Below are 122,549 nucleotides of genomic sequence, written 5' to 3'. Positions count from 1 at the left end.
AACATACAAATCTAGCTGATGTGTATATTTTAATTGTTCATATTTTTGAATTATTTTGTGCTTTAACTGAATTTAATATACACACTTAGGTGATTTTTGGTGCAGGAATTGAAGAGTTCGATGTTGATGGAGTCTAGACTCTAGAGGAAAGAAGTAGAGAATGAAGAGATTTTGGTGCAAAATTAGAAGATTATTATTACTCCCTCTGTCCCACCATTTTAGTCCCTTATTTCATTTTGAGATGTCCCAAAAAGATAGTCCACTTTTCTAATTAATACTATATAAAAATATTATTTTTACTAAATTAACCTGATTTAATGCTTCACTTAAATGTGAAAAGGATGTGTGAAAATAATAAATAAGGGTATAAAAGATAAAAATATAAAAATTAAATACATTTTCTTAATATGTGTGAAAAGTGGGAGGGGACGGAGGGAGTATATCTTAAGCCATAAGATTAGTGGATTAATTAGTGGGCTAAAAATTTATTATTTTGGCCCATTAACTTGATAAAAGCCGTAGTGTTGTTTTTAAGGTTAGGAGTTTTATTAGTAGAGGTTATCAATTTATCATTGTGGCGGCTGGTGTTTGGACGGCTAAGGCAGAACACGAGTATTTTCATTATTTTCTTCTTGATAGTTAATACTTGTTCATTTTGGGTTTTCGAAATTTAGATTGATCAATTGAAGTGTTCCGGTAACAATTTTATTTATTTCAATTCATTCGATTATCTATTATGTTTTATTTGTTCAATTTTGTCGTGTTTTATTTTAATAGCATGAGTAGCTAATTTCTTAATTTGACGATAATAATGAAGTACTGATTTAATATTTGTGAGACCTAATTGTTCATATAATTGATTTCTATTGATTTCGATTTATTCCTTGTGTTTAACGACAATTTTGATTTTATTTAAGTCTGATCAATTTAGGTTTAATTGGATTAAAGTCAATTGATTCCTTCAATCCGTAATTGTTAGAATATGGCTGATTAGTGATAAAGCTATCAGAATGAATAGGAAACCTTTTAGTTTCTAAAAAAAACTTATCTTTTTCCATTGTATAATTTATTTTTCATATATTAGTCATTTTCTCAAATTTATAGACGCCGCCAATTGTAAACTTACAATTGGAAATCGTGAATTGTAAAATTCACGAACTAATCAAATCTAGAACAAGTAAAGAAAGAACAACGAGATTTTACGTGGTTCAATTCAATTATCAATAACCTACATCCACAACAGACGAATTGAATCACTATATTTCGAGTAAAGATTACATATTACAGAATCAAAGATTGCTTCGAGCTCAACAGCAGCCACGCTTAGCACTACTATTTTTCTCTCTGTTTTTCTTCACACTCATTCACACACAAGGAAATTACATTCACATTTGATTTCTCTCTGCATTTACTTAAAAAAGAGAAAGAAAATTACATTCACATTTGATTTTTATTTACTCACGTCACATTATACAAGATTGAAAAGTTAAATATACTAATTATAAAAAAAAAAGTTAAATATACTACTGTATGATATAGAGATTGATATATGACATCTCAATTTATATATTTTACGATATCTAATTATCATTATTATTTATTAAATACTTAATTGATCTTCAAATCAATATATTTCAACAATTCTTTTATAAAAAAAAGTGCTCCCCGCGAAAACTGCAAAGCACTGGACAACACTAATTTAATTAGGAGATGAAATTTTGTATTTTTATTGGTTATTGTGTTCATGGCAATCTGCAATCACGATATAAATAAGTACATAAATTTGTACGTGAAAGTGATATACGCTCCATCTAATATGGAGAAAAGAAAAACAGGCAACTAATCATAAGTAGATAGGCAAAAGATCATAAATAAGGAAAAAAATTGTTACAACAAATCACATTCATATATGGAATAAAACGTGCAATACTGAGTTTCTTAGTATCATATAGAACATAGAGTGTATGTAGATCTCTTTTCTCATAATGCTAGTACCAATTTATTGACCTTATTTAACAACAATATACAATCCCCCATAAAGGGAGATTCAAACTCTTATTAATAAAGAAGATTTAGGGAGCAAAAGTAGTTTGTTTTACTTCTTGCTAAGGAAGTTTTTGAACCAAAATGCGGATTGCTTGGGAATTCGTTGAAGTCCATTTTTACGGTCCACGTAATAGAAGCCAAATAATAGTGTATATCCTGAATTCCACTCATAATCATCTTGAAATGTCCATGCAAAAAAGCCCTTCACATTCACTCCATATCTGACATCACAAATAATGGTATATAAATATTCAGATGTAAATATGTAGTTGTAAGATAAATGCGTATGTATCCAAGTCACTCCTATAATTTCTTACAGTCATATAGTTCCTAGTGATTTTGATCATTTGTACGAAATCGTGAACCACATAGAGAAATGATAATTTCTATGCTATACTCTTTGTTAAAACTAATTTTTGGGACTAAATGCACAACAAATAAATGCCACTCAACTAACATTAATTTCAAGGCTTTGTGAAAATCTCTTGCTTAGGTATCGGCAAATTTTTTTATTTTTATTTATTTATTTATTTTTGGGAAATTGAAGAAAACATAATTAAAAATTATAATAAAGTAAGAGTGGTACACGGTGGTACACACTAAATAGTGGGACAGAAGATTCCATCTGGGAGGGGTGGTATACATACCGAATTGCTTTTTGAAGAGCTTGTAAATGTTGAACGTAAAAATCAATTCGTTGCGGGTCCTGAGTGCTTTGTTTGATGGTAACATTATTAAGATCCGGAATTCCTGAATAAGTAGAACAATGAAGATACTAAAATAGGTCAAGTGAATGATAAATAAATGGAATATTGAAATTCAACAAAAAGGTATTATTATCTACTCATGCTCTATTTTTGCTTGATGCCTCGAATGTATGCATTGACTCAATAAAAACAGACTATTGGACTTGGAAAGTTAAGTAAAACTAATACTCTCTCCTTCCCAACTCAAATGGTGCGTATTTCTTTTTGAGCTGTCCCAGCTAAAACGGTGCGATTTTATTTTTGGTAATAATTTTACACTACAAATAATGTGGCCCACACTCATTTACACCATTTTACACTACAATCTTATTCTCTTTCAATCTCGTACCGAAAAGAAGTACACCATTTAAGTTGGGACGGAGGAATTACTAATTAGTATTAAAAAAGTATTTCACATACCATTTTCTGTGATATAAATGGTAGGACTCTTGTACTTATCCTTCGTATAGACTAGAACTTCATAAAATCCTTCGGGATAGACATAAAACGCATCCGATCCAGTCTGAGATATAATATTAAGACATTATAATAACCATTAAACAAAATGAAATAACTAATTAAAAAAATGAATTATTGGCATGTAAATACATTAACTTTGAACAAATTTTTGTTTTAACATTAATTTTAAAACATGTCGAATAATACATAAATTTTTAATTTGTTTGAAATTTTTCACAAAACAATATTTTCTTCAAATTGAAACTAACGTGATATTGGACTTTTAATATTGGCGTGTAAATATATCAACGAATTTTAGTTTTTAATATAAACTTAAAAAAATGTCAAAAAAATAGTATGAACTTTTAATTTCCTTGGAATTTTTCACATAGTAAAATTTCTCCCAAATTATAACTGACATGGCATTAACATGCAAATTGAAATCGACGTGACATTGACATAACAAATTGAACCTAAAGTGACAATCAAAACAACATTATTATTATTATTATTATTATTATTATTATTATTATTATTATTATTATTATTATTATTATTATTATTATTATTATTTAATTCCCCCACCCCCAAATGGGCCAAATCTCGACTCACTCTCAGCAAAACCATTGTTCTTTTTGGTGGGGTGGTGTTCCAACGACAAATCTCGCCGAATTAAAATCGGGATTTGAGAGTGGAGGAATTAATTTTATTTTTTTTTTAAATAATAATCATCAAAACATCGTTGTTTTAATTGTCACTTTACTTTTAATTTGTCACGTCAATGTCATATCAGTTTCAATTTGGCGGAAATTTTACTTCCTTTAAAATTCTAAAAAAATTAAAGATCCATGTATTATTTTGACACTTTTTAAAAGTTCATGTTAAAAATCAGAATTCGTCCAAAAGTTTGTATATTTACATATTAATAACCATAATTTTATTTTGCCACGTCAATACCATGTTTGTTTGAATTTGCCACATCAATTTCATGTCAGTTCGGTAATAAATTTCAAGCAAATTAAAAGTATTAGTATTTGATATTTTTAAAAAACTATGTTAAAAATCAAAATTGATCTAAAATTGATGTATTTACACGCTATAGATGAAAACTTACAGGATGACCAATAGGCACGCCGTTTTTGGAACCTAAAATAAAATAGTGAAAAAATAAATTAAATTATGACATTGTATGAATTATTTTAATTAATCAGATGGTAACATGGATATCTAAATTTTCTGTAAAAATATAAATATATTTTTTTCTTATATTCTTTTAAAATTAGCTTAAGTCTAAAATAATTAAATAGTTAAAAACATGTATCCGTACTTCTGCAGTGCGAGTGAAAAATTAGAACTAAATACTTCAATATCGTTTTCCTCCAATTCCCCTTTTTGACTCTTTAAATGATCACCACCGTAGCATCGACACCGCCATCGAAAGCACAAAAATTTGGGTATAATCGGGTTGATCCGCATCTAAAATAGTGGTATTTATACTATTTGGGTCAAGATATGTGTTTAAATTAGGGTGTGAATCAGGGTTTAATTAAGTGAGGATGCAATCCGATTGTACGATACACTCGATTGTACCCAAGATCATCTCCATCGAAAAAAGTGTTTATATTTTTCAGTCTACTCCATTGTCAATTTTTAAATCTGCTCCTAGTTCAACTACTTTTAAGTTGGAATTCTTTTCAAAAATATTAATTTCTCAGCCACTAGTATATTATCTCGATTCTCGAACACACATAGAACATAATTTTATGATACTATACAAATTGATTGAAATAGATTTTGGACACTTACGCCATGGATATACGAATCTCAATGGTCGAATATCCTATAAATTCGTCGGGTCAGTTAAATGGTTACGCTAGGTTGCATGGATCAAATAAATTAAAAGTTAATTAAATTTGAAAATATCTTAAAATTAAGATATACTTACCTGAAAGGAGAGCCATGCTATCTGTTGTATAGCTAATATTTCCATTGCGAGATAACTCATGGGCTGCATAATTTGAAGTATAATAATTCAATCCCAAAAAGTCAAAAGCTCCCTTCAACAATGCCTTCTGCTCCTTAGTGAATTTTGGCAATCGATTTCCCACTAAACTTCTCATGATCTTTGGATAATCCCCATAAACTAGAGGATCTATAAACCTAAGTATAAAATAATATTAAAGAAAATAATTAAGTAATATATCATAAATATAATTAAAAATATAATCCAACTAAATTTTACTCACCACCCATAGTTGAAGTCAAGTGCTCGTTGTGATGCTTCAACATCAAGCCTGCTATTTGAATATGGTACAAACCATTCGCTCACCAAGGTTATCCCTATTTCTCCTTTTTGCTTTCCCTATAACAAATTTTTGTCATAATACCTTGACATGTGCACTAAGATAATAAATTATTCAATAATACAAAGAGGAGTAAAAAAAAAATTAATTAACCTGATATTTTTGCTTGTATAGTTTGACAATTTGTGCATGACTAAGAAGTAGATTATGTGCAACAATGTAAGGCTCAGTTGCTGAATTTCCTTGTGCACATTTGGCTCTATCGGAGCATCTTCCTGGTGCTAGGATTCCAATATCTCCAACATAACCACCGGTAATGAAAATCGATGGCTCATTAAATGTAATCCAATTCTTAATTCGGTCACCAAATTCTTTGAAACATAACTCCGCAAAGTCTTTTAAATCATCACTGTCACCAAAATATATAATTTTACTCAATTCTTATATATGTATTTAGTTGGTATAATTATAAGAAGCAATATCTTGTGAAATGCACTCACATAATTAGAGGACTTAGAAACCCTTCATACTCATCCTCTAGTGCTTGAGGAACTTCCCAGTGGAATATTGTCACGAATGGAATTATACCTACAAATTTATCCAAATTAAAAGAAACTTATTTAACAGAGAAAAAAAGTATACAACTATGAACTGTTTTTAGTGATAACAAATTAAATACATTCACCTCTTGCAAGGAGTTCATTGAAGACATTGTTGTAGAAGGCAATCCCTGCTTTGTTAACTCCGGCACTTAGCTTCCCACCTAATAAAACACCAAAAAAAAAAAGAACAAAACAGAAAAAAAAAAAAAAAACAAATGTAAGTGTTCTTTGAAAATTAAAACAAAATGTTGTTGCCCATTTAAAAACTTGGTTGGATTTTGTGACAATTTTTTTTTATTGGATGCTAAAATAGGTAACTTCTTCAACAATATTATGGATCTCTACGTTAGTTGAATTTTATAAGGCCACAAATGTGATGATATTTTTTCACATAGTATATTTTTATAATCTTTTTAAATTTACCCTCAAGTGGGAAGCTCTCTATCTCTAATAAATTTTTCTCTCTCTCTCTTTCCTTTCTCTTTCTTCTCTTTTCTCTCTTTTCTCTCTTGCTATATATATACACAAAAACTTGGATCCAATCGGTTGCACCCGCATCAAGACCCTGATCCGCATCCTGATCCGAACTCATTTCTTAATCCAAATCGTATAAATGACACTGCCTATAATTGATACTATCCGTTTATACAAATGACACTGCCTATAACTGAATAGTATCAATTATAGGTAGTGTCATTTATATAACCGAATAGTGTCAGTTATACACAGTGTCATTTACAATGTTATAATGTAATTTATACGCAATGCCATTTGTATAACCGAATAGTATCAACTGTAGGTAGGGGTGGAAAATCGGGTTGCGGGTATCGGGTATACCCTCACCCGTCCCGATACCCGCGCGGGTATCGGGTACCCGATACCCGCAAAATTCGGGTGGAGGGTCGGGTGCGGGTATCGCATCCTCAAAAATTGCGGGTAGAGGGTACCCTCGGGTATACCCGCGGATACCCGCATTACCCGCAAATAACATTATAAAATTAAAATTAAATAATTTTATTAGATTTTACTTTTAGGAATTAACCCCCAAATCCCCAAAACTCCTCCTAGCCCTAATTTTTCATCTCTTTTATGGATAATCGATGAAATAGAAATGATATTTTCAATTTTTTTTGTGAAATGCGGGACAAAATACCCTCTCGCGGGACGAAATACCCTCCAGCGGGACCAAAAACCCGCAAAATTACAATTAAAACAAAATTCGCGGGACTGTGAGGGTACCCTCATACCCGCAGCGGGTATCCGCTGCGGGTATTCGGGTACCCGCACCGGGGAAGAGGGTCGGGTGAGGGTGCCGTTTTCGGCGGTTTTCGTCCCGCGGGTACCCGCATTTTGCGGGTAGGGTACCCGCGGATACCCGATTTTCCACCCTAACTGTAGGCAGTGTCATTTGTATAACCGAATAGTGTCATTATACGATTAGTGTCATTTGTATAATCAAATCGTGTCAATTATACACAGTGTCATTACAATATTATAGTATCATTTATACGCAGTTTCATTTGTGTAGCCGAATAGCGTCATTTAAACAGTTCGGATTAGGATCTGAACTCGGGTCTGGGTCTGGGTGCGAGTTCAACCCGATTGCACCCAAGACCACCTCATATATATATGGGTGGGCTACCATGAAAATACTCTTAAGTGTATAAAATAGGAACAAACTACCGTCCATTTATCATAAAGGAACCGCCCAGATCTAAAATTAAGTCTTTGGACGATTCTTCAGATTTGCACTCGTGATTCGTAAATAAAAGGCCCAAAGGGTAAAAAGGTCATCTTGTCTTTCTCTCTCTACTCCTATTCTGTTGCTCTTAGATATGGAAAGATTTTTATTCCATATCAGAGATGATTTCTATGGAATGAATTGAATGTGTAGTCTTTGTTAAAGATACGTATTTGCATAATAAATGTTACGAATTGTGGTCTGAGATGGAATGAGTTTTAAATGATTGACAGAATATGAAGTAATATTGTACAGTGGGAATTTTGTATATTATAACGAATTTTATGTGTATCTGTTACGAATTATATGTTATCTATTAATAGTGCACAACGAATTTTATTAGCATATGTTACGAATTATATGTTTTATAGACTTAAAAGTATTTTTATGTGTATCTGTTACGAATTATATTAACGAATTTTATTAGCATCTGTTACGAATTATATGTTTTATACACTTAAAAATATTTTTATGTGTATTTGTTACGAATTATACGTTGTCTATTAATTAATAGTGCATAAAGAATTTTATTAGCATCTGCTACGAATTATATGTTTAATACTAATGTATACTTAATTGATCATGCTTGAATTAATCTAGTTTTTCTTCTTTACAGTTCTTGAATGATTAGGTTAAAGATTAATCTTAAAGATATGATTAGATATGGAAATTGTTTTGTAGTCAATTAATGAGAATTTAAAAATTGATAGTAACCTATAGTAAGAAGAATGTAATTACTAAATTATCCTCCCCAAATGTGGTGTTAATTATATGGTTGGAAAATAGGTAAATCAAGACCACTAGATCTTGTGAATCCAATGGATGACATTAGTTTCTATTTTATACATTAAAAAGTGTTCTTATTTTAATATATGTGTGTGCGTGTGTGTGTTTCTTTTCACTCTAGCTATACGTAGACACATGCCATTATATATAGAGTTAATACATGAAAGTACCCACTTTTTTTTAGTAAAATTAAAATTTACCCACTCAAATAAAAACTTAAAAAAATACCCACTTCTTGTGTTAAATGACTAAACTACCCCTAATATTAAAATTAAAAAAAAAATCACTACCCCTGCCCTGCCCACCCCATCCCCCACCCCACCCCCACCCCCCCTAACCCACCCCCAAGCCAAAAAAAAAAAATTTAACCCCCCATGCCCTGTTCTACCCCTAGACCCCCGACCCCACCTACCCCACCCCCCCAAACCTAAATTTTTTTTACTCCCTCCCTGCCCCTGCCCCTGACTCCACCCCCAACCCCCCTCCCCTCCCCCCACCCCCGACCACCTACCCCAAGCCATTTTTTTTGTGAATTCAAACTTTAAAAACTCAAATTTACAACTACTTGAATTCACAATCAAAATAAATTCTTGTTGTGAATTAAATTCTGATTGTGAATTCGACTGTCTAGGGTTAAGGATTTAGGGTTTATGTTTAAAGGTTTATGGTTTATAGTGGATTTAGGGTTTAGGGTTTAGGGTTTAGAGTGGGTTTAAGGTTTAGAATGAGTTTAGAGTTTAGGGTTTAGAGTGGGTTTAGGGTTGTGAATTAAATTCTGGTTGTGAATTCGACTGTTTAGGATTTAGGATTTAGGGTTTAGGTTTTAAGGTTTAGGGTTTATGGTTCAGGGTTTAGGGTTGTGAATTTGACTATTTAGGGTTTAGGGTTTAGGGTTTAGGGTTGTGAATTAAATTCTGGTTGTGAATTCGACTGTTTAGGGTTTGGAGTTTAGGGTTTAGGGTTTAGAGTGGGTTTAGGGTTGTGAACTAAATTTTGGTTGTGAACTCGACTGGTTGTGATTTTCACAAACAACAAATTCTTGTTGTGAATTAAATTCTGGTTGTGAATTTACAACCAAAAAAGCTCAAATTCACAACGAGTTGTGAATTCCAAAAAATTCTACTCCCTCCGTCCCATGAAGCATGACACATTTCTTTTCGGCACGGGAATTAAGAAATTGGTATTTTGTGTGTTAAGTGTAGTAGGTGAAAAAGTGAAAATGTAAATAAAGGGTAAATTTTTTGCCATTTTTAGAAACGTGTCATGTTTCGTGGGACAGACCAAAAAGGAAACTGTGTCATGCTTCGTGGGACAGAGGGAGTAATTGTGAATTAAATTTTGGTTGTGAATTCGATTGGTTGTGAATTCACAACCAAAAAATTCTGGTTGTGAATTAAGTTTTGGTTGTGAATTCTACTGGTTGTGAATTTACAACCAAAAAAGCTCAAATTCACAACTAGTTGTCTTGGTTGTGAATTCTCAAATTCACAACTTAATATTCTTGAATTCACAACTAAAACAAAAAGTAACAACCAATTCGATGAATTCACAACTGAATTGCTAGTGTTCGTTGTGAATTCGAGTTTTTTCTAATTTTAAAACTCGATTTCACAACCAATTTGATGAATTCACAACTGAATTGCTAGTGTTAGTTGTGAATTCGAGTTTTAAATCTCGAATTCACAATCAACTCTATTGCTAGTTGTGAATTAAAGTAGTCGTGAATTTGAATTTTAAAACTTGATATTTGGGGGGGGGGGGAGGGGGGTGGGGCAGGTGTTGGGTAAAAGATTTTTTTTTTGGCTTAGGGGTGGGCGGTGGGGGACGGGTGGGGTAGGGCCAGGGATGGAGTAATTTTTTTTTTGGCTTGGGGTGGGTAGTTCGAGGCGCTGGGGGAGGGGGGTGGGAGGAGTAATTTTTTTTTTTGGCTTGGGGTGGGTGGTCGAGGGGTAGGGGTATGGGGAGGGGGAGGGGGTAGGGGTGGGGGTCGGGGTCGGGGCAGGAGAGGGGAGGAGTAATTTTTTTTTGGCTTGGGGGGTGGGGTGGGGTCGGGGGTCTGGGGGGTAGATAGCCTGATAGGGTAGGGTAGTAAAAAAAAGTTTTTTTTTTTATTTTTGGCTTGGGGGGTGGAGGTAGGGTGGGTGGTTGTGGGGTCGCGGTGGGGTAGGTGGGGCAAGGGGGAGTAATTTTTTTTTGGGCTTGGGGGTAGGTTGGGGGAGGGGGGGGTTGGGGTGGGTATGGCATGGGGAGTAAAAAAAAACTTTTTTTTTGGCTTGGGGGAGGGGTGGGGGGAGGGTGGGCAGGGCAGGGCCGGGCCGGGCCGGGCCGCAAGGGGGAATAAAAGTTTTTTTTTTTTTGAATTTTGAATTTAAGGGTAAAGGGTAAAATGGTCTGTGTGGGTATTTTTTTAAGTTTTTATTTTAGTGGGTAATTTTTAAGTTTATTAAAAGAAATTGGCTATTTTCAAAATTCATTCTTATATATATATGAATTATGTCTTTGAAAATTAAATAGATTGCACTAATTATAAATAAAAATAAGTAAATAAGTGTGTTTTATGAAAAACATATACTGCTCAATTTAAAATAATTTCTGAGTTGCCTTATAAAGGTCGTAGCTTGAGGCATTTAAATTTGACCTACTAAAAAATGTATTTAAAATTAGGTGACCGACTCATGTATGATCCGCCTTTTAAGTATTATCAATTAAATCGCAATTTATTGGGTGTGACCGTAGCATGGGATGCGACGGGTCGACCCGCGCCCCAAACCCGCCCTCTTGATCCGAAATCTTGACCCGCGTGGGTTTGACCCATGCTCCTAATTATTACATTTGTTTATAATAATTGTTACTTTTAATAAACATAATATATATACATTTGTTCATATAAATGTATATTTATGTTAATATAAGTAGTTAACATCAATATTGTGAAGAAATATAATATTTTAAAAACATTACCTTTCTTTATAATAATAATAATAATAATTTTTATTACATTTCTCCATATCAAATATTACTTTTTATATAACAATGATTACTTTTAATATGCATAAATAATTACATTATTATTTGATCAAATAATTATTATCATAAGAAAAAGTAATTATTGATATGTATAATGTTTTATATTGAATGAAGGTAAATATTTATATTAAGGGTTAATTGCCCCTAAATACACCACTTTTGCTTGAATTCTACAATTGCACATCACCTTTAAAATTCGCCCCTAAATACATCATCTTTCCTTAAATTCTACAATTGCACATCACCTTTAAATCCGCCCCAAAATACACCACCTTTATATTTTTTCTGTTTTTGCACATGACTAAAAAATCCTCAAGAAATAAATTAAAGTGTTAATTTATAAATTTAAATATCTTTTTAGCAGCGGAAATATAATAAAATAAAATTCTTTATAAAAATTTATAAAGAATTTTATTTTATTATATTTCCGCTGCTAAAAAGATATTTAAATTTATATTTAACACTTTAATTAGATTAGGGTGTTACCACTTTAAATGACATGGCTTCCAGATTGGCAAAACTGTGTCGTTTTGAATGTTATGATCGTATGTGTTACCATTTAATTAACGTGGACAATAATTGCATGTTCCCACACTAAGTATACTATGTATGCTTATCCCATATTTAATATTTCAGGTAAATGACATTGGAGGCGCGTGGAGAGTCGAATGGGCGAGTCGAACCTCTTTAAAAAAAATATAAAAAAAATGTTTCTTTCAAACTCATTATACTTTTGATTATTGTAACTCTAAATTCCAATTTATATCGAATTCGTGTGAAATTTATTAAAATAAAAGTTTCATTTTATTTTCTTGATATCATGACTTGTTTATTTTTTTAATTCAAGTTCTTTCTAAAAATTTATTAGAGAATTTATTTCTTTACGAAAATACTTATATATATATATATATATGATTTTAAACTTTATAAAGAATTTTATTTTATTATATTTCCGTTGCTAAAAAGATATTTAAATTTATAAATTAACACTTTAATTTATTTCTTGAGGATTTTTTAGTCATGTGCAAAAACAGAAAAAATATAAAGGTGATGTATTTTGGGGCAGATTTAAAGGTGATGTGCAATTGTAGAATTTAAGGAAAGATGGTGTATTTAGGGGCGGATTTTAAAGGTGATGTGCAATTGTAGAATTCAAAGAAATGTGGTGTATTTAGGGGCAATTAACCCTTATATTAATGTATACATTTGCGCGACCAAATGTATATCTTATGCTTATTAAAAGTAAATACTCCTATTAGGGTTTAGTGTTCATATTTAGGGTTTAGCTTACAAAGTTTAGGGTTTAATTTACAGAATTTAGGGTTTAGAAAATATAATACTTTATATTAAATGAAGGTAAATACTTATATTTATATAAATATACATTTGTGCGAACAAATGTATATCTCATGCTTATTAAAAGTAACAATTATTATAAACAAATGTAATAATTTAGGATTTAGGGTTTCGGGTCTGGGGCGCGGGTCGGGGCGGACCCGTCGCACCAGAGACCGACCCTAATTAAATTAATTGAGATTAATTAAAATTGTAAAAAAAAAATAGTTATCCATGTATATCAAAATTTTATTGATTCATATTTAAAATTAACCATAACTGATAATTATCAATAATTAGGGTGACCACATCAATATATGCGATTGCAGCTCTTAAATGGTAGGGCTATCAAACTGGGGTCAAAATGGTTCGGTCTGACGAGTCAGCCCGACCCATCTGTAATTTTGATCAAACTAGGCTACAAATTTAAAGGTCCAAAAAATATTAGGCTTACCTGGCCCGACCCGTGTGGCTCGGCGGGCCAAGCAGATCACAGGTCAAAAAAATTCGTTGGGCTTTCGGGGTCAAATTGACCCGTCATTTTGTTCTATAATTAATTAAAGATTTGTGGTAGTGAATTCACTGAATTGTTACTTGTTAGTTCATGAATTATTTTTCGCTATTTCAGATTTGTTGGAGATTTGAAATGTTTATTATGAATTAAATTATGATATTTTTTGTAGTGATTGTGTGTGGTTGTGTATTTTTACGTTGTTAATAGGTTTTATAAAATTAAGAATATGTGATACTCCCTCCGTCCGCCAAAAGTAGACTACTTTGGTTGGGCACAAGATTTAATAAAATTGGTGATGATTTTGATGTAATGGAGAAATGGTCCCACCACTTTATGAGATGTGTGGTTGAGATTGAATTTGGGGTGGTTTTTTTGTAAATAAAGAGTGTTTGTAAGGATAAAATATTAAAATGGGTGGTGGGACCATTTCCATAAAAGGAAAGTGGTCTACTCTTTGCGGACGCCCAATATAGTAAAAGTGATATACTTTTGGCGGACGAAGGGACTATAAATTTTATCCAATTTTGGTCTGTCTTGGCCAGACTCTCTCGGTAATCCGTGTAGACTGGGCCAATTTTGGGCTGGGCATCATTTTCAACGCCCCATATATATTGTGGACTGTCCCGATCTGATCTGACCCAAAAACTCACTCCGAAGGTTTTGACATTCCTACTAAAGGGGATGAGATATTTAAATATTTTAGACTTTAATTTATAAACAGTGAAGTCAAAGATTGAATTAAGACCAACGCTCCATCCTTCTAAGTCAATAAAAAATGGGATTATAGCCAAAAAATACACGAACTTTGATAAAAGTTGCAATTTTCACCTGAACTTTCAAATTAGCCAAAATATACATGAACTTATATTTTTTGTTGTAAATTTCACCTGAACTTGCAATGATTGAACTCCGTCGAGGTGAAATTTACAACAAAAAATATAAGTTCAGGTATATTTTGGTCAATTTGAAAGTTCAGGTGAAAATTACAACTTTTATTAAAGTTCATGTATTTTTTGGCTATAATCCCATAAAAAATCAATTGCAACTCTAGTGAGAAATGCGCCATTGTTAGTTCTTTATTGTTCAAGTGAGCAATTAATTGTAACTCTAATAAGTTTTATCTTATGCTTCTTTTCGATTCATTCAAGAGTGGAATTACGTAAAAAAAATAAAATAAAGAATAAAAGAGCTTTTATAATTATCTTACGAGGTAATATTCGTGGCCAAGAAATAGACATTCTAAAACTATCCACTCCGATATACTTCAAAGTCTCCACATCGTCCTGTCAAATAATATGATTAAAAATATAAATATAAGATCAAGTTGAGTAAATCAAAAGATTAAAATAAGTTTAACATGCCATTTAAGTTATATTAAAGGATACGTTGGCAAAATATCTTCTCGATATTGATTTTACAAAACAAGAAATATTATGAACAATATTTCCGAGCAGAAATCATTTTGGTATTGAACTATATTACTATCAATTTTAGATTGTTGTGATCGAATTCATGTCTAATTTTTTTTTTCATAAAAAGGCGCTTTATTTTAAAGAATTAGTCTTAATAAATAAAAATAATAAGGATATATCCTAAAATTTTGGAATATCTTAAAATCATTGATTATTTTTATCATTTAAGTTTGTTTTGCTTGATTCTTATCCTATCAAAATGGTAGGATTAGAGTAATCTTACTTTGGGGATAAAAATACTCAATCTCATTTTATCAATTATGCAAAATAAACGCTCCCTAAATATGTGAATTTATTCAATATTTCACACTTTCAGTATTTCATTTTTTATTTGGTATAAGAGATAAAACACACAAAGCATTAAGGCAAACCTTAGGGAATGAATTAAACTCAAAAGAGTGGCAGACGAAAATACTCCCGGCACCTAAAAGGAGATGAACTCTACAGCTTCATTAAAATTTTGTGGGCAAAACTTCAATATTATTTATTTTACGACAACATATACATATTTTAAAGGACTTTAAAAAGTCTATAGATTTTAAAGGACTTTCGAAATTCATAGACTCCGAGTGGAGTTGCGTGGAGTTTAGAGGAATCCATCGAAATCTCAAGTCTGAAGCTCGGATTTCGTCATTTGTATTTTTTTTGACAAATCCATCAGAATCCATGGATTGTTAAAATCTATGAAATGTTGAATACCACCTGATTTTAAAAGACTTTAAAAAATCTGGTTTGAATACCTCTGAATTTTAAAAGACTTTAAAAAATCTGGATTGAATACATCTTGATTTTAAAGGACTTTTAAAAGTCTGAATTGAATACACCCAAACTTTCGAAATCCTTTAAAATCCTACAGAATCTCAATCCAATACACCCCTTAATTTCGTTTCAGTCTCAGATACAAGTTGTATTTACAGTGTAGCTAATTTGATTAAACTAATTTAGAAACAAAGTTTTGGATTTATATAAATGTAGCAACCAAGTCAATACAGGTGAGACATGTTAATTTGTATTCCTAATAATTAAATCATAATTACAAAACCAATATAAACAATCAATAAGTCAGATAATTTTCTTGGTTGAATTAATTATTCTGCTTAGGACGTATACAAAAAAATGAGATTTGCCTGTCTTTTGTTTAAATTGTATAATCAATTCCACAAAACAAAACAGAAATAAAAATAAAATGAATAAGAAGCACAAAAATAGAAAAAGAAGAAGGGGTCAACTTATAATACCTTATATCGATTATAGAAATCGTTGGCTACGTCCCCGTTGGTCCTGTCAGCTATTTTTCCTACAAAGGTGTCGGTGCAAATTAAAATGAGTACTTTTATTTGGATAAAATATGTTCAAAAAAATAAATATTTTAAAAAAATGATTTATTTAATTGTTTTGGTTTAATATTTTTATTTAAATTTTTTGGTTTTAATTTGAAATAAATTTAGTTAGTTTTATTATTTTATGCACATTGTAGGTTTTTTTAATGAGAAAATATCATATTAAATCCTGAATTATATATACCCATTTTTATCAAAAATACCCTGAACTATACAAACTGTTCAATTTGTATCAAAAATATCACGCATGCTTTTTTCGACCCCCTGAATTGTGATGTGGTTCGTCGGATGAGTTATTTAATTTGGGACACCCCAAATAAAATACATGTCATTAATAATGGGACCGTGAGAGTATAACATTTATCCCTATTATAATACACAAAATCTCCTGTACACTCGGTTGTATGGTACACTCGGGTCCATACATCGGAGTCTACAATGTCATTTCGATAACATGATAGTATCATTTAGTGTTAGTGTCATTTTAATAAAGTGTTAGTGTCATTTTAAGATAGTGTTATTTATATAATATAATAATGTCATTCGTAAAATAAAATAATGTTAGTATCATTTTAAAATAATGTTATCATTAGTGTTATTTAAAATTAGTATTAGTGTTATTTACTCGAGTGACCACCTGATTATAATATTGTTATTATTGATAGTTTTTCCATAAACAATAATAGCGTTGAATTAATGCATCAACAGTTTTTACATAAATAACGTCATATTTGTCCCACCGAGCTAGGGGTGAGCAAAATATCCGAAATCCGAATATCCGATCCGAACCAAACCGAAATTTAAAATTTGGTTCGGATTTTTCGGATTTTCGGATCGGATCGGATTGAATTTTAAGCAAATTTCGGATTTTCGGATCGGATCGGATTGGCACCTTAAAAATCCGAAAAAATCCGAAATCCGAATTATATTTATAATATAATTAATATTATAATATTATAAATAAATATATATAATTATTAGTTTTTAAATAGTTAAATATTTCTAAATTCTAACCCTATACTCCCATTTTGGTTGATTATAATTAATGGCTTGTTAATTATGACCTTAATTTGATTGTATTATCTAATATGTTAGGTTGACATCTATTTCGGATTTTTCGGATTTTTTCGGTTTTCGGATTTTTTTTTTACATTTCGAATTTTTTTTCACATTTCGGGTTTTTCGGTTCGGATCGGATTTTATCCGAAATTTTTCGGATTTTCGGATTCGGATTTTCGGATAATACGGTTCGGATCGGATTGAATTTTAGGAAAATTTCGGATTTTCGGATCGGATCGGATCAGGCAAAAATCCGATCCGAAATCCGAATGCTCACCCCTACACCGAGCTATGTCATAGCCTAGCTAGAACTGGTATTGTGATGAGAAAATGTATTCACTTTTATCACAGTGTAACGAGAACTTGTATTTTGTCCATTTGATTTACAAAATTATCTGTGTTAAAAGTATGCTCTGTCGGTCGTCTTAAAAATGTGAACTAATAAAGTAATTAAATATACTGAAGTAAAAATTTTATTTTATGAAAACGGATAAAAATGATAAATTAGATACTCATTGGGCTCGTTCCATTTGGTTTCGACACAGTTATTAAGAAGAGTATTATTAGGGTGCCTCCAATCATAAACTCCATTTTCAGTTTCCAAAGTGACACATCATTGCCACGTCAACTTTAGAAACTCACATACTTTTTCTATTACATCTCCTCCAACAATAAACTAGTTTCTTATTTTTTTAGGGTCTCACTATAATACATACTCCATTTATATATCTATATATACATTAATTTTATTTCAATTATAATTTGTATATTATTTACATATTTTAATTATATATTTAAATTAAATTTTATATTGATCAGAAATTCAATACCCGTTCGTGATTGCAAAAAGATATAAAAATTACACTTCCAAAAATTTGAACTATACATATGGCCCCCTCAATTTTATCTACAAGTGATTCAACAAAGCAATATATATATCTATTTTACGTAACATATATATATATATATATATATATATATATATATATATATATATATATATATTCAAAGGAAAAAAGCAAAATGGGAACACCAAGTCACCAATACTCGACTGAAAACAAGAAATTGAAGGAATGGGGCCGCCACTATTCGGCTGAAATCAACAAATTAAAGAAATGGGGCCCGCGCCTGGGACCCGCTATGTCAGCAAAAACTGTTTCCCAGTTCGCAACCAGTTTCTCCATTTCTTTTTGGAAACCAGTTTCTTTTTCTCCCAATGGTAGTTCTCAATTTTAGAAACTGATTTTTTCAACCGTTGGAGGCACCCTTAGTGATTTAAGTGTGTAGGTAATAAAAGTATAAAATTAATAAAGAAGGAGATGAAATGTGATAAAGTAGGAGAAAGAATGTAATAAAGTGATAAAGTAGAAGAGAGAATGTGATAAAGTGATAAAGCAGGAGAGAGAAGGTAATTAAGAATTTTTATTGTTTAGTTAATTGTTACCATTTATAGAAATGAGACAAGATCAGTGGGACAAACAAAAAAGGAATACGGGACATGATCAATGGGACGGAGGGATTACTTCTTATGTCCCATTAATAATGACTCATTTTTCTTTTTCGTTTGTCCTATTAATAATGATCCATTGAAAAAAACTACTCTATCACATAAAAAGTTGATCTCCACAACTATCTACCGTTTTTATCTTTTAATCGCAATTCTTCTTAATTACCGTGCCCAAAAATGGAGAGTTATACTTAGTGAGACGGAGGGAGTACATTTTTATAAAAAGAGAGTATTATAAATCAATTTGAACTATGCCTTTTTAATTTTAAATGTGAAAAATAAAATAACAAATTAAGCTTTGCATAACTAGGAAACACAAAAATGTAAAACAATTTTTTTGATAAACAAAAAACTCTTGCAAAAATGATATAAACACCTGGATATTTGTGGGTGAAAGTGTCCCATATACTTGGTCCTCTCCCATCTTCAAATGCAGCGCCTTCATACTTTTAATACAAACATGTAATCGAGATTAAGAAAATGGTTAACATGAAAATGGAAAAATAAAATTCCAAATTTAGAAGTATGATTAATCGATAACAAGAATTGTATTTGAACTCGTCTAAAAAAAAAGAATTGTATTTGAACTATTTTTTTAAGGGTATTATTCATAAATATTGTTCCTTATAACGTTCTACAACCAATTAGGAAAAGAATCGGTCCACAACACATTGTATTCGAACTACTAAAAATAGACCAAACTTATATCTGTAGATTAATTAACAATATCAATATACGGGGAAGGCTAAAATAAGAACGCTTCTTAAAATATAAATTAGGAACCATTTTCAGCCCTTAGATCATCAAGATCTACGGTTGATTCATCACCTTGTTGGATAAATTAATAGTCCTGAGTTCGAATCCCAAAGATAGCAAAAAATTATTTTTCGCAATTCATGCATTTATACAATTTATTCATGCGTGTTATACATAAAATTCATGCATTTTTACTGGTTCGTAATTCTTAAAATAAGGGTGGTTTATTGAATAACCGCCCCCATCAATATACTTTATTATATGATAGATTGTTTTGACGAATGCGTCAAATTTCAGAAATACTTTTGCAAATTACCTTTTCCTCGAAATATAATAAAGTATTGGAAATAAAAGTTTAAACGATTAATTAATAAATATACTTGATAGGCAGAGGAGGCAGCTCCGAATATGAAACCAGGCGGGAAACTGTGACGACTGAGATTGCGAGGCGACGGCGTATCAGTTGAAGCTTTTCCTGCAAAAGATGAAGACACCAAAAATAGAAGGAAGATAATGAGGAGAGAGGCAGGAAGAGAAGGCATGGCTGTTTGTTATGTGAAACTTTCATCTCATTCCACGCACCATTAAATACAGACTTCAGTATCAATTACATGGATTTAAATAACCAAATAATGTGTTTATACATTGATAACTCTGCTATATATCTATTTAATAGTTATTTATTACTATTTTGATTCATTTAGTTTGGTTCCATATTATTATCGGTGTCGGCCGATTTAGAGCCGTCCAAAATTTACATCTGCCCGTGACCCGTCGATAAGATGACGGAAAGAAGGTGACACGTGTACCAATAGACTATGTTTGGTTGATAATTTTTTTAAAAAAAAATCTACCTAGTTATAAATAACTTGTTCAAATTTTACAAATAACCAATATCACAAACAAGAACCTTAATATAAAAAAGGCTCATCGTCATAAAACAATCTTTCAAATTTTTGCACATTAATCTATCAATTACATAAGATGAGAATCAAGAAGAAGGTGGTGGTGGAAGTCTCGTCGCGAAAAGCTCGATAAGGCCTTGTCATGCCTCTAACTAAGCCTACTAGGCCTCAGCCACTTGTTGTTGTCGTTCATCTCTCTATCTTCGAGCTTCCATCTGATCCTTAAATCGAGTCATGAAGGCATTTCTCTCCTCACGTCGCTTTTTTTGTCTTTATGGGAGTTCGTGCTCTTTCTCCATGATGCAATGCAGATCAATGGAGGGACCTTGGAAGTGAGATGTTCCACTCAACTCCTCAGATCTTAAAGCTCGCTGCAAGTCCACCAACGTGAACACCCCTCTTCTTTTTCTCCAGTCTGCCTACAGCCTCAACGTATATTTGATCGTATCAATCTCTTGTGGCTCAAACTCTCGTCTATAGGCTGGCTCTGTCGAGTAACTAGCTCTTGCACTTTCGTCTACATTGATTCATGATAATTATTTTCTTAGCAACAAAAACTGTAACTAACACAGCGTAATTGTAGCAATAAACAACAAGCTTATATCATATCCACAGAGACAAATAAACGAAATCACTCTAAGTAATCCTAATAATTCTCTAGCAATATTAAGGCAAACACAAATAAGATGGATGAATAAAAACTAAACTCAAAACATAATAAATAAAATCAGAGAATAAATCAAATAATAAAATACTCTGACCCTAGGAATGAACTATATTTAATCAAACACTACTATCATCTATATAGACAACGGTTTTCAGAAACACGTCGTCTATTGGTATAACAGACGATGTGATAATATAATGTAGTCTTTAACATTAATAGACGACGCATTTCAAAAACATAATTTTAATCATGGCCTACTCTCTCTCTGGCATCTCTCTCCTCCTCCGTTCATCCGGCAAACATCGCCGGTCCTCACCGCCTCCGGTGCGGCGAGGCCGGCGTCCCTCTCTCCCCTTCTTCGTTTCATCATCTCCCTCAATTTCTCAAATTAGAACTACCTAGGGTTTTCTTTAATTTTTCCCTTAAATTCCAATCCTCTGGTAAACTCTCCATAGAACTGCTTAACGCCCCTATCCTTCACTGAGAATCGGATTGCTGGTTTCCACTAGTTGTTGACTAAAACACCTCATAAGATCGGCGTATTCCAGTGCTGCATTTTTTTGTGGCAAATGTTGCAGGTTAGTTGTACTTTTCATATACCAGAGGAAGTGTTAATATCTCAAATATCCCTTATGTGTTTTCATATGGTTATATATGAATCGTTCACTAATAGAATAAACTTAGAAACTGCTTTTGAGTTCTGGTGTGGAGTGAGCTCCTGTATTGCTGAAATGATTTTTTCCAACTTAAACTACCGAGCTACTGATAAAAGTGTGTCAAAGCTAATTGTAAGTTGATGGTATCATGTTTCAGATGGTATGAAACCCGAAGATGTAGGACTTAGCAAGGATCTACACTTCTTTAAACCGAAGAGCAAGATCGACCGGGCTCCACGAGCAGCAACCATCTACAAATGTGACAAATTTGAGGTATAAATGTTGTCTTCATTGTTTCTTGTAGTTATCACATTACTCAGTGGATAGATACAAATAATTAGTGTAGGACTTTTATGGATTGAGCAATTTTGAAATTGATTGATCATGTAATCTTTTACTGGGTAAGATGCTAAAGTTTTCCAGTTATAGTATCATCTTATTGCTGCTCTCTGTTTTTCCCTCTTTTATAGTATATATGCGTTGATAAATTGATTACCATGTTATGTGAATGAATAGTGAATGAATGAGCTTTTTCAAAGCAAGGAATTATCTCAAATTAAGCGGCAACTCTTTACACTCAGGATATCAAGAAGGACCCCTCTAATCCCACTTTTTACAGATTTTTATTGCAGAAATCCTTTCTATTTGCAATCCTCCGTTGTTTGTAAAGTGAGTGTGTGGATTAAGCAATTTGTTTTGCTTTCTAGTTTCATCATTCAAGAGTTAATGTGACATGATATGCTGCAGTACTTGACATTTAGCTTTTATGTTATTTCTCACGTGTTGTGTGAGTTTAGCTAGTTGTTGGTTCTTCAAGTTTGCCTTGTTAATATTAAAAGTATAGTGTTTTTGATCTCTTGTGATTTGGTTGTGTTTTGATTTCCTTCAGGATTATATCTAACGATTTCCTTTTGTGGACTATTTGTTTGCTTTTATTTAGAACACGAAATATAATTCATCTATTCTGTTGGAGTTTCTGTTACTATACAAGTTTCTAGTTAGAATATAGCTCGCTCAACTGATTAAGGATTTAGATTTTGCTCCCCCTATTACAAAACTCATAGCATGTGAACTTCAGTTTGTTGTTCTCTATCTATTTTCTTTTGTTGGTGCTAAGAAGGAGGATATAGTCTTTTGTTGCCATGCACGTGATAATTGGATATTTTACACTACTGCTTTATATTAATGTGTTGGAGGCTTGTAGCACATAATCATTAATAATGACACTTTGTCCTGTTGTAAATAGATGAGGACCTGGTGCATACACTGAATGAAAACGTGGTACAGAGAATTAGTTGTTGCTGCTTAATTAAATCTATTTAAATTAATTACAAAATAATGGTTTTGAATGTTGGATGAAGAGATGTGGCCTTGGTTGTGTTGATTGAAAGATTGCATATGGACATAGAATTAGTGAAATGCATTTCGGAGAATCACCTTGTGATCCGAAAAATCATTCTTGTAATGTAGAATGAACGATATTAATGATGAAGAATGTTTGAAATTAATGATTGACTTTTTTATTGTTCATGTATATGTTTTTAATTTTTTATATAATTTTTCAGATTTAATGAAATATTTATTTCGAAAAATAAGAAATTTAAATATAATTGCTAAATAAAAAATATAATATTTGAAATAGACAACGAATAGACGACGGACGAAGGTCTGTTATCTATTAACGAATAGACGATGGACAGAGGCATGTCGTCTATTCGAGAATAGATGACAGACGGTTGATAAACACTCATTTTGCATGGTTTTTATGGTTTATATTCCGCGGTTTAAGTTGATTTTACGCCCGTTTTATTATCATTTGGAGTTCATTGGATATTATTTCATGATTTCACAGTCGAGTGCAGTTTTGGCTGTTTTGATGCAGAAATGAGTGGTATTGGAGCATGGAGTGTAAGGAATATGTTTAAGAGAAAAGTTTTGAGAGAATCGAGCCCGAAAAATCGAGAAAAGACAAAGATTCTGAAGTCGGGATGAGAAGGAGGCAAATCGGTGGTCAAAGGGGTTGACCGCCGAAATTTGGTCATTTGAAGAACAAAAATGGCGACCAACTCGGCGATCGCCGAGTTGGCCGCCGAATTCCCTGGATGACATTTATGTTGTATGGTGAAAATTCGGCGACCGCCGAATTTTAGGCTGTTTTGAGGGCAATTTGGGCGACCGCCGATCAGGCCGCTGTTTTGTCCGCGTGTTTTAAGTTTTCCGCGTTTTTCCGCTTTTCAATGTTATTTTCAAATTAAAACTCTATGTTTTACCCTAAGACTATAAATAGGTCATCTTTTGACCTATCTAGGGTTCCCAGCTTTTATTTTTCAGTTTCATAGCTTTAGTTTTTATTGCTTTCCAATTCTTAGAGCACTGGATTTTGATTTCTGCAAGAGTGAAGGTTCAAGTTGTTACATTCATTTACTACGATTTTATATAATTTAGTTTTTACAATTGCTTTCTTATTTATTTTGTTTATGTTTTCTTTTACGATGTCTGGCTAGTTCGTTAATCTGAACCTAGGGTTTGTACATAGCTGATTAATTATGTGTGTATGGTTTATTGATATCAATTTGCCCTCCAACTTGTGATTCATGATTCCTGGTGCCTATTTTATTGTGAATTACCTGATCAATAATTTACATGTCTAGCTGTTCAGTTTGAGTCTTGAATGCGATAATTGTTCAGCCGATTCAGGAATGCATGTTATAGTAGTAGCCTTGACACTTGAATGAGATAGGTGAAACTATAGGGAGCTATTCTTTCTGTACGCTTGGGAGTTAATTTATTCCTTGGAATCTTGAATGTGAAGGGAGGTAAATTAATCTACTTTCATAGGTGTTCGTTAGAGAAGCTTGTGGATAGTTATGTGATCTCTCATCAGGGTTGTATTAAATTGGTAATTGAATCAATAGGTTAAATGCATGTAATTAATTAGTAAAAGTACATCCCTAGGGTCAGAGTATTTTATTAATTGAGTTTTTATCATATTTTATTTGTTGCTATTTAAGTTGAGTGTTAATCAAACTTTCATACTTTTTGTTGCCTGTATACTGTTATAGTCTGTTTAGGAGATAGCTAGAGTTGCTTCGTTGTGTCAGTCCCTGAGGATACGATACTCGATTACTTGTTGCTTGCTACAATTACCTGTGTTAGTTGCAGTTTTTGTTGCTAAGAATTTAGCGATCAACGGTCGCGTGTCGTCTATTAGCGCCCCTAAATATACTATACCTTCATTTATGCCAGACGATTTTCTAATAGATGACAGGTTTTACATGTCGTCTATTAGTGTTTTTCTTGTAGTGACACATGAATACTTTTTCACGGATTATGTAAATAACTTGTGAGTGTCTCAAGGCAAAAATCACTATGATGAATCAACAAAGTAAAGTATAGATTTGGATCTCTTGGAGATCTATCTTTACAGATTAACTGTCTAAGATAAATCAACTTATCTACTTTCTGTACTAGAATGTTGATACAATACAAAAACTAAATCAACCGAATAAGAAATGTTAGTCGGACAAAACAAACAACCTGCTACGCTCTAATGGCCTAGTACTTCAATTCTTGCTCTCGGCCTCCCGTCGATACAAAGATAGACTTTACAGATTGACTGCCTAAGTCTCCTTCGTCAAAACAATCTTTGAAGAACCGGTGTCATGTTTGCAGCAGGAAAATGACGAGTTGGTTGTGAGTGAATGCTAGGTCACTGATTTTGCACTTACAAAACGTGAGAATGAATGAATCTTCTTGCTGCTTTTATAGTCCTTCATGTCGTGGTTAGTTTTCTCCACTTTCCACTTCCAAAATGTTCCTATAACCGCTGCAATCCATCTTCAAACACTGCTAATCGACCAGTCTGGAATGTTGGTTGAAAGATCATGGGTCCTGAAAAATAGGAACTAACACCCCACTACTTTGGACCATGAATAACCACATTTTCACTTATTGAAAACATGGTCAACAAGCATAAAATCTTTATTTCACAACCAAATAATAATAAAACATAAAAAGAAGGTAAAGATTAAATATATACAATTACTAATGGAGAGTCAAAGTAGAGAATCAAGGCAGACTTTGGAATATTGGTTGAAGCCCAGAAATGTTGACACCATGAATGTTATCAACATTCCACCCAACTAAAACACGAATGTTATCAACATTCAACCCAACATTGTCGGAGTCAACATTGACTCTAACAAGAAAGAAGAGGGAGATAACGAGAGCGTGAGAGAGAAGGTTGCTAGGGTTTATTATTTGTTTTTTTTTTTAATATAAAGGTATAATTCGGGTGTACAAGAAATTTTGTGTTTATTATTATTTTATTATTATATCAAAAAGAATTATGCCAGGTGAGATTCAGAGAGTAAAAATTATGGGAGAAGGTATCAGTTGTACTGTGAATATGTGATTGCTTTAAATAAAAACAATCAAATGAAAAAAAAATGTTATTGAATAGTTTAATTAAAAGAATGATGAGCGGAGAGGTTGGTCGGTTTGAAAGAAAGAAATGTTGGTTAAATCAGCTGAAATTTTGATTTCGGTGGTGTTTTCTGAGTGATATCCCCAGCACTAAATCTCTTCTACATGGATAGCCGGAACGTCGTCGTTTGCGACAACGGCACCGGTGTAATTACCCTCATCTTCAACTACCTGCATATTTTCGTTTTTCGATCGATCGTCTGTCTGTTTGATTTTATTTTTCTCGCCGATCGATGCTGCATGTTTAGCTGATTCTGCAACATTTGAAGTTTCTCTCGAGTGCTGAAATTTTTAATTTTGGCTGTTGATCTGCCCTGTTAGTCTTAATTATAGAACTTTATTAGGTTTTTAGGGTAATTTGAGTGTGAATTGATTTGATTTGATGTTACTGTTACGCTTTTGGTCAATTACCGATGCTCATGGTTTTTGTCTGAATTGATTGCAGTACGTGAAATGTGGATTTGCGGGGGAGAACTTCCCCACATCTGTGTTCCCTTGTGTTGTTGGAAGGCCAATGCTTCGCTATGAAGAATCTTTAATGGAACAAGAGATCACGGTCAGCTTGTTGCTCTTTGATTTATCTACTTTTGGTATTTGTTTATTTACATTTTAAATTGCGCGCATGAATGTGTGTGTAAGTAAAAGTTAATATCAAATCATAATTGAAATCGTTTTCTAGACGAGTAGTGACATGTTGGACTTTTCAATATCTTTTAGAGAAGGAAATGCCGTAGGTTCGTCCATTTAGGTTCACGAAGTAAATGCTGTATAACTTGTGTTTTCGTTCAATTCTTTATCTGTGGGACTCACGTTCAATGTGGATAAAGGTGGATCAATGCATGTATGTATACCTTTAATTCAATTAAGCTGTCGAATCGAAGTACGACTAGGAACCACAAGAAAGGTTGGCCCTTCCCATTTGTAAATTTTGATGGGTACCACCAGGTTCTTGACCGCTGTTATTTGCTGGATATAGTCAAGTAAGTGCAAGGTATCTAGGATTTGAAGCATTGGAATTTGGAAGCAGAATATGTGGATTATTAATCAATTCCTACTCACCATGATCTCAGTGCTATGGTTCAGATGCCAATATTTAATTCCTATTATGATTCAGATGCGAACTCTTGCCATGCTGCACCAACTTATCCTAGACTTTATTGGATTTTCGTCTTTTTTCCGATAGGATACTCTTGTGGGTGATGCTTGTTTAAAGTGGCGGCATCAATTGGACATATCTTATCCTGTCAATAATGGAATCATTCAAAATTGGGATGATATGGGACATGTATGGGATCACGTATTTTCTAGCGAACTAAAGGTTTTTTTCTTCTATACCTAATATAAATCCTTGTCTTTGTTTGAGTATATGCAATCTCATTTCAAGATGTAATTTAATTTCACTTACTCTCATCTGTCTGAAGGTAGATCCTGCGGAATGTAAAATATTGCTTACTGATCCACCTCTGAATCCCTCTAAAAACCGTGAAAAGATGGTGAGCTGACATCTTAGAATGATATACTTAGATTTTCTTCTTCAATATTGACCGATCTAGTTTTCATGTTATCTTTATTTCAGGTTGAGGTTATGTTTGAGAAATACAAATTTCAAGGCGTTTTCATCCAAATACAAGCTGTTTTAACCTTGTACGCTCAAGGTGCTTACAAGAATAAATGGTTTTTTAGATGTTTGAAGCGGAAGCCTTCTAGTTTTAACTGTTGAACACCAGGCTACTATAAATGTGGCCCGGAAGTGATCTTAATGCGATCATCTAATGATTTTGATGTCAAAACTTTTGTCTGAAATCTTATAGACTTATAGTTCATTTTGGATATAAAAGTAATGTGCTTTTAAAGTTTTCTTGACCTGACTCAGGTTTGCTTACGGGACTTGTCATTGACTCTGGTGATGGAGTCACTCATGTGGTAAGAATTCTGTAATGTTCTACTTGTGATGTGCTTTGGAATTGGACGTGATAAAGGATACTTAATGAGTCATACATTTAAAAGAAATTGGAAAGAGAATTATAGCATTGGGCAGTTGGTCTCTAGTTTGATAGCGCCAGATAGAGTCAGAACTTGTTTAATCGTGTGATGATCTTGATTCATGTGCATTTAACTGCGCATGTTATAGTCTGGAAAGTGATATTTGAAACATGTGTCCCAGGTTCCAGTTGTTGATGGATACTCATTTCCCCATCTTACAAAACGAATGAACGTAGCCGGGCGCCACATAACATCATATCTTGTTGATTTGCTCATGAGGAGGGGGTAAGTGTTGAAATTTTAGAACTCAGTTGTTGCAATATGTTGGTGATGCTGGGCAATGTGACATTTTTCTCATTAATGGGATGCATTTTTTCTTGTGCAGGTATGCTATGAACAGAAATGCTGACTTTGAGACAGTGAGGAATATCAAAGAGAAGCTTTGTTATATAAGGTGAACTTGCCATCACTTCTTTCAATGACCTTGACCAGACATTGGGTTTTAAAATTTGCCTAGTTTCCCGCAGTTATGATTACAAAAGGGAGTATCAGATGGGACTTGATACTACCATCCTCGTAAAAAATTATACTGTAAGTTGTTTTTGCAACTTCTTGTCTTTATAGGATAAAGTGCAGTGTTGATGTTGATTTACCTCTAATAATTAGCTCCCAGATGGAAGGGTCATTAAAGTTGGGAATGAGCGGTTTCAAGCACCTGAGGCTCTATTCTCTCCCGTAAGTATGTTTCTGCTATTTCAAAGCTTGTAGTGAATATTATTGACCTCTTTATCAGTCTTCTGGATTATTTATTATGGTGAAAGATGATGTCAGAGAAGGACTTAGCTCATCCACGTGCGGGCATCTGCCGTTCCTTAACCAGTTGCATTAGCCATTAGCTTAAATGCTCTAAATCCAGTGCCTGGTTGCCTACTTTTTATGTTTATTGTCCAGGATGCTCTGGTAGGATAAGAAATGATATTGGAAGCTTATATCTTTTATTTACGTCACTAATTATTACTTTTTGTAGGCATCCTTTGTGTGTGTGTGTGTTTTTTTTTTTTTGGGGGGGGGGGGGGGGGGGCAAAAGGTTTTTGTTTAGGATGCTTATCATTTATGAGTACTTTTTGATCCATGCTTTATGACTGTTATGCATATAATATTTTGTTGTAATTCATGCAGGAGCTAATAGATGTTGAAGGAGATGGAATGGCTGACATGGTATTCCGTTGCATCCAGGAAATGGATATTGACAATAGGATGATGGTACTCATATTTCTTTTAACATCAAGGTGTCCATGTGATGCACATTCTGCAGTTGATGCAATTAGAATCATTTTCTTTTTGCAGCTCTATCAGCACATTGTCCTAAGCGGTGGAAGCACAATGTATCCTGGATTACCTAGTCGGTAGTATATTATATCCCTCTCTCCACTTTCAACGACAAACATGGTTGTTTCATAATACAGTATAGTATATTTTCTCGCAAAAGTCCATTGACTTAATGTTGTTGAGGACAACCTATTACTTGGGTTCATTGGTGTAGATTATGTTGCTGAGATGTGAAGAGAATATCACGCTTTCTTATCTATACTAAAATGACAACTAGGCTTTTCTCAATTTCTCAAAAGGCTATGGCTGGAAAAGATTCCAAGCAATGCCAACCCTGTGATGCACTACATCTCACTTCATGCATCTATCACCTCTTCAAAAAAATTAAATGTGATGAAGGGCCTTTTATCGCTAAATTTGCTATCCATATAGATTTTCATACTGTCATGTTCGATTAATCTGACTGCATCATAGTATTATATTTGCTTGTTCGTATTTAGATTCTTTGGACGTATTATGCTCATTATAACTTAATTTAAGTTAGTACAGAATCTCGCTGGTTCCTGGTCGATATGTTAAATTAGAAGGATTGTGTTTTTGTTATCCTTTTTTGTTTAATTCTCTTGAAACTTATTTTAGCTTGCTTAATTATGTCATATTATTACCAGCTTGGAGAAAGAATTATCGGAGCGTTATCTTGATTCCGTGTTGAAGGGAAATAAGGACGGGTTGAAGGTAAGAAGTTAATGCTAATTCTTCTTCTAAATTGATATCCTTTTCAGTGGAATAAGGACGGGTTGAAGTTAAATTAGTAATACTGCTTAAAGATTAATATACCATGATTTATCTCTCTTCACTTCCCAATCTCTCTCTCTCTCTCTCTCTCTCTCTCTCTCTCTCTCTCAACTTGACCTGTTTACAACCTTCAGGCCTTTGATAAATTAATTAGAACAACTTAATCTCATCAGGTTTTGATGTGCATCATAATTAACGAGGTCGTTGATTGCAAATAAGATGAGCCTGAGTTGATTTTTGAGAATTCCTGGGCTCAAGCTCGATCTACTCTAAATCCTTAAAAATGTTGATGTTTAGATTAGTAAGCTGCTAGTTTTGTGTTTATCATACTAATGTCCAAGACTTGTGGTATTTACTTAATGCTTCTTTTTACTGTATGGCTGGTAAAATCTGATAAGTGATAGTTTGTCATCGCGTAGTACGGGTCACAAGATTTTCACCATAACCAGTCGAGTGAATTATCGTTTTAGTTGCCTTTGCACCTATCTTTTTGAATTGAATGATATTCTATTTATTGTTCGGCATAGAAACTAAGGCTGCGGATAGAGGATCCACCACGAAGAAAGCATATGGTGTATCTTGGGGGCGCAGTTCTTGCTGGAATCATGAAGGTTCGCATTATTTATCCTCTTTCATCAACATATATACTGTATGTGAATATGTCTGAAAATTGTTAATCCTTACTTTAGCAAGTCATGGTTAGCCATAAAATATTCTGTGTTATTTTATTGAGCTTTTTCCAATTTTCCAAGATGTAGTGGAATTGTATGATACATGATAGTCAAAACTTGAGATCATGTAACCACATTGCAGGATGCTCCAGAGTTTTGGATTAGCAGACAAGACTATTTGGAAGAGGGAATTGCTTGTTTAAGCAAACTAGGTCAGGCATGAGATTCACCCCATCATTTTCTCAACTTGCCGTTTTGATTTTTAATTTTGTAATGAAAGCCATAGAAAACCAAGAATCCATATGTTCAGCTACAAGTTAAGGTTGTATCATGTATGTATGTTTGACAGTGTGGTTACTTCGATCAAATATTTGTTATCAATAAAAATGCTTATTTTGGATATCCATTTTACAACATTATTATCAGTGTTTCCTGCCCTTGAAAGTTGAAACTCTGTGTGTGTGTGTGTGTGTGATTATTCTATCAAATGTAAAAGGACAGGAAAAGAAAACCTTAAACCGATGTACATTTTACTTGAAATCTATACACATATCATATTCTTAACGACGTACACACAACTGACTAATCAAACAAGCCAAACACTACATATAGATTGCAGCAAAAGCTTCAAGAAATTCTAAATCATCCTTTTATCACATATATAATGTTCAAGTAGATATGTCATAGTGGTGCATGAGAGAGACACAACAATTTATTGATTCATTTCCCACAAAGAGCAATGTCTCTCTTGGATGGCCTATAACTTAATGCATTGAGGCTGTAAATGCACATATTGGCTCGTTTTGATTTGATGGAAATCTGGTCGGAAGTGGACCGGAAACTGGGGACGGCGCAGGCCGGAGACGACGTGGAGAGTAGGGTTGCTCGACAAGTGCTTCCGACAGCTTTATCCCTAGCACATTCAACTCCATCAACAGAAGGAACCTCCAGCTTGTAAATGCCATACTTATTTGTTGTTCTGTTCACTGAAAATGATATTTGCTCAGCAGTTCTAGGAGAAATTGCCTTGAACATGCAATCTATTCTAACTTCAACTCCTGTTGTTACATAACAAATCAACAATGAGTTAAAACTCTCTCTCCCCCATCTCCCAAAAATCTTGCAAATTCCAACCTTTTTCTTTCCAGACAACAGAACCTAAATCCTTCATTTTTAAACTAAGACAACCAAATGCATCCTAAATTCAAGAAGGCAAGTAAAGTATAAGAACTTCATAAATACAAAAATGCAATCTTTTAATCGAAAAGTTCGAACAGATTAAATGGGCCAAAAAGTTACGGTTGCAAGAAGTCAGAGGCATGCTTAATAACTCAAGAACTTCAAATGAGAAACACTCAAACAATCAAAGGGTTGCAAGAAAACACTTTCTCTCTCATCAATCATCGCCCAAACAAAACTGAGACAAAACCAAACACATCCTAAATTTAAAGAAGGTAAGCATATTATGTGACTCAAGAAAAACAAGAACTTCACAAATTATAAAATGGGCCAAAAAGTTAGGGATTCAAGAAGACAGGCATGCATGCTTAATATAGCTCGAAGAATTAAAAGAGAAGAAAAAATGCAATCTGGTGTAGTTGTTGAAGCAATTAAAAAGGGAAATAATGTTGCAAGAAAATAAAAAGAAATAGGAACCTGGTAAGAAGTAGCTATGTCTGGAGAAGGAGTTGTTGGAGCAGATGTCGCAGTAAACCATACCCATCACAGTGATTTGAGGATTAAGATTGGAGTGAGATTTTGCTGCTTCAAGTTGCAGGAAGAATGACAGACTTGAAAACAAACAAAATACAAAGACTAATTTTGAGGCCATTGCAGCAGTGAGTCAAGTGTTGATCGATGAGATTTGTTGAGCTCTTTTATACAGCTAAATTAGGAGCCTATGCAAATCTGGCTACATTGTTATGAAGATCAGTGTTTTCTCATGTGTGTGTGTGTGTGTGGATAATGAATGCCAGTTGTGTTGGAGTAGCATCTACTACCTCTCTTAAGCTAAGGAGTTGCAGCACCTTTTTCCTCTATGCATATAAAACAAGTGCATGTGAATTTCCTTTGGCATGTTATGCAGCAGGTGTGTAGGAGAGAGAGACTGAGAGAGAGAGCACTTTTTGGTTGATCGATTATTTTTTTCACTTGGAAAACAACTGTTGATTTTATTGTCGAGGGGATTGCAAAATGGTGATATGTCTTGATTGTTGCCATCTTAATAATTGCAATTACTAATTGAGAAGGTGCAGTGGAAGTTGCAAAGTTGAGACACAAAAATTTCTTTTTTAAGAGGTTATTAGTTCAAGCCTCGTCAACATCGCGTGAATTATATTTTCATTTATTTGGATATTAGGTCTAGTTTGTACTAGCTTGGTTGTTATTTGATTAATCGCTAATGTAATATAGAATTTTATGGCACGATATGTATTTTGTATCTAAAAGAATTACAAATACTAGTTTTAACCTAAGGTAGTCGTGACAAATGTCATAATTTTTTTTTTGATAAAGTCATAAAATTTATAGGTATTGATTGTCGATGCTGAATATATTTGTCTTTAGACAAAATTCGTCGGGTTATAAATTATTGGACGTCAACCGTTTAAGTCATGTGCGAAAATATTCTTCTTCTTGTATCCGTCGAAGTCCGGTTTTTATTTTTTGAATTAAGAGCTCGAACAATAAACCATTTCAAATCCATAATTGATGTATTGATTATAGTCATCCGTGCGATGCACAACGGATATTGAAATTAAACGATATTTTTAAATAAATAAGTATAAATATTAAATAAAATTAAAATATAAATAATACAAATATATTTTAAAAATAAAATAAAATAATTCATATCAATTACTCAATAAAATTCCGAATTAAGAAACACAAATTTTCAACTCTGTATAAAGTGTAATGATAATTAAAATAATTTTAAATCATTTGATAATGAAAATTAACATTATACATTATTATTATAGAGAATTACGCGTTATAATAAATAAATAAATATTTTTATACATAAATATAAATAAAAAGTTGTATGATTTTAATGAAGAGAGAAAATAAAATATTTTAAAGCTTTTACAACTTATTTATTTTAAATTCATTTTTTACGATTTTTATACCATATTAAATATTTTGTCGCTAATTTATATATTTATGATGCATATTAAATATTTTTTTCATAAATCAAATTTAACGATATTTAAAAAAAAAATATTTTATATAAAAAATAAAGATAAAAGTAGTAGAAAGATTGATGGGAGAAGAGAAAAAAAAATTATAAAAAAATAAGGGAAAAAACTTCTCTTTTATACTCCATATTATATATATTCGGAGGTGATCATAATGAAACAAATTATCTTTTTCTATAGCAAATAATGGTGTAAAATTATGGAACCGTCGGAAACATTAATTAAATATCAACATATATTCTGATAAAAAAAAAATATCAACATATATAATTATATATACAGTTGTGCGTGTATCTGTAGGTTGGCCCAAGGTGTAAACAGTGATCTCAAAATTCAATGCTTCTTCTCAGAAAATTCATTACACTGAATTTAAGGAGCTTCATTCAGCATCAGCTGTGCTGCCCCTCAAAATAAATAAATAAATAATCAGTTGTCCGACGCAAAACGTCTATACATTTAGATATAACCCACCTGATTTGATCAATATTTTTTCTTAGAAAATCTTAAGTTTCTAACTAAATTGATTAATTTATTTATATTGAATAAATACAAGTAAAAAAATATTTAATCATTTATTTATTTTATTATTAAACATCCTTAAAATATTAATTTCTTAAATTTCGTGCTGAAAAAGAATTGATCAATTTAACCAGGACGGAGAGAGTACTAATTAAGGAGGAGGTTTAAATGATACTTCTTCTATTTAAAAAAAAATATATGATATTGTAAATGTTACGGGCTTTAATAAAATATAAATGGAGTTGTGAGTGAAGTGAAAGTCTCATTGTAAATGTATGTGGAGTTGTGTGAACCATACTATTATAATTGGAAGTGACAATTTTTATGAACAAACTCAAAAAAAATTGTGACAATTTTTTAAGATTAATTGTATATAAATTATTGAATCTTTAATGTATTCTTACTTTGCACACAAACTTTAAAACATATACTTTATTCGTCCACAAAATAAGTATCCATTTGGGAGTGACACGAGTTTTAAGAAATTGATTAAATGTGTGTAAGTGGAATAAGAGGCCCATTTTCATACACTTACCAAAAAAGGAAATACGTACTCATTTAGTGGACGAACCAAAAGGAAAATATGAGTACTCATTTCGTGGACGGAGGGAGTATTAAAATTACTCAATTATTATTTTTCCTCTCGTTTTTCATAGTCGCCCATTTTTTAGCGTGGTGACATAGCATAAATATTCTCGCTTGATTAAATATATATGCTCGTGTAACATAAATATGACCACATGAGAAAATAAAACAAGCATCACATTTTATAGTTGGATGAAAACAACGTAATTTCAGACCTAAAGCTTTGCTAGAAAATGGGATAGTATGCAAAACAAGAAAAAATAAATAGTCAAGTAATTTTAATACAAATTTTAAAGTTTGTGTTTAAAATGAGAATTTGTTGAAAGTTTAGTAATTTGCATGCAATCAACCCTTATTTTTAATTCTTGAATCGCCAAGATCTAACATCATTTTGATGAATGAATGCAACACCCAAATTCGAATCCCATAAAAGCGAATTTGTTTTTATTCTTTCAACTACAGTTAATTTAACGATAAATGCAATAATTTTATACGTTCAGTGCTATATTCTCAATGTTCATGATAAAATATAATTTTACGTTAACACAAATATATGAATATATCAAAAATAGAGAATTTTGTTCACGATTTTGAAGAATTTTATGTATAAATATTCATAATATATATCTTTCTAGACATTTGCACACATATTAAGAAAAAGAATTTATATTCAAATTTATCTTAATTAATAATGATAATTTCTCCTTCATGAATCAATCAATATTTGATGAAAACGTACAAAAATACATAAATGATGAGAGTTAATAAGGACAACTTCGGAATTAAACTCCAATAAGTCATTTGAAATATAAATAATTGAAAGTTTCAAAAAGACTTATATATTATAAATAGGAGGGAGCATTTCATATTTAAAGAGGCCGATTGTTGTGTGCGGTCCTCTTATCCAGGCCCGTTTTGGATCAGATTCAGATCTAATTCATTAACTTTTATTCATGAGAGCATGCAATCATTTTTATTCATAAGCAGGAAAGCGATTCTATATTTTTTTTAATTGATGAAATAAATAATTTTAAAGGTAGCATGACGATGGACTTGAAATTGAGATCTTTAATCTCGTAAGTCAATCACTCTATCCAAGTATTGGTCCTGAGCGAGTGCGTACTGGAGTATAGGGGATACACCAATTACAAAGTTTCGTTTACTTTTCAAAGTGTTGTGTTATGAACAAGTTCAACAGATAATTCGTCAACTGATTTGACCCAGATCAGTTTAACCAATGCTAAATTAAATGATATCCAGATAAACTTGTTCAAACTGTGAATACAGTTAGCGATCCTATTGACTGTTCGTAAGCTCATCAATTGGACAGATAACTGACTTGTGTGAAATATGGTGGTTAGTTACTCGCTTAACAATATCTTTATTAGTTGATTTTTCAGCTTAATTAATATTCAATTTAATATCAGAAGCTTAAATCAGTTTTGTAAGCATATGCTTATTGCAATGAATGACTTGTCAGTATGCATATTAGATGAGCAGATGATCAATACTAAAAATAAATGTGGAAAGTAAAGTACACAATCAATTTATAGTGATTGCGAAAAATCTCATACACCCACTTTATCTTTTGATAAACACTCGTTTTACATTGTTTTATTGGTGTATTATTGTGTGAAGTGTTGGAATTATGCTTCAATGTGATATCATTTGTTTTGAGTTTCATATTCTTTTGTAATATTATATTTGGGTGTAGTTTTAACTATTTTGGTGCAAATCTGAGTGTTATAGAGGCACAACATTAATAATAAAAGTCCAACGGTCAAGTATGAAGAGTATCGGGCTTGAGAATCAAAAAGACGACCGCCAACGGACCGCAAAAACATCAAAGAATCATGTCTCATAAAAAACAACAAATTAAACAAAGAAAACAACACTCAAACTACATTAATGTAAAAGAATTTGAAAACATGATCCTAGAATTCAAATATTGGACAAAAGTATAAAAATAATACCACCAAAGCATATATATATATATATATATATATATATATATATATATATATATAGGGGAGCGCTCCAATGAGACCCCTTATTTTTAGTGAGATCTAGGGCACGATCTGGTGTGTTTATTTCTTCAATCCTATGGCTGATATTGTATCTGGAGGGTGATTTTTTTTTTCGCAGGGTTCGAATCCTGGAGGAAGCAGAATATTTTAAATCTTGTTATTCATCAGTACTGCATTGTTCATCAATATATATGTCTTATTCATTACCAATTTTTTATATTTTATTTTTTTATCAGCATATACATCTTGTTTGTTAGATATACGTCTTATTCATTAGTATTATATGTCTTATTCATTGTCCTCATGTTACACGAAAAATAGGGGGTCTCACTGGAGCGCGCCCCTATATATATATATATATGGGTAAGCTAAAATAAAAACACTTCATAAAATATAAAATAGGAATCATTTTCAGCCCTTAGATCATCAAGATCTACGGTTGCTTCATCACCTTGTTGGATGAATTCATGATCCTGAGTTCGAATCCCATAGGTAGCAAAAAATTTATTTTTCGCAATTCATACCTTTATACAGTGAATTCATATGTGTTCTACATAAAATTCATACATTTTTGTTGGTTTATAGTATATATATATATATATATATATATATATATATATATATGGAGAGGTTCAAGAAAGAACCACTAAATAAAATAAGAATGGAGAACCATTTTCAGCTATTCGATCATCAAGATCTACGGTGGATGCATCATCTTGTTGGATGAATGCAGATCCTGAGTTCGAATCCTGAAGGGAGCAATTTTTTTTTATTTTTTTGAGTGCATTAATTTTGACAGCGAATGCATTAATTTTTACAGTGGATGCATTAGATTTGATGGTTCTCACGTTCTCACAAATAATGTAGTTCTCTCCAGAACCACACCATATATATATAATTATATTTAATGTAATTTTGAAATATACAATAAAATATAAAATTTAATATTTAATTTATAATTTAGTAGGCTGTAAATTTTAATTAGTCATAGTATATAGGTTTATTTTCGTGCACGTATGGTTTTGACGGTGCACCGACAAAGCGTTGATATAGTAGTAAATAAAGGGGTTAAATGCATGTAATATCACGAACTTTGCCTGAAATTCACTTTATCCACGATCTTTAAAAAAATCATTTTTTTTATCTCAAACTTTGACAATTTTTCCACCGTTTTTATTTCTGGTCACTGTAAAATTGACATCGCAGTGATGTGGATTTAACTTTACACATAAAACTGACGTGGGATAAATATGGATTTAAATTACACATATGTTAGGTCCGGAGGGTCTTGAATAGGTGTATGGGGGGGGAGGGAGAATACACCTATGGGCTATTTTTCGAGTTTAAAACGAAACTTTAAACACAAACTGACTCAACATGTTTACTGAAAAGAGTTTAGTCAAAACAGGGTTGACGATTGATACTGAATACTCTTCAGTATGGAGTTATCAGTTAAATCACAGACTTTAACTGATACACATAAGACTTCAGTCGAGTTTGATAAACAGAGATATGTTATGAATCTTAATGACTATCAGAAGATAGATCAGTTAGACTGATAACACACGCAACGGAAAACTTTTATTTCGAAATAGCCTGTGTAATTAAACACGTTGTCAGTCGTTAAGTTTCTCTTTGCAATTAATCAGTTTTCAGTTTAACAAGGTAAGAGCACAATTAAGAATGTAAGTATTGAAAACTGTAAATAACACAGAGATTTTTACGTGGTTCGAAAAACACTTCCTACATCCACGGTCGGTTGATCAGACCAACAACTTCACTGGGCAAGTGCTTACGGGTGCACTGCAAACCGATGCTAGTGCTTACGGGTACACAACAAACTTGAACGAGTGCTTGCGGGTGCACACAAACCTGAACGTGTGCTTGCGGGTACAGACAGACCGAAACGACTGAAGATCCTATCTTCAGTACCAACCCACTGGATTGAATTTCTCACTCCTAGTGCACACTGAGCTCTAGGACCTCACGGAGACAGAACACTGGTCTGAACTCCTTTTCGACACAAACACTCAATTCGGTTGATTGAAGAGAGGTTTGAAAACTTGCCAACTAAACCAGAAAGAACAAGTTCTTTGCAGTCAGTTTTTACCTAGGCTTTGGATATATAATATTTGCCTTAGGTCTAAGAGAATGTATGTAATCAGCAGTGGCTGATTTTTGGCTTTGTGATTCTCTTCTTCGATTCAAACTTTGGAGAGGCTTGGTTTAGCAGAGTAACAAATTTGGCAGCGTTTCAGCTTATGTTGTTGAATCGGTGAAGATTGAAGTGATCCTCGAGCGCTATTTATTGGAGACATCTTGAATAGATCTGTTGGCGGAGATGGTCTTCAAGATTTCTTCCGTTAGAGAGTAATTTGAACTTGGGCCGAGGCTTCAATCTTCGAGGTTCCTTGTTTGGTGAGAACGGCTACTTCGAAGAGCAGGAGATGAAACATCTCTGAAAAGGTAATCACCAAAAGGAATGTCCTCTGCAGAGAAAGGACGATCCTGAGATCTCTGCATTTAATGCGGCTGTACTTCTGGGGTGCGTGGCTTCCTTTGAACGTTGGAGGTTCAGTCCGAGGAAGAATGTTTAACTGATACTTGACTTTAGTATCAGTCCGCTGAATCCACGTGGCGCGCATTAAGTAATCAGTCAAAATTGATACTTCGACTGATACTTCAGTCGGCATCTTCAGTCTTCAGTCTTCAATCTTTAGAACAACAACTAAACTAGAAAGAAAACTCTAACACTTGAGTTCGAACAGTTCTAGTCTATTACAATTGAAGCCTATTGATTTTGGTATCATCAAAACTAGGATTAGGATATTTCATTAAGTTCCCAACAACATAAAATCTTAAATAACCATAAATCCCTAAATTATCATCTATATCTAAATCCCTAAAATCGCAACATCTGACGATTTCAATTAAGAATGTGAAACGATTTTTGAATACTCCTGTCGTTGGCGAGTCACGATCAGAACTTTTAGTTTCACTCCATTTCACTAAATCTGATGTTCTTCCTACAAGACCCCTTTTTCATCCAACCCGAGCCTTTTTTCTCCTGTCGACGACGATCAATGATTGCACAGATAGGCTTCTAAATTGCTCTTCCCATTGCTCGTCCAATATTCGCCCATTACTCTTTCATTGTTCTGAATTTATTTTTTATTTTTTTTTATTTTTTGATTTCATTGACCTAAAAAGAAGGAAGAAGAAGAAGAAGAAGACATATTATGTAAGTTAAATTGGACGAAGAAGGAGAAGGGAATAAGGAAAATGAGGTAACAGAACGTGCGGAGGAATTAAAGAAGAAAGAAAGAGAAGAATAACCCTTGGTGAAAGGAGAAGAACACGAATTCTGGATGAAGAAGGAAGATGAAGAAACATTTAGAGTTTATACATATTTAATCACAAATTTGTACAAAACTTTGTACAAGAATGATACATTACGCTTAAATCATCGGACAACAATAAATATGACGCATGCTGGCAAGCCACATAGCGCCACATCGATTCCAAAGGAAAATAAAATAGTGGAAAAATTGAACAAATATTTAAGTTTTGTGATAAAAAATAATTTTTTTAAAGATCTTATGAGTAATGTGAATTTCGAATAAAATTCGTAATATTACATGTATTTAATCCTAAATAAAATGTGAGGCGTCGGCCCATTTAATTTATGTAGTAGCCCGCTCTTTTAATTATGATTAAAACTAGTAAATGCAATTTTTATAAATGAATCCAGTTTATGGTCCTGATTTTTTTTTATTATTATTATCAGAGATGGAGTATTATTTTAGCCGTGTGCTTTTGTATGCATGAGAAAAACGCGACGAGGATTATTGAGCTATTCAATAATTATTATTTCCAAGTTATAACTGACTTAACAAAGTCATGTTATTTATTAGTAGAAAAACAGAAGCATTTATATTTTATTAGTGCTACTAGAAGTCGAGGAATTATTCCGACTGCAACGCAGATTAAATCTACGGATTTAATTTAAGTTATATTACAGTTTATCAAGTTAGCAGGCAAGGAAAAAGATATCAAGCAAGATACAGAAATGCGATGATTGAAAATCGAAGCCAGTATTTATTTACAGTTCACAGATTACAGGCTAGTTCCCAACTTGGGGAAAATCGTCTAGTATATTACAAAAGCTGTAGACTCTACGTGGCCTACTCAGCCACCAACTCCACTCAACATATATCTATGAGACCTACGCACTAGCCAAGTGCGCCACCATCTTTTGCTTTCCTCCCTCAGCCAACCACCACCAATATCTCCAATCCTTTAACTATCAACTCCACCACCACTTGCTCCCCACCCAACAAATGCAATATTCACTCTCATTTTAATTTCATCCGAAAGTTCAGAGGACCAATTCCAGTTCGTTTCAGCCGAAGCTCTCAAGGTAATGCTTGGCTTCAATGCTTTCTTCTCCTTTGATTAAGTTCATCCTGCAATTGTTAAGCAAATAAGCAATTTATTTCAGTTTCTATCCACCGATTCAAACACCACAGCAGCCAACATCAATTACAAGCCTAAATTTCTCATTGAATTCAATAGCAACAAACAGCTAACGAACACCAAGCATAGCAGGTAAATACTATAAAATGCATTTCAGCTATCTTCTCATCATACCATCAGACACATGTTTGAGTAGGAATATAGAAGTGTAAACGGGTATATATGCTTTTGGAGCCAACAAGTCACACGTTCAGTATACAAATGATTATATGCTTAAGGAAGGAATATAGAAGTGTCTAGAGTTCAATCGACAAAGCTCAGCACTTCATCGCATCACACTCAACGAAGCAGAATGGTAAGCTATTTCAAGTTTTGAGATAATGTTTACAAAAAGTGACAAAGTGTGTAACTGTTAATAGCTATGTTATGTTGTTGAATGAAATGATTTATGCAAACACGATTAAGTATGCCTATGGAATGAATTCATACGAACATAGAGCTATTAAGATATGAGATCACCACTACGACAGAACATAGAAGTAAACATAAAAGAAATTAGATTGTATCTTTTGGTGGCTATAGTGAAGGCAGCAAGATAAGTGATGCGTATAGAATAATTTTTAAGCTCATGATTTTATAGCCGCTATAAATCTCCATGACTTATGCCTAAGTATCCAGTTTAGATGATGAGATATTATATGCTTAAGAATTGATATGACTCATGGAAATGAGATGCTAAGGACCCTTAAAGCTTACTACATCAATGTTGTCATTAAGTTAACCTGTACAAGAATTCTTTAGAGGCTTGTATTAGATTATGCTAGAGTGTACTAATTGGCACATCTTTGCTACCAGAATGCCGCCTAAGAGAGGACGCCCTGCGAGAAACAATAACAATCGCAGAAACCGTAACGCTGTACCCGAAGAACCACAAGATGCTCAAGGACATAACCCATCCCCTCCGCCCCCAACTAGGAGAGTCGAAGAACTCTTTTTAAGGCAAAATCCACCTACGTTTGACGGAACGAGTGAACCGGCTGAAGCTGAGATTTGGGTGCGTGCAATGGAACGCATTTTCAACTTTCTACGTTGTACTGATGAGGAACGCCTATCTTGCGTCTCATTCCAACTAACAGGATCGGCTGACTTCTGGTGGGAAGCACGACGAAAAATTCTGACACCTGAACAATGGGCAAGTTATACTTGGAAAGATTTTAAGACAAGATTATATGATAAATATATTCCGAAAAGCTATAGGAAGAAGAAAGAAGCTGAGTTCTACGAGTTGAAACAAGGAAAGAAATCTGTGGTTGAATACGACAAGGAATTCTGCAACCTGTCTAGGTTTGCTCCGCAACAAGTGGACACAGATGAGAAGATGGCAGAGAAATTTTGTGCCGGTCTGCGACACGAAATTAGGATGACTCTAGCAAGCCACGGAGGACTCTCATACACGGAGTCTCTGAACAGGGCACTTGACGTTGAAGCTGCAATGCCGTCGGACAAGTCAGCCCCATTGTTGATCTCAACGCCAAACGATCCACCAGCAGCCTCGCATACCCTCAAAGGGAAGCGCAAGTGGGACAACAATGAAGACAATATCAATCCGATTAATAAGCTAGTATGGCAAGAAAAGGAACGGGCCGAACAGTTTATTCAACCAAGGTACGAGGCACAGACTAACCTCGAGCCAACTGGAGGTAACCAAGGTCAGAGAGGAATTTCACCTTGCCCAAATTGCGGTAAGATGCATAGGAGTGTCTGTCGGGCTGGAACTAACGGTTGTTACAATTGTGGCCAAAAGGGTCACTACTCCACGCAAAGCCCCAACAAATAACGAGGTTCAACAATTGAGAACACCCGCACCCCCTTGCCAGCAATACGTGGACATTTGCGAAATCAGCCTCAATCACAGCAGTGAAAATCTTATGAAGACACCGCAGACAAGAGAAGCTACGTGAGAACTTGAAGACAAGATGAAGGAAAAATACCCCGAACTGTTTTAGCAGAGATATGCAAATTTCGGGACGAAATTTTTGTTAAGAGGGGTAGTATGTAGTAGCCCGCTCTTTTAATTATGATTAAAACTAGTAAATGCAATTTTTATAAATGAATCCAGTTTATGGTCCTGATTTTTTTTTATTATTATTATCAGAGATGGAGTATTATTTTAGCCGTGTGCTTTTGTATGCATGAGAAAAACGCGACGAGGATTATTGAGCTATTCAATAATTATTATTTCTAAGTTATAACTGACTTAACAAAGTCATGTTATTTATTAGTCGAAAAACAGAAGCATTTATATTTTATTAGTGCTACTAGAAGTCGAGGAATTATTCCGACTGCAACGCAGATTAAATCTACGGATTTAATTTAAGTTATATTACAGTTTATCAAGTTAGCAGGCAAGGAAAAAGATATCAAGCAAGATATAGAAATGCGATGATTGAAAATCGAAGCCAGTATTTATTTACAGTTCACAGATTACAGGCTAGTTCCCAACTTGGGGAAAATCGTCTAGTATATTACAAAAGCTGTAGACTCTACGTGGCCTACTCAGCCACCAACTCCACTCAACATATATCTATGAGACCTACGCACTAGCCAAGTGCGCCACCATCTTTTGCTTTCCTCCCTCAGCCAACCACCACCAATATCTCCAATCCTTTAACTATCAACTCCACCACCACTTGCTCCCCACCCAACAAATGCAATATTCACTCTCATTTTAATTTCATCCGAAAGTTCAGAGGACCAATTCCAGTTCGTTTCAGCCGAAGCTCTCAAGGTAATGCTTGGCTTCAATGCTTTCTTCTCCTTTGATTAAGTTCATCCTGCAATTGTTAAGCAAATAAGCAATTTATTTCAGTTTCTATCCACCGATTCAAACACCACAGCAGCCAACATCAATTACAAGCCTAAATTTCTCATTGAATTCAATAGCAACAAACAGCTAACGAACACCAAGCATAGCAGGTAAATACTATAAAATGCATTTCAGCTATCTTCTCATCATACCATCAGACACATGTTTGAGTAGGAATATAGAAGTGTAAACGGGTATATATGCTTTTGGAGCCAACAAGTCACACGTTCAGTATACAAATGATTATATGCTTAAGGGGACTAAGCATAATACAGAAATCAAATATTACATATATATTTCTCCACTTGAGATAAAGGCAATGAGAAAACTCTCACAAATCAGTAGCAAAAACCAAGACTTCACATATACTTAAATATTGAACTTAGCATTTAGAAGGGGAGGGAGGCTTATTCGGGTACCTGTTTCATTTAAACGGGGATAGATGACGGCTTGACCTCGACGCTAACCGCACGGAAGAGGAAGAGGGCCAGGGAGACGCAACGGCGTCGAACCACGACGGTGACTCTCTCGTCTGAGCTAAGAGGACCGAGAACTCGGCCTTTCCCTCGTTCGTGTACGCGAGTGAAAGAGGAGAGCAGCGGACGCCGCCCTACCCTGATTTACTACTCATCGGAGAATCGATGAGGGCGTCGGACACTCTCCTGCTCGCCGGAATTTCATAGTAGAGCGGCGTCGAGCTGAGGCGATTTCTGAATTAGGAGTAAGGATTTTCCTCCGCTCCATAGATTGAGAGGGGGAGATGACTTGGGAGTAGAGAAACAGAGAGCAAGGTCGAGAGCAGCAACTCCAGTCGGCAGCAGCGACATTCCAGATTTCATGGCTCGTTTTTGGGTCTGCGATGAAGAGAGAGAACAACGCCGGTGAACACCCAAGGAAGAAGGCGGCGTTGCTATCTTGGAGAAAAAAGAGAGACGAGATCGAGAGGGAGGAGAACGCCGGGCTTAGGCGCGGCGGCAGTCGACGCCGGCCGGAGACGGAGGCGGCGTTTCGCCGAAGAAGAAGGGAGAGGCGCCGCTTGTTTCAGTATGTGCGTGAGATGAGAGAAAGAGAGATGAAATGGGGTTAGCGGCTGATAGGGGGGAGAAAAGAAGGGTTGGGAATGGGCTTTGAGTTGAACTGTTGGGCCATTACATTGGGCTCGAATTTTTTTAAGGAGTTGGGCTGATGCATATTTTATGATGGGCTATTATTCTAGTCCCATTTATATTTCGTTGGGCCAGTTTAATTCATCATTTTGGCCGATTAAATTGCCTTTTTGGGCTAAGATTAATTCTTTTCAGTCCACATTAATTATTATTTGGACCCCTATTTTAATTGTTTTGGGTCGAAGACTTTTTAAGTTGGGCTTTAATTCTTTTAAAGCTTGAGCTGAAGTTACTCCTTTGAGCTAAGCCTAGCAGTATCAATTTTTGATGGAGCCCAATTATTTATCAGTAATGAGCCGCCCAGTTTATTAATTAATGTTTTTGGACTTCCGACTTTAAAGCAAGCCATTATTGTTTATTTCATTTAAGCCACTGGTTTATTTAATTAATTGGCTACTCTCTTTTGAGCCTATTAATTATTTGAGGTTACGCTAGTAATGATGCTTCTATCGAAAAGCCTGATAATTTCTACAAGGTCACACCTCGTTTAAAGCCGAGTTAGTCCTTTTTCAATCAAGTACAAATGCGAGGTTTATTTCACGACTAGAATATTCCAATGAGGAAGGAAGAATCACAGTTTTATTCGACCGCGCTAGACGAGAATTAGCTAAATCTATTAACGAGGATTAATAGTAGAATTCCCGATTATCGCTCAGAGTATTAGTTCATGCATACCAGATTCATGCATAGTTAAATTACGCTTTCTCATTAATTAAGAATTTTCCTCGAGGCAATGTCTTATTTTATATTCTCGTGATTAAGGTCAAGCGCGAGAGTAAGAACTACACAAGGAGTTAGAGTACCTTAGCAAAACTTTGCTATCAGGTGGGCAATTTCTTACACGTAAATAAAATGCTATGCAAGTGTTATGCTTTAAAATGCAAATTGGATCTTCAAGTGTGGTATGCTTTATTACGCTTATTTACGCTTGAATGCTTTACACTGATAAGTTTATGCTTATGTTTGATGCTTGCGTCTGTTGGGGGAGGCCTCCCTCAACAGTACGATGTCGTGTCCGCTGAGGAGGGCCTTCCTCACGGCGCGATGCCCGTGTTCGCTGAGAGAGGCCTCTCTCGCGGCGCGATGCCAGTATGCCAGTATGCCAGTATGCCTGTGTTACAGCGTCTATTGGGGGAGGCCTCCCTCAATAGTACGATGCCGTGACCGCTGAGAGAGGCCCCCTTCACGGCGCGATGCCCGTGTTCGTTGGGGAAGGCCTTCTCCACGACACGATGTTTGTTAATGAAGATTGATGATGAAGAATGCCCTTATGCTATTTAAGAATTTGGAAATGTTTAATGAGAAAAGGATATGAAAGAAACTCATGCCTCTTATGCGATATTGTGAAATTGTTAATAATGTTATGTTATATGCTTGGCAACTGCCCACTAAGTACTCTTGTACTTAGCCTTTCGATGTTTATGTTTGTGCAGGTTGAGCTGTGATGGGCGATGAAGTGTTGTTGCTGAGTAGAGCTTTTGTCGAACTTAAAGTAGGCTCAGAAAGGATACATGTCTTCATACATGTATCTCAGTAATGCTTTCCGCTGTAAACACTGATTTTTTTTAGTTACACCTTCCGTTGCAAACTCTGATAATGTTTTTAGCCAAGCCCCTAACGATGCCTTTTTCCTTTTAAGGAATATAACGCGTATACAAGTTCTTTGAGTACCCTTTTTATGCGACCTATGCCTTTTTCCTTTTTAAGGAATATTTCACGCGTATTCAAGTCCTTTGAGTATTCTTTTATGCGCCCCTTTCTCAACCCGCTTCTTAATTTCCCTTCCTCAGTCATGGTTTTCCCGGATTAATTATCCTTAATTAAGGCCGGTCGTGACAATTTAATATACAACGTACCCTCATCTCGTCCATGAAACCAGTAAATATGAATTTAATCGCTTACATGCATTAAATAATTATCACAAGTTTTCAGCTTTAATTCCAATATTAATATACTCGTGCCTCCTCTTTTCAAAAATATATATATAAAAATAAATAAAATAGAGAAACCAAGTGGGCCAAGTGGTGAATTTCGAACATTTGACATTAACTCGTGAATTCGATGTTCATTTTTTTTTCCATTAGGTTAATTGAAGTACTATAAATGTCGAAATTATTAATCTCTTTCAGTTGCTTGTGATCTAGAGATTCAAAATTAGCACTATAAATTTTCAATTGATATGTCATTTTTCGGAATGTGCAAGTAATCACAAAATGGGAGCTCAATAATTTCCAGATTCATAAACTCCTTTTCGACAATACACACACACACTTATCCATTCTATTATCATCAAATAAAAGAAATTATAGATTTCATATTCATTACGATATCCATCATAAAAATCTTGTTCGTCACTATTATTATAGAAATAATTATACTATAGACATTCAGTAGAATCCACCCAATAATTCCACGATCCAATTTGCAAAAAGTCATGAAATAGATATTTGCTACAAATTTCTGTTTTGTCTTTTTTCGAAAATGGAACCAATCAAACCAAGCCACCGACGTTCTCTAAACTTAGGTATGTGCTGAGGCGATGGAGCCAAATTAGAAGGTAGGGATAAATCCATTTTTTTCAATTATTTTACGTTGAAAACATAAGCAATATTGAAGATTGTTGGAAAATTTCGATGAACTCGTCGTTTCTAAACATGATATTGTTGGATTATTCAAATCGATCGAGTTAGATATGGCCTACAAAATTGGAGTTAGATATGATGATGCATAATTTAGAATGCCTATAAATAAAATCATTATATAATCATACATTCAAGCTATCCTATTCAATTCAAAATTTCAAAATAAAATATATAATAGTAAAAAAAATATCTACACAAAAACATACTCCATGATATAATAAATAACTACAAATTAAAATAAGCGGATCTTACACAATGCGGTATATTTTTCTCTCGCCCTCCTACTATTATTCTTTTATTGTCAACTGCAAAGGTACTGACTCAAACTTACATAAAGTTTTTTGCATAAATTGATACCTTTTAGTTACAATTTGAACTTTTGCATAATTGGTAAAATCTGTATAAAATTTTTCTTGAACCAATAAAATACACGAACAAAGAAGTGGTACAAACTTGACTATCGAACAACTTCAGCACATACCATACGGACAAGCTGGAACTTTATGTTTCTTTTTTCATAAATAGACTAGCAGAAGGCTACCTTAGGTCTCTTGCAATTTAAGTCTTTCAAGCTTCTAGAACCCAGCAAATTTAGTTTTTCCTTGCTCTACTTTCATCCGTTTCTGTCGAAAAACTTAGGAATTCCATGTGAAATGAGGGTTACTTAATAGAGTTAATGAGGCGTGTTAATGGTTATAATGGTGTCTACCCACCTACAAACGGAGCATATTTAGCAAATTACGATTTTCCTCTGTTATCTATTTTAGTAAACAAATTTCGTTCAAAGTGTTGATTATAATAAAAAAAATCAAATTAACAGGTGAAGAATTCAAGAAAACTTTAAGAAGATCTTTGCAATAATAATAAAATAAAAATTAAATTAACTGGGAGATTGAGGGCAGCGGCTGTTGCTGTCAATTTTTGGAGACAGAGTGGCGGGTGTCGATCGGGTTGATAGCGGCGGCGGCAGCGGCAGCGGTCCTGTGGGCTGCCATTGCTCGACCGATCGAACAGGGATAGAGAGGCAGACGGCGGTGGAGAGATGAAGAGAGAGGAAATGTAGCGTGATACCCCCACCTATGGGTGTAATCGAACCGAGCCGAACCGAATAGTGGTGTGCTCAAGTTTGGTTTGTTAAGTATCAAATCGAATCCCGAACTTTACTTACCGAATAATTTGAGGCTCACGAGCCTAATCGAGCCTATATGAACTTTCTAAATTTATATTTATATTCAAAATATTAATTATTTTATTTTAAAAATAAATTATTTTATTTAAAATAATAAATATATTAATTATTTTCTTATAACAAACAAAATTAATTAGAGATTTAATACAATTATTATTAATTTTAGTGGATAAATTAATATAAGTTATGTCTACTAATAATTTATATTTTTCAAGCTAAATCACTTGGCGAACATGTTCACGAGCTAACGAGCCGAATATTACTAAGCTCAAGTTTGGTTTGTTTATTTTACGAGCTTCTCTAAACGAACTTGAACGAGCTTTATTCGAGCCGAGCTCCGAATAGTTCGCGAGCGACTTGGTTTGTTTACAGCCCTACCCCTACCCCTACCCCCACCCCCCTACACACACAGAGAGCAGAGACGGAGACAGGGGGGTGGCTGGTAGTGGCCACCGCCCCCCTCAAAATTTTAAATTTTTCTATGTATATATATGCATAAATATATAAATTTATATAAATATTTATTTAAATATATATGTGTATACAATTTTTTTAGTGGCTCATTCTATGATCGAGCCCAATATAATTTCTACTTAAAATCCAATTTAATAAGTTGAACTAATCAAAATTCATTTAATAAAATATAGTGAAACTTGGTTATACAAAAATTGATTTGCTTGTTATATTCACTCATATATACTTAACTTAAGGATAATCGTGTTATTTAAAACTATATAATCTATGAAAATATTGTTCATTATTATTATTACTATTATTATTATACTTGTCTTTTAATAGAAAATGTATGAAATGCCCAAAAAAAATTGTTTGTTATTTAGATTATGCTTGTCTTTTAATAAAAAAATGCCTAAAATATACGAAATGTTCAAAAAAAAAGATTGTAATGTATTGAAACTAATTTGTAATATATTGAAACTATATAATCTATGAAAATGTTATTTGTTATTATTATTATTATGCTCGTATTTTAATAAAAAATGCCTTAAATATACAGAAGCCCAAAAAAAAAAATTCTCGGGGGCTACCGCCCCCCAACCCCGTAGTAAATTCAGCCCCCCCTGAACTTAATTCCTGGCTCCGTCCCTGACAGAGAGGAAAATGTTCAATGGAGAAATATAAATATAGAGAGAAACAAACTCATTCATTGAGTTTTCTCAACCGTTAATTTCATCTAATTATCTCAACTCTCAATATTTCATCTAATTTCATGCATCCATATCCGTTAATTTTAGCACAAAGGATATGATAATAAATTACTCTCTAAACATATCCGTTACTACCTTTACAGTTCTAATCAATCCACTTATTTTTGGAAGATTTGAATACGTTACAGTTTCTGATGGATTCTTCTTCCACGTTAATCTCCTTCATCTCACTTATATTATCGTTGTTCATTGAATTATATACTTAAACTTGAAAACTCGCTATGGATACCACATTCATTATTTATAATGAATGTTCATATATAACTGAATGCATGCTCAAAATAGAAAATGTAGTTTCATAGAAAAGTTTAATATGGTTCATTAGTTATAATGTTATTTGTGGAGTTCATCCAATGTTCGTAAGTATTCTCTCCGTCCCACGAATCTTGATGCATATTTCTTTTTGGACCATTCCACGAATCTTGATGCATTTCTAAATATAATAACAATTAGCCAAAAAATAAGGGTTTTTAATTATTACTCCTTAATTATTATTTTTTTACTTTATTACCTACACTCTTCTACTTTATCACTTTTCTACTTGATTACCTACACACTTAAAACACTAATCTACAATTCCTTAATTCTCGTGCTGAAAACAAATGTATCAAGATTCGTGGACGGAGAGAGTAATATATTGAGGTTCAATAGTTATTATACCAATGTATCAAGATTCCCGTTGACACAAAACATTACTTCAGTTCAATATTAATATTATGATAGTATTAAAGAGATGTTGAAAAGAGTGTGGGATACACCGACACCACAGAAGGCAAGAGTCACGAGCTGGAGGATTCTGAGGAACAGGTTACCAACGTGCGATAATTTGAGGAAAAGAAACATCTTGGTTGGCGAAGAGGAGGGCTGGTCTAATGCTTGCTGCAATCAATTCGAATCGATAGCGCATGTGTTTTTGACGTGCCCAAAATCAGAAGCAGTGTGGATCAAAATGCAGAAATGGCTGAGAGTCAGTGCTCCACATCCACAAAATATTATTGCACACTTCGACGCCTTTACGAACATGGGAAAAAAGAAGAGTTGCAAATTCCTCTCGGCATTGTGGATGTGTGTCAATTGGATGTTGTGGAAGTATCGTAATGATAGCAGGTTTGACGACAAGACATGGGAAATTCAAAGCTTCATCCGGGAGATAAGGCCAGATTTTGGAGTTGGAACAAGGTTTATAGCTTAAGTGAGAATGATATGAGTTTTTTAACTTGGATGAGCGGCAGTTTAATCTATTAATTCACTGAAGATTGATTTTTAGGCACTGCTGGTGCCAACGCTTTTTTATTTTATATTTATATTTTCTGATAAAAAAAGGTATTACAATTCAAAAGTTCAAGAAAACCAATGTCAAAAACATTCCTCCAAAATTAATCGAACCTGTTCGTAGAAAATTGAGAAAATAATGAACCAACGATCGATAATTAGAATCCATGGTATTCAATCTAAATCTTAGCCTTGATTGGAAAGAGTGAAATACATGATATGATTTCTGGAACAAATTTGTGGAAAAGTATGATGACCGATTTAACCTTATGAACGAGGTATTCATTAAACGGCTTAAAATCTTAATTATTAAATTACCAGATTGAATTAATCTCGGCCGCCCATCATCAACGAACGGATGGATCAGATTTATTCTTCTTTCTATATATAAGGGCTGTTTCTCTATAGATGCAAACCCTATATATATATAAGGGTGGGCTACCGTGAGAGCACATATTAAAATAAGAAATAAGAGCAATATAGAGAAAGACTAAAATAAGTACACTTCTTAAAATATAAAATAAGAATTATTTTCAGCCCTTAGATCATCAAGATCTACGGTTGATTCGTAACCCTGTTGGATGAATTCGTGGTCCTGAGTTCGAATCCCAAAGGTAACAAAAATTTATTTTTCGCAATTCGTAACTCTGTTGGATAAATTCATACGTGTTCTACATAAAATTCGTACATTAAAAAACGTTTATATTTTATACACTTAAGAGTGTTTTTATTATAGTCCACCCCTATATATATACATCTTGAGACAAGAACAAGTACTAAAATTCTTATTAAAAACGGGTGTGAACATTAATCGACATGTCTATCCAAATTTTCTTTAATTTTTAATCTTTTGTTAGTTATTATATTTATAATTTATGTTTACTTTGTAATGTTCGAATTATTAATGTGGCGAATATTCAATTATTGTAACATATTATATTTCTAAATTAAAACATATTTACGTAATTAGCAAGTATTATTATATATGTTTGAGACTAAAATGAATAATAAAATCACCAGTTTAATTATATCGGGATGAGTGTGGGTATATATATTTTAAACGAGTTTGAGTGATTGAATTGTACAAATGTTATTATTTTAATTTATTCTCATGCTCTTCTAAATGACTGAACCCTATCAAGTATCAAAATATAAAATATAAAATATAAATTTTTTTTTGTAACTATTAATTATTCATCAAATTTCGGTGAATTACACGTTAATGTAACGATGACATGGTCACATGGCAATTGGCATGCCAAATTTTGGGCTTTTTACAGTTCTTGGGCCTTCCCGTTTGACTACGCTGATGCAGGAAAATAATTTTAGGATTTTTTAGAGCCAATTTATGATGGTGGTGATGAGGTGCTGAAGTTGGAAATTTCGATAAAATATTTAGGATTAATTACATCTTATGTTTTGAATTTTCTTCAATGTATATGTCTTCTAATTAATACTCCTTCTCCTTCCGTCCAGCGAGATAACTTATTATTCGATCGTTAAATTCAGTAAAAAAAAGACACACACACACACACACACACACACACACACACATATATATATATATATATATATATATATATATATATATATATAACTTTTATTAAGAAAAGAAAAAAGGAAAAGAAAAAAATCTAACCACTCTTGAAAGCACGTTAAGCTTTTCCAAAACTTTGAGATTCTTAAATAAAAAGAAAAAAATTGTTAGAGATATTTACTTAAAAATGCTAAAAGTTAACGACGCAAGATATGATGAATCCTTGCAAAAAAATTGATTGAGAGTGCTGAAACTCTCCTCTAATCCGCCCTTGATTACGGTGAAAACGAATATGACATGCAAAATCAAAATGACATATGCCAACCTTAAATTTTGAAACGAACTCCAGTTCAATATATAATCGAATATTAATTCTCCATTTTATAAATATGTTTGAAGTGGTATTAGTTTATGAATATATGTCTATATACATATAAAATTAATGTAAGAAGTAAGACATGAAACCATATATGGTGGAGAGTTTGTTCTGTGCTTCAAAAACTTTGGTTTAGTATGGAGCAAAGTAGGGAGAGAGAGACGACAAGAGCTTCAATCCTTTGGCAAATCCAAAGAGTAGGCGGCGCCACCGACGCCGTATCAGACGATTTCTACAACGTCCAACTCTTTTTGTCTCACTAAACAATAAGTAATTAATTATTATTACTCACAATTTCCTCTTTTTTATAACTTTTATCACTAAATGCTCTTCTAGATGCTCACCCTTCACACGGAATTATATATCAAATTAATTACCTTAGTTAACTACCACAATACGTGCGTTGCCGAAAAAAAAAAAGAGTTAAGTATCAAATAAGCCCTTAACGTGGAAACCCTTATTACATTGAACACCCTATGGCAAGGGGTGTGACAAATAAACCCCTAAACTAATTAAAATCGAACAATTACACCCTTAGCCCTAACGCCTACTTAACAGCCGTTTACTTTATATATTTTTTTTCTTTTTTTTTATCGGTGCGGAGATGACGAAGGCAGCCGCTGCTGCCGGGCCAGGGCTGGGAGATGGAGGGAGGCGGCGGCGTCGCCGAATCTGGAGAACAGACGGCGGCGCTGCTCTCGTGCGGAGACGACGAAGGCAGCCGCTGTTGCCGGGCCTCGATGGGTTTTGAAAGCCCTAGCTGGGAGAGCAGCGGGAGCGAGATGGAGGGAGGCGGCGGCGTCGCCGAATTTGGAGAACGGACGGCGGCGATGCTCTCGTGCAGAGATGATGAAGGCAGCCGCTGCTGCCGGGAGAAAAAAAAAAAGAAAAAAAAAATATAAAGTAAACGGCTGTTAAGTATCCGTTAGGGCTAAGGGTGTAATTGTTCGATTTTAATTAGTTTAGGGGTTTATTTGTCACACCCCTTGCCATAGGGTGTTCAATGTAATAAGGGTTTCCACGTTAAGGGCTTATTTGATACTTAACCCAAAAAAAAAAAGAATAAATTTCTTAATCTCTGTGCCCAAAAGAAGTGAGCCTATTAAAATGAGACGAAGGGAGGATACAGACAAAATGTTCCAACAACGACATAACTTTTGAAGAATTGTTACCCTAAGAAGTACCACTAAATAAAATTGTGACATCTTGTGATGAATAACTATTACATGTCTCACAAAAATAAAAGCATGTCACAAAAAGTGTGTCAATTTTTGTAATTAAAAAAATGTACTTATATTTTTATATATAAAAAAATATATAGATATATGTATGGATGCCACTAAATTTTATTACACAAAAAATGTGGAGTAACAAATTTTGTGATATATACATATCTTGATATCACTAAAACTGTGTTACTATTGAACAAATTTTGTTGTAGTGACATATAATGCATGCATGAAAATTTACGGTCTATACATAAATAAGATTAATCATACTCTTTTTATATATATAAAAAAAGATTAATAATACTCTTAAATCAGCTTTAAATCACACCACTTTTATTGACGGTTTACATTTATGTCCTACTCTTTGACTTATATATATAGAACAAAAGAAAAATATATAGGTTTAATTTACTTCACCGTCCATTTATTGTTTTGACGTAGCAATTAGCAACCTTGGATTTTTGGTTAATTAATATATCCAATATTACTTCATTTTTATTTAAATAAATGTAAATAAATTAATAATTGCTATAATATTGTACTCCCTTATTGTCTTAATTATTATATTGGGGTGCAGATTTAATTTACTTCACCGTCCATTCATTGTTTTGACGTAGCAACTAGCAAACTTGGATTTGGTTAATTAATATATTCAATATTACTTCATTATTATAAGTGTAAATAAATTACTAATTGCTATATTGTAATCCCTTCGTCTCATTAGTAATGTCATGATTACTATATTTGGACGTTCCATTAATAATGTCTCATACTTGTTTTAGTAAAAAATTAATTATTTAAAATATTATTAATAGTAGGTCAACTTACTTTATAATCAAACTCACTTAAAATAATTTTAAAATATCTTCCACCAATTTACTTTGTACATTAATTACATTTTTCTTAATTTATGTATTTTATAAGATATTATTAATAAGACGGAGGGAGTTCGTAAATGTGGATAAATTGACATTTCAATCAATACACGCAAACTAATGAATCAATAAGAAATATTTATTGTGTATCAATTAAAGAACAATATATATTTCGTTCAAGTATTTCTTCCTCTTTGTCATTAGATATTCCGGTAACTAATAACATAGTAACTCCTACCACCGTCAAATTTGCAGTAAATAATAGTAACATGAGATGAGTCCTTCATAATAATAACATCAAAATATAGAACTTAAAAAAAAAATTCCACAATGAATTACTCCACAAAACAATAAAAAGTTCATTTTTCGTAAAGCGAATCAGAATGGAGCAATTCCTTAATGATTCCCCTCTCTTGTTCCAAGTGGGCCGGCCCAAGAAACATGGGCCCCATCTCCCCAACACGTCATCTATACAGTAAGGCAAAACTTCTTGTTAACCACACAACACAAACAGCGTTTGCAAACAATCATTAAAAACGACAAATTATTGCATTCTTGAAATTAACAAAACCAACTAAGAGACTAAGCTCCAATCATGTTAGACTAGAAATGGGATTTGTCCTCACGTCCCTTTTCTCTCTTTTATCACTACAATGACTTTTTATGCGTCTCGATTATTCTTGATCTTTCCCTAATTAATTTTCTTGGGTAGAGAAAATTAAGGTCACAAATTTACACACATATTATATGTGCGTTTATGATTTTGTCCTACATATGAGCCACATCCCCTTCTCTTTCACTACAATCTATGGAACAAGACAAGCATCCTAGTTCGATAAAAAGAGGTGCAACCACATAAACCAGCTTTAAATTTTCTAAATTCTCAAACAAGAAAGGAGAGGGAGAGAGAGAGAGCATGGTTTCATCTGTGTGTAGATACATATGATAAAGTGCGATGATGAAGCCTTCGTGTAGGAGCATGGCAAGTCTGATCAAGAGCGAGACAAAAAGCATCAAAACTGAGATGGGAAACCTCAAAATCTCAGAAGGCTGTCTGAAAAGCGAGACAAGTTGCTGCACAAAGCAAGAGCCAACAACAACAGACGATCGCGAGTCATCATCATCATCATCACTCAAGAAAAACTCAGATTTCGAGAGCCACGGCTTAACCCCGGTGGGCAGCCTCAGCAGCCTGCTCAACCCCACGAATCTCAAATTCGAAGAAAACGGCGACGTCGAAATCCACTCCCCCGATTACTCCTTGTGGGAATCCATCTTCTCCGACCACGTAGTCGACAACGATTTCATGATCTGCTCGCCCGTCAGGAACATGCAGACGTCCAGCTACAGCTACAGCTACGCGTCGCCGCCGCGGTTCTCGTCGCCGCTGGGGCCCAACAAGGGGAAGGGGCTGAGCCCCCTCCACCGCGTCTTCAGCTCCCCCAATAATCAGTTCATGCAGGTCGAGAGCCTCTCCTCCTTGCCCGCCTTGGAGACCCTCTTGGATGATAATTACGATACTAAAGAGGATGATTTCGTCGTCTTTTCTCCCATGAAGATCGCCGGCGCGGATTGCTATGCGGCCGTGCCGGAGCTTTTGGAGTGCCTCAACATGGCGGATTCGGCTCCTGCCATTCAAGTGCCCTTGTCGCAGCAGTTGCAGCAGGAGCGCCAGCAGGAGGAGCAGCAGCAGCAGCGCCACTTCGAACGGTGTATCCAGCATCAACAACCACCCAACGCGCCGCCGCATAGACTACAACGTCAACACCCGCCGCCGCAGCAGCTTCATCACCAAAACCATCACATGCCGAATATGCACAATACCTTGATGCTGCCGATTCCTGAACCTGAGCAGGTAGTTCATTATTAATCCTTGTCAAATACACAATAATACTAAAGAATGAATAGGTTAATGCATCATTCTAGCCCATGCCACTTAATAAAAAGAAATTTTTGTCACATACATAATTTATTACTATGTAGCCAACATGGAGTTTCCTAGGGCAGGGGGAAATTTGGGAGGGAGGGGGGATCTGCTGCTAGGGCAGGGAGAAGTAACATGGAGTTTCCTAGGGGAGGAGGGAGGGAAGAGTTGGGCAAGACGAGGTCGTACGTGCGGAGAAAGTGTTTGGTGCTGGGATATTTTGGGGTTTGGGGAGATCGAGGCAGCGAGGCTACGACTGTGACAGAGACATGGAGAAAGAGAACTGTGAGGGGTGAGATATGGGGATGCAGCAGTGACAGGGAGGTGGGAGAACCAGAGGACACAGGGAGGTTGAAGAAATGGAGGCCCGCCGCCCAAGACTGGCCAAGTTGGTGGAGGGTGAGAGGAAGCAGGTAGGGTGGAGAGGCGGGCGGCGACTAGGGAAATTTGGTGGGGGAAGGCGGCAGGGCGGAGAGAAGCAACACGATGGATAGGGGAGGGGGTTCAACGATACAAGGTCGTACATGCGGAATGCTGGGGAGGAGTGGGCGGCGTTGGGGGTGGTGGCGTCGCCGGAGGAGGGAGGTTTTGTGCGCAGGTAGGGGAAAGGTGAGGCGACATTGGGATTTGAGGGTGGGGGAGGGGGATTAGGGTTTTGGGAAGAGGGGAAGTCGACAGGTCTGGAGTTGGGAGGAACTTTTTTTTTTTTTTTTTAAATTCATATTAATGTCTTGTTCAATTATTTTACACGAATTTTCTATGTAACAAAATTTTGTGTAATAGTATAAATAACGTTGTTACACGAAATTGCAAATTCGTGTAGCCGTTTTAATAACACTATTACACAATCATACGGTTCGTGTAGTTGTATAAAACATGCATTTATATCATTATAATTTGTGCATGCATGAAAATGTTTTGTGTAATTATAAATTTTTTAATGTAAAGGTATTAAAATCATTTAGTACAAAAATAGCAAATTAATTTTAATCTACATAACTACAAATTCTTATTACTTTACTAGCTACCTAAGAAAATATTGGTCGTATAAGTAGTGAACATATATGTGTTGATGTATTTATATTTTTTATTTTTAATGCAGGAACAAGATAGTGGACTCCAATTGGTGCACCTTCTTCTGGCTTGTGCTGAAGCAGTGTCGAAAGAGGATTACATGTTGGCACGGCGGTATCTCCACCACCTCAACCGCGTGGTCTCCGCCCTCGGCGATTCCATGCAGCGCGTCGCCGCCTGTTTCACCGAGGCCCTCAGCGCAAGGCTCGCCGCAACTCTCACAAATAAACCCACTACCTCAAACATAATACCTTTCAACCCTTTCCCTCCCAACAACCTAGAAATCCTCAAAATCTACCAAATCCTCTACCAAGCCTGCCCCTACATCAAATTCGCCCACTTCACCGCTAACCAAGCAATCTTCGAGGCTTTCGAGGCCGAGGAGCGTGTCCACGTCATCGACCTCGACATCCTCCAGGGCTACCAGTGGCCTGCTTTCATGCAGGCCCTGGCAGCCAGACCCGGAGGAGCTCCCTTCCTTCGGATAACCGGGGTGGGCCCGTCCCTCGAGTCAGTGAGAGAGACGGGAAGGTGCCTGACCGACCTGGCTCTCTCACTCCACGTCCCCTTCGAGTTCCACCCGGTCGGGGAGGAACTCGAGGACCTCAAACCCCACATGTTCAACCGGAGGGTCGGGGAGGCGTTGGCGGTGAACTCGGTGAACCGGCTCCACCGCGTCCCGGGCAACAGCCTGGGGAACCTACTGACGATGATCCGGGACCAGGCCCCGAACATCGTGACCATAGTGGAGCAAGAAGCGAGCCACAACGGGCCCTACTTCCTGGGGAGGTTCTTGGAGGCCCTGCACTACTACTCGGCGATATTCGACTCGCTGGACGCGACGTTCCCGGCGGACTCGGCGCAGAGGGCGAAGGTGGAGCAGCACATCTTCGCCCCGGAGATCGGGAACATCGTGGGGCACGAGGGGCCGGAGCGCGTGATGCGGCACGAGCGGCTAGAGAAGTGGAGGAAGATCATGGAAGGGAAGGGGTTTCAAGGGGTGGCGTTGAGCTCAAACGCAGTCACGCAATCAAGAATATTGCTGGGATTGTATTCATGCGATGGCTATAGATTGACGGAGGATAAGGGTTGTTTACTTCTAGGGTGGCAGGATAGGCACATTCTTGCTGCTTCTGCATGGCGCTGCTAGCTTCCATGCATGTCCACGTCTTTCATTAATTACTTATTCAGCTCCACTAGATTTAATTAATACTCATAATTGTTGAAATTTTATGTATAAGTATTTTGTGTTATAAGTTTAACTATTTAAGGGAAAAGATGTATTAGTCTTTCCAATGTATGTAGAAATTAAAAAGGGCGTTAGGGGTCGATGGATCGGATATTGGTTAATTAGCGTACGATTTGGTTGGTAATAAATTATTTTTATTTGTTTGCGTCCTTCATCTTATTATCATGCTTCAAATCCGTATCCGATTTTCGGTTGTATATTTATATTAATTACACATTTTATTATGAATCATTATATTAGTATATATACATGACTTTCATTTGGACATATATATGTAGATGTCACAATCTATATATAATACTCCCTCCGTCCTACTAGACTTGGCACTTTTGAGTTGGACACGGAGATTAAGAATAAAGGGTTAAGAGTGTAAAGTAGGTAGGATCCATTTATTTTATGTGAGTAGAGAAAGTAGGGACCACATACTATTTTAGGAAAGTGCCAATTCTAGTGGGACAAACAAAAAAGGCAAGTGTGTCAATTCTAGTGGGACGGAGGGAGTATAAAACACCAGTTTTCTTCCCGCCAATTTAATGGCATTTTTGCAATTATAATGTCAATTAAAGATAAAAGTTTAGAAATTAAAAGAGAGTGGGGGTGAGAGGAGAGAGAAAAGTAGAAATGTGAGATAAGTTACGCTTCATCTACTATCATTTTTTCCCACATTTTCTCTCTCCTCATTTTTTTATACATTCACCCATTTTTTCTCAATTCCAAAATTTTCTCTTCTAACCTATTTTTCATATTTAGATGATTTTCTAAAAATCTTTAAATTTAATTTATGAAAATATATTCTACATGTATCTTAAATTAAAGATCATGACAAGATTTTTAATTTGATATAAAAATCATTAAATGTGAATTTGAAATAAATAAGTTATTATAATTTAAAATTTTAAAGTGATTATATTTCTCTCTCCTCTTTCTTTTTCTATATTCTTTCATTTTTTTCCCTCTCTCCTTATTCACTCCACGTTATTATATTATCTATATATTAATCTCTCTCTGCAAAATTTATCATGTTCCCTTCTCTTTTGATTATAATTATTTTAATTTAATGCAATTAAGGAGAAGGAAATTTCAATATGAATTTGTAAAAAAATAGTTATTTATCTTAAAAGTAGAATTTAAATTGTAATATAGATTTATTTAATCATATGTACAAATTATTTATTTGTTTGTATAAACATATTTGTTGTTATATTTTGTTTTTATATTATTCGTATTTTTTCTATTTTTGTAATTATTTTTGGGCTATTTAAATATGAACTTTTAATAATAATGCAGTTCGTACTTTTAAGAGCCCAAAATTATTATATGACGTCAATTAATATTGTTATTGATAGTTTTAGTGTTATTTGCTCAAAATGAGATTCACTTAAATTATATGCTTTATAATCAGTAAATTTAATTATTATACAATACTCATCAAATTTAATACTTATACTCCTACTCATTAAGTTGATAAATTATCAAATACTAATATTTAAATTAACAGAATTTTTTTGTTATTAAGAAACTTACTTTTCAGGAGTAAGTGGCGTGGTTTACACCAATTAAGTATATTTTCTTTACTGAAAATGAAAAACGAGCCTATTGGAGTGAGACGTCTCAAAAAGGAAAACGAACCTATTAGAATGGGACGGAAGGAATAATATATTTATATAAATTATAATTTTAAAAATAAATAAATATATCGTGGCCCGTGCATCGCACGGGAGGATGTACTAGTAATACAATAAAGAGATCTTATGCATCTTATTTCTTTCACAAATGAAGCTATGAATGTGACACTAAGATTTATTTAGAGATGAGATAATATAGGACATATATTATCAGCAGTAAGAGTGGGTTTACTTTTTATCCCTCTAAATAGAATAACAATATAATGAAGTATAAATGGATCATTTAAAATGGGACAAAAAAATTTATATCTTGTTTAATTTGAATGATAATATATTTATCCACTTCTCAATAAAAGTATACAAATTATAACACCCTCCCTTAGGTATATACATTTCCCAAGGAAAAATATGTTGCCCGAAAAATTATATCATCTGCCTGAAATTTTTATTATATCAAACAAATTAAGTATAAAATGATAAATGAAATTTATCCATTCTTTATACTTTAAAGCAAACACACCCTAAAAGTATAAGTGGTGGGGTGCAATACGAGTAAATGATTATGCTCCAATATGGGAGCGACAATAACAAACATAAAAAAAAATGATACTTAGATAGGGCCGGTCATGGACCCAAAGTACGATTGTCTAGGGCCCAAGGATAAAAAGGCCCAAAATAACCTTCAATAATTTTATTTTTTTTAAAAATGATCAATAATAATTCTTCATTTCTCCTCTTTATGACTCGAACCCCCGATCTATTAATTAAAGAAAAAACGTTTTACCAATTGACCTGCGCTTCACTATCAATCTCCAATAAAATTTGACAGTCCATTACTCTTCATTTTTATGCCAACCTCCAATAAAACTTGACAGTCCATTACTCTTCATTTTTAGGCCCAACTGAAAAGGCTCATATAAATATTTTGCAAGTATTACTCCTTATAAGTGGCTGTATATCTATCTTATTTTGTGTAGGACCTATAACATATCAGGACCGAGACTCTACTTAGATAAAAGATAATGATGAATAAATTCAATAATTTTCACTCATTTTTATATCTTATAGTATAGGCTTTTTCTTTGAATATGAAGATGGCGAAACGTTAGAAGCATATGCATATATTAATATAATTCTGTTCCAATAAATCGTCTCCCATTTTTCAATCACGACAAAATGCATATATTTCATTGGCGATACAGGGAAGCAATCAAGAAAAAAAAAATTGGGTACACTGAAGAACATTAGATTTTACCTGGTGGCTGGTACAGAAGACTGAAATATCTGGATCAACATCTGCCAACCAGAAAAATACACTAAATTACCTCCTAAATCAAGAAACACAAATTCTCATCAAGAAGAAATCGTAACCAAACAGAAGCTACTAACGCCTGAAAACCATGCTCCAAATTCGTTCAAATTGTGAAGATTCCAAGAGAGACGATACATATCATAATAAGATTCAAAGGAATCAAGAATGAGCACTTCAGTGATCGGTGAAAGTACATTGTCTGTGGAGATGAAAAGGAACTTAGCTAATAAAATTGAGTACAAAGCTCGTTCGTGGTACAATAGAGATACAATTTAAGGACTTGCATTCACAAGAATTCCAGATAGTATTGGAAGATCGAGCCCAAAGATGTCGTATTCTCATAGTATGTAAAAGTTCTACACCTACACATGTACAAGCAGCAAATTTTTATAGAGACACGCATACATGACAAACAACTGTTACACAGTGAATAATGAGTATTGTACTGTTTACAAATTATTGTGTTTTTCCGACTTCACAATCCGATGGTGCGAGTGAACTCCCTAGAAGTCCATAAGATAAGGCTGAAACAAACTTCCACCCTCACAAGATGGAACACGAACAGACGTTCTTCTTGGGAGTCTCATCAACCTTCTTTTCTGTTAACAAAATGGGAACTTTCAGCAATTAAGCAACTATTTTGGGAAAACAGAAAATTGAGGTCTTAATGATAGCATCACAGATGAATGAGATTGCATTTGTTACAAAATCCAGACTTTTCACAGGAAAATATTATAGGAAATCCAGATAAGACCTGTAATGTTAGATTCCAGGGTATCATAACTAGGAAAAGGAAACGATTAGCTTAGAAAGAAATTAGATAATCTAAAAATCAAAGCGGTAGATCCTATGTTTGGTAGCACATTTTATGCATAAATAGAGGCATATGTATACATAGAAGTAAGGATTATACATATGTACATATCATAAACATGTTATAGATTGGATATTTGAACCATCCGTCCCACATTTTTTTTGGTGTGGTTGGAAATATAAGAATATGAAACAGGTATGAGAATGGACTGAGCATTGCGATTCCTGAAGCGATGAGAATCACCAATAACTGATTCCTCTAAGCACTTGTGTGATAGAGACTTGGGAAAGAACGTTGCAATTGTATCCCATTTTTCTAAAACAACAGAATGGGGAGGGGTGCCGGGGAGGATGTATTGGTAGAGAAATTTAAAGCTCTAGAAAAATTGTGCTTCTACAACACCATGAAAACCCAGAAATAAGGCTACAATAATGCATGAACTCTATAACCAGACATATACTTCTCTAACTATCACTGTGAACTAATATCCTACACTGAGATCTGGATACAATCATATTATTGAGCCTTCAAACTAGCCAGGATTTTCAAAATCTGCATTCAGCTGTATGCTTCTCTTCTCATTGCCCAAATATTTCCTAGACCCAACCATCATTCCTTGAGTCCTCAAGAATTACAGAGATAACCATCCCCTGTCCTTGACTCCCATTTTTAGGAGGTATAAGCCATAGCTACATTTCTGTTGTGATCCTCATTCCAACTCGTGTGATAACCAAAGTACTAAAGTAACTAAACCCCTAGAAAACTAAGCCAGCAAGTTACAGAAACCATAGATTCACATTCAGGCATAGATATGTTAGTTCTATCTGACGAAAAACTTAAATGTAGGAGTTAAAACATTGTAGGCGAAATAAAGTAGGCAGCTAGTATGAAAAGAGAATTAGAGCAACTGAACTTATGACTATCAATCAGGTTTGCAGCTGAATAAAATAAGTAAAAAAGGTTACCTGTCTTAGCTTTTGCTACTGATGGCTGTACAACAGCATGCATGGTGATAACTCCTTTAGGCAGCTCTCCAAATGGCATCTTGCACTGTGCAACAGTCTTGTTATTCTCCAAAATTTTCCCAGCACTTATTAATTTCACATCATTTGCTGCTTTTGGGGAAATTTTCTTATCTGATAATAAGCAAAACTTGTCCAATTACACTCGCAATAAACATGCAAAAGAGCAGGAAATAAGCTGTCCACGACATTTATGATTAAGGTATGCATTAATGAATACAAGTCTCTGAAGCTCAATTTCTCATGTGCCCAAAACCAAAACTTCATTCAAATTTCCCTGCTTTACATTCTTACAATTGCACCAATTCTGGTCTAACATTTACCACAGTTAAGCATAAAAGCAAAGGGCATTTAATCATAAGACAATAACAGGGGTGGCATGCCACTACTAAAACACTTAAAGATAAACTTCACTAAATAGTTTACTGTCTGTTCCCTCAATCAAACGCCCAAAAGAAATTGGAATAAATTACGACGATAGAAAATGAAACAAACTCATGTTCTAGCACCAAAATTCAAAGATAGCATAAAAGATGAAGAGTTAAGCTAACCTTTAGGCCACTCTGTGACAACTCTTTCCTTCAGCATAGCAACAGTCGACGCCGGCGAATATCGGAACGGACCGATATCTGATCCATCGTACAATCTGAACTTCAGCTCCACCGAATCCTCCTCCGGCATTTGCTTTCCTCCAAAATCCTCACAATTCTCCAAAACAAACTCCCAAATCTTTTCCAAAGAAATCAAAACCCTCGAATTCCCAAATCCTTCACCCACCAACCGCAAAAAAAGAAAATCCGTTCAAATTGGAGATGCCAGCCGAAAATTATCGGAATTTTCAAAGTTAATGCGTCAATTACACTTCGAAATTGAGGAACCCTAGACCAGATCTTGATGATTTACGCTTCGCTTTTGCTCTATGTGCAGTGGATTCTCCACTTCTTTTTTCCGGTTTTTTATTTCTGTCCTTTTGAGTTTTTTCAGTTTTCATTTTCTTTTCTTTTACCTTCTTTTTGATATTTTTCCTTCTTTTACCTTTTCTTATTTTCCCTCTTTCCCTTTTCCAACTTTTGATTGCTTTTAGACTTTAGTTCTGATTTTTGTTGCTAAATTCGGAAAAAATATAGGGTTATTATAACCTTGTCAAAAAAAGTATTGCAGTCAATTTATGTGTATTTCTAAGTTGTTAAAGCGACTGTTTGACTATATAAAAGAAAATATTTTCGTGCAGTAATAAGTCATTACATTGCACGTAGTTGAGACCTCTATACCATATAAAGATAAGAAATAAATATATTACACCGTATGTAGACGGAACTTCTACACCACACAAATATGAGAAAAAATTATACCACTGCTCTCTCCGACAAACCCCTCTCTCTGATGAGTTCAAAAAGTTGCAGATCTACGACAATTATAAGGTATAAATTCATATTTAAGAAGATCTAGAATGAAATGATACGAATATCATTCATTCTAAGATCTGTCGTATCAAGACGTCAATTCGACTATAAACACCATCATTTATGCCAGGAGGGAGAAGAAAATGCTCTCACACCATACCAGGATTTACCTTCGCCGCCAAGTGATGCCTTCCTCTTCTCTCATTAAGTGGTACGTAAAGACCAATTCGTATTGTTGGTAATAGGAGATTAGGAGGGTACAAAAAATAATCTCCAACTGGAAGAGGATTCACTTGCGTTGCCAAACCAATTTGTACTGTTAATCCTCGTTGCCAAACCAATTTGTATTGTTCATAACAGGGATTTAGCTGGATTTCCCAAATTTCATACTCCCTCTGTCCCAAACGAAATGTCCTGTTTTCCTTTTTGGGCTGTCCCAAACGAAATGTCCTGTTTCTTTTTTTGGCAATACACTCTTTCTCTATACTTAATATTTAAATAATTTTCACCAACTCACTTTATCTACTTTATACACATTTCTTAATCTTCGTGCCGAAAAAAAATGAGATATTTCGTTTGGGACGGAGGGAGTACTATTTTATGCTAATTTTTGCTCACGTGATTTGTAATTATATTGATTGGTAAATGAATAAAATGATGATTCGAATTTTGTTCATCATTTATAGTTGGATTTGTTAGAACAAACTGCAAGTCTTTTGTTTTTTTAATGCGTTATTTTTTATAGGACGAATGGTACGAAATGTCACATTCGAACTATCCGTCTCAGTGTTTTTCATGCCAATTGTTTGGTACGAATATATTATTTCGTGCAATTCGTGCCAAATATTCGCGCTAATGTTGACCCACGAAGGTCATTTTGCACTTTATATCATTCATTCCAACACTTAACGTGATAGACGTTGTCATGAATGTTGTGAAATAATATATTCGTACCATTCGTCTCAATCTCAAGTATTAGCTACTTTGTTTATCACTATTTTATTAGCAACAAAAATACCGCAACTAACACGGTGCAATTGTAACACAAAAAGTAAGCAAAGTATCGTATCCTCAGGGGCTGATAATCGAAATTACTCCAAATAATCCTAATAAATACTATTGCAATATTCAGGCAAACAAAAATAAGGAGGAGAATATAAACTAAACTCAAAATAGAACAAATAAACTCAAGAAAATAAATCAAATAATAAAGACACTGACCCAAAAGAATGTACTATTGTTAATCAAACATATGCATCTAATCTATTGACTCAGTTACGAATTTTAATCCAACCCTGATGAAAGATCACTATCCTCTTCATAATTTTCTCTAACGAATACCTACGAAAGTAGATCAATTCTCTATCACATTGAAGTCTCAAAGAAATAAATTAACTCCAAATAACTCACAAAGAACAATTTCCTATAACCCACCTATCGCATTCAAGTCTCAAACTGAACAGCTTGACATACAAATTATTGGCTAGATAATTCACAAGAAATCAAGCACCAGGAATCATGAATCAGGAACTGGATGACAAACTGATATCACTAAAATCAAATACACATATTCAATCAACTACGTACAAACACTAAAATCATAATAGAAACTAGCCCGACATAAATAAATAAATAGAAGACATAATTAAAAAGAAAGCAATTGAAATAAATAAAACTGATAGAACTTGGAAAGAATTCAGGATGAACAGGTCTTGAACCATCAATCCTTGCAGAAAATAAGGGGGATGTATTGGTTTGGGATTCTGTTGGATTTTTTTAAACTTTTAAAAGTCTTTAAAAATCTAGAGGTATTCAATATGAATTTTAAAAAGTCTTAAAAAATCCTTAGGTATCAAAAAGTGTGAATTTTAAAACTCTATGGATTTTGATAGATTCTCCTTCACAAATACAAAGAGAAAAATCTCACCTCATCACACGAGATTTCTATGAATTCAAATTGCAATAAAATAAAATGCGACATAGAATACAAATTCAACTCTCAATGCAAAAAACAAGTATAATTCGTCTTCCACTCTTCAGCAGTACCATAGTATCAGAAATGTTTCTGGCTTCTCTTTCCACTTTTCAACAGCCCACCAGCAAAGCAAGAAATAGAAGAAGGTAGAGTGAGAGTACTGTGAGCAGTATCTTACTTATTCTCGCTACTGCTTTGACATCGAGAGCATGAATTATTGCTTTACAAACACCAATGCCACCACATATGTCCCAACATTTAACATAAACATAGAATACTTGGAAGCATATCAATTGAGTTCAATTTGTATCATTAACTGTTCCAGTACTACAGTGGCAAAAACAGTCCATCACCATATGCAAATATTATGCTACAAACAAATATCAACAATTGCTAAAAGTGTTCAGTAAATTGTACATTATATAATATAATTGTAGAAATGTGTCGATCAATACAATGGAATACATTGTGCAAGAAAACCATTTGATTCCTCAAACAGGAAAATGATAAATTTACCAGAGAATATTTTCTAAACCCACGAAAATCCATGAAAATCAATAAAAAAAAATCAGTCAAACTCTGCATAGAGTCTATAGATTTCCTAAACTCACGAAAATCCATTTACTTTTTAAAGTCCAAAAAAATCCAACAGAATCCCAAACCAATACACCCCTTAAATCTAAGCTATGAAAACTATGAAAGCAATAAAGTTCTAACTCTAGATTAAAATATGAATGTGGCCCCCTAAATACGTCAACAATGAAACATATTTATAGGCTCAAGGTAAAATTCAGTCAAAAAATCTAAAAATACATAGAAAAATGCAAAAATAGGAAAAAAGACGAACCCGCTGCAACCCCTCCCAGCGATCGCCGCTAGGTCGCCGCCAACAAGGACAAACTCCATTCTAGGCTCGACGTCGCCGCTGACGCTAATTCTAGACAAAGATCCCGGTGACCTCGACGACGATCGCCTCCAGGTTGCCGACTTCAAGCTTGATTCCATGGTGGACCTCAGCTATCCCTCTCTTGATTGTCGAGATCATCCCATTTTTTCGGTTTTTGAGCTTTTCAAGCTCATTTTCTCATTTTTCGTGCCTGTGACACTTCAAACTCGAACCTCGCAGACCTTCACTAATGATGTTATGCTTCTAAAACACTCAAACCTGAACCAAAACAACCAAAACTATACACAAACATAATATCACAAAAGAATATAAAATTCATATAAAATGATATCATAATCAAGCATAATCCTAACACTTAAGCAGTAATATATCAATAAAAATTATGCAAAATGAGTGTTTATCTACTCCCTCAAACTTAAGCCATTGTTCGTCCTCAAATAATAAGAATAACACAATCAATAAACACGAAAGGGAATAAATCTAGATCATCGATGCCTCATAAAAATTAGAATGAAAGAATCCTCAAATCCTCAACAATTAGGTGCAGAATTCACCATTGATATTCCAAATAATTGAATCTCACAAATATATGTCTCATTTAACTCTCAATTAATGGAATAGGACGTGTATACTCTCATGAAATTCAATGCAATATGAATTACTTACCATAAGCTTATCAATTGTCTACAATCTCCATCGCTAATAGTGTGTCAAGACTAAGATAAAAAGATATTTTCTTCTTTGGTTATAATGTAAGGACATTGGTTAAGGTGGAGAATTTTAGGCTAAGTGACTCAATAATAAATCAAGACACTTCATAAATCAAGTATGAAATAAATTTCATCTTCCTTCCAACTATATCACCATAATCACATCAAATCGAAGGATTTATCATCACAACACATAACTAAACACTCTTTTATGCTCTCAACTCATTTTTCACAAACAAAATCGATTTTCTACCAAATTTCTCAATGTACACTCGACTTCACAACTTTCCTACTTTTTTTTCATTATTTTTCTCTTTTTTTTTTCTTCTCGTTTCTTTTCACATATTTTTGGGTTAATCGCATGAAAATACATGAATTTTAGTCATTTTTTCATTCTGCACATGACTTTTGAAACTAACATTTTTAATCATGAACTTTACATTTGTTCCAAATTTTCCTTAAAATTGAGCTTCGGCCATTTTGATGCTGAGGTGGCGCCTATGTGGCAGCCGGAAGTGTGCCATTTAAACAGCCGGAAGCTTGCAGGCAAAACGACGTCATTTTTTAATAGCTAAAAAAAAACAAAACTCACTCTCAACCGGCAGCCACCACAACATTAACGCCGAAGCTTGGGGAATCGGCCCATCCGCCCATCATCTTCTTCGAAAAGCAACTGATCCTCAAAGGGCTCTGAGACAGTGAACATCAGATCCTCATTCCACAACGGATTCACACTCCTTCTCTGAGAAATCTTAGTCCTCAAAACCATATTCCCATGTGAAGCGCTCACAAGAATCTCCGATTGCTGCCGATTTTTTTCTGCAATCTGTAATTCCTGAGCCTAAATCACATTAACCCTAAGATGCCAAAGGCGAGGAGATAAGTAAACCTTCGATCTAATTCTAGTGATACTATCGCCATTAACAGTGGAGGCATCCAAATGCCAAGCTTCCGGAAACGCCTCATCGGCCTGCGTCCCCTCCAAATAGCAAACATCAACTCCGGCCACCCTCTCGCCCCTCTGATTCTCCAGCCTGTACCATTCTGGCCCCAATGGGCTATCTGGCGACACCCTTTGAGGAACATCAATGCTGTCAAGCACAATTATCCCAATCAAATTGGAATTTTGGGATAAAGGGTTGTGAGATTGAGGGAGCTAGGGTTTTCAATTTGGGTGGTTTTGTTGGATAGAGGGTCAGAATAGAGAGGGATAGGGAATGGCGTCGGGCTGGAGAGGTGGCGACGCCGGTGACCGGCACTGCATGTGTAGCGGTGGTCCGCGACCGTGTGCGACGATGGAGAGAAATAGAGAGAGAGTCCGACGAAGGGAGAAAAGAAAGAGAGCGAGAGTATTAAAACGACGTCGTTTCCGTGCCACGTCGCTTTAATTAATGATTTGTTACATACACGTGGCATGTTTAAAGAGACGTCAACTTTTCGGCTGCCGTACGTACTTCAATTTTATGGAAAAATTGGAACAAATGCAAAATTCATGATTAAAAATGTAAGTTTCAAAAGTCATGTGTAGAATGAAAAAGTAACTAAAGTTTATGTATTTTCATGCAATTAACCATTTTTTTAATCTTTGAAAAATACAAAAAGGTATCTTATTTTTCACAGAATACGATAAATTTGAGTACCAACTCATCACAGTACTGCAATAAATCTCATTCTCTTGATCTCAAAAATACATTTTATATTGAACATCTGGCTAAATGTTTATACATGTATACAGTACTTAGATATTATTAACAAAATTAAGCATAAATTTTAATATCTATGCACATTTTTTTTTTAATTTGCTACGATCAAAGAAAGGAAAAAACCCACTTACACTCTAGCTCCTAGGGTGACTCGAACCCCCGACCTATTGGTTGGAGGGGAAGCGTCTTACCAACAGACTGCGCTTCATTACTTACACTGTACTGTACGTACGTACGTCAATATGTGGTAGTGTCACCTTATCTGGGAAGGCACTGAAGGGTACTGGAATCACCATATATCCGACATGCAAAGATAAAACAAAACATGAAAAACAAAGATAAAACAAGCATGCATTAGTAAGTTATGTATGAACTATTTGTACATGCATGTACAACATGTTGACCAGGTTTCCCCTGAATTAATTCAATCTAAATTAAAATACATGACCGTACAAGATGGGGGGCTCCCCTCCCCTTCCAACAATATATAAATTTAATTTTAATATTATTTGTATATAATGATAATTACTACTAGGGTGCATTCACTTTGAGGTATAAGAGAGGGATAAGCTACATTTACCACCTTATACTTCGTTTGCTTTGATGTATGAAAAAATTCAGATAGGTGGTATAATTTTTCGGGCAGCCCCTTATCCCTTGGGAAATGGATAATTTTATACCTAAGAAAGAGTGGTATAATTTTATACCACATATAAAGAGAGGGATAAATGTATTATCATTCAAACCAAACAAGATATAAAATATGTAGTCCCCACTTGAAGGGATTAATTTATACCTATTTATATTATCCCTCCATTTAGAGGGATAAAAAGCAAACACACCCATAGTATATGATAATGTAAGACTAAAAATTATGTAGAAGATACATATACAAAAAAACGTTCTTCATATGCCTCATTTATAAAGGTTTATACATATCTTACAAAACTAGGGATGACAATCGGGTACGACGGGTACGGATAGTGACTATCCATACTCATACCCACGAACTAAATGGATAGTGATTTTTAACCACGAAACTATTCATGGATATCAAATGGTATCCAAATCCGCTACCCGCGGATACCCGCTACCCGTCGGGTATCCACGAACCCGCTATCCGACGGGTATCCGTCACCCGCTATTCGCCGGATACCCGCCACCTACTATCCGCCGGATACTCACGAAACACAATTTAAATATAAAGTTACAACAAATTTAATAGAAAAAAAAATCAACACAAATAACATAGTTCAAATCCATATTTTGAAATCCACAAAGAACAATGTTTAAATTCAAATTCATCAACTAAAATATAAAATCCAACAAAATTCTATAATTTCTCAACAAAATTCAAATTTAAATTAGACTATTAGAATTTGGGCCTTAGTTCAGTTTCTGTTTAGGCCTATTTTATGATATAATATGGTAGCCCATAATCTTAAAATATATATTCAAAGCCCATATTTTATGGAATTTTTTGTGGATATTTGACGGGTAATTCACGGATAATTGACGGGTATTTTTCGTGGGTAAACGGATTTCGCGGGTATGGATAGTAAGTATCCAAACCCATACCCACGAACTAAATAGATAGTGAATTGCAACCACGAAACCATCCGTGAATATCAAATGGTATCCAAACCCACTCTAATAGGTTCGGATTTTCGCGGATATCCGTTACCCACGGGTAGATTGTCATCCCTATACAAAACCTTTGTCAAACATTCTTTACATGAAAGATATGTATAACACGGAAACATATCTATCCATAATCTTATGAGATTATATATAAGGATAATTTTACGGACAGGGGCGGGCCAATTTTTTTTGGGCAATAGATTTCGTTTTTGTGTCTAAATAGAATTTTAATAAACTTAAAATTAAAAGCATAGAAAGAACTACCTCTATACATTGTTTCTTATATTGTATACATTGTTTCTTATATTGTTAATCTTCTACAAAATAAATTACTTTTCATTATTAATTATTCATAATCTTACTTTAATTAGGAGATTGACTCAAACTTAACATTAAAAATTAACTAAGAATGAAAATGAACACTGTGTGTAAAATGATAAACTAAGAATGAAAATGAAAATGAACAATGATAAAAAATGAACACTGGAGTAGTATATGTTTTCTCTCGTGTATATATATATATATATATATGTATATAATAATGATAATGTTTTTTTTTTAACTCAAAATTTGGGAGGGGCTTCAGCCCCCTGAATCCGCCTCCGACCAAGATGATCATCCGAATATATATTATAGTATAAAAGAAGTACAGCAAATGATGATATTACCTAAAAACTAGTTTACATGAAGAAGAAGAAGAAGAAGAAGAAGAAAGTAGATATATAGGAGTATTTGAGGTGTTGGATCAGAGCCAGAGGGCGCCGGCGTCTTTAAGAAGCGGCACAAGCGAGCCGTTGATATGGGACGCCAGGACAGTATCGATGGCGCCGACGAGCTTGCCGCCGATGAATACGGCGGGCACGGCGGAGGCGCCGCCGAGGAGGCGGAGCAGCGCCTTCTCGAGGTCCTTCCCCCTGGGATCCTGGTCGATCTCGTAGACGGTGGGGTTGACGCCCATGCCGCAGAAGAGGCGCTTGGCGGCGTGGCACATGCAGCACGTGCTGTTGCTGAAGATCACCACCGCGTGCGCCGCCGCCATTCTCTCTATGCGCTCCAAAGGGTCCGTCGCCACGCTGCGTTTCGGTGGGAAGTTATATGATCCTGTCTGATAATACATTCCCGCTTTTCTATATGTGAATATTTACCAAAAGAGAGTGTGTTTGTGGAAGATATGAGTGAGGGAGAGATGCTATATATAGAGATAAGTGGTGACTCCAACTCATAAATGGAGTTTTAAATAAATATATATACTAGAATGTTATAAATGAGATGGGTATTTGTACTTACTTTTTTCACGAAACCATCATATAGCATATGCGAAGTGCTTATTAGTAGAAATCTGAGATGACGTGTTTTGCAACTAAGATACACATGACCTTGGGTGCTAGCGATACAGTGGTTAATGTCTCAGGTCAAAAGTTAATTTACCACAAATTAAAGGATGATACACTTGAGTTTCATATTTTTGGTGGGCTTGTGTGGGTCTAGTAGTGAAGTGATTAATATTTGAGGCCAAAGATTTTATATTTAAGTCAATCGTAATGTCATATAATTTTTAAAATTATTTGTTCATTCATATATAAAAAACTAATACTTTATAAAAGTATACATTGAAGATATATATATATATATATATATATATATATATATATAATATATATATATATATATATATAATTTATTCTTTCATAAAGATAAGTAATACACTTGAGATTTTCTTTAATTTTTTTTAATCCATACATTATCACATGCATTAAATCAAATCCTACGTATTTATTTTAAGTTAGGGAAAGCATGCATGCAGGAAGGTGCGAATTGATGAATTTTAAACCACTCTATTAATTAGCAGAGAGAGTTGAATTTTGCAAATCTAAAACAATGAACTGAATTATAATCTAGGGTTAGCGCCTAAATACACTAACTTTGGAGATAGTTTGATTTCGCATGCACATGAATTTTAAAAGGTGTAAAAAAATACATGAACTTTAATATTGTAGCAATTTTATCACAAATTCAAATATTAGATATTCGAACTCCATAAAAATCTTATGATTTACAGGTTTAGAGATGTCTTATACGATATCTACTAGAGATGTCCTATACGATGTCACAAATTCAATACGTGTATTCATCGGACGTTTTAAAAAATAACATTGTATAGGACATCTCTAAAAGATATCGTATAAGACATCTCTAAACCCGTAAATAAGTAGTAAGATTTTTATGGAGTTTAAATATCTAATATTTGAATTTGTGATAAAATTGATACAATATTAAAGTTCGTGTATTTTTTACACCTTTCAAAGTTCATGTGCAAAACCAAACTACCCCTAAAATTGGTGTATTTAAGCGCCAATAATTCTATAACCTACAACACTAAATATCTATTGTGTATGAATTGAATTCTTGTAAGTATTCATCCGTCTATAAAGTAGTGCCTCGATGGTTTGGAAGCTTTGCGCTATGACCCTTGCCATATAGAGTTGTTCAGAAATCTTAATTAATCTTCATTTTTTTTGTTTTGATTAATTTTGCCCCTGTATATAACGCCTACGAAAATCAATAAGACCTAATTAAAAGATTGTGTTTTGTTGATAGCATGCATTTGAGAGGAAATCGAGTTGAATGAAAACAAACATATACTCCCTCAGTCCCGCGAAGCATGACACACTTTCCATTTTGGGTTGTCCCACGAAGCATGACACGTTTCCTTTTTTATCAATAATTATTACATTCTCTCTCCTACTTTATCACCTTTATTATATTCTCTCACCTACTTTATCACTTTTATTACCTTCTCTCTCATACTTTATCAATTTTATACTTTATTAATTACACACTTAAAACACTAATATACAATTCCTTAATTCTCGTGCCGAACTCAAACGTGTCATGCTTCGCGGGACGGAGGGAGTATATTAGGTAGGCATGGGAATTAAGCGAGCTAGAAAGAGAGAGGAGAGTGAAAGGAAAGGAAGAGACTCGGAAAGGAAATTCTTCTTGGTATTTAATTTAAGACGGCTGCTTTTGTCCTTGTTGTCGGCCCCCAACTTGCTCTTCATTCAAACTATTCAACCACACAACTATTCATTCATTTGTTTATTTGTTCCCACCTCGTTAATATCTCAACAGTTACATACAGGTGTACATGCAAACAATTTATTCATCATCTTCCTCAGTTTTTCTTAATTACACACCATAACTGGCACAACTTTTTGGGAGAAAATGTAAATTTATTGTTTTTGAGACGGTAAATTTGTTAAAGTTGATAATAGATAGGGCATATACTTTTTTAATACTCTCGTTAACTTTGAGCAATTTCTTTACGACACAGATTTTAAGAAATTAGTCATTTGTGTGTTAAGTATGATAGGTGAAAAGTTAAAAAGGTGAAAAAGTTAACAAAAGAAAAAACTTTTACTCCCTCTGTCCCAATTCAATAGACAATATTTTCTTATTTGGATATCTCAATTCAATAGGTCACTTCCTAAAATGAAAAGTCAATATATAACAAATATTATCTCAACATAACTCATTATTTTACATCAATTGTCATTGTACCTCACACATAATTATCTTTTACTTATTTCTCTCTCCTATTTTTTTGGTGAAATGACATACGTATACGTTGATGTAGAATGTGTCAGAAAAACTTACTGCGGGGGATGTCGTAGTTGCAAAGACAAATAAATTGTGTCGTGATATAATATTTAAAAAAAGTTATGATAGTTTTCAAGGAGATATTGAAGCGTTATATGCTTCAATTTGTAAATAATGAAATTTAAGGTTCAATTAAATCTCAACATTCCACATCCTCTAGTTAAAACAAAAAGTATTAATTAATTATGCGAAATATTCATTGAGAATGGTGAAAATTAATAATTGTCCACCAACATTATTTCAATAAAACTATAGTTAATTTTAATTGTTTTTTATGGAATTACCCTCGTGCTCCTCTCTTATACATAAAAAAACATCTCGATGCCCAATTTTGTCTGGTTTTCTCTCTCTCTCTCATGAGTTGTTTTCTCTATTTATCTCCGACGAGCTTCTCTTGCTGTTTCTTTCCGACAACGCGTCTTCTTCGATTTTCTTCGTCGCCGTCATCAACATTTTCTGTAGGATCCAGTAAAATAAGAGTTCAAGGAGTTTCAGATTTACGAGAGTTATGAGATGAAAATCCAAATCTAAGAAGATCTAGAACGAATGGAGTGAATGTACCTGTCTGTACCATCCATTCTTGGAATAGTAGAGAACCACCGGACATATTCGTGGCACGAATGGTACGAAATTTGTCATTTCGCACCATTCGTACCAAATGTATGGACAGATACTTTTTGGGGTGGTGCCGAAACCAGTATCCAGGTTTCCCCATAATGTGTGCCTAAAATTAGGATTCATCGGCACAACTAGTGGCATCTGTTTCAAATCATTGTATATTTGGTTATGATATAATCGATATGTGATATTTAGTTTTAATTTGTGTTATTTTGTAAGACTTGTACTTGTATATTTCTTGTTGGATTTGTTCTAAAATGAAGAAGACAAATAAAATGTTATTTCGAAATTGTGTTATTGTCTGTTGATTCGTACTATTTCTCCCAATATATATCACGACAACTTTTTAGGACGAATATTCCATTTCGTACTATTCATCCTAAGGTTTGATCGCGCCAAGTGTTGACACGAATGGTACGAAATAACATATTCGTACCATTCGTCCCAAGAGATGTCGTGCCAAATGTTGGACAAATGGTACTAAAGGGAGCGAAATGGCATATTCGTACCATCCGTCCCAAGAAATATCGTGCCAAATATTGGGACAAATGGCATGAAATGGCTTATTCGCACCATTCGTGTCAAGGTTTGTCGTGAAAGTGTTGACACGAATAGACCTTTTCGCACCATTCGTCCCAAAGGCCTATTCACAACATTGTTCCAAGTTTTATCTCACTAGAACTTGGATCGAATGGTACAAAAGAATCCATTTTCACCATTCGTCCCAACATTTGTGGCACTACACTTGGAATGGTACAGAAGGTCTCATTCGTACCATTCGTCCAATTGCATAATTTTTGTCGAACAAAAAAAATCATAATGCTCCAGTTTCTACCAATAAATTCAAGTACAATTGTTGAACACAATTTGAATAATTTTTTTTCATTTTCTTCATTTTCCGTCAAATCCAATTACAAATCAACACAAAATAACACGAAATCTGGAAAATCTAGCTAAATCCATGTACTAAATCCTTATTTTCATTTGAGAAGATGAGATGAAGTTGTCGTTCGTAAGCGAAGGTGAATCCCGGGATGGTTGGAGATTGTTTTCTTCTCCATCCTAATAAATCTCTATCTACGCATTTGGCATGAATGGTATGAATGGTCTTTTCGTACCACTCATACCACATATATGTGTGATACATCTTAGAACGATTGGCACGAACAATACTGATGAGGACAAAAATATACATCCCCTGATTTCCTGAATTTGGAGCTATCTTGAAGGCTCTATCAAATATCTAATAAAGAAGAAGATCAACACGAGAGCATGAAGATAAATATGGAGAATTATAGTCTTATTCTAAGTCTAAATAGAGTCTAATGAAGGTGGTTCTTACCAACACATATTTTAAACACACAACTTATAAATTCTAACCTGGTTCCGATAAGTGTTTGTTGCATGTGGACTTCGATCTCTCCACCCTATGTTATCCTTATGAGCGTGGGGTTTCATTCGTTCCTCCCTCTCTCATTTTCTTTCTCTTAACGGTTATATTTTTTTGAATGGGTGTGTTTGAAATGTCTCTCCGCTACTAAACATTGAATCAGGTAAGATATTAAAAACCAAGTGTGTTAGAAGACTGCCACCTGTGCTATTTATAGCGTGCATGACCTAATGGGCATCTTAGTCATTTCCAGTTTGAATACGAAGGGGTACTTTCGTCATTCTATTCTCTTTCTCTTGTTAAGTGGAAGGGTAAGAAGGTCATTTTCTCTTCAGGGCATCTTCCACGTCAGCCGACATATAGTTAGTTAGGGGTGGCGGTCTCTGCAAAAAGGAGGTCAGTGACCGCCTGCCATTCAGTTACAACAATCACTGTACAGGTGCACACTTCTTTTTCCCGTACCAGACTAACTTTTATCCATATTACTCCGCTCTGCCTCCACAAATCAGCTCTGTATATCCTCAACCGTGGTATCCAGGCAGAACATCCTAAGACCCACTCCGAGGTTACCTTAGAGCTGCTCCAATGTTATACTCTGAGGATATCTCTCTTAATCATGATCAGAGCAGGGCTTCTCCCCTACTCAGATCTGATAGATATCTTTCCCTATTAATTAGTTAAGGTATTCAGGCTCCTTTTAAAGGGAACCGGGAGTCCCGAATACCATCATCATTAGAGTCTTATTCCTACTAGGTTTCTTAGTATTTTGCCTATAAATAGAGGCATATATTCATTATTGAAGCAATCGATCCATCTTTGTACAATGTAATTTCTCCCCAAAACATAGTGAAAACACCCCAAAAACCCCCGTGGACGTAGATCTTACAATCGAGCCATGTAAATCTCTGTGTTCTTATTGTTTTCTTTTGTAGGTGTTATTTTTTTGGCACAACAACTGGCGCCGTCTATGGGAAAACGAAACCCGAGATAGACGGTTTTGTTCTGCTTTGCCACAGATTCAAATTTCCTCTACAACTTTCAAAGAAAAGAAAAAAAAGGAAAAAAAAACTCGGTCATCTCTCTCTTTCAAAGTAAAACACGCCACAGCCCTATTCTTGCTCAGATCTCGCTGCCACCGCTGACCTTCAAGTTCCGACGAGGCCAGGCCCGGCTGAGGACGCCGCTCACCACCTCCAAATCACCCCAACCTGAATCCCATCGCCCATCAAAATTCAACCATGCCCAATCTGCTCTCTTCCCTTCCCAAACACGAATAGCGCTACTGCTGCACCACCCAGGCCATCTGCTACATCTCCGGTGTCTTCACCGATGACCGCCGCGTTGCCACCTACCGTTTGAACCAGGTTGTCTCATAAACACCGCAAACAAAAATCGAAGATTAGTCAACGCCAAATAGAAATTAATAATAATAATAATCGAAAGCCTTAATTTTCTCCAAGATCCATCGCCGCTTTGCAACCTCCGGCGAGGTCGTGCCCGACCAAGAACTCTACTTTTTGATTGCTCCATCAAACCTCACCAACCTCTCATCTGATTCCCCTCTGAAGAAGACAAAGATGAAAAACCCTAATTTCTTATACCACATATCGCCGCTGCCGCCTCTGTCGAAATCCGGCGACGCTGCTACCACAAGAGTCCGGCGGGGACGACTCCGGCGAGTTGTTCACCTCCGTCCGTTGTCCTACTCCAACGACCCAGAGCCTTCAGGTTTCAATCCCTCTGGTCGCGGCTTCTCCCTTTAAATTAGGCAGTTGCCGGTATTGTTCAAATTCTGGCAAGGTCGACGCCAGCAATGAACTCGGCTCTCTCTCCTTCTTGTTTTCCAAAGCTCTGGTGTGCAGCGGAAACTTTGGCATAGCGCCGCCTTCTTCGGATTCGATAGGAAGCAGCTGCTGCTGTCAAATGCACAGCGTTGTTGCCACCGTTGTTCCTCGATTTTAGCATCATGTCGTTTCCTGAGTTTCAACCGCCGATTCTTCAAGTCGCTCGATGAAACAAGAGCAGTCACCCCTGTTTCGCAAAGCTAAGTTCTCTAATCTTTTTTTTTTCTCTTCGATTACGTAATTAAATTTTCAAGACATCTTGTGTTAATAATATACAAAGGCAAAATTGAAGTATGCAAAGGCAAATTCTGAGGGAAATCCATAGTATTCAAAGGCGCAACTCGAAGTATTCAAAGGCACAATCCAAAGTATTAGGAGGAAAGAACTCGGAATAGTCAATGCGTATTCAAAGTGCCTAAAATAAAAAATAAAAACAAAACAAAAGAAGTCTATTTTTCAATTCAAACAACATTGTCCAAAAGTTGTTTATTTTTTGCAGGAACCAAATCAAGAACGCTGCCATGACAAATTCAACCCTACAACGCTAACTCTCTAGCCCAGCCAAAACGCCCACGATTTCCCAGATTTGGAGCTATCTTGAAGGCTCTATCAAATATCCAATAAACAAGAAGATCAACGTACACGAGAGCATGGAGATAAATATGGAGAATTATAGTCTTATTCTAAGTCTAAATATAGTCTTATTCCGATTAGGTTTCTTAGTATTTTGCCTATAAATGTAGGCATATATTCATTATTCAAGCAATCGATCCATTTTTGTACAACGTAATTTCTCCCCAAAACATAGTGAAAACACCCCAAAAAACCCCCGTGGACGTAGATCTTACGATCGAACCACGTAAATCTTTGTGTTCTTATTGCTTTCTTTTATGGGTGTTATTTTTTTGTACAACAAATACTAATGATGAACAATGTTAATGGCTCCATTCACAAGGTTTGTACGAACCTTCGGCGCGACAAATTTTAAAACAGAAGGAATGGATGACGTTAATAAGGGTAGTGGCACCATCCATTTCTCCAATTGGTGTGACATATCTTGGTACGCATGGTATGAATTTATACCATTTCATTTCAGATTTGGAACTCTAGTATCTGGACATAGATATTGTAGAGATCTGGTGACGATGGCGTGGTGGTACAGTTTCCAAAATATTAGGAAATATCATTGTTACGGCGACATTTGGGTGAAACTGGAGAAGATGATTATAGTTGATGTTGGCGAGGACATAGAGGTAATCTTCGGGGAGAGAGAGAGAGAGAGAGAGAGAGAGAGAGAGAGAGAGAGAGAGAGAGAGAGAGAGAGAAATTGGGGACCCTAGTTGCCCATTACCCTCACTCAGCCCACAATTGGCAGTCCATCTCTTTGGTTAAAATGCAGCCCTAGCTGCTGCACTCCTTGATATGAAATTGGGGACCCTAGTTGACTTCTTCTTCCTTGTTCACTTCTCCCTTCTCTCTCTGTGTTCCTGTGTTAAAGAGAGAAGTTTTGCCAGTGTCTTCACCATACCTCTTGTCATCTCCATGTCTTGGTTGAAATGTTAACAAGCTTAGCGCTTGTGTGTCTTCTTGGTCCAATCTGAGCTATCTCTGCTAGTCGGAGTGAGGTTGAGGGTGACTTGGCAGTGGAGTTGCCGCAACGTGGTGTAGCTAGATGAGAACTACACTTGGGTTTGAGAGAGACCAAGATCTGAGCCGAGGAGACAGCCACTGCTGCGTCGTCTCCGACAGCTGCTCCTGTGTCATTTTTGGACAGCCCCTGCTACTCTGTTTCGGAGCAGCCACCTTGCTACCCCCTCTCTCGTATCTCCTCTTATTTTAGCTCTCATTTATAGCTGCATACACTTACTTACCTCTCTTGGTATTTTTCTCTTTGTTCAGGAAATTAAAGAGCACGTCTAGCTCAAACAATCCGTGAGCTAGTGTATGTGTGGTCTACGCAAGGGATTCGAGTGCAGCTGAGCTTCAGGAAAGAATTTAAAATTAGGCTCCGGTGCGTGAGAACGGTGAATCAACGACGGGGCGAGATATCCACAATAGTGGTATTAGAGCCTCGTTAGTCTCGTCGTCGCACCTTCCGCGTCGTGGGTCCCCTTAAACAGTTATTTAAATCACCACAGGTATGACGAGGTTTTGATCTTAAACCTCGCTCTGGTAATATCCACAACAGTGGTATTAGAGCCTCGTTAGTCTCGCCGTCGCACCTTTCGCATCGTGGGTCCCCTTAAGCAGCGATTTAAATCGCCACAGGTATGATGAGGTTTTGATCTTAAGCTTCGCTCTAGTAAATTGGCGAAACCTCCTTGTTGTTTAATTCCTAGAGGCTGCCGACTGGCACAACATAGGTTGCACTTTAAATTTCTAGAAAACTGCTAACTGGTGCAGTCTAGGATTGAGACTTTGTTACTGTTTACCAACTTGTGCTATTTTTGTGCTTATGTGAGTAATCTGAAGTGGTTATTATGTGCTAGCACGTGTGTCACAAAAAATTGTGTGTTTCCCCTTTTGAATCTACTCTGTTTCTTGTTGCACTGCTTCCGCTGCACTTTCAGATTCTAAAGCGGGATATTATTTTGTGTCCATTCTTCTTAGTTTGTCAAATCCACATGATTTGTGTGCCCAAAGCTTTGCCAGCTTTGAGAATCCGTAGTTGATTCTTTTCCTGCATCCAAAAGAGTGAGTGACCCCCTGCACCGGTGATAAATCATCGTGTGAACTGGGAAATCCTCCTACTCGCATTTTGGATTGGTTTTGTGTGAAGTTGTGTATCGTATGTTGTGTGTTTGTCTCTTTGTAGAACCTGTGTGTTCTTGATTATTTCATATGGCTTCTGTGAATTTTGGTGTGGCTCATTTCAATGGAAAAACAGATTTTAGTATCTGGAAGCATAAAATGAAATGCATTTTAGTCCAACAACATGTGTTCAAGGCTATCGATCATTCATATACTAAAGATGAAATTGAAGAAAAGAAAGCTGACATGAATGAATTTGTATTGTCATCCATTATTCTCAACTTGTGTGACTCCGTGCTTAGGAAACTTGGGATGCTTGATTCTGCTAAAGAACTATGGTGTAAATTGGAAGAGTTATACACTGAAACTTCTTTGCCATAAAAATATACTTGCTTGAAAAGTTTTTTAGATTCAAACTTGATTTATCTAGTGATATATATGAGAATCTTGATGTGTTTACTAAAATTGTACAAGACATCAAGTTGACTGGTGACAAGCATATTGATGATTATACCCATGTCGTGCTGGTCAATATTATACCTAATTCATATAGTGATGTCAAGTCTGCTATTAAATACGGTCGTGATAGCATTACTTTGGATATTGTCATTAATTCTTTAAAGAGTAAAGAACTTGATTTAAAGCAAGGGCACGGGAGGAAGCCTGACGAGAAGGCTATGCATGTTAGGGGTAGACCTAAAAGCAAATCCCAAAAATATGCTAAGAAATAAAATGAATCAGGTGATAAAAAGAAAGATCATAGTAGAGGTTGATCTAAGAGTAGATCAAAAGTGATCGTAAATGCTATAATTTTGGTAAACCTGGTCATTATGCAAAAGAATGCCCTAAAAAGAAACATGATAATGAGCATGCGAATGCGAATGTGGCATCTACGAGTGAGTCTTCGGGCGATGTGTTTGTTGATACAGATGTGAGTGACTTACATTTTGCGAACTCTATGTTCGGATCTCTATGTGAATCTGAATGGCTTGTTGACTCTGGTTGTACCTTTCACAGTCTCCATTTCAAAATTTGTTTTCAAATTATGAAGAGATTAAGCATGGTCATGTGTCTATAGCTAATGATAAGAAGTGTAATGTGATAGAAATCGATGATGTCTGCTTAAAATTTGCTTATGGTAATGTGCTTACCTTGAAGAATTCGAGACATTCCTGATCTGTATTACAACTTGCTTTTATGTGCTGCACTTGAAGATGTAGGTCTAGATGGAAGATGGGGAAATGGTGTTATGAAGATCATGAAAGGGTCTTTGGTTGTGTTTAAAGCTGACAAGCAAAATTGATGGCGTGTTTGGTATTGATAAGACTTTACTTTAATTGGCACAATAGGTTAGGTCACATAAGTAATAAAGGGCTGGAAATCTTTAAAAAAGATGGCGTGTTTGGTAATGATAAACTGTCCACCATGCCATTTTGTGACTCGTGTGTGCTAGGCAAGCAATCCCGTGTGCAATTCCCTATTTCTTCGTTCCCTAATCTGTTTAAGTGCTCTACTGTGCTTGAGTACCTACATGCTTATGTATGGGCCCTTCTTCTATTCCTACATGTGGTGGGAATAAATATTCTTTCTGTGATTGATGATTTTTCTAGGAAGGTTTGGATTTTTCTTATGAAGAATAAATCTGATGTGTTTGAAAAGTTCAAAAATTGGAAAAACCTTACTGAGAATCAAACTGGAAAGAGAATAAAAGCTTTTAGAACTGATAATGGTCTTGAGTTTTGCAATAAATTACTTGATGACTTGTGTGTTGAGTCTGGTATTAAGCACCATAGATTTGTACCCTATACACCTCAACAAAATGGGGTGGCTGAGAGAATGAATAGAACCTTGTTAGAGAAGGTGAGAAGTTTACTTGCTACCTCTGGTATTTCAAAGAGTTTTTGGGGTGAAGTTGTTCATAGAGCTACTTATTTGGTAATAGGTCCTCATCTGTACCTTTGCAGGGTCAGTGCCCTGAAGTTTTCTTTTCTGGCAAACTGATTGATTTGTCAAATTTAAAGGTGTTTGGTTGTAAAGGTATAAGCTTGAACATAGGTCTAAAAAATGTGTTTTCTTAGGTTACCCTGAAGAGGTTAAAGGTTATAGGTTGTGGGATGGAAGTGAACCTGGCTATAAGACAATTGTGAGCCGTGATGTGATTTTTAATGAATCTGAATTTTCATGTTTAAATGCTCATATGCCTACTTCTACTTCTGATCCTGGGACTGCTCCAAGTGAGGTGGAGCAATTGCGTGTATTGCGTCCTTTTAATAATGTGCATGATGAACGCACCAATGAACATGTTTTAGATGATCAAAATAAAAATGGTTTGCCTGACTTACATGGTGAAAATGCTCATAAAGATGTGATTAATGAAGATGTGTATAATTATCAATTGACTAGGGATAGACCTAGAATGACCATTAGACCACCTGAAAAGTTTAATGACTTTGAAATAGCCTTGTTTGCTTTCAATATGTTTGAAAACATTGATAATCATACACATGCTTTTCTTCGTGAAGCTAAGCAATCGAAAAATTGGAACCAGTGGTTAAATGCTATGAGAAATGAAATGACTTCATGCAAACGATACTTGGATTATTGTGCCTTATGATGATTCTTACCTTGTCAATGATTGTAAGTGGTTATTCAAGATTAAAAATGAGATTGAATCAATTAGGTACAATAATAGGTTAGTTTCTAAGGGATATACTCAAAAGGAGGGGATTGATTATACGGAAATCTTTGCTCATGTTGTGAAATTTACCACTGTGCGTATCATGCTTGCTCTTGTTGCTCATTTTGGTTGGTAAATAAAGCAAATGGATGTGACTACTTCTTTCTTACATGGTGATTTGGATAAACCTATTTACATGAAACATGAGGGGTTCGTTGACCGTGAAAAACCAAATCATGTGTGTTTGCTTAAGAATGCTTTATATGGACTAAAACAGTCACCTAGACAATGGAACATTAGGTTTGATAAATGCATGAGATCTTTAAAGTTGAAAGAAGTGTGCATGATCATGTACTTTAAAGATCTTAACTATATGTCTATGTTCTTGCTTATCTACATGGATGACATGTTGCTTATTAGTCATTGTCTTGAATCCATCAAGCATATTCAAAAATGTCTGAGTGATAATTTTGAAACGAAAGACTTAGGAAATGCTCATAAAATTCTAGGCATGAACATTTTTAGGGATAGAAAGCGTTCTACCCTTGTGTTAAACTAGAGTTCCTATATGGAAAAATTTTTGAGTAAATTTTCTATGTTTAATGCCAAACATGTGAATGTGCCTATTGCTTCTCACTTCGTGTTAAGTAAGGAACAGTCTCCAAAGACTGCTTCTGAAAGGGATGCTATGAAAAATGTGCCATATTCAAATGTCATAGGATCTGTGATGTATTTGATGATTAGTACTAGGCCTGATATTGCTTATGTAGTGAGTGTACTTAGTCGTTATATGTCTAATCCTGGCATGCTTCGTTGGGAAGCCTTGAAGTGGCTTCTTCGTTTTTTAAAATCTACCCTAAATATAGGCTTAAGTTTTTCTAAGTGTCCTGATGGTGTGAAACTTGTTAGCTATGTTGATTCCAATTATGCAAATGATAGAGATAATAGGAAATCCACCTCATTCTATGTGTTTATTCTATGTGGTTCTTGCATTAATTGGAAATCTCAACTTCAAAGCATTGTTGCTTTATCCACGACTGAATCTTAATATGTTGTTACGACAGAAGCTTTAAAGGAAGCTATTTGGCTAAAAGGCCTTTTATCTTAACTTCGTGTTATAGGTAAAGACGTTGTGGTTTATTTTAGTAGTCAGTCTGTCATCCAATTATGCAAAAATCATGTGTACCATGATAGGACAAAGCATATTGATGTTAGCTTTCACTTCATTTGCGATATTGTGGATAAAGACATTGTTAAACTTGAAAAAATCCACATTGATCGCAACCCTGCTGATATGGGCAGAAAGTGTTTGTCTATCGAGAAGCATGTTACTTTTCAAAAGGCTCTGAACTTTGACTTTGGTTAGCTGCCCTGTTAAATTGTTGTGATTTGTACAAACTTTATGTTTGTGCACCTGTATTACTTGTGTGTGTGCAGGAAAAGTCGGCAATGATGATACTTTCGGTCTCTACTCTTTTTATACCCGTAGTCCACCGCAGTTGGGCCAAAGGTGGAGATTGTTGAAATTGTTGGCCTAAACCAAGCCCATTTCCTGGCTGCCCATTATCCTCACTCAGCCCACAATTGGCAGCTCATCTCTTTAGTTAAAATGCAGCCCTAGCTGCTACACTCCTTGAGATGAAATTGGGACCCCTAGTTGCCTCATTCTTCATTGTTCTCTTCTCCTTTCTCTCTGTGTGTTCCTGTGTGAAAGAGAGAAGCTTTGCCTATGTCTTCACCATACCTCTTGTCATCTCCATGTCTTGGTCGAAGTGTGAACAAGCTTAGTGATTGTGTGTCTTCTTCGTCCAATCTCAGCTATCTCTACGTGGGTCAGCTGGAGTGAGGTTGAGGGTAACTTGGAAGTGGATCCAGTTGCCGGATGAGGACTACACTTGGGTTTGAGAGAGACCGAGATCTGAGCCGAGGAGACAGCCACTGCTGCATCGTCTCCGACAGCTGCTCCCGCTTCATTTCCAGAGCAGCCACCTTGCTGCCCTCTTTCTCCTATCTCCTCTTATTTTAGCTCTCATTTACAGCTGCACACACTTACTTACCTCTCTTGGTATTTTTCTCTTTGTGCAAGAAATTAAAGAGCACGTCTAGCTCGAACAATCAGTGAGCTAGTGTGTGCGTGGTCTACGCAAGGGATTCGAGTCCAGCTGAGCTTTAGGAAAGAATTTAAAATTAGGCTTCGGCGTGTGAGAATGGTGAATCGACGGTGGGGCGAGATATCCACAACATTGACTAATACAAAAATCGCCTCTAAAAAATCACATGACAAATTAATTACAAATTCATAGATTAATTATATACTTTTCAAAAGCTGTGAATCCACAAAAAAATTGCTGAAAGTAAAAGTCGATAATGCAACTGAAGATTTCAATTCAAAATTCATAAATGGCGTATTTTAAGAAAAGTACGCCATATATAGAAATTTATGATAGAAAACTAAAATATGCATGAGATCATTGAGATAGATTAATTAATAGTAATTCTGAATATATAGTTGTTGAATTTTGAATATTGGAGGTATTTGGGATTTGTATTGTTGTCGGTGACGGTATTTGGACGGTTACTTCAGTATATTACCATACAACAATTCATCATTTATTTTTTCTTCATAAAAAAAAACGAAGAATCAAATGTGTTTTTTGCATGTAATCAAGATACATTGCATGCTATTAGGATCCACGTTATCCAATTGGGATTTGATATATAACATTCAAAATTAATTTGATTGCATTTATATATTTCGCTTTCGTGTGATTTTTATTCGCTTGTAATCCGAAGTGCACACCCTACCATAATACATACAAAAATCGTTCGAATTTTTTGACGGATCGATAATATATAATATTAAAGTGAATTATATTAGTTCAAGTCCCGATGATACCTTACGGATTTCTTATAAAATATTACCTATAAAAAAAATTATATTTTTCCTTTTTTGAAAAGATTACCACCTATGATATTATAGAATACTAAATCATAAATTTATTTATCAAAAAATTGAACTTGTCGTAAATCTTCCCGATTTTAAGGTTATAAATAATTCTTATTTTATACGATATACACTTGTTTTCATTTGAACCACTCTATGCAGGGGTTGGTTAATGTAAAAACTATAATTTATCGTGAGAACTAAGATCATTGAATTGAACGTATAAAATTACTATATTTCTAGCAAATTAATTGTGCTCGGAAAAATAAAAATTATTTCTCATAGAATTTGAATTTAGGTGTTATATCCGTTCATTAAAGTGATTCATCTATCATAAATTTTGCTTATATAAAAGCTGAAATGATTTCGACATTCATATTTTGAAAACGATTCTCATTTGAACCTCATTCCTCTATATATACTACAAAGAAAATTTAAGGAACTTCAACCTATCCAACCTTCTTCTTTTTATATATCTCCTCATCACCACACACGCATATACACATGTACGCGCAGTAACATTACTATCATATGGTAACTCTCTGTAGATATCGTAGTTTATTAAATCAAAATCGAAGCCTTTGCCAAGCACGACTTTCCAAGCCAATTTCATAAGGAAAGAAATATTCATCATAACAAATGAGTGAATTCCTAAGCCCCCTTCTTCCTTGATCCCGCACACGCGATCCCAATTCATTGCAATCGATGGTCGTTTAGAGATATTTCCAGTCCAAATAAAATTGCGACAAGCCCTGTCCAACTCTTTAAGGACAGAACGTGTCCATTTATAAACCATCATGAAATGAACAATTGAGCTCTGGATAACCGATCTAACCAGGCAGAGACGACAAGCCATAGACAATTGTGAGCCTTTTCATCTTGGAAATTTATAAATAATTCAATCCTTGATAGCATCACAGTGGGGAGCTCTTGTGCATCCCACAAAAAGGGGCATGCCCGGATAAGTAAGTGACAACGATCCGACAATGAAGCCCAAGATTCTTCGTATCTGGCGGCTATAGCTCAGAGGCACTCCATCTGCAAAATAAATTCGAGATTTGTCTTTACTACAAATTTCTCTAGAGAGAGAACCATAAAGACTTAACGTGTCTCTGATCATCCTAATATTTATAGTCGTGTCTTTGCAAAAAATGAGAATATCATCAATAATATTACGCCTACAATTTACAACACTAAACAGTAAATGTTAAGTTTATGCACTACGATAACATTGAAGATTCACATGAACTAGGAACAAATTCTTACATGAATCCCTTAAAATCAATAAGCACAAATAAGTTATTTTGAAAAATAGAAAAGTTACTTATTTATATGCTTCCTTATGTGCATATGCCTTCATATATCGTAGTCGTCTTACATCAACCAAAGATCAACAAAAACAATTATTTTTCAATTTTTACAATGAAAAGGGTTTTTATTTGAAAATATTTTTGCATGTACATATGCATATCTATCCGTCATTTTATTATCAGTGAAACAAACAAGTGGCTTAAGGGCATGTTCGGTTAATGAGATAAGAACCCATGATAGAGTGTAGCCTTTTTTTGGTTCATAATATTACTACTATAACTTAATTCAAGATACAATCAGAGATAAGTAATCTCTTGTTTTCCAGTCACACCCTCCTCCCTCCGACAAAAATTATCATAGACAATGATTACCCTTTGATCCTTTACTTTTTCTTTTGGAAGATGTATTTTTAGGGTAAATTAGTAAATGTACAGTAATTTAATTTTACAAATCAAATATATTTTTAATTATATAAAAATTGTCAAATCAACCAAACAACATTCTTTAGTCAATACTCAACTTGATTTATCTATATTGTATCTCACTATTATTTTGTCCAAAGAACCGAACACCACCTAAGTATATGAGATCGTCGCTTAAGAATAAGTTCACCCATATTATTGTTATCGATATTGATGGCATATTAGAATACGGCCATATTAATTACTCCCTCTGTCCACGAAAGAACTTCCTATTTTTCTTTTTTGGGACGTTCACATAAAGAACTTTCTGCCTTTTTTTGGACAATACCCCACCACTGATAAATATATCATTTATATTTACTTTTTTACCATTCTCAATACTAATTAAAACACTTTTTAACTATTCTCAATACACTCAACAACATTTTCTCCACTTTCAATACACTCAACAACCTTTTTCTTAAAGCTTGTGTCACTTCATCTTAAGTAGTTCTTTTGTGGATGGAGCGAGTATATTATTCAATCAAATACTTTCTAAATAATATCAATGATATCAACATATATCTATTCACCTGCCTCATCAATATTAGAGCGGGTCTCTTGTTAGACCTCCCTTCATGGCCAACCTATGCCTATCTCGACTCGTGTTATTGTCGTCTTCTATCATTGAAGTATTATACGTAAATGATATTATGATTAACACGAATAATACTTTTATTAATAATAAATGATACTTTTATTAATAAACAAACAAAATTACGCACATAAAACATGATATAAAATATATTTTTTTATTAACAATAATTTATATTTTTTAAATAATAACAATTGATGTTCCCTCCGTCTCGCTTATAACGTCCCAAAACTATAGTATTGTCCTATAATTTTGCGAAGTTATAAGTGAGACGGAGGAAGTACTTTGTTGGATGGGATGGAGTAGGCATGAGTTGACTCGGAACGCACAATACGGCCACCCTGCCGGGAGAACTTGTGCAATATTAATGTATATTATCATATCACAAGAAATCTATATAATATATAAAAAGACAGTTCTAACAACTATTTTTTTCGCCAATTTTTTTAAATTTTAACTGTCAATTTATAAAATTTATTTTCTTTCACATTTTAAATTCAAATATTGCAGTTTTTTATCTCTCTTTTCTTTTTCGTTTCATTTTTCTTTTTTTTTCTTTAATAAATAATGTAATTCGATTAATGGTAAAATACCTATATGTATATCAAATTAAAGATAATGGCAAAAGCTTTAATTTGATACTCCTTCCGTCCCAATAGTAATGTCTCACTTTCCTTTTGGGACGTCCCAATACAAGTGTCTCATTCCCTTTTTGGCAATATATTCTCTCTCTATACCTAATATTTAAATAATTTTCACCAACCCACTTTATCTAGTTTTTACACATTTCTTAATCTTCGTGCCCAAAAGTTATGGGACATTATTATTGGGACGGAGGGAGTATGTATTATGTGAAAAAAAATTAAGGTTATAAAGTTTATACTTCATGTGTCCCGACTAACTTGAGTCGTATTCTTTTTGAGTCGTCTCAACTATCTTGAGTCATTTCTTTATAAAGAAAAAAATTAGAGAGAATAAGGGAATGTTAATCATTAAATCCTACCCTTTTGTCTCACTCACATCTAATCATTGATTCACTTTATTACCAACATACCAACACTAGTTTCTTAAATCGTATGCCCAAAAAAATGATTCTAAGTTAGAAGTTTTATTCAAAATTATTTTTTCTCTCCTATATTTTATCACAAAATCTCCTGTACACCCGGGTGTATGGTACACTCGGGTTATACCCGACCCGAATCCTGAGCCGGATCTGACCCAACTGGACTATCCTATATGAATGTCAAGTGTTAGTATCATTTCAATATAGTGTTATTGTCATTTATATGTAGTGTTAGTGTCATTTCAATATAGTGTTAGTATTAATTTACATGTAGTGTTAGTGTCATTTCAATATAGTGTTAGTGTTATTTTCAAAATAGTGTCATTTGTAAAACAAAATAGTATTAGTGTTATTTTCGAAATAGTGTCATTTATAAAACAAAATAGTGTTAGTGTCATTCCAAGATTGTGTTAGTGTTAGTGTCATTCCGTGTTAGTGTTAGTGTTAGTGTTAGTGTTAGTGTTAGTGTTAGTGTTAGTGTTAGTGTCATTTCAAGAAAAAAAATGGGGCAGGATAGTCCAACTGGGTCAGGATCCGGGTCGGGTACAACCCGAATGTACGATACACCCAGGTGTACAGGAGACCACCTCATCTTTTATTCTTTTTCTTTCTTATCTTTTCTTATTCTATAAAAACAAATATTTTTATGTTCTTTATTTTTAATTTTGATTTTTAAATTTTTTAATTTATTTTATAATATGTAATTTTAATTTATTATATGGATAAAACAAAAGATGATCTAATATTTGATAAAGGATTTTTTTTCGCCATTTATTTGATAGTTATATTCCAAATGAATGTGTATTGTATATTAAAACACTAATAATATTACATATTTTCAAAATAGAGCGTTTTTGAAATAGTCAATTTGAAAAAAGAAACACAATATTTGGCCACTAATTAGAAAAATACAAAATCTGGAAATGTTTTACGTTTTAAGACTGTTTTGCCCTTAATTAGGGCGGACCTGATTCGGATTTGCGGGCGGGTTAGGCACATATGACACTATTAGTACTAAAAGTATCAATCGAAAAAAAAAATCTAAATAAATTGGTACTTTTGGCACTATTAGTGTCAATAGTGTCATGCACGAATGGTACTAGTGACTATAAGAGAGAGTATATTGCACTAATGTCACTAATATGGCCATAAGTATTATTCATGCAACACTACATAACAGAGAGTATGCGACTCTAATGGCACTAATATGGCCATAAGTACCATTTGTGCAGCACCCTAAATGGATAATCTAAACCCTACTGGGAAGTGTTCAAAATGATCATATAACTGTACTCATCTATATAAGACAAGACAGTGTATCAACACAAATATATAGCACTATTGACACTAATATGGTCACTAGTATCATTCGTGCATGATACTATTGACACTAATAGTGCCAAGTATACCCATTTACTTAGATTTTTTTTATTTTTTTTTTAGTTGGTACTTTTGGCACTAATAGTGCCATATGTGCCTAACCCGAGAGCAAACTCGAATTCGGTCCGCCCTAATTAAGGGCAAAACAGTCTTAAAACGTAAAAAATGACCAAATTTTGTGTTTTTTCAATTAGTGGTCAAATATTGTGTTTCTTTCCTTCTTCAAAATGGCCGAGTATATTGTTTATTTTCAAAACGAATAAAAGTATATCATGATGTTTCATATTATACATCTTTTATGATAAGTAGACGTGATGTAATGTACCTAACTTTTTGTTATTTTTTAGCGAAACAGAGACGACAAAATTATTCATAAGCACTTTTTCCACTCAGTTTTTTAGTTCGCTAATATATCTTTATATATATAAAAAGCAAAGTAAATGTAATTTAATTCAATTACAAGGGTGTAATTGGAATTTATGGGAAAAGAATTGCTTAATCCACTATTGAAAATGTTGACCACTTCCAACAAAAAAAACTACCGTGCATATTGCTTTTTAAATTTCTATTAACTTTTTTTGTTTCTTCCTCAAAAAAAAAAACTTTTTTTATTTCTTATTTCTCTTTCTTTTATTTATTTATGATATTTTGATTATATTATGCATTTAGATATAATAAATATATACATTTTATTAATGAAACAAACTAATATTACTATTAAAAAACATTAAAATATAAATTATAGTTTATTTTATGAAGGAAATTACAAAATTATGGCATCATAAAAGAATTATGTGAATGTTCTTTAAAATAATAATATTGTATCCATATATAGTTTGTATTTTATTATTATTTCAAATCTATAAATATTGAAAGTTAAAATTTCATATTATTATATTTTAAATATATAATTCATGTGCATGGCACAAGTGATATACTAATATATATATATATATAAATAGAAGAGTGTGTAAATTGTTATCTTACTATAAAATTAGAAGCATGAATAATTAGTTTTTAAAATAAAATTAATATTGTAAAATAGCTATTAATGTATTACTTAAAAAAAAATTCAAGCTCTCAAGAAACAAATCAAATTATTTTGTTACTTATGGACTATTTAGTTTCAATTTATTATGTTTTCCCTTTATTGCATTTTTTTGTATAATTTTCTTGGGGATCAAATGAATTAAAATTAAAAGTCAATATTAAATAATCCAATTTTAATTGAAACAAAATTTAATAGAGATAAAGAAAATTGTACATATTTATATTTGTTCAAAATTATTGTTGTTTTTTTCTAAATATGACAACTTTTTTATTAATGTGTGTATTTTTTTTATTAATATATAGATTTTTTGTATTCATACAATTATCTTTGATAGGTTTTAAATTAAGTTCGAATATATTTACGTGTCTATTAATATTTCAAAAATATGTGTTGAAATATAGTATGTCAGAGACCAATGTGCTTAATAGCTAATATTTTCATCCCTTAAATTGTGAAGATCTTTGGTGAAATCGTAGCTTTGTTGAATGAATTCTTGGTCCAGAGTTTGAATCTCATACGTTGATTTTTTTTAATTCATCATTTTATTCATAGCAAATTCGTAATGTTATGTAGCGAATTCATAGACAACTTATTTGATACGATAAATTTGATTTGCATGGTTATAGCAACTACATATATAAATGATATTATATCTATGCATAGATACATGTATAGTTTTGTATAAATGACATTGATCACTTTGCAAACAATAAATTTAGTATTAAATTTTAATTTTATTAGTTTATAATACTCACTCCGTCCCAATTCAATAAGCCACGATGCTTGGACATGAATTTTAATAAACAAATAGCTTATAATAAATAAGAAAGAAAAAATAATTTTTTTAGGGTATATTTGTCAAAAAAGTAGAAAAGATAATTAAGATATTATTTTTTTAAATAAAAATATAGATAATTATTTGTGGGCCACAATAACATTTGATGTAAATAATGAGTTGAGTGAGGGTGTTAATTATGTATTGATTTTTCATTTTAGGAAGTGAAATATTGAATTGAAACATTCAAATAAAAAAAAATGTGGTATGTTAATTTGGGACGGGAGTAGTAATAATTATAAAGCACATATATACACAATTTACATGAGTACACTAGTTAGATAAAAGCAAGATGACAAACATCCAATAAACGGAAGAATGAAAGTAAGTATATAACAATGTAGCTTAAACAAATTGACAAATTTTATAATGATTTAACTACTTAATATTTATGGTTCACAACTTACAAATAAATAGCTAATAATTAATTAATTAATTTTAAATAATTAATTAATTATTGTACATAATTTAATTTTAATTATTTTTTATTATTTGCATCGCATGAACTATTGTTACTAGTTATATTAAATTTTTTACTTTATGAATTCTTATTTCAGCCATATAAACAAATATATATATATATATATATATATATATATATATATATATATATATATATAGAGAATGATGGGATGATGCATGATTAATTTGGTTACTTTATGTGTGGAAGAGGTACGACAATTAAACTTGGTATCATATTCAACCAGAAATCACTGTTGTCAAAGACTTTAACAAAGGGCACCCCACCAACAAAACATAAAATTAAATAGTAGCAGTATTATTGATCATGGATCACTTGGTCAGAAAATTCTCATAAATGATTGACTTTATATACAAATGCAACCTCACATTGGAGATTCATTAAAGGAAACATGAGGTGGGGTGGGGTGACATCTTAATGGGATCCATTTTCACTCTTTAATCGTAGCTTATTACTATAGCTATCTCGATCGAGTATGTACTATGGGGGTCTTTATGTGGATAAGATTTAGATTTAAAATTTCCTCAAAAAAAAAAGATTTAGATTTAAAATACCATCAGAATCACAATTAATTGTCAGATATAAGTCCAACGAGTATTAATTGAGTTTGGTCGGAATGGAGATTTTGTTTCGGTGTTGATTATTTGGTAAACTTGATTAGTGGAAGTTCAAATTCATAAAAACACACTTAATCTATATCTATCTATCTATATATAATACTCCCTCCGTCCACGAAATGAGTACCCATTTGGGGGTGACACGAGTTTTAAGAAATTGATTAAGTGTGTGTAAGTGGAATAAGGGACCCACTTTTATTGTGAGTGAGATGTGTGGGGTACACTTACCAAAAAAGGAAATGGGTACTCATTTGGTGGACGGACCAAAAAGGAAATATGGATACTCATTTCGTGGACGGAGGGAGTATAAAAGAGGAGTCTAAAGTAAACTTTTTCCCACCAAAATTTCTCTCTCTTTATTTTTCTTCTTATAATTTTGATTCTCTTTTAAAATCATCAACTTTAATTTATAAAAAAAATATTCAATATGGATGTTAAATTAAAGATAATGACGATATCTTTAATTTGATGTAAAAATTATAAAAAATAAATTTAAAACCAATAAGTTATTATAGTTTAAAGTCACCAAATTATTTTTTTCTCTCTCCTCTTTCTTCTCTCCTCTATCATCTCCTCTCTCATTTCTCACTTTTTAAATTCTTTCATTCCTTTTTCCATATTTTTTTATTTTATTTTTTATGTTTTTACTATATATCAGTATTTTTTATATTTTACTCCCTCCGTCCACGAAAAAGTGCCCCATTTGGGTGCTGGCACGGGTTTTAAGAAAGCTGAAAAAGGTGGTGTAAAGGTGGTGTAAAAGACTAAAAGGATAGTGTTAATGTATTGTGGTTACTTTTACTAATCTTGCACTAACTAATTGGCATTATTTTATTAGGTGAAAATTCAGAAAATAAATATATAAATAAAATGGAAAATAAATAAACTGGAAATAAATAAATAAATAAGTAAATAAACTGGAAAATAAATAAACTGAAAATTCAAAAATAAATAAATAAATAAACTTGAAATTCAGAAAATAAATAAATAAATAAACTGAAAATTCAGAAAATAAATATATAAAAAAATGGAAAATAAATAAACTGGAAATAAATAAATAAACTGAAAATTCAGAAAATAAATAAATAAACTGGAAATAAATAAATAAATAAATAAAATGGAAATAAATAAACTAAAAATTCGAAAATAAATAAATAAATAAACTGAAAATTGAGAAAATAAATAAATAAACTGAAAATAAATAAATAAATAAGTAAATAAACTGGAAAATAAATAAACTGAAAATTCAAAAATAAATAAATAACTAAACTTGAAATTCAGAAAATAAATAAATAAATAAACTGAAAATTCAGAAAATAAATAAATAAATAAACTGGAAAATAAATAAACTGGAAATAAATAAATAAATAAGTAAATAAACTGGAAATAAATTAACTGGAAAATAAATAAACTGAAAATTCAAAAATAAATAAATAAATAAACTTGAAATTCAGAAAATAAATAAATAAATAAACTGAAAATTCAGAAAATAAATATATAAATAAAATGGAAAATAAATAAACTGGAAATAAATAAATAAACTGAAAATTCAGAAAATAAATAAATAAATTGGAAATAAATAAACTGAAAATTCAAAAATAAATAAATAAATAAACTTGAAATTCAGAAAATAAATAAATAAATAGACTGAAAATTCAGAAAATAAATATATAAATAAAATGAAAAATAAATAAACTGGAAATAAATAAATAAATAAATAAATAAACTAAAAATTCAGAAAATAAATAAATAAACTGGAAATAAATAAATAAATAAACTGGAAATAAATAAACTAAAAATTCAAAAATAAATAAATAAATAAACTTGAAATTCAGAAAATAAATAAATAAATAAACTGAAAATTAAGAAAATAAATAAATAAATGGGATTAATTGTGTGGGTTAATTGCATAGATTAAATAAAAGTGTGGATTTATTAATGACATAAGTTGTAAATAAATTGAAAAGTAAAGGGTATGAATGTACAAAAAGGTAAACAGGGCACTTTTTCGTGGACAAAAAAAAAGGGGTAAGTAGGGCACTTTTTCGTGGACAGAGGGAGTACTATTTATATTTTTATTATATCAGTTTAATGCAATTACAATGATGAAACTTATATTTGTTCATTTTAGAAATCTTTAGCTTAAAAATATTTTTTTAAAGGTTAACTTTATATTAATATAAATTTGTAGATAAATAACTAATATATAGTATATCTTAAAAATCGAATTTTTAAGCTTCAAAATTACTCATTGGAAAATCAGTAATTAGAGAACCATTATCGATTTTCTTTAAAAATAAAAAATAAAAGTAAATTGAAGAGTTTAATTTTTTAGTAGCACATTTATTTAAATTTACTGAAATTGTATACATTTTATTTTGGAAAATGAACGACACATATCTCATGTTAAACCCTTTATTTTTTCACTTTCCAATTGAAAAAAAATGTATACATTGTAACTTTATTTTAAAATTTGAGCATAAACGAAATGACCTCATAAATATGATTTAAATATGCATTCGAAAACTATATTAAACTATAGTTGTACTATATGTAAATAAATAGTTTTGTACATCTTAGAATATTATATGATCCATAATGATACTCATTATCATCTATACTTGCTTTTGATATTTCATAATTTATTTATTTATAAATTTATACACATTATCAATTAAATCAATTAATTGCTATTTCAATAATTGAAAATTCGAATGTTTTCAAATTAATATTTTTATTGAGATTATATTGTGAATAATTTATTTTTTATTGAGATCATTTATGTTTATATTTACTTATATATATATATATATATTATGTTTAACATTTTTATTTATTTATTTAAATTATCGTTCAATTTCGATGATGATCGTGCATCGCACGAGCGGGCACATACTAGTTCTCTCTTTTAGTACACATTACCTAAATGACACGTGCATCAATGAGATCTAAATAATGTAAACTATTACTAAAAATAGATAAATTTGATCGCAAACAAATCTTAAAGAGCTTTAGACGTGGGACTCTTATCTTATATGTATCAAATAAATATTAAAATATTATTAGAAATAGAAATAAATAAGAATATTGCAAAGACACCTACTCTAGCCGTACATATATAGCAAAACTTGGGTTAACTTTGCCATTGAAAATCTTATGATACACACAAGTACACATCAATAATATAGGATAAATCAAGTAGGTAAACGCAACCAGTTTAAAACTAACACAAGTAGGGCGTAGAAATCATAAAAATTAGATATGGATGGATTTAGCAAAGGGAGGGGGAGGGGGAGGGTCCATCTTCATAAATAAAATTTAATCAACTCATAAAAAATGATACCGTATTTCCTCGCATAGGTACCTACCTACTTTGACCTATCTATTCCAGACACCAATTCTCATCTATTTAGAGTAGCTCAGAATTTGCAAATTAATTAATGAGACGGTCCCCTGTGCATCCAAGCGCAAAATGACACTAGCACTTACACTAATACTAACACTAACATTATTTTATTTTTTACAAATAACACTATCATGTTATATAAATAACACTGTCGCTAAATGACACTAACACTATATTGAAATGACACTATCATATTATCGAAATGACACTATGCACCCGAATATTTGTGTTAATTAATTACCCACGTGCATGGCACACCCATTCTTTTTAATCAATGATCATGCAACCATACCATACATCAGTGACGCAACTTCACGTACTCCCTCCGTCCCATGAAGCATGACACACTTCTTTTCGGTATGGGAATTAAGAAATTGGTATTTTGTGTGTTAAGTGTGGTAGGTGAAAAAGTGAAAATATGAATAAAGGGTAAATTTTTTACCGTTTTTAGAAATGTGTCATGCTTCGTGGAACAGACTAAAAAGGAAACTGTGCCATGCTTCGTGGGACGGAGGGAGAATTAATTTTCAAGAAATTAATCTTCTTTTTTCTTGTTTTGGCACACCGAATTTCCCAAATTTCCAGATATTATTCTGAATCGGACAAATGACGGTTTTGCTTCAGATTTTGCTTCCTATTCGAATCGAAACCTAAAAGCTTATGCTTTCTCTCATTCAATCTAGGTAATTAACTTAATTTATTTCGCTCATAAAAAATAAAATAAAATTATTAAAATAAATCTAGGCGATCTAGCTAGGTTACTTGGTTGTTTCCAAGAAAAAAGAATTACCACTGATTGAGCTTTCTTGTCCCCTTTCGGAAAAGAGCCCTCAATTTCTCGCTATGTTACTCTTCGTCTCAAAACTAGTGGCCACGATCCTCAAGACTCATATACCTAGCACTTTAAGGTGTTTTATTTTTAGGAGTTTTGATAAATTTATCCCAAGAAAAGAAAGGATAACAAAAAATTATTTCTTTAAATTTCTCTTTTTTTCTCTCATTTTTTCACAAAAAGATAATTCTATCATTTCACATCCCTTATTTTGACTTTAAAAAAGGATAATATCGTCACACCAAAAATATAGGAATGATTTATCCCTTCTTGAAGTGAAAAAGGAGGGAAGACAAGGGTAAAATTTTATTTTGTAGAAAATGAAGGAAAAGAAAATAGGGCTTCAAAATAATTTTTTTTTGTTATTCCTTTTTTTCTCATGATAAATTTATCAACCAAAGAAAGCACACTTTTATTGTAAATTTATCGTGAGAAACTAAGGGATAAAAAAATTATCTTTTTAAATACCTCCATTTTCCTAACTCGTTTTCTAGATAAGAGAATTTCACAATTTCTTATTCCTCATTTTCTCTCCAATGTGGGATAGTATGTATTATCCCTCCATATTTGGCGTGATAATATTATCCCTCATTGGAATGAAAATGATGAATGAAAGTGAAATTCTCATTTGTAGAAAATAAGGGAAAATAAATAAAGGATTTAAATGGATAAAAGAAAGAGGTGGTCTTGGGTACGTACACCCGGGTTGACCCGTTACCTAAATTCTGACCCGCATTCTGATCCAAACCCGCATCCTAACTCAGATCGTGTAAATGACACTATTCGATTATACAAATGACACTGTCTGTAATTGACACTATTTTGTTATACAAATGACACTGTGTATAAATGATACTATAATATTGTAAATGACACTTCTTGTAATTGACACTATGAAATTGTAAATGACACTATAATATTTACTGGATACAGTTTCAACTATTATCGACTCGTGGTCGATAGACCCTTTGCTACCCAACTCCGGACACAAATTCTTTGCTAATGAATCCAATTTGTTAGATAATGCACTATAAGATTTAAAATGACACTATAACATTTAAAATGTTATAGTGTCATTTAAATAATTGAATAGTGTCAATTATAAGTAGTGTCATTTTTATAACTGAATAGTGTTATTTATACGATTTGGGTCAGGATGCGGGTCAAGTTCTAGGTACGGGTCAACCTGGGTGTACGGTACACCCAGGTGTACAGGAGATTTTGTGTAAAAGAAATGTGTCTATCATTAATTTTCTCATGATAAATTTCAACTAAAGAGAACACACTTTAATATATATCCGATAACTTATAGTTATTGCATGAAAACAAATCATATCAATCATAAAAATAAAATGAGAACATTGACATTACTTTATAATATTATAATTCTGAAATAAAACACTCAATCGATAAAATAGGACATTTATTTGAAAATAAAAGAAATACGCTAAAGCTTGAATTTTAAGTTCTATAATACTAGGTACTAGTACAACCTCTCATGCGATGCACCAAGACATATTCTATATTTTTTAAAGTTTTAAATTATATAAAAATGTTAAATATTACTATTAATTATGAGGTAGATCAATTAATAATACTAAAACATATTTATTGTAAATTTAAATATTATTAATTTGAAATATTGTATAATAAAAATATTATCAACTCAATAAGTATAATATTAAAATTAATGAGTATCGTATAATATATATATATGTATATATTAAAGAAACGAATATATAAGTAGAGTATGGAGAAACATTGAACATGTCATGAACATGTCAGTATATGCAGTTAAACATACCGATAATTTGTTGAACGTTTGGGGGTTCGAACCCGATATAAGTTCAACACAATTCCGCGTTGAATGTTAAACGAACGAACGCTGACATTTAGATTAGACAAGATCAACGGCTGAGATTAAGACTCAATACTTTTAAAACATGATCAACTCAGCCCTTAGATCATCGAGATCTACGTTTGATTCACCACCTTGTTGGATGAATTCATGGTCCTGAGTTCGAATCCCATAGGTAGCAAATAAATTATTTTTCGCAATTCATACCTTTATACAGTGAATTCATATGTGTTCTACATATATAAAATTCATACATTTTTGCTGGTTTGTAGTAGTTTTTAATTTATGAGCTGTTTTTACTGTAGCCCATATAGGGAGAGGTTCAAGAAAGAACCACTAAATAAAAGAAGAACGAAGAATCATTTTCAGTCATTCGATCATCAAGATCTACGGTGGATGCATCATCTTTGGTGAAGTCTAACGTTCAAACCTATCTAAACTAGTCGGAAAAGGACGTCGGAATCACCTGTATCGCAGTGTGAGAGGGGATTTGCTTGAAAACTTGCAGATGAGATTTCTTAAGGTAAAATTGCATATATCAAATATTGGTTTACAAAGTGTATTTATAGGATTACATTAGGGCGAAGGGTAAAAGGGGCTTTTCATGTCGTTCACGTACTCCACATGCGGCGTACGTGAACGTTTCTCTCTCCACTAACAAACTCTCTAACTATTTTGCAGCTTTTTGTTGAACACGTGCTCTTTTCCAGCTCTCATTACTGGTTGTTTCCACTCCCTAGGTCTTCTCCGTATGTCGCTTTAGTGCTGCGCTGTCCTCTTTAGTCTACGCAGACCTTCGGCGGCGCCGCTATCTTTTATGATATGGCTTTGCCTCTTTCGATCCGAGTGGGCCTGGGGTTTAAACCAGCTTCTTTCTTAGTCTGCGCAGACATTCGACGGCACCGTTGTATTATTTCGATGATCGTGTGGTGTATTCACGCTTCTTGAGTCGAGTGTGTTCCGGGGCTAAGTTGGCGCCGCTGTCCTTGTTTGGGGTAGGATGGCTGATGGGATCCTCACTCCTCATCAGCTACTCCCCCCCTAGTCTACGAAAAGGAGAGCTTTGAATTTTCGTAGCTGTGCTTGAAATCAGGTTTCCCCTATTTTAGTCTGCGCCGACTTGTATCGGTATTGCTACTTTGCCTTGACCGTTGTGTGACGCGATTCTGCTCTTCTGAGTCAAGTATGCTTAGAGCTTGGTTCAGTTTCTTTCTCAATCAACGATGCCTTAGACCTGCGTTGCTTTCTTGTCAAATATGTCTTCTGAGCCGAGTATGTTGAGGGCCCCAAGTCGGCGCCGTCGATCCATAAGGTGGCTGATGGGATCCTTGTTCCTCGTCAGCTACTCCCCCCCTGGTGGAATCCGTAAGAGAGCTTTGAATTTTCGTGGCTGCACTGGTTCTTCGAGTTTCCTCTAAACGGCGCAGGCTTCAGTTGGCACCGCTTCCCTGGTATTTCTGGGTGAGAAGTTTTTGAATTTCTTTTTGTAATTGTATTGAGTGTTTGGTGCTTTCTTGTCTTCGTATGGTTTTTCCCTCTGTCTATGACGTCTTGTCATTTAATGACTGACACCTTTGCTATTCCCCGTACCCGTCTTTTCATAGCCCCAGACTCGATCTACACCCTCCCTTTTCAACCGCTATTTTCGAGATTAAATCTGGACCCTTGAAATTTTTAACCCTAATGATTTCCCTCCTTTTCGGTCTTTTCGAATCCACCTCCTCTTATAAATGTTCGTTCTCTCTCCTTTTCCTTCTTCTCTTTCTTCCTTCACTCTTCTGTTGCAATTTTTTTTCTGTTTCGGTTTCTCCTTTCCCCCCGCCGGTCGTTCCCCTTTCTCTTCTCGCCCTCCCTGTCGCTAGATTTAACCAGGTATCTCTTCTCTCCTTCCTCTAGCTTTGCGATATTTTACTTTTTCCTTTTAACGGCTTCTTCATCCCCCTTCCTTCCCCTTTCTCGCTCTGTGCTGTTTTCTTGTTCGCAATTTTGCACTATCCATGGCCGCTTCGTCTGCACTTCCCCAATCCACTCTGTCTACCCGGTCCATGAAGATGATAAGGGATGCCCTTCGTATCGATGTTGGTGATTCGGATTACAAAATCCGGATCCAGAATCCCGCTAACCCTGATTCCGATATGCCTAATACTTTCCGGGGCATTAATCCTGACGTTATTCCGATTTGGGTCGATCAAGTTGATGCTGGACTGCGCATTCCTCCTTCTCCTTTTTTGATTGAACTATGTAATTTGTATGGCATTCCCTTTTTTCAACTTTCTCCTTCTTCTATTCGTCGAGCCCATGTGCTACATATAGTCTGCGCCGCTAACAATTATCCTTACAGCGCTGCCCTCTTCCATAAGACCCATGTTTTGAAACGAACAGGGTCCCATTATAACTTCACCTCCAAGGCTGGGGGTTATATGGCTTTTATGAAAAAAATGACCTCTTTAGACAAAGAGTTTCAAGATAAATATTTCTTTGTCCAAACCCGAAATGGCACTTGGCCAGACATCATCGGCGCCGATGCCCAACTTCAATGGCATGAAACTAAGCATCTCACCCCTTCTAGTTCTGCGCGCGTCACTGATATTGAACATATTCTTCTGACGCGATTGACCGAGGCCCGGGTCAAGGAAGTTTTGGATGTAAAGGTGCTGGTGACTAGATCCTCTGTCTTGGCCGGTGCAGGCTTATTCTCCCGCTATCCCCTATCTCTCGAGGGTATTAAATGTGTTTTAACATTAATACTTGTCATGTTTTGCTTTTACGTCCGCTCCTCTTTCTTGTGAATGTCTGATTTGTTCTTTGGATTGTGTTTCTGATGTGCCTTCCATTTTGTTTGCTCTGTGTTAGGTATGGATACGTGGAAAACCCCGTCGGTTGGTGTCATTGATAGTTTCAACTTTTCCCAAAGTGGTGCTGTTGAACCGTCTCCAGCTGCGCAGACTGTAGGCGGCGCCGCGCAAGCTATTGCCGCGGGGTCTTCCGGCTCTCGACGCCCCCTAGTTAATCCCCTCCGGCTTCGCGATGCGGATACCGGAAATGTGGAAGAGGATGATCCTCCAGTTCTGAAGAAACACAAAGGCGCTTCGACTAAGAAGCAGTTGCAGTAGAAGAAAAAGAAAACCGCGACGTCTGCGGTGCAGCCGGAAACCGTCGTATTATATTCAGAGGATACTACCTCCTCTGCTCAGATGCCTGTTTCTCCTCATCGTTCCCGCGATGTTGGGGTGTCCTTTGGAACGGGGATCGCCCCTCGTGTTCTTGGAGATCTAACTGGTGAAGAATGTCGATCTCAAATGATCGCCCAGATTGCTCCGGCTGATCTTCAAGCTCAGGAGTCCTTGAACCGCCAGCAAATGGCGGATGGCCTTGTGATGACGATTGAGACGGTGGGCTTATTTTCGTTTATTCTATTTTCGCTTTTTTAGATGTGTGTTCCCTAAGTTCCTTTGTTATATCATCTGCGCAGGCTAGGGTTGAATGTTTGGCTGTTGTTCGAAGTCTTCTCCGTGCAGAGGGCGAGGCCCAGGCCAAAGATAAGGAGTTCCTAGCGGCGCTGGCCCGATGTACTACTGCTGAGGAGGAAGCTCGCCGTTTGCGAGAGAAAAACGAGAAGTTGAAGGCTGAGAGGTTGTCCGTTGATACGGAGCTGGCTCGGGTTCAGGGAGAGTTAGCGCGCGTGAAGCATGAGAATGAAAAAGAACTTGCAGCAGCCGCCCAAGATCATGCGGAGAAGTTGGCTGCCCTCAGGCAGGAGATCGTCGCGAAGGAAAACGCGGCTTTCCAGAATGGAATTAAGCAACACCGGCTGCGCTACTTTCTTTCCCCGGAGGGTCATGCGTTCTTGCGTATCATGTTGCAAGAAACCATCATCGCATTCACCTGTACCCCCGAATTGCTGACTGCTGCTGCCCCAGCGTTGAAATGGCTTGTCAAGGAGTCTACCCAGATTACTCTTAACTTGACTCAAGCTTCTCTTGAGCAGAGAGCCTTGTGCGAAAATGATGCGGTGCTGCATGCCATTGATTCCAATGCTCTTGGAAAGATTTTGGGTATCCGCGCTGATTCGCCACCGACTCCCGAGTGGTGGTTCCCTATTGTAGACAAGGCCATCAACTTGTTTGTGATGGGCCGCAGTGCTAACCCTCCGCCTACTCTGCCTGCTCGGCCCTTTATTAGGACGCCTTATATGGACGAGATCCGCTCTCGTATCCGATCAGTTCGGGGTAATTACCCCGGTGGCGGAGTGTTCTATGAGCCAGCTCCCGTGATCATGGCGGCGCCGGCTTCTTCCGCACATGAATCTCCGCAGCCCGAACCTTCCGGTGGGGACAGTGGTGGCAACACGGATGAGGAGATACAGTTGGAGAAACCCCCAACTCCACCTTCCAACCCTTAGATGCTAGAACGCTTCCTCTTCTGGTTTTGAAAACTTCATATTTGTAATGGGACTTTCATCTGATGAGAACTGGTGTAATTTGTAATTTGTTTGGCTCTTCGTATGAATCTTTCCTTTTTGGTATCTTCTTCTTCTTTGTAGCCATTCATTATTTCGCGTTTTGTTTTTGTAAATGTCGTGTGTTGTTTATAAATTCTCTGTTGCTATTGCGCAATGATATTTCTCGAATCGGATTACTCTCCGAATGACAGCTAGGACCGTAATCTTGATTGATGCTCTACACCCCCATACTCATCAGAATGTTCGGACTCTTGGTTCAACCATGGGAATTTTGGCTGATTCTTTGGACAAAATGTTTGTCTGCGCAGACTTGGGATCTCGGTCTGCGCGGACTGGGGACCTGGACCATCGTTTTTTAAGTCTTGCAGTTAATGCCTCGAATTTGTGCCGTGAATTTGTGCAATTTATGCCTCAAATTTTGCAATTTAATGCCTTGAATTTGTGCAATTAATGCCCTCGTCGTGCAGCTTATGCCTTGGATTGTGCAATTTATGCCTTGAATTTGTGCAATTAATGCCCTCGTCGTGCAGTTTATGCCTTGGATTGTGCAATTTATGCCTTGAATTTGTGCAATTAATGCCCTCGTCGTGCAATTTATGCCTTGGATTGTGCAGTTTATGCCTTGAATTTGTGCAATTAATGCCCTCGTCGTGCAATTTATGCCTTGGATTGTGCAGTTTATGCCTTGAATTTGTGCAATTAATGCCCTCGTCGTGCAATTTATGCCTTGAATTGTGCAATTAATGCCTTGGATTGTGCAATTAATGCCCTCGTCGTGCAATTTATGCCTTGAATTGTGCAATTAATGCCTTGGATTGTGCAATTTATGCCTTGGATTGTGCAAATATGCCTTGAATTTGTGCTTGCGTCATCTTCTTAACCTGTGTTGTAAATTATGTTGAAGAAAACATAAGAGGCGAATTTCCCCTAAAACCATAGATCTTTATTGATAACGACCATGGCCCCAGACCTCATTAAAACCCCTGTGGGGAAAAAGAGTATCTGGTCTACATAATGATGGGACATGAATAAGATTCACACATAGAATTTCTTGAGGTGATTGATGTTCCACGGCCTCTCGAGAGCTCTCCCCTCTTGATCAGACAGATGATAGGCTCCGCCTTTTAAGACTTCGGTGATGATATATGGTCCTTCCCAGTTAGCTTCAAATTTCCCAGTAGCTTTCAGAGCATCCGCGCGCTTGAGTACCAGATCGCCCTTCTGGAATCGGCGCTGCTTGACCTTCTTATCATACCCTGCTTTAATGATGCTTTTGTACTTGGCAGCCTTGACCTGGGCTTCTTCTCGCTTTAGATCTATGAGGTCCAGCTCAAGCCTGCGCAGTTCTTCATTCTGCGCCGGATCATATGTACAAATTCGATGTGATTCTAACCTTACCTCTGCTGGAATGACCGCATTTGAGCCATAAACCAAAGTGAACGGGGCTTCTCCTGTGGCTGTTTTGGGACTGGTACGCAGCGCCCACAGGACCGTGTCCAATTCCTCTGCCCATCGTCCTCTGCTTCTTTCTAATCTTTTCTTGATTCCCTCACAGATAGTGCGGTTAGCCAGCTCGACTTGACCATTGGCTTGGGGATGGGCTACTGAGACGAATCTCTGCTCGATGTCCATCCTTGAACAAAAATCCTCGATTCTTTGACTAGTGAACTGTGCTCCATTATCTGATATTAGAACTCTGGGCACCCCATATCTGCAACAGATGTTTTTCCAGATGAACTTTTCGACGGTGGTCTCATCCACCCTTGTTACAGCCTCTGCCTCCACCCATTTCGAGAAATAGTCTACTGCCACTATCAAGAAACATTTTCCTCCCGGCGCCGTTGGCAGTTTACCCACGATATCAATTCCTCATTTGTCGAAAGGATATGCCGAGTACATCACCCCCATTTCTTCCCCCGGGACGTTAATCATTGGCGCATGTCTTTGGCAAGATTCGCACTTCTTTACATAAGCTTTGGTATCCCTGTCGATGCCAGGCCAGTAAAAGCCTGCTCTGATGATTTTTCTGGTCAGGTCTTTGTATCCTGCATGGTTTCCACAGCATCCCTGATGGATTTCCTTTAGAGCGAATTCTGCCTCCTCCGATGATAAACATTTAAGGAACGGGTTCGTGAAAGATCTCTTATAAAGCTGGTTGCTGATCAAACAAAAATTTTCATATCTAGCATATTTTGCTGTGTCTCCCTCCATTCTTTCTCCCGTACGTAAGAAATGAATAATTGGGGCTCGCCAATCATCCCCCACTTCGACGGCGCAGACTTGAATCCCTGGGCTCTTCTTTGGTTCAAACAAGAGTGTGATTTCGTCATTCCATGATTGTTCAACGGCGCTGGCCATCCTTGCTAGCAAGTCAGCCCTTCGATTTTCTTCCCGGGGTACTTGTATTATTTTCAATTCTTCAAACTTTTCCTTGAGCTGCTGCATCCGATCATAATAAGCTCTCATTCTATCATCGCGAACCTCACATTCGCCTCTCAACTGCTGGGCTACCAGTTGCGAATCGGTCTTGATTATTGCTGTGTCTGCTCTGAGCTCCTTCAAGATATGGGCAGCCCTTATCACTGCCTCATATTCTGCCTCGTTATTTGACAGCTTGTCCTCAAACTTGATCGCAAACTGGTAGGTTCCATCCTCTGGCGATTCAATGTATATTCCGACTCCGCACCCCTCTTTGGTGACGGAACCGTCGACCTGCGCCGTCCATGGTCCTCGCAACGGCCATCTCGTGGTCTCTTGAATGAAGTCAGCTAGGGCCTGTGCTTTAATGTTTGTACGCGGTTCGAACGCCACGTCATATTCGCCCAGCTCAATGGCCCATTTTACCATTCTTCCTGCGAGGTCTGGCCTTCCCAGGATTTGTTGAAAAGGCAGCGCTGTTCTGACGATAACTTTGTGTGACAAAAAGTATGGGCGCAACTTTCTTGCCGTGATCATGATAGCATAAGCTGTTTTCTCTACTGCGGTGTATCTGATCTCCGCTCCTTGGATGATTTTGCTTACGAAATAAACTGGCTTCTGCGTACCCCCTTCCTCCCGCACTAGCACAGCGCTCAAAGATTCTACCCCCACCGAAGTGTATAGATATAGTGGCTCCCCCGGTATCGGTTTGGTCAAGACGGGTAGTCCTTTGAGATATTCCTTGAGGTCCTCGAAGGCTTGCTGGCACTCGCTACTCCACTCGAATCGACTTTCCTTTCTCAAAATTTTGAAGAAGGGCAGACTTCTTTCTGCTGACCTCGATATGAACCGACTTAGTGCAGTTATTCGTCCGTTCAGTGTTTGTATCTCTTTGATGTTCCGCGGCGCCGTCATGTCAATAATAGCTCTAACTTTGTCTGCATTCACTTCTATCCCCTCAGGCGTAACCTTGTATCCCAGGAATTTTCCCGACTGCACCCCGAAAGTACATTTAGCCGGATTGAGCATGAGCTTGTGTCTTCGTATCACCGAGAAGATTTCCTCCAAGTCGTCCGCATGTGTGCGTGCTTCAGTGCTGCGTACCAGCATGTCATCTACATAGACCGACACATTCTCTTTCAATTGATCTTTGAAGATTCTGTCCATCATTCTCTGGTAAGTAGCCCCAGCGTTTTTTAGTCCAAATGGCATACTCACATATGCGAAGATCCCTGCGCAGATTGCGAATGCTGTTTTAATAACATCGTTCATGTACATCTTAACCTGATGGTATCCTTGGTAAGCATCCATCATTGACAAAAGTTCGCATCCTGACGTTGCGTCTACTAACTGATCAATCCGTGGCAATGGGTAACAATCCTTTGGACAGGCTGCATTGAGGTCCCGGTAGTCCACACACATCCTCCAAGTCTTAGCCTTTTTTTCCACCATGACAGCGTTTGACACCCAGTCCGGGTATTGCACTTCTATGATATGTCCCGCTTCTAACAACGCCTGTATCTGCTCTCGAATAGCAGCATCCTTTTCAGTACCGAAGTGTCTCATCTTTTGCTTGACTGGCTTGATCGTGGGATCCACGTTCAAACGATGCTAGGCTAGCTCTCTGTCGATTCCTTTCAGGTCCGCCGTAGTGAACGCGAATACGTCAGCGTTTCTGCGCAGGCAAGCTATTACTTTTCTTTGCAATTCTGGCTCCATATGTGCCCCGATTTTGGTAGTAAATCTCTCCTTATCCTTGAAAAGCTCAATAACCATGCACGTATCATTGGTAGTGACGAGGGGTGTTTTATCATTTCCCCCTTGCAGCTCTGCGATCTCTCTCCGCTCGGGCTCTGAAGCCGTGACCACTCCAATTTTTCCCTTCTTGCTTGCCTCTACTTGGTGTACTGACCTTTCCCGTTTTTGTCCGGAGTATTGAGTTAATACTTGTACATGACATTTCTTCGACACAGCCTGGTCTCCCCACACTTCACCAATTTTGCCTCCTTCCAAGGGGAACTTCATCTTCAAGTAAAGAGTAGAGATGATTGCTTTAAAAGAGTTCAGCGCCGGTCTCCCAAAGATCATGTTGTAAGAGGGTTTCGGTGCGTCGATGACCAAGAACTTGACCATTCGGGTCTTTTTTCCCCATGGTTGCCCTATCGTCATTGGCAACTCAATTATTCCCACCGGTAGGACTGATTCCCCTGAAAACCCATAAAGAGGAGCCACAGCGGGCTCTAGCTTAGCTTCCAAACCCATTGCCTGCCAGCACTCTAGATATAAGATGTTGACGGCGCTGCCTGAATCAACAAAGATGCGGTGTACCAATACGTTGGCCACATTGGCAGAAAATACCAAGGCGTCGTCATGAGGATAGAATAAAGACCTAGCATCCTTTGGTCCAAAGGATATTATCGGTTCATCGGGCGCGGTGTTGATTGTCATGACAGCTTTGTCATAGTATCCAGATCTAACCGTGCGGGCCAATTGTTTTTTGGCCCTGTTAGATGTTGGTATATTATTTTCTCCTGTAATCATGTGTACCTCTCTGTCATACTGGGCGTGGTTTGCGGGGTTGTGTCTATCCTGGCTGTCTCGCCTATGATTTTCTTTTTCCCTTCTCTCCTCATGTCTGTGTCTTCTTTCCCTGTCATCATGGTCGCGGCGGGTGTCATCCCGCCGGCGCCGCTCATCCTCCCTACGTTCATCGTAACGATTCTCTCTATATGAGCCTCGTGGTCTTTCTATGTATTGATCCATGAACCCCTTCCTGACCAAAATTTCTAGCTGATGCTTCAAATGTCCGCATTCGCGGGTGAGATGACCGTAACGGTTGTGATATTCACATAACAAATTGTTCCTGCCTGGGGCTGGGGCTCCGGGTTGGTAATCTTTTGGAGCTCTGAAATAATTCTCTTCTTTGATCTGATGGAAAATTTCGTCTATGTGACGATTCCATTGAGTTGGATTTTGCAAATCATCTCTGTAACCCCCGCGCTCTTCCCTCTTCTCTGTCTGCGCCGTGATTAATGAACCTGTTCCAGCTTCGATGGCCATCGTTGGGATTCTGGGAGGTAGACCTCGGTAGGGATTCCTCGGGATGTATTTTTCTCCAGCGTCTGCACTGTCTTGCTTCTTAGGTTTGAGCTTATCGGCCTCTGCCTTTCTTGCCATTTTAGCGTCCTCCAGTTGGAGGTATCCCGGTATTATTGTCATGATGTCTTCGAAACTGGTGGGCGGCTTGATCTGGAGTGCCTCAAAGAGTGGGCCTTGTTTTAACCCTCTAGCGAAAGCGTACCACTTAATCTGAGATTCGGCGTCTGGTATGTCTAACGCGATTGTGTTGAATCGTGCCACATATTCACGAAGTGTTTCTTGTGGTTCCTGCCTGATGTCCATCAAGGAAATTGGTGTTTTCCCCACCCGCTTTGCGCTGGCAAACTGTCTCATGAACATGAGGTGAAGATCATCGTATGAGTATATAGAATTATTTCTCAGATCGTGGAACCATCGATGGGCCATGCCCGATAGAGTCGTGGCGAAGATCCTGCATTTGATTCCCTCCCCATACTGATGTAGCGCCGCCAGCCCCTCGAAACGGGCTATATGCACCTCCGGATCGGTGGTGCCATCATAATCCAATGAGATGGGGCGGTAATTTGCTGGTAGGGGTTCCAACAATATTTCCTCCGAGAAAGGGCTCTTGTGAGTAGGTGTTGATATAGGGATGTCGGAGTGGTGTCCCTCCCGATCTCTCGTGAATATGGTATCATTCGGCCTGCGCCGACTTCTTTTGAGGAGCTCCCTCCGGGGCTCTTTAGGTCTCAGTCGGTGTTGGTCGGGGAATTTGTTCACCTCTGTGTTATGATCGTGCTCCCTGAGTTCTATCTCCAGACTTTTCAACTGGTCTCGGAGGAAAGATACTTTTTCCTTCAGCCTGTCATTGTCCTTGTGTGCTCCTAAGCTGCGCTGCGGAGTGGTCCCGCTGGTTGAATCAGTTCCGCTTGCTCTTTCCTCCTTCTTCTCCTCTGTCTATTCCTGTTTGAGCGGCCATCGCTGTCTCTCCTCCCCCTGCCTGCGCAGGCGCGGTTGCTGCTTTCTGAGCAGCTATGATTCCCTCTGGTGAGGCAGCTGGCTGAGTAATGCCCATTAAAGAGCGAATAGTCGCATAGTTGAGCATAGCCAAAACTTGGTCATTGATAGGGACATTGGTTGGCCCTGGTGCTGTAGTGATAGTAGCCACGGCGGGCATATTTGCTCCCATATTAGATTGTACAGAAGCAGGGATCATGTTGTTGATCGTAGTGAAACCCGGCGGCGTAAGCCCAGTCAAGTCGACTCCCTTAGTCGATGTGTCGTCAGTAGGTTTGGCAGATGTGTTCCCTGCAGCGGCCTCGAAATCCTTGTTTAGATCCTTGCAGTGTTGATGAGTTGCCATTGTGAAGTACATGTTCACTGTATCGCAGTAAGATAAGAAATAATGAGTCAAGGTTGGAGAAGTATACCGGCGCAGGCGGGCTGCGCAGATGTCGCTGTGTTATATCGGCGGTAGGTGGGCCTATAAGTATTCCAATAATAAAAGATAAGTCCCAGAAAAACCCACGAACTTCGGCCCATGGAACGATTCTCGATTAAATGTACGGAAATCCATAGATAGAAAGGAATTTATAGAAATCCTCTTTGCAGTTCTTTCTGAGATGAACATCCCCCTCTTCTAGGAAATAAACCCAGAAAAAAGGTGAAACAGAGTTCCCGTCGTTCATAATTAGGTAAAGGACATTTCCGCAACGGAAGGTCCTCTCCGGTAGAAAATGCTCTCGGAAAAGCACAAAGGTTAGCCAAAATAAACAGTGAAACATCAGAAACACAGAAATGGAATTACCTCTCTGTATCGCACCGGGAATGCATCAAAATTAAGCAAGTAACATTAATGCACAGCACGTATAGAAAAGTTCAAAAATTCAAAAATAGCACAGTTCCCAAAGAAAAATTCAAAAATGGCAGAGTTCCCAAAAAATATTTGAATAAACCGTCTCCTTCCCCTGCTATTTCCCCTTCATTCATGCAAGGTGACAGAGGCCACCAAGATCCCGAAAATCCCAGTGGATTGCCGATACAAACAACAAACATACATTTCATCCATTATAAACGCAAAATAAGCCATGTTTAAACATTTATGCACAAATCACTTGATTATTCCATCCCTTTCTACGTATAAACCTCAAATGCGGTAAAATATAGCCATAAACGCAGGCTTGGTAACGAAACCCCCCTTCTTCCCTTTGATTTACGCCAGGATGAACAGATCTAAACCAAACATGGACAAGGACACTCAGACACTCTCTCAAATCTCACGCCTTAGCCCAATTTTCCCACAGACGGCGCCAGTTGGTGAAGTCTAACCTTCAAACCTATCTAAACTAGTCGGAAAAGGATGTCGGAATCACCTGTATCGCAGTGTGAGAGGGGATTTGCTTGAAAACTTGCAGATGAGATTTCTTAAGGTAAAATTGCATATATCAAATATTGGTTTACAAAGCGTATTTATAGGATTACATTAGGGCGAAGGGTAAAAGGGGCTTTTCATGTCGTTCACGTACTCCACATGCGGCGTACGTGAACGTTTCTCTCTCCACTAACAAACTCTCTAACTATTTTGCAGCTTTTTGTTGAACACGTGCTCTTTTCCAGCTCTCATTACTAGTTGTTTCCACTCCCTAGGTCTTCTCCGTATGTCGCTTTAGTGCTGCGCTGTCCTCTTTAGTCTGCGCAGACCTTCGGCGGCGCCGCTATCTTTTATGAAATGGCTTTGCCTCTTTCGATCCGAGTGGGCCTGGGGTTTAAACCAGCTTATTTCTTAGTCTGCGCAGACATTCGACGGCGCCGTTGTATTATTTCGACGATCGTGTGGTGTATTCACGCTTCTTGAGTCGAGTGTGTTCCGGGGCTAAGTCGGCGCCGCTGTCCTTGTTTGGGGTAGGATGGCTGATGGGATCCTCACTCCTCATCAATCTTGTTGGATGAATGCAAATCTTGGATTCGAATCCTGAAGGAAGCAATTTTTTTTTTAATTTGTTTGAGTGGATTAATTTTAGCAGCGAATGCATTAATTTTTACAGTAGATGTATTAGATTTGATGGTTCTCACGTTCTCACAAATAATGTAGTTCTCTCTAGAACCACACCCTATATATAGGAAATTTAGAAACATTGAACATCTTAGTAATTTTTTATGAGCATACCCCCAATTTTATTGAAGGTTTTGGGTTTGAATCGTGGATACGTTCATCACAATTACCGAAATGTTCAGCAAAATCTGGATGCGATAATTAATCTTAATTATTGACTGTTTGATGGATCATGATCAATGGATGAGATTGTTTCTCATTTTTTTGTAAACATTTATTTTCCTATTGAACTTCCTTCTATATCTATATCTATATATATATATATATATATATATATATATATATATATATATATCATGTAGTATTCAATGCTTATAATAGATCTGTAGGTCCAAATCTTGACCACACATTTATGACATGTGGCGCATCAAGATGGTGACACGTGGCAAGGAGTTTCCAAGCATTTCAAGGGAAAATCTGGATAGGGGTAAAATTGGAATGTAATTTTTGGATTTAATAATTAAAAAAAATATAATTTTTTTAGATTTTCTCAAAACAGATATATTTTAGGTGCATATAGTTTTACACAAAGATGCATAAAATTTTCACATGAAATGCATAACTTTGAACAGAAAAATGCATTTGATTTTTACAGTTTTGGTATTTTCACCACTCCACCCCACACCACCCCCCAACCTACCCCACACCACCCCCCAACACTCCCCATTACCACCCCCCCCCCCCCCCCAAAATAGTCATGTTTCACATGCATATAAAATCAAACAAAAGTGCATAAAGATTTTACATAAAAATGCATTAAATTATACAAAAAATGTATTTCATTTTAATAAATCTGGTATTTTGGCCACCCCACCCCTGCCCCACCCCCACCCCCTCATCCCCCACCCAATTTTTTTTTTTTTTCAAAACTGATTTTCTGATTGTTGAGTCGCTGACCCACCCACCCCCCCCGGCACCCCCACCAAATTTTTTTTTCTCAAAAATTGATTTTCGGACCGCTGACCCCCCACCCACCCTCCAGCCCAAAAAAAATTACTCCCTCCGTCCCATTAAAGTTGGCCACATTTCTATTTTGGGTGTCCCACTAAAATTTGTCACTTTCTAAAAATGACAAAAGTTTACTTTAATTAAGTCAACAATCACTTACTAATTTGGTCAACAATTGTAGGCCACTTTCTAAAAATGCCAAAATTACTTTAATTAAATCAACAATTACTCACTAATTTGGTCAACAATTGTAGGCCACACTCTATTAAAACATATAACACTCAATTTCTTAATCTCCGTGCCGAAACAAATGTGGCCAACTTTAATGGGATGGAGGGAGTATATTTTTTCAAAAAATGTAATGCATTTTTGTGTGAAAGTATATGCATTTCTATGCGAAAGTATATGCATGTAAAACATGTAATTTTTTATGCATGTAAAAATCAATTTTTCAATTTTTTTTTTTTTTGGGGGTGGGTGGGTGGGTGGTCAGAAAATCTGTTTTTTAGAAAAAAAAAAAAATTGGTGGGGGGTGGGTCAGTGGTCAGAAAATCAATTTTTAAAAAAATAAAAAATAAAAAAAAATTGGGTGGGGGTGGGGTTCAGGGGTGTGGGGGGTGGGGTTGGGGTGGGGTGAAATCTTATGCATTTTTATATGAAACTTTATGCATTCTTATATGAAAGTTCATTCATTCTCGTATAAAACTTTTTTTTTTTAATTTCAAAAATTAGATTCTAATTTTACCCCTCTCCAGATTTTGCCTTGAAATGCCTTGCCACGTGTCACCATCTTGATGCGCCACATGTCATAAATATGTGGTCTAGATTTGGATCTACGAATTCATTATAAGCTTGGATACTACCGGAACCCAACCCTATATATATATATATATATATATATATATATATATATATATAACCAATTATTGTACAAGCATATCACGATAACAGTAAAATAGTCATTATATCATATAATTACTTAAGCTCTGTATGAAAATTTAAAATGCCAGTAAAAAAATTGAAAATAAAAAGTATATAAATCTAAACCATATTTAAGATTTAATTTTTTTTATTATTATATATGCTTGTCGATCTAATATTAATCTAATTGAAAAGATAATTGCAAAGATATGTTTATATAAATAAATAACTAAATAAATGCAAACATATAAAGATATGTTTATATACATAACTACAAATTAGATAACTTTAATCATATAAGAACTTCTATTGCATTCTTCTTAGTCACATTGGAACTCGAACGAATATAATTGCATTGTTCTTAGTCGCATGAATAACTATTATAAGTAAAAAATATACATAAAAAAAAAAAAAAAAAAAAAAAACATAAAAATCGATACTCCCTCCGTCATGGCTATTTTGAGACCTTTTTTGGCACGAGAATTAAGAAGTAGTGTTTCATGTATAGGTGAAAAAGGGCAAAGGTGAATAAAGATTAAAACTTTTGCCAAATAATAAAATGTCTCAAGATAGATGGAACGCTAAAAAAGAAAAGTGTCTCAAGATAGGTGGGAGGGAGGAAGTATATAACAAACATATAAAAAAAGAAATAATAATAATAATAATAATAATAATAATAATAATAATAATAATAATAATAATAATAATAATAATAATAATAATAAAAAGAATGTAAAGAAAAAACACAAAAACTCCCGTGAAACCGATTTTATGGTAAAATCGTCTGCACAATGATACTACTTCAACATACAAATGATATTTTAACATTTTAAAATATCATTTTTATGTTAAAGTAGAATCATTGTGCAGGCGGTTTCACCATAAAACCAATTTTACAGAAGACCACCTCAAAAAAAATAAGTATACTCAACGTTAAAAAGAGAAAAAATAGATGAGATAAAAAAAAAAAGTTTGCTCTGAAATCTTAATGAGGAGATGGAGAAAAAAAATATACTCTAAAATTTTAATCTACCGTAACTTATTCGTTTTCATTTTTTATTTTTTATATTAAATTCTTGTAACGATTTCAATTTAAAATGCATGTTGAATATTTTTCGTGAATCTAATTTGATGCTTTTTAGAAAAGAATCTAAATAAAAAATAAAGGCAAAAAAAATGGCAGAGAAAGAGAGAAATTTAATAAAAGAAGACAGAGAAAATCGGTAGAAGTAGAGAAAACAGAGAAAATCGGTAGAAGTAGAGAAAATTGGAAGTCAGAAGTGAGAAAGTGTGAAAAACAAGTGATAGGAGGAGAGAAAAATTTTACAGAAAAAAAGTAACTATTCCAAATGCATTTCATATACTAGTATTTATATAGATGACACTATGACTAGCTCTTACACCCTTTTGCTTTCTTTTCTTTTTCTAAGTTTTTGTCAATAACGCGCGAAGCCTTTGCACGTTTGAAGACAAGAATTCTTCGTTTCAGAAAATATAAAGATTTTGTCAGAATCCCGAGAAATATCACTGAAACAACGGTGGATTGTCTTAACATTGTGAACTCCACCAATCAGGGAATGTCGGATTTCTTGTTCTTTAATTTAATTCACAAAAGTTGTTTTGTTTGCATCAAGGATTAAGTAAAAATTGATCGAATCAAACTCAGTAAGATATGGATATGATTTTAATTCAGATAAAATGTAACGCAGACTCTAAATAGAAACTTCCCTAACTCCGTTAAAAGTTCAATAAATTTGGAGAAATTAAAGTTACAAACACCTAAACTACAATGTGCAAATCACTATATCCAATCCGACATTTTCCACATTTCTACTGTATAATGGAAACGAAGCTTAACTAGGTTTTCTTAAATACCATGCCCATATCCAGACAGACACCCCCGTATCCGTGATTCTACTGACGGCTCATCGGGGCCATCGGTAAGGACGACGGCTGCCCGTAGAAGCCACCTTCAGGCGGAAAATTTTGATAAGCATTTGATGGAGGAGCAAACGAAGAAACTCCAGCTGCCGGAGGCCCGACTGGAGTGTAACCGGGTGGGGGTAGTGGTGGCTGCAGGCTCGGGCTGTAGGTGTACTGACCACCGAGCATTGGCATTGCAGTTTGCATGTATTGGGGCACCGGGTAAGATTGCATAGGCGGTGGCATTGGCGGTGGAGGAGGTGGAGATGATGGTGGTGGTGGGGGCTCATCTGCCTGTGAGGTGACAGGCAGATTTGGCTGCATCTGCTCGAAGGCTGGAGCCGGTGGCTGGGAATTTTGAGGAACGTAAGGGTGTACGTTCTCAAGCTTAGCCCTCTTCTCGGGGGGCTCGCTGATGGAGTTTCCGATCACTCCTTCTGATGCAAGAGATGAAAGCACGAAAGTCAGCATCTGGGCGGAAGACGATGATGCTGCAAGTTTTGCTGCCATTGCAGCTGCTGCGGATTTGGGATCTTCTTCAATGTGGCTAGAATTTTCAGGGAAGGGCACCTGCCGCGTGTAGGTCACGGAGGTCGTCTGCTCCCCAGCTGCAGGTATCAATTTCTGCGGCATCTGAGACGCTGGAATCACATTTCTATTCTGCTCGACGAGAACCTGTCTATTACCATTGTTGCCACCAAGAAGCTGCTTGCAAATATTGCCTGCCTGTTCTGAACGCGTCTGTGCTGCCTGAGAATGCGAGGGCCGTATGATCAACACTATCTATAAGTCTTGTACGTGCACATAATGAAATCGGTAAAGGTAAACAATCCGGTAGTTTCTTATCACTCCAAAAAGTGGAATAGTGTATTCAGTAAATTATCTACTATGCTCAGTTCAGTAATGATAAACGAGTAATTTATACCTGCAGTTGATCACGGACTTGGTCCAGCTTATAGACCTATTAACCAATATGAATAGTTCAAAGTAAATGCAAGAACAAATGAAAACAATACAACGAATTCTTGTTCCAAGCAATATACCTGCTCCTGCAAAGCCTCCCGTAACAGAGATACAAGGTTTGCTCTAGCAGATTCAACAATAGCGAGTTGCTCGATGCAGTCCCTCAGAACAGCATGCTGCTCCTTGAGCTCATCACTGATACCACCCTTGACATGGCCTGCTCGATATTTTCCACAGAGACGGGCTCAATTGTCAACTCCTTACCAAGATTATTATTATTTCGACCTCTGAAGTAAAAATGATGTAGCTTAATCTTGCCTCAGAAAAATTTGGTAAACAAAATGGACAAAGTAACTTATATACCAAGGGTCAAGGCTTCAAGCCTCAAAACATAGTTAGAGCAGTATAAAAAGTAAACTCTGTACAATTTAAGTATCCAAATAATATTGGCGTACAAAAAACATGAAGCCCCAAGTAGTTTGAGTTATGCCTTTGTCACGGCATGGTAATATGCAGGACTAGTAATTGAACAATAAATCTTATAAGTTTTAAACGGCAAAATGTGCAGAAAAGAAAAAAAAATAGTCCATTCTAAAAAATAAGATCAACCGCAAGCTGATAAGTACATACTAAAAGCCTTATGAAAGGTCGGATACATGCAAGATAAGACGAAGAAGATAAACTGCTTATATTTACAGTATCATGTAAGTTATTATCAAGCCTAAAAGCAATGGAAGAAGTTCGAGGTTTCATCAGATATGATAAATAATGGTGCATGAGAATGCAAAAAATACATACCTAATCGAGAATCACCTTCTGCATCTTTATCCACTTTTTCAACAAAGCTGATGGCATTTCTACATTTGCTGAAAATGGCATCCTCATCCAACTGACTGATAGAGACAGCTTCATAACCAGAAACTAGTTTTTCCAAAGAATTTCCGCCAGCCGGCTGCTGTATACAAAAGAACAAGCAATTATTGGAAATTAAATTACACAAATCATGTGGTCATAAAAGGATTTGCCATTTTAAAATGTACCGGTTTAGGTCCGGTAAGCTTCCGAGTCTTGTTGCCATTGTCCAATTGCCTTTTGCCAAACTCTTCCTTAAGAATCTGGCCTCTTGAGCCAAATACTTTTCTTTCCTCCCAGATACTAATCTGCAGGTAATAAAAAGCAAATAGAGTTGGACTTTTCAGCAAAATCGTTTTAATAATTCTGAGAACTT

General features: G+C 35.2%; 8 protein-coding genes and 1 long non-coding RNA gene across 15 annotated transcripts in view; 4 read left to right on the top strand and 5 right to left on the bottom strand.

Moving 5' to 3' along the window:
- Window positions 1–1,884: 1,884 nt before the first annotated feature.
- Window positions 1,885–20,420, bottom strand: LOC131015985 (beta-glucosidase 12-like). Of its 2 annotated transcripts, XM_057944519.1 has the most exons (13): window positions 20,074–20,420; window positions 19,314–19,383; window positions 16,270–16,328; window positions 14,767–14,842; window positions 6,240–6,317; window positions 6,055–6,142; window positions 5,708–5,963; window positions 5,498–5,613; window positions 5,197–5,411; window positions 4,366–4,397; window positions 3,213–3,315; window positions 2,694–2,796; window positions 1,885–2,267 (listed from the first exon to the last, which is right to left on the bottom strand). In XM_057944519.1, exons 1-13 carry the CDS (start codon window positions 20,233–20,235, stop codon window positions 2,096–2,098), a joined length of 1,530 nt encoding a protein of 509 aa, XP_057800502.1. In that variant the 5' UTR covers window positions 20,236–20,420; the 3' UTR covers window positions 1,885–2,095. The 2 variants fall into 2 exon arrangements, with proteins under 2 accessions (XP_057800502.1, XP_057800503.1); XM_057944520.1 differs by lacking the exon at window positions 2,694–2,796 and having other exon boundaries at window positions 20,074–20,315.
- A 5,884-nt stretch (window positions 20,421–26,304) lies between these two features.
- LOC131015994 (actin-related protein 2) lies at window positions 26,305–31,586 on the top strand. The gene is made up of 15 exons (XM_057944537.1): window positions 26,305–26,553; window positions 26,852–26,962; window positions 27,590–27,724; window positions 27,828–27,899; window positions 27,983–28,061; window positions 28,280–28,329; window positions 28,571–28,674; window positions 28,775–28,843; window positions 28,917–28,980; window positions 29,056–29,124; window positions 29,569–29,652; window positions 29,737–29,795; window positions 30,387–30,453; window positions 31,041–31,124; window positions 31,327–31,586. The coding sequence occupies exons 1-15, from the start codon at window positions 26,512–26,514 to the stop codon at window positions 31,405–31,407; spliced, it is 1,170 nt and encodes a 389-aa protein (XP_057800520.1). The 5' UTR covers window positions 26,305–26,511; the 3' UTR covers window positions 31,408–31,586.
- A 104-nt stretch (window positions 31,587–31,690) lies between these two features.
- LOC131016023 (uncharacterized) lies at window positions 31,691–33,332 on the bottom strand. 2 transcript variants are annotated; one of them, XM_057944576.1, is made up of 2 exons: window positions 32,841–33,332; window positions 31,691–32,242 (listed from the first exon to the last, which is right to left on the bottom strand). In XM_057944576.1, exons 1-2 carry the CDS (start codon window positions 33,013–33,015, stop codon window positions 31,905–31,907), a joined length of 513 nt encoding a protein of 170 aa, XP_057800559.1. In that variant the 5' UTR covers window positions 33,016–33,332; the 3' UTR covers window positions 31,691–31,904. The 2 variants fall into 2 exon arrangements, with proteins under 2 accessions (XP_057800559.1, XP_057800560.1); XM_057944577.1 differs by having other exon boundaries at window positions 31,691–32,170; window positions 32,841–33,254.
- Window positions 33,333–44,930: 11,598 nt separating this feature from the next.
- Window positions 44,931–47,740, top strand: LOC131016037 (uncharacterized). The gene is made up of 3 exons (XR_009098833.1): window positions 44,931–44,961; window positions 46,780–46,842; window positions 47,451–47,740. It is a non-coding gene; the product is annotated as an uncharacterized LOC131016037 (long non-coding RNA).
- Window positions 47,741–51,807: 4,067 nt separating this feature from the next.
- On the top strand, window positions 51,808–52,266 carry LOC131018864 (uncharacterized). Its single transcript, XM_057947561.1, has one exon. It carries the CDS (start codon window positions 51,808–51,810, stop codon window positions 52,264–52,266), a length of 459 nt encoding a protein of 152 aa, XP_057803544.1.
- Window positions 52,267–57,019: 4,753 nt separating this feature from the next.
- LOC131015977 (GRAS family protein RAM1-like) lies at window positions 57,020–60,759 on the top strand. The gene is made up of 2 exons (XM_057944501.1): window positions 57,020–58,218; window positions 59,390–60,759. The coding sequence occupies exons 1-2, from the start codon at window positions 57,319–57,321 to the stop codon at window positions 60,509–60,511; spliced, it is 2,022 nt and encodes a 673-aa protein (XP_057800484.1). The 5' UTR covers window positions 57,020–57,318; the 3' UTR covers window positions 60,512–60,759.
- LOC131016021 (membrane-anchored ubiquitin-fold protein 3) lies at window positions 59,599–66,392 on the bottom strand. Of its 3 annotated transcripts, XR_009098819.1 has the most exons (4): window positions 65,935–66,392; window positions 65,327–65,497; window positions 63,972–64,146; window positions 59,599–59,608 (listed from the first exon to the last, which is right to left on the bottom strand). XR_009098819.1 is itself a non-coding variant. In XM_057944575.1 (3 exons), the coding sequence occupies exons 1-3, from the start codon at window positions 66,062–66,064 to the stop codon at window positions 64,091–64,093; spliced, it is 357 nt and encodes a 118-aa protein (XP_057800558.1). In that variant the 5' UTR covers window positions 66,065–66,392; the 3' UTR covers window positions 63,750–64,090. The 3 variants fall into 3 exon arrangements, 2 of the variants coding, with proteins under 2 accessions (XP_057800558.1, XP_057800557.1); XM_057944575.1 differs by lacking the exon at window positions 59,599–59,608 and having other exon boundaries at window positions 63,750–64,146; XM_057944574.1 differs by lacking the exon at window positions 59,599–59,608 and having other exon boundaries at window positions 63,750–65,497.
- A 7,934-nt stretch (window positions 66,393–74,326) lies between these two features.
- Window positions 74,327–74,926, bottom strand: LOC131016024 (glutaredoxin-C1-like). The gene has a single exon (XM_057944579.1). The coding sequence runs from the start codon at window positions 74,837–74,839 to the stop codon at window positions 74,468–74,470; it is 372 nt and encodes a 123-aa protein (XP_057800562.1). The 5' UTR covers window positions 74,840–74,926; the 3' UTR covers window positions 74,327–74,467.
- Window positions 74,927–120,148: 45,222 nt separating this feature from the next.
- LOC131015984 (uncharacterized) overlaps window positions 120,149–122,549 on the bottom strand; it is a 5,818-nt gene continuing 3,417 nt past the window's right edge. For 2 of the 3 annotated variants that reach the window (XM_057944515.1, XM_057944516.1), the window contains exons 4-8: window positions 122,362–122,481; window positions 122,120–122,276; window positions 121,402–121,538; window positions 121,284–121,319; window positions 120,149–121,108 (exon numbers count right to left, since the gene is read on the bottom strand). In XM_057944515.1, the coding sequence (XP_057800498.1) occupies window positions 120,350–121,108; window positions 121,284–121,319; window positions 121,402–121,538; window positions 122,120–122,276; window positions 122,362–122,481 (1,209 nt within the window). In that variant the 3' untranslated portion in view covers window positions 120,149–120,349. The remainder of the gene's footprint in view (window positions 121,109–121,283; window positions 121,320–121,401; window positions 121,539–122,119; window positions 122,277–122,361; window positions 122,482–122,549) is intronic. The other variant, XM_057944517.1, reaches the window with a different exon arrangement.

Source organism: Salvia miltiorrhiza, chromosome 3 (assembly GCF_028751815.1).
Source record: "Salvia miltiorrhiza cultivar Shanhuang (shh) chromosome 3, IMPLAD_Smil_shh, whole genome shotgun sequence".
Classification (NCBI taxonomy): domain Eukaryota; kingdom Viridiplantae; phylum Streptophyta; class Magnoliopsida; order Lamiales; family Lamiaceae; genus Salvia; species Salvia miltiorrhiza.
This window is presented reverse-complemented; position numbering and strand designations above follow the sequence as displayed.

What these genes read in the sequence shown, in the direction of transcription:
- LOC131015985 (XM_057944519.1), bottom strand. Translation starts at nt 20,235, where the DNA reads ATGCCTTCTCTTCCTGCCTCTCTCCTCATTATCTTCCTTCTATTTTTG. An exon ending in TATACAAGCAAAAATATCAG is followed by an intron (nt 5,614 to 5,707) that starts GTTAATTAATTT and finishes AATTTGTTATAG; the next exon opens with GGAAAGCAAAAAGGAGAAAT. An exon ending in TAGCATGGCTCTCCTTTCAG is followed by an intron (nt 4,398 to 5,196) that starts GTAAGTATATCT and finishes ATTTTATTTTAG; the next exon opens with GTTCCAAAAACGGCGTGCCT.
- LOC131015977 (XM_057944501.1), top strand. Translation starts at nt 57,319, where the DNA reads ATGATGAAGCCTTCGTGTAGGAGCATGGCAAGTCTGATCAAGAGCGAG. An exon ending in CGATTCCTGAACCTGAGCAG is followed by an intron (nt 58,219 to 59,389) that starts GTAGTTCATTAT and finishes TTTTTAATGCAG; the next exon opens with GAACAAGATAGTGGACTCCA.
- LOC131015994 (XM_057944537.1), top strand. Translation starts at nt 26,512, where the DNA reads ATGGATAGCCGGAACGTCGTCGTTTGCGACAACGGCACCGGT. An exon ending in TTTGCGACAACGGCACCGGT is followed by an intron (nt 26,554 to 26,851) that starts GTAATTACCCTC and finishes AATTGATTGCAG; the next exon opens with TACGTGAAATGTGGATTTGC. An exon ending in GTGATGGAGTCACTCATGTG is followed by an intron (nt 28,330 to 28,570) that starts GTAAGAATTCTG and finishes CATGTGTCCCAG; the next exon opens with GTTCCAGTTGTTGATGGATA.
- LOC131018864 (XM_057947561.1), top strand. Translation starts at nt 51,808, where the DNA reads ATGTTGAAAAGAGTGTGGGATACACCGACACCACAGAAGGCAAGAGTC.
- LOC131016021 (XM_057944574.1), bottom strand. Translation starts at nt 66,064, where the DNA reads ATGCCGGAGGAGGATTCGGTGGAGCTGAAGTTCAGATTGTACGATGGA. An exon ending in TGTCACAGAGTGGCCTAAAG is followed by an intron (nt 65,498 to 65,934) that starts GTTAGCTTAACT and finishes GCTTATTATCAG; the next exon opens with ATAAGAAAATTTCCCCAAAA.
- LOC131016024 (XM_057944579.1), bottom strand. Translation starts at nt 74,839, where the DNA reads ATGTATTATCAGACAGGATCATATAACTTCCCACCGAAACGCAGCGTG.
- LOC131016023 (XM_057944576.1), bottom strand. Translation starts at nt 33,015, where the DNA reads ATGGCCTCAAAATTAGTCTTTGTATTTTGTTTGTTTTCAAGTCTGTCA. An exon ending in ACATAGCTACTTCTTACCAG is followed by an intron (nt 32,243 to 32,840) that starts GTTCCTATTTCT and finishes ATGTAACAACAG; the next exon opens with GAGTTGAAGTTAGAATAGAT.